General features: G+C 38.8%; 2 protein-coding genes across 2 annotated transcripts; one reads left to right on the top strand and one right to left on the bottom strand.

The window, feature by feature from the left end:
- Positions 1–14,948: 14,948 nt before the first annotated feature.
- On the bottom strand, positions 14,949–103,398 carry NUBPL (NUBP iron-sulfur cluster assembly factor, mitochondrial). Its single transcript, XM_086462430.1, has 11 exons — positions 103,264–103,398; positions 102,186–102,333; positions 96,808–96,842; positions 85,382–85,472; positions 68,664–68,703; positions 68,483–68,573; positions 46,732–46,825; positions 34,444–34,529; positions 29,071–29,191; positions 25,757–25,839; positions 14,949–15,867 (listed from the first exon to the last, which is right to left on the bottom strand). The coding sequence occupies exons 1-11, from the start codon at positions 103,396–103,398 to the stop codon at positions 15,805–15,807; spliced, it is 987 nt and encodes a 328-aa protein (XP_086318556.1). The 3' UTR covers positions 14,949–15,804.
- Positions 103,399–117,570: 14,172 nt separating this feature from the next.
- On the top strand, positions 117,571–126,099 carry DTD2 (D-aminoacyl-tRNA deacylase 2). Its single transcript, XM_086463304.1, has 3 exons — positions 117,571–117,678; positions 123,665–123,734; positions 125,774–126,099. Exons 1-3 carry the CDS (start codon positions 117,571–117,573, stop codon positions 126,097–126,099), a joined length of 504 nt encoding a protein of 167 aa, XP_086319430.1.
- The last annotated feature ends 18,080 nt before the right edge of the window (positions 126,100–144,179 follow it).

Genomic DNA, 144,179 nt, shown 5'->3' on the forward strand with positions numbered 1-144,179 from the left:
CGTCCATCACTCAGACCTCTATTTTGATAATGCTCCTTCTGCAATGCTGTTTAAAGCAGTAGGACAGAGAAGAGACTTCAAGATTTGATATTTTCCATTAATTCACATTGTGCAGAAAAATCAATACTCAGCAAATGTCCAGATGCCTTGACAGGCCGTATACAAACTGTGCCAGCTTGAAATTATAATATCTTTAGTAGGTATGCCATGCAATTATAAGGAGGTATATCATGCATAAAAACACATTGGAAACAGAGAGATTAGAACTAGCTCATCAAAGCTCCAAGCCACAAGTAACCTTGAAACACAAATCCAAGTGGTAAAAATGCAAGCTCTAACCACCTCTCAGTACGGAAAAAGAAAAAAAAAAATCACTAACTGCCATCAGAAAAAATCTGGATGACTGGACTGTTGCAGGCTAAGGCCATCATTCTAATGCAAAATCATAAAACAAAACTGAGTACTGGTTTTGCTCCTTTAAATTATTCACAGTCAATGGTGACCTTCCAGGGTTGGGTTCCCTGTTCAGCATTTCACCGCCTCATTGTATTGAAAAGATGTTTTCCTTGACCTTTGCAGTTTCCGCTTTCGTGTGCTACCTGGTATCTTGATAGAAAATATAGTTATCTACAGCACATACAAAGAGAGAAAGAATCAAAGTCCAAACTATTTTCTCACTTCTCTAAAAAGCAAAAAAAAAAAAAATCTCAAACATAAATTCTTAATGATTTTTACAAAAAATAATCATTTATTAAACAGCATGTGCTTATTAATAAATTACAAGGCAACCAGATGTAGAAGTCACTTTCAATGTGTTTGAAGGTGTTTATGCTAATAAGCAGAAGCATTTTTAGATGTTTGTTTACATGAGGAAAATACTAGAATAAGGCCGTGCCAAGCAATTTTGAAATAGAAGTGATGCATAGTTACCTACTGTTCTTAAAGAATATCTGGCAGTATTTGTTGAGACACACTCCAGATGACCTTTCCTCTTTAGAAGTGATTTCCACTCACCATTTTCTAAACCAACTGCTTGGCAGACCCCTATTCTACAAAAATGTATTTCCATCCTTACACGAGTCATATCTAGACAGCTGAATCGATATAAATAATACCATTTTAATAAAGTATTTTAATTGTTCTGTGAAAGCAATATTAAATCACAAACTTTTTTCTTCTTTTACTATCTCTGGCGTAACAGAGTTATGGTAGTGAGGAGAATGAAAAGCGCTCTCATCAAAAGGAATAGGAAAATCGACTTTTTCAAAAAATGTTGAGGTAGGGCCCTCATTTGGTTATTTTAGCACACGAGCTGAAGAGGTTGTCTCCTACGTTACAGCTGTTTCGGAAGTACATTTTGTTCCCCAAAACAAACTCAGGGTTACCAAAGAGCAGCGCAAGGGACAGTAGGAACTTCCACTGCACGCATGCAGCAACACCAGCAACGCCTAAGTGCAGGCACCTAGCATGGTCTATATGCAAAGTAAGTATGAAAGCATACAGGTATTACGTGAAGTACCATTAGGCACAATACACAAACAAATGTAGCAAGTATCATGTCCTTATACAAAATTAGCTACACGAATGCCTTACTGTTGTATGTATGCTGAAATTACAGGCACAGAGGAATCTGGACTGAAAAAGCTTTGAAATCGTTTCAGTAGCGAGGTTTGCATCCCATCCTAGAGACAGGTTTACATCTCTTCACAGGCATTCAGTTTGTTCAGACCTGTTTCTTCCCTGGAGCAGGTATTCTTTTGTATGCCAAATTTGAGTACGTGGGTATTTTCTGTAGAAATATTATACCTTCTAGGTATGCAGGCATCAAGTATTCAGGGTGCAAATCAAAAAGATACCTTTGTACAAACTGTATTTAAGGTAGTTCTATCAGAGACTGAGGTAATTCCATTCCTTCTGCGCATTTTTTTTTAACATTACAAAATTGGGCTAAAGCCCAGTTTTCCTCCTCCTGGTGACAGCTACCTAATCCAAGCTGTGATCTATGCCATTTCCTTGTATTTTATTTTAGTAATATAACAGAGCGGATTTCTCAGATGACACATCTACCAAGTTTCCTTGCCTCTGCTGTTAACATTTGTGACAAATCTATTTGTTTTGTGGATCTCAGGGGAAGACTCCAGGCACACCTGATCAAGCCATCTCAAGACTAGACAAAGAAACCCAGAGGTCGCAAGGCAAATCTCTTCTTCAGTACATACCACAGTACTTTACCTAGCCACACCAACTGTGCTTTAAAAAGGGGATGGAGAATTGCTCCCTTTTCTTTTTTGAAATCTCAATATTAGCATATGATGGGTCAAAATAACGTCGTTATGAATATAAATAACCTGAAATATGAATTGTACGCTTTTAGAAGAGAACGTTACAAAAACATAGTCACAATCAATTAGTTGGATTTAGAAGCAATTATATGTGGTCTACATCCTGTCATTATATATTCAGCAAAAGATCTGAAGCAATTGCACACGTATTTATTTTTGTCAAAGCCTTTCAGATTCATGCACATAATAGGAACAGCAGAAATAATTTTAACAATGACCCAGTATACAACATACTAAAATTTGGAATAAAAATGCTTACAAAATAAGCTACAATTCATTCCAACCTGAAAATCAAAGTCTTAATATTACCAATCCTGTTTTGAAAAGGTAAAGAAAAATGTATATATATTTTAGAAGAATAAATAAATGTCTTGAAAAGAGTTTATTTTAACGTATTGTATGGGTAGGCATTGAATATGAAATTATCAAGGAACATAAGTTTCTTGGTATCTATCATGAAGATAAAGCCAAGAAAAAAAGAGTATTTTCTGGTAAAGAACTCAATGGAATCTACCTCAAATGTCTATACTGCTTGGATTGGAGTATTCTGAAAGTCTTCACCCAAATGTTGCTGCCAGCTTCAAAACCTCCTGTTATTTAGAACTTATATGCAAGACGTAACTCAATGTTCTGCGTTGAATAACTGAGACATTTAAAGAAAGGAGAAAAAGGTAAGAACTGGGGAGGTTTGGGGTTTTTTTAAATAATGAAAGACAAAAGAAAAGCCAATGAAAAGAAAGTCACTGACTTTTGGAGGGAAATTTTTTTTTATTTTAAAAAAGTTTTCATTTTTCTTGTATCTGTCTCTCTGTGGATGCAGTTTACATGTTTTATGTGGTTAGTTGCAAAGAAACAGTTTAGCAAATTTCTCACAAATATAGTCTGATTTTTTTTAATCCTATTCCTATCAAAGATAATTAGATAATCACGAGATAAAGAGCTATGTATTGTTTCATTCTTTTACAGCCACTTAAAGAAACAACCTTGTTGATGGAGCAGAAGGACTAGGCAATGGTAGTCATCCTACCGCAAAATTGTTTGTGCAGAGCTGCTGAAGAGTTTAGCACCATGACTTTACTCTGACATTAAAAAGGTGACTCTGCATGACAACAGCTCAACACATCTGTGATTTGTAAGCTGCTTGCAATGCAGAATGAACCTTAGGGGTACAACACCTGCCTCCAAGCCACTTACTTTCTTTTAGATTAGTAAGGGCCATTATTTCATCCCCAAACAAAACAGTGAGATTGAAGTTATGAGAAGAAACATCCCCTTGTTTTGGGAAGTTGCAGCAGGAAGGACGATTCTCATAGTCATGAGAAAAAAAATGTGATGTTTCTCTTTGGAAGAGAGGACCTAGGTCAAATTTCTAAATTTATAAATTATTGCCTTAGTTACACGTGTGAGAGCTTCCCTATTCAACCACAACTCTTTACTCCTTCTGTTCTCCCTCTTCCTTCCCTCCTAGTGAAAACCACACTTCTACAGAATGTTTTTCTTTAAACAAAACCCGCAGTTAGTTTGCAAACACACACAGACTCACTTGCATCTCTATTGCCTGTATTTCCATGCAGTCCCAGTACTTGCCTTTGTACGCAGAGCTTTGTCCCTTGCTGAAAACTGTCACCACCTTCCCCTTCCATTGGTGTGGCACCCAAGCAGACCACACCCGACACACACATCTCTCACCAATCCCAAGGAACAGGCAGTACTGGGCAGGGTGTTAAAAGGGATGTTACACCTGGATTCGATTCACAACCTACAGAGAATTAAAGGGTGAAACCTATTAGGAAGCACCAGGGATGGGCTGTGCCCTCATTGTGGGCACAGGGCTGGTAGCCCATTCCCACAGCCTACTCTGTCTCCCAAGGGGTCACTTGGTTGGGATAATTTCCCATATCGAGAAATGTTAGGAAAAGCACCTCCGTTTTATCGCCTTCACAGTGAATTAAGGGGGCTGATTTTCCCCTTTCCAGAAAGGGTTAATATTTGGAGTCCCTGTAACACAGGGAAGGGGGTTGGTCCACGGTGTATGTTACAAACACCAACATTTGCACGGTGTTTGCAGTTCACTCGAGCTTCCCTTTAGGAGGACTATCAGCCTGCGATGAGCCAGCACGCTGCTGGGGCCCAAAGCAGAGCAGCACTACGCCACGCTTGCTTTGCGCAAAGCTGGGCAAGTCAACAGCACTGCACTATGGAATGGCAGCACTGGTACCGTGGCAAAGAGAGCCGTGAGGCAGCGCTGGAGCAGCTGTGTGGTGCTTAGTTGCTGGCTGGGGTTAAACCAAAACACACCAAAACAACAGCTGAAGAAAATATAATCACAAACACTGGCAATGAGCAGTTAATACAAGCATCCAGGGTGAATTAGCTTTGACAGTATTTTTGCTCTTGTGGAATCGCTGCTTCACAAGAGTATCTTCCACTGTAGCTTGTTAAAAAGAGCACAAATACTCAAAACTCCCTTAGGGGAAGCAAGGCTTGAAGTGAGCCAGGCAGAGGTTTCCTGGGGGAGACTATGAATCAGTGCAACTTCTGCAATGCATGCCTCCCCCCGTGCATACACAGAGCTGTGCACCTCAGGTTGGAGTCAGTCAATGACTTTCGGACCACCTGCCAAATTAAAGTCTCAGTTGTCTTGTGGGACAAAATCCCTGGAGGTCAACATTCAGCAATTTCAAGGGTTGCATCAAATTGTTTGTGTAGAGTAATGCCAATAAACTGATCTTAATCAAAACGCAATAATCCTCTTGAAGAGTAAAGCACTCATTCATTGCTAGGAAAATTCACCGCTGCCAGTCTTGTCAAGCTGTCACCTGGCCTCCTACAGAGAGACAGTGATCTGGTTCTCCACAACACATTACAGGAGTAAAATTAATTCTTTTTTACAACTAGGGATTAGAAGTCATAATGTTTCTAATTTGCAGAGAGATCGCTATTCTTAGAGCTTGGCTTTGCAACTTCTTACCTTCTCTATGCTACAACGCAAACAACAAATCATGCTTCATGACCACTTCTCCTCCATGGATGCCAGGCTCTATTATTTTATATCTTAGTGGCACTAGGCTAGAGAGCAGAGGTTACAGAAAATACACATTCCACATGCCCCACCAGAAACTATAAAGCCATACCATAAACAGTTTTCTGAGTTTTGTTTCTTAGTTGAACATATTAAACACTACCACTTTTTAAAAGAAAGCAGTTCTTTTTTAAGATTACAAACAACACATGTTCAAAAGAACCTGGAGAACAATAAAAGCATTAGTTAGAAATGCGTTCACATTGCTTGACAAGCACACAGGTTAGAATAATAAAGGTTTTTTCAAAACATGCAGTTACTTAAACAGAAACTAATCACATCCTTCTCCTATTTTTGCAGTTGAGCCCCAGTGGAAATCAGGAGAAGTACTGCATGCAATGCATGAAAGCACAATTGGGCATTTTCATAATATAGATAGGGGGAAAATAATTATCTATTTTACAAAGCAATGCAGTAAGTAATATTACTAAAATCATCAGTGATCGGCGTGTTAACAGGCAACTAGAGTACAACGACGCAGAAAATATCAGGACATATTCAACCTAACTGAAGAGTAAGATGCCACGCAGATACCGATGAGATGTGCATAAAAAGCCTGCTTAACTTTTAAGATTACAATAATACAAATAGCAAAAATACAGTTTATCAAAGCCCTGTGACTTAAACTGCTAACTTACAACGCTGCAAAAAAAAAAAAGGGTCTTCCTTGTGAAAAGGCTAGAAAAACAGTAGAGAGGTTCCAGCTTTCCTCCGAGTTTCCTTCCTTACTAGTTTCATGTTCAAATATAACATAGAAGGCTATTGCCTCGTACCATTTTATCGACCCTCAATCATCTCTGTGTTCCAACAGGGCCAAATAAGTCCTTCATGGCAAAGAGGCAAGTGGATGGCTCTGCAACACTCTCTCAGGGCCCACGCAGAGCTCTTCCCAAAGCACTGGTGTTATAAAGGTAAGGTGTCATTGCTAGAGGGTCATTCTCAGTGCAGGATTTTATCTTGTGCGTGGTAACACTTTAGAATTACAGGGCCACACGTTGCCTACAAATAACGCAGCATTACTCAAAGTAAATCAAAGCAAACAATCATAGCCCATAACAACTGCCAGGTGTAATTTAAGAACATGTTCCCAAGCATTACACACAGCAACTGTCCTTCTACAAACAGAATACCAGCTACTAACAAATATTGACCAGTGCTAGACCCAGCAGGGATATTGTACAGACTGATAAGAAACACTGATACATTACAAAGTAAATAGATCCCTGTTTTTCTGGGGAGAGTAGATCGCAATGTGAAGAATAAACATTTCAGTGAGTCACTTCCCGTGTTCAGGACACATGAACACACAGTTTAAAGGTTCAACGCTGACACATCTTAGGGTGTGACTTTTTCCAACAGCAAATCACAGAATGAGCTTGGAGTTCACCTAGGTGAAAACTTCCGTGGCACTGTGCTGCCGGCTCCCCCAATGTCAGGGCATGCACACGCTGCATCAGAAATCTGGGTTCAACAGGTATTTTTTTGATGATCCTTAACAGCGACAATTAAGTCACTGCTTCTCAAATGTCCTTTGCATTTCATCTGCCATGGTTCGTTATTGTTCCCATGCCAATAAAGGTTAAATAAAGACATTCATATACAAAAAAACCCCAGAGCTTCATGTTTCTTGTGTGTTTGTATTCTCAAGATATGACTAGCACCTGGTTAGAACAGTTCCAATCTGATTATCCAAAATTATGTCCAACTGGTATCTTATCTTATGGAGACTGTATTTCCTGAAAACTAACCAGAAATTAAAGAACCACCCCATTGTTCATCATTTTGTTTTGAAGAAAATTACATAATCTTACTTCAAAGCATGAAATTCCCCCTAGGAGCCCCTGTACATAAAACTTTTTATCTGACCAACTGACAGTAGTAAAGTAAAACACTTTGTATAGAAAAAAGTGACTAGCATAGGGTGAAACTTCAGGTCACTGTACGATAAGCTCTGGTACAGTAATTCAGTAAGGTATTAAAAATTACTCCTTGGTAGTTGGTATCACCCACATGTCAGGAAAAGTACTTTGCAGTGATTATATATCTTGCTATTGTATTCAACTTCAGCTCCTGTGGTAAAGATAGCTAAAACACTAACTTCAATAAACAACCACCCTGGGACGGCACGTTACCTGACGTAAACCAGACTGACCAAGAACTGAAACTTCTCGTTTCTCAAGTAACATTCTGTGGCAACTGTTTTCAACTATTCACTCATAAATACATTTTTCAATAGCTTCCCTAACATGCAGAAAATGTGTCATAAATGAGGACTCCTGATGCTGTGCAGAGATCTGATGATTCTGTCCTGCCACCTTTCTGAAGCATCAGGACCATCAACATGTCCCCGGCGTGCCAGGCATCCATGGTCACATATTCCCCAACTGCACATTTCTGGCAGAAGTAGGACAGATACATTCCCAGTTTTATTTCTGACAGTATAAATGTTTTATTTCCTTTCATATGCCAGTTACATTTACAACCTAGTAAGACATCCCCTGCTTTGCCCTGACCCATCTGCCCTCACTAAAAATGTAATTCTGCTTGTATTTTTGCTGTGCCAAACAAATTCCTATTGCTTCTTGGCATGAGGTCATTCCAGGCAAACACTGGTACATCATCCCTCTTTCCTCCTGTCACCTGCTACTGCAGATTCATATATAGGATGCTGTACACAGGCACTGATGGTGAATAACACTTGTCTGAGTCATGCTCCTTGTGAAAATGGCAGACCTTTTCAGCCAGTGGAAAGCAATCCATTTCAACAGCTAAGAGTTTGTCCGAATGTCTTTATAACTACTGCTTTCTTTAAAACTGTACTTAAAAACTGTGAAAATGGGAATATTTTAAATAAATTACTCTAACATGAACAGTTTTCAATGTTCAGGAGCTACAAGCTCTTAATAATTAAAAGGTATTTTATCAGCAGTTTCATTTTGTATTAGTGAAGAGGTATTTCCCATCAGGGTAACAAAACGAACAACATTCACCGAGACAGCGACTACAATTTCCTATATTAACCCAACACGGAAGAAGGCATTCAGTATCAAACAGCTCTGTCATTGCTTTCTCTGGAAGAATAACTTTCTAGATGCGTTACCAGCAGTCAAGCAAAACTGCTTTACAAAAAGAGGTTTATTTACACTGTAGAGAAATTAAGCCAGAAGTGAAGTAACAGTGTCTATGTAGTAAGAAATGCATTTGTAACACAGGCATTTATAAAAAAGTGCAAACAACCAACAAATTCACAGGCTTTCTAAAAGCTTAAGATATTAAGGCATTACAAAAGAGATGCCGGTAGTGCTGGCTCTCACACATAAATGTGGGTTTATTAGACAAAGTTTTCAAAGCCTAGATGCTTATGAGGCACATTTTCCCACCCTTTTAACATTTGTTTTAAAAGTAACTCTTCAAAATAACCATTGGGTCCTATTATCCTGCAGGAGGAAGTGGGGAGTGTGAACCCAAACCCTCCCGACTCCATCTGAAACGTAATTAATTAGAGGCCTCAAGGTATCACAGACAAAAAGCCTGTTTATATGGAAATTCCTCCTCTAAAGAGACACATGTACAAACTTCCTGATTCAGCTGATAAAACAACATGTAAACTCATCCAGGCCTGTCTGACCAGCCTACAGACAGATCTCACGCCACCCTCAAAATGCTTACTATGGAGCAGGAAAGTGTTCAGGCTCCTGAACTTTTGTGCATTTTAACAGTTTCCCTTAATGAGATGCAAAAATATTTGCAACATTCACACACTGGATGAACACTCCAAAATTAAATCCACAGAACATGGGTTTGGCTTAATAAGAGAGTTTCTCACCCTGTTTATTTCTCCCAAATACACAGCCAAACTGGGCTTTAAAAAAAACACATTACAGTATTTCTTCAATATTAATTTCGAAAAAAAAAGAAACCCTGAAAGTAAAAAGGAAAAAGTACTCATAAGTACCATTAGAAAGTTATCATAAACAAGCTAACACCTTTCAGAAAAAGTAACCAGAACTTTGTATTCTTAAAATAGACCTTGTTTAGTAACAGGAAGCATACATGGGGGAGGCAAGTGCGGGGAGTCTCCTGCCTTTCTCTCATGGAAAAGAGAAAACCTCTGGACCACAGGAAATAACACAAGTTTTAGAAAATCCCAATGGTATGAGCGAAAACACTTCAAATAAATCTGTAAGCCCTCAAAACAATGTTAAAAGACAACAGATGTTCTTGCCCCCCCCGCCACCCCCAGCTTGTTCGAAGACTCACGTACTCCCTAGAAGTCATTTATTTGTGTTGATTAAAGTGGGTTTTCAGATCCAGACTCATACAAACGGAGAAACTGAAAGGAATAGGTGCATAAAATGACAAGCTGTGCCTGTTGTCTTCTTGCTGAGGAAAAAAAAAAAGAAACCCTCCCTGAGTACGTGAAGATAATGGAAAAATACAGACCTTTGAATATACCTTTTCTTCAGACTTAATATCTTTATAATGTAAAACAGAGCCCTCAAAAGAAGATAAGTCTTAAGTTTAGGCTGAAAACTACCTTTGGAGTAAGTTTTTCTTTTGCTGCGTTTCTGTGATATGTGGCTGACATACCGGTGCCTTGGCTGTTAATGCTGCCAAAATAAAATATAATCATCATTATAACTCCTACCATTATAAGAAAATTCTGAAATTAGATCAGCAATTCAGATTCATCTTATTGTCAAGTATCCTTAAGCAGTAGCCTTTCCCCCTAACCATCTCTGCTAGGAAGCATTCCTGTTACAGAAAAATGATGACAACAATATAGGCCCAGATGTGGCCATGAGAAACTAAAATGACATATGGGTATCAAAATCCAAAAGTAGAACCCCAGAGCCTTTTCTCAAGTCTGTAAGCAGTTATCACGCCAGACATTACCTAAGAATTAAGCACTTTATTCACAGACTCATTAAGTAAAAGTCATCAATAAGGCTGCAAGCAAGGATCAAAGTCCAGCCCAAGTCATTAAGTTAAAAAATAATTAGCTGTGATTAGGACCACATTCCTTATTTCTTCCACACATGACACAGCTTTACCAGTAGAAGTGATGAATGCTCCTTGATGGTCCTTAGCAAAGACTACACCAGGTGGCTGAGGACCCCTCCTCAGTCTAGGAGCTATGGGTTTGAATCTTCTTGGACAGCGCCAGGCGTAGAACGAATTTCTTGCACCTTGGGCAAATACTGCAAACCTTGTGGAGAAGCGAGCAAGGAGATCCCACCCCCACCACTTCGCGAGAGGAAGCGGGGGAACAGTGGCTGCGACAGAGCTCATGTGCCAGTCTCGGGGTCAGGGATGTTCTGACATCTTTGCACAGCTGCAGCAAGTACCAAAACCCTCTCTATATTGTCACACAGCATCTTCAGTGCCTTAGCCTTTGCAAATCAGTTCTGTAGCCTGCAGAGCCTCTCACACATCTTTAATCTTTCACCTAAACAACAGAAGGTATTTCCTTTCTTGTTGCTCTCCTGCTGTTATTCTGTATTCTGCATATATCGTTGCACCTGCAAGCCAAATATTATTACAGCAGGGTCTCTGGGAACCTGGAGATATTCCTACTCACATAAGATTCACACCTTCTTTACTCCCTTTTCCCTCTCCTTGGTTTACAATTCGGGGGCTGTAGTGGGTTGACCCTGGCTGGATGCCAGGTGCCCACCAAATCTGCTCTATCACTCCTCCTCAGCTGAACAGGGGAGAGAAAAAATAACAACAGGCTCATGGGTCAAGATAAGGACAGGGAGAGATCGCTCACCAATTACTGTCACGGGCAAAACAGACTCAACTTGGGGAATAACTTACTTTGTTACCAATCAAATGGTAATGAGAAATAAAACCAAATCTTAAAAAACCCCTACCCCCACCCCTCCCTTCTTCCCAGGCTTAATTTTACTCCCGATTTCCCTATCTCCTCCCCCTGAGAGGCACAGGGGGATAGGGAGCAGGAGTTGTGGTCAGTTCATCACACGCTGTCTCTGCCACTCCTTCCTCCTCAGGGGGAGGACTCCTCACACTCTTCCCCTGCTCCAGCATGGGGTCCCTCCCACAGGAGACAGTCCTCCACGAAGTTCTCCAGCATTAGTCCTCCCCATCAGCCGCAGTTCTTCACAAACTGCTTCAGCGTGGGTCCCTTCCCCAGGTCCCTTTCTTCAGGAACAGACTGCTCCAGCGTGGGTCCCCCACAGGGTCACAAGTCCTGCCAGCAAACCTGCTCCAGCGTGGGCTCCTCTCCCCATGGGTCCACAGGTCCTATTAGGAGCCTGCTCCAGCGCAGGCTTCCCACAGGGTCACAGCCTCCTTTAGGCACCCACCTGCTCTGGTGTGGGGTCCTCCACAGGGTGTAGGCAGGTATCTGCTCCACTGTGGACCTCCATGGGCTGCAGGGGGACAGCCTGCCTCACCATGGTCTTCACCACAGGCTGCAGGGGAATCTCTGCTCTGGTGCCTGGAGCACCTCCTCCTCCTCCTTCACTGACCCTGGTGTCTGCGGAGTCATTTCTCTCACATATCCCCACTCTTCTCTCCAGCTGCAATTGCTCCTGCACAGTAGCTTTTTCCCTTCTTAAATACGTTATCCCAGAGGCGCTACCACTGTCGCCCAATGCCCAGCAGCGGGTCAGTCTTGGAGCCATCTGGCATTGGCCGTATCGGACATAGGGGAAGCTTCTAGCATCTTCTCACAGAAGCCACCCCTGTAGCCCCCTGGCTACCAAAACCTTGCCACACAAGCCCAGTACAGGGGCCCAACAACAGCCTGAACAAAGTTTAGCAACAAACCACTACGCAGCACCTGCCCCGGATCAAAGCCTGCTCTAATCAGCACTAACAGCACCACAAGCTGAGGGAAAACCCAACAGTGAGATTCAGTAGGTCCAGGTAAAAACCATATTCCTACTAGGGGAAAGATATTATGGGGGGATTCAACTGCTGCATTAGATCCAAGTGAGTCTAATTTGAAGTAAGTTCAGAATTACAGTGTTTTTCTGTTAATATACTGAAGATTACTTGCTTCTGCCATTTTTCCCTGCATTAATGTTATTTCATCACTATGATCACCAACCAGAGCAACTAAAATGGGTTTAGTTTAAACTCAAATTGAATTAGTAGAGAAAAACTGATTTGCAAACTACTTTCCTCTCGTAACTTTAAATAACCATTAAAAATTTTGTTGTTGTGATAAATTTTAGCATCTGAAGGATTGCAGAAACCACAGTCTCAAAGGCTAAACAGTTCACAATGACCTGAACATAGTGGTAAAAGTCTTACAGCAAAATACTTCACTGACAGAAACCATTTATACCCTCTTTCAGCTTCAATTTCATCAAAACCAAAACTTGTGAAAACCAGGAAAGGCACTGTGTAATGGCACAGCCCATATGCTCCTCACCCAAGAAACCACAGGAATTGTCTGCAAACACAAGAACTGTGGTCACTCTACAAACGGCCATGCCGTGAAAGCAAAAATAACTCTAACTGTGACGCAAGGCACTCTTGGGAATCTTGCTCTTAACCTACACAGGAGGTAACACCTGGGACTGACATTCACCTCTGTCCCCACTCCTGCCTGCTTGGCCCTGTGCCTCCCCAGCCTTCCTCTTTCTTTCTCTTCCTCTGTGGGATTTTGCAGCTTACAGTGCTACAGACTTTAATAATTCTGTGCTGGTAACCCACGATTACAGTAATTTTGCAGTAAGTCTCCACTGCTCCTGAGCAAAGAGCATCTACCCATACAGCTCAAGAAAGCCAGAGTCCTATTGCTAGGATTAGCATTTTCAGAAAAAAAACTTACTAGTACACTAGGAAATATCACAGAGACGAAAGTAAAATATTGGAGTTGAAAAGAGCAAACACCACTGTGTGTCAAGTCTATAATCTATATTTATAAACTATGGTTAAATGCCACTGTCTCCTGCTCAACCTCTGACTGATCCAACCACCACCAGCCCCAATCCAATAACTTCTATCAGGGATTTTATGAAGTATGATTTCAAATCTAGTATGTTGACTAGAATCATTAATATGTATTTAACGCTGCACTGTATAATGAAAAAAAATATATGTGTTTCTATAACATTAAGTGTTAATGCCCTTCATTTTCTTTGCAGGAGAAGGCCTGGGGGACAGATGCTTCTTCACTCATGAGAATACAGAAAATAAAGCAAATACTTTCTCATTTTAAATTTGATTTGACCATTGCTGACCTTAAAGGCAGAAACGTCTTACCTACTGTGTACAACTGTATTGTTTTTTAAAATGACTGATAAATTTTAATTAAAAAATCACGTTTCATCTACTACGTTGTACAATCCTTCCACGAAAATGTTAATTAAATATGAATTTTCAGATTTGCTTAGAGACTCTATTTAATCATTGTAACCAGTTTCTTGATAAAGGCATTCAAAATAGTTCTGCAGGTGAAAGATTCAACAGAGCAAAACCAAAATACTTAATTAAAAGGAAAAAAAATGTGAAAAGGAGTAAAAATAAAAGCAAATTTCATCCCTCAACTAACCCCAGAAATAATAAGAAAAAAGAAACGGAAAACAACCAACTATATATCTATATACTGACTGTTCACTCAGTCTCAACACAAACTGGGTGTCAGAGACATTCTTTTTAACAGAACAAAAATAATAAATACCAAAGTTCAGAAAGTATCAGTCTTTTACTTAAAAAAAAAGTCAGAAATCCCAGTTTTTCCACTGAAATCTATAATTATACTATGCCAAAACATCCACAGGATTACTTATAGACATACATATCAACAATTACAATATGTAAAGCAGAAGTGAATAAATAGTATGTGTAGAGATGAAACTCAATTAAAAACCCAGTAAGTTATCAATAAAATATGAAAGGGCAGAACACCAAGACAGCTCTCATTTTTGTAAAATATATTAGACAACTGAAAGAAAGTGAATGTCTGTGTCAATTCTACAGGCCTGGGACAACACACTAGTGAAAAAGCTGAACACAGATATGAGGTCTAATGTGGGAGGGTGCAAGCAAGGAGGTTCAGAGATTGACTTGAACCAAAAATCAACAGTTTTGGACTATATAAGTAAAATCACCTAAGCTTGAAATTCAATCCATAATTTGTGTCTAGCTTTCCCATGTAAATTCTGGGTACATATTACTTAAATATTCTTAATGTAAATGTATACCAAGTTTTATGTTGTATCACTTCAATTTAAAAAAAAAAACAACCAACTACATCCAAAATTATAAATAATTATTTGGACTACAGGCAAAATCTTGGTCTCACACAGGTCAACAGCAGAACTCCCTAGTATGGATAAATTCCCAGTATGGTACAGTTAAGATGTATGTTTAAGATCCCATACTTGATTGTATTAAATGTAAAAGCCTAAATGTCAACTCAAACATCTAATTATAAATGGAAATTCATTCCCTGACAGCATAGTCTTCCAGTTCCACACACCAACACAAAAATAAAGATCACAGAAATATAAGGCAATGAAAAAACAAACCAGAAGGCCACACAGTTTGAAGACCAAATTTTTCTTTACTTCAGAAATGTATCTTTACATTCAAATTCCAAGTGGCTGCACTATAATAGGAATAGACAATCATAAATTTAATTTAACTTGATCATTTGCATGCCCCTGGTAAACTGAGCTCAGGCACAACATCTGGTTTTGATGAAGACCTCTGTTACCTAGTTTTCCGTCTGGGTCCATTATAATGCAAAGCAGTCAAGAAAGAACCCTCAGGGTCCTGTAATCCATTCTCCACTAAACTGCGAATTGTCTCATGATCGAACATTATCCAATAATGAATGAATTTGCTTGTGATCCATCACAAGAACTCTTCAGAGCACCCGTGGAATGTTTTAATTTTTCTTTTAAGATTAACACACAAAAGTAATGCAGTTACATAACTGAATTTGCTTCTTATAATTTTGCAGAACTTAAGGTCAGCTTGGTAGTTAACCAAGTAAAAAGCTGAACCAAAATTGACAGAAATTAAGAGTATTGCAAATATCTTTTTTTAAGTAGGACTTATGCCTTGGCATCCCTCATCATTCTGCTTGGCTGAAGCGGCTGTTACTCATTCTTGACCTTAAAACAGGACACGTGAAAAATACACTTCACCCTTCTTTTTGATGATGTTACAATCCAGCAATTAAGTCTATCATCTTTTGCATTCTATTTGGACACGGCCAAACAATGATGTGAAAAAACAGTAAATATCACAGCCGTAATTTAACCTCTGGTAAATTAACTCCTAAAAAAGTTCCTAGAACTAAAATGTGGCATCCACATAATTAGGTAGCAGGACTCTTCTGCACTGGTTGCACCAAAAGATTGCCTTTTTTTGGTAAGCTTCAGCGATAAAACTTCAAGCAGGAGGTACTGGCAGTCGTCTTACTATTTCCATAGCTATCTTTAGGTAGGCTTTAGCCTGTAAAAACAGAAACATATATTTAGCACCTTTCATTTTCTATAAAAAGGAATATTTTACATCTCATTAGACATCTGTTCTTTCACACAACTTCAAAGAAAAACAAAAGTGTTACAATAAATGGGTTCAGTTTAGCCAGTTTTGTGTTCAGGAAAAAGGATGCGTTAATACATAAATTAAGTACGAGCATTATTTAAAACATTAGGGGGTGGTGTAAAATTTAACTTTGGTATTATTCTGAGAATAGAATTTGACTGAACAATTTGTCTTAAACAGCAAACAGAATCAATATTCTTCTGGAGGAGAAGTATTGAGAAAGAAGGAGACTCTTTAGTCCCACAGGTACTATTAATTATAAGCTTCCCTCACCCCGAAGATCGAGATGCATCATGCACAGGATTGAGATTTTTAAAAAATAAATAAATCAGAGAAAAAGACACTAAAAAAAATATTTTTTTTTAGGTAATTCATTACAGACTAGACTACACTACAGGATTTCCAATACACACATTAAAAATTAAAGTATTCTCAAAAAAAAAAAAGAGAAATCTTTCCAAACAACTGAAGTGGGTATAGGCAAGAACTAGTTCCGCAACACTAGAATCCACACAGCAAAATCTCCCTCTCACAGGAGCCTGTGGCATGGGGTCAGATATCGTCAGCTGGAGGGCAGAAGAGCACAAAACCATAAGGCTACCAGGAGCAACCCAAATAAGCATACTTCTTTTAACATCTCTTAAAACATGACACAGCTAGGACTACGATCAGTCTAACATCAAGTATTCATAAATTTAATGTCAAGAGATGTACATAAAAACACTGCCTGAAGTCCAACACAGAACAAACCCACAAAATGAAACCAAATAATTCCTATATCAAGCTCCACAACTTGCAGTCGAAATGGAACATGCCTTCTAGAAAGGTGTCCAGTCTCGATACAAAGACTTTCAATTAAAAGAGTATCTTTGTGTGTGTGATATATATATCTTGTACATTGTTCCAGAAGTTGATTACTTCCATTGTTAAAAATGTACACCTTACCTATAATTTGAATTTGTCATTAATTTCCAGCTGGTGCATCATGTTCTGTATTTGTCTAGCACAACAGCAACTCCCCTGCTATTCAGCTTGCTTCTACTTTGTTAGATTGCAACCAAGCTGCTGCTTCATCTCAAATAAGCCTACATAGGGAGCCCACACTGATAACCTTCCCTGTCTTACTAGAAGAAATTGCCACAATATTCCGCAACGCACTGATCTCTCTGCCCCCTGCAGCATGCTTCGGTGGCTCTAACCTCAAGTTAGACCTTGTATCCCTGAGATCCTTTAAAACAGCAAACAAGCTGACAAATACTTGAGGCCAGAGCCAGAGGGGCAGGAAGAGAAGGCCTATGTCTCAGGGCCATCAGCACCAACAGCCACCAGTCTGAACCAGGTGGTAGCCTTTTGCAGGGCTTTTGCCTGAGCACCCCTAACCTCTCTTCTAGGTTTGCTCCTGGCTTGTAGGGTGTTTTTTTTTGGCACTCCCAGCCTCAGCGCCTCAGTCTCGGTGCTCACATCACCATAACACTACAGTCGTGTCATTTTCTGAGATTGTAAGGAATGCAGACACCATGCTAGAATTGTTTTCTCCCATACGCGTGCTTTTTGGCAAGAACTATAGAACTTAAGTCACAAGCACGAAATTCAAACTTCTCCTACGGGTGTAATTGCAGTGCAGTTGGGTAGCACAGCTAAGCTCATGTGCAACACCCACCACACTTGGCTATTAATTCCCTGGGTGGTCTAGCTGCTCCCCAGTTAGCCACCTGCCTAGGTAAGATAATGAACCAACCTGAAATGAGGTGATTGAGTGAAGTCAAGCTTCCTTTGCAGTTAAGTATTTGACTAATCAGTGTAGGAGTGCTCCAGATGGGAATTCTGGACTATCTTGAAGAGTCCTGCAGGCAGCTCCCACATTGCACAGACAAATTCATCTGTTTTAATGACTGAATTAACAACCTGCATGGAAAATCTGGCCCTTCTAAAGACTGCCCAGGCTGTTCCCGCTCCAGAGTTGACCAAATAGTTCACAGAATTATAAATACACCATAGAAATTTTCCTGCAGGTGCAGAAATAGTAACATATGACAGTGGTTTTGTACATAGTCAAGATAGATGTTCTGTACATAAATCAAGATAACCAGCAGCAACAGATCATGCATATGCTGTAGTAGTCATACAGGACCACAGACTAGCTGCACTAGAGCTAAACAGCAGTTCAGGGAGCCTCATTTGATCCAGCCAAAGACACCACTGGCAAAGGTCCTTGGAACACATACTTCCATAACCAGACAGCAACCAGATATCCTGCTTGGGAGACCTGATTGCTTGTGTAAATGCCACCCTATGTCCACATTCCAATACACTACATTTCCCCCCCCCAACACTGTTAATGAGTATCTGGGCAGCAATTTCACAATGTACGCAGACTCTCATTTGCCAGTTAGCTTGTCCTGGTTTCAGTTGGTCTTACCTGCTAAGCATCCTTTTTTTGATTTCCTAGATCAGTACTTTGTATGTTGAACAGACTAGTATCTCATACATGTCCTTACAGAACTCCACCAGTGACCAATCAACTATTTCAAGGCCTTAGTTTCCTATCTTTGAACAAATCATTCAGCTATGAGTGAGGACCTGTCTGTCAGTAGTAACCCACATCAACGTATGTGAAAGGTCTAAACGGAATCTCAGTGACTGTCAATACACCTTTCATTACATAAAACAACCCTTCTTTGGTTTCTCCTACTCATGATCTTTTCAACATGGCATTTGTAGACAGAAGGCACAGCTCAGTTCAGCTGTTTACGCCATCATTGCTAAGCAAAAGAAGACGGGTTGCAACTGAAAATTGAGAGTTTTTTATCTCCTTTTGGGTGGACAACCAGAAGGAAAAAAAAAAAAAAAAAAAGGATGAGTTCTTACTCACTCTCAATCATTTTCATTTTAATAGGATAAAAGTGAACTTTACAGATCAGTTTTTCCCCCTTAGAGTTTGGAAGCTCTAAAGGAATGGTTTACAGACTGTCTTTCTGAAAGCATTTTTTTTGCAGCTGGACAACTTTATATTTAACAGTAACATATCAGTTAGAAGTGGAAGTCAAACATTCTCCCTGCTTCAAGAAGATGAAGAAGTAGCACACAGGAAGACAGAATGCCCTAAAAACAGACCAAGCTTGTTCATTACAAATGCTGCCTAGATGGGGTCTGAGAGCAGCGCTGGCAAGGGCAGAAGTAGAGGTGGAAGGTGAAGTTCAGAGAGTCAAAAGAGCTGGATAATGGCCATGTGAGAGACTGCCCACCTCTGAAACACTGCTACAAACACTGTCAGAAAAGAGTGCAGCATTGTTGGAATCCACAAACCTCCTTAGGACTGAGAAGGCACAGTAGATGAAGTGACTAATGACAGCATAGATACTGGAGCAGGAAACCAAGAACTTGCAATGATGTTCATCAGGAAAAGGACTGAAAAGTCCTACTTAACGTAAATAATCAGAACATTGTGATTCATTACTCTTACAGGACAATAGACATGGGGTAGATTTAAACCGCAAGTCTTTTATTAGCTCATCTAATTAAGCCCTACAGTAATCCTAGAGAAATTTGAGCCTTTCAGTTATGGTATTTCATTCTCCCTAAAAATCTGACCCATGAGGAAAGTACACATCACTGCTAAGATTACTGCAAACTGATGTACAAGTCATTGCTGACTCTGCCCTGTTCTCATGGATTGGATTGACTTGGCTTGACTTACTAGTTTGCCTTTCACTGAAGTGCAGATCTTAGCCAGCTCACTACAGTGGCTTCCAGTGTCTAGTGCAATGGCCACACAAATACAGAATACAATTTACCCATCAAAGTCAAAATGGGTAGGAGCCAGTATCACATTTGCTTTCCTGCAAACCACTGCATACAAACAACTTCAGACTAGCAACTCAGAAAAACCACACTGATCCCATCACTTGGCTGAGAGCCAAGTACACCATAGAGTGTAAATCCTGGTATTGACACGGTTTCTGACTTCCATTTGTGATTATAAGACTCCAAGACTATTAAGATGCTTTATCCAGCAATCCAAGGGAGAATCCATGTAAGTCCAACTGCCTAGAATATCAAAGCTGTGGATGCTACTATACTTGTAAAGAAGTATAAAGTATTTCAATCTGCTCAACTGAGCTGTTTAGAGGTTTATACTTTATTCATTGCTAAAGGAAAATAGCAACCACGAGCAATGAGCAACTAATCAAATAGTGACTATCACAAGGACAAATGAGACTTAGCTACTGTCTGCATGAAAATAACGATAGGTGATAGCTTTTGTTATTAACATTCTCTTTGCTCAACCACAGTCCATTTTCCAATTCAATCACATTTTTAAATAGCTTTGATTTTCGTGGAAATTCCTTTTACTTTGACACAACTCCAGCCTTCAGTGCATGCCTGGAGCTGCCCTCCAATGACTGCATTTTACTGTGGTCAACTCAAAAGGCACTAAAAGCATGATGATAAACACAGCTTTAAATGAGCTTCCACTTCAGATAAAAGCTTCATGTCACTCAGAGAAATTCTTGACTGCTGCAAGAGACCCAGAGCCTTCCCCATTCTGTCTTCCTCGGGGCAGTTCTACCATAAGATTCTTCTTTGCATGTATTGGCAACTCCTGCCAAGCTGCAATAAAGTCTCAGCCCAGAGAGGCGATAGTCAATCCATAAAACGATGAAATGGAGGAGATGGGTAAGTAAACTGTATGTTTCCTGCATCTAACACCTCAAAAAAAAACCCTTAGTGCTCATGGGAAATTTCCTGTCAATTCTATGTATCAGCAATTGCAAAAGCCAAGCCATCCTCTGAGGGAGCCTCAGCTGGGAAACACTGCTAGCCCCAAGGTGCCATTATGCATGTACATCACCCAGGTGCCATCACATACATCAAAAAAGACATCCTGCCCAGAAAACATGGTTAAGTAGAACAGCGCAATTCAAGTGAAATACAGTAACATCCCTCAAATAGACTATCCTACCACTCGGCATTTTCTTCAGCAGAGTGAAGCATAAATGAGGGTCTGATGATGCACCATACTATCTTCACCCTGAATGAAGGATTCAAACCTACACATACCAAATGTTACTTTGATCACTCAAAGGAAGCCATGATGATAAGGAATATTATAAATCATATCATGCATCCTTCTTCAGGGTTTGCTTTTCTTATAAAGACATCACAACTCTGGAGAGACCACTGGAATTATTGATGACAGCTAAACAATAGCAAACATTATTAGCTACCACTACTTCAATTTTTCTTCAACTACTTCTTGCAAGCTTTCAAAGGTTGTACATTTTTACCCTACTCACACATCACTCTCTCATAGAGTTCTACAAAAAATGTCTTTCTGAATACAAATTCCACCTGTCCCTTTGGATAATACAACAGTAAGATCTGCAATCTTTTTAATTTAATTGAAAAGATATTTTTTTAACTAGACTTACTTTCCTCTGTTACGTCAGACTGCTGATGCCTTGTGCCCCTGCTTTCCACCTGACTGGGCTTTTCCTCTCCCCTTATAGATCTGTGTGCAATTTACTGGCCTCAAAATCCTTCACAAATATATGTGAATATATGAAATCTGCAAGAGGGCTGAATACATTTCACACTGTTAAATGTGAACTAGACAGTAACAGAACCTTCCCCAAGAAGTATGTGATGTTTGTATCATACACTGGTCTTTACTGCAAGCTCGATAGGATGACATTAATCATGTTTTCCAGCTGCAGGTCCTGGTTCCCTTGCTCCAGGACAAGTCTGGCTCTCCTCCTACCCAAGTCATAAATTCCCCACCACACTGCATAGAAGTTTGTGTATATCTGCAAAAGGCTGTGTGATCTGAGGATCCAACACTCTAAGCCATATATGATTCACCAGGCTTGCTCTCTTTCACCTTCCCCTGCTTTCCCAATATACTGCACTTGATTTTTATGGAACAAGAGGGTGAACTGAAAGTATTTTTCCTTAATAGATTCCAAATGTTTTCCATAACACTATGTGGCAAGAAAACACTAAGGAACTAACTGACCGTTATGTGTTTCTTGGAATTTGGGGTTTTTTCCAAAAGCAGTAATCTTCTTCATACTTTCTGCCATAAGGGCTCACTATCTCTTTAATAATGGAGAAGAGGAAGAAGGCAAAATCTAAACTTCATTCTTTTATGACTTCTCTGCTGTACTGAATACATTATCTCTGTTAAACATTAGAAGTTTATCATCTCTCCTCCAAAATTTTTTTTCTGTCACCACCTCGTTCCCAAGACGAGAGATAACATCTACTGCTTGCTTCAGTCTCCAGCATGTCCCCTCCCTGAAATGTCTATCCCAACAAGACTCCTGAGCTTTTAGAATGTAAATGGACACATTGGTACAGCAGATGTATTTTGTACTTGCTTGAGCTGCTCCTTTGATCTTGAGACAGATGGGAGTTTGGTGTTCAATGGTCACAGCTAGCCTGTCTATTCTAGCAAGGTGTTAACAAATCCACTGTGCCATCAAGGCTGTGAAATACCCAAAAGTTTCTAGTAGAAGACCTCACAAGATAACCACCAACTGTCCCATACCTCTCTTGGTTTTGTGCAGACGAAAGAGCACTTCGGAATCTCTACTTACATTTTCCCTCAGTGTTGATGGAAAGTTCACTGAGCATCTAAATAACTCATTTGGTGGAAGAACAGCCCCACTGCAATTAATCATGATCTGTATCTCTTGCTGTGTTTTTAGCCCTCTTATCTGCAAGTTTCAGGACGCCTCTTTCGAACACCCATTTTGCTGCTAGCTCCTTCTCATGATCCCTAGGAGGTTCCCCTACATCTGAGCATAATCGATTCCAGCTGCTTTCAGTGATTCCTCATTTGTTTTCCCTATTCTACCTTTCTCCCTACTGTTTTACCTATTCTACCATTTTAGCAGTGTTCCTGATATTCCTTTCCTAGCTTTTGCTCTCTACAGACTCTCTCATATGTTCACGTGAGCAAAAAAATGAAGCCCTAGTCAGCCAATCCACCTCCACAGCTTGATGGCAGAAGAAAATGCTCCCAAGACTCTCAATTATCTCCAGAAGGGCATGGTAGGTCTTCACTGTTGATTAAACTAAGAAATTATTAGCTTCTAGTAGAGGATCTTAGATCATTACCAATTGCTGCAGTGTGTCTGCTCTCTTTTGGCTAGACTAGCCCCTGCTATTTAGGCTAACATGCGAGTACAGCAACATCCCATTTCTACAGCACATAACAAAGTTTTGTCAATGAAGAGTGTTAAAAAAAAGGACAATCTAAATAACTAAAGCTGACAAACACCAATGTAGTCAATGTTATACCAAGAGCAAAATCATTTTACCAGCACTATTTCTCCAGGGGGACAGTCTTAAGCTTCACCAGAAGTGAACTCCAGCCATTAAAACTTCACATGCTTTAGCTATACAGTCAGCCTCTTCCATAAGCAGATGAGTCTTACGTATTCTGTGCCTTCCCTGAGGAAGAACTTTTTAAGTTCACACATGCACAATTCTACAAGCCATTTTCTTTTTTCTGGAAGGGTAGTTTTAGTTGTTAGTAGTTTCCTTGAAAGTTGTGGAAAGGAAACTTCTCTTTTCCATCAACTACATCTAAGCTTTAAAATAACAAATTTAGACAAGTTTGCTTACACATTTCAAAATTCTAGTGTAGAATGAAAGCTATACTCTTTTATATATCAACAAGGCAAGTTGAACCCCATGGCAGGTGTGTAAGCAAAAAAAAGCATTAGCTAACATTTTAGAAACACCCTTTATTCTAGTCTTGACAGAGCTTAGAAGGTGTGACAGCATGCTGGGTTTCCGAGAAGTCAATCACCATCATAATTTCCCACTTTGAATCTGCTGGGTATTATTTTATTTTATGATTCTGTATTTGATTTGTAAGTGTGTTCTAACAAAAACATCACAGAATTCTGTATAAAAACCCAACAACTGTAAATTTAAGGGACAAGAGCAGAGATAATTTCAGCAGCTCTGAGCATATTGTTCTCTATCTGAAAAATTGTGATTGTTGATGCATGAATGGCCACAATTTTAGTTTATTTGAGAAACACAGTGATGGGTGTCATGTATTAAAGACAGAATCTGACCTTAAATGACTTCTACCACCATCAGTTACGTGCTAAGATTTTTTTTTTTTCCTTTTAAAATATAAGAGAACACCAATAATGTTCTGTCTTTAAAATGAGAAGCAAGCCAAGGATAAAGGGAAATTCTTCTTCATTCTGGAAAAATTAGTGACATCAAACCTCATTCTCCAAGGAGAACGATTATCTCAGACACAATGGCAGAAAAGAATATTAAAAGTTTTCCCCAGAGTCACACATATTTGTCAGTCTTTATTCCTCTTCAACTTAATTGCCACAAATGGTGGTTATAAACCCTCTTTCATTACCAAGAACATAGTCCAAGGAGGAACAGATGGCAACACAACAGACTGACTTCTCTTTTTTTAATTTTCAGAATGCTATCTATCCTATATGTCTGAATTTTTAGACTGATAGTCCTGCAGGCTACAGACTCTTGGTTATTATAGATTTCAGATACTGTGAGCTGTGAGCCTTCCATCTTCATTTGCTCAGCTGTTTTGCTTCAACTCTGACCTAATCCATGCATCCATTCAAACCTTTGCACTGCTGATCAAACTTCCCAGATAGAAACCACCATACGGATTACAATGATTTCTTTTCACAACAATCCAGACTCAAGTTCACTACATTATTCCACAGAGGATCAGCATGGACCTTGCCCAAGCCTAGCAAAAACATTGCATTCAATTAGAAATCAACATGCCATAGTGTTGCTGCTTCTCTTTCAAAACAAAATGATGTGTTACAATTTTAAGACTGTCACTGTTCCTTGGGAATCCCAATTGGTATCTTACTAACACCAGATTAACAGTGTTAATCCCCCCTCTTTTTTTTTTTCCTGAGTGGAAAAAGACATTTCAGCATGTGCCTAGCAATCACAGGATTAGACACGTTACCAATATTATCTCTAATTGATTCTACCATCTATTATCAGCATTAATCACTTTTTTTTGACGTAACATCTAAGCAGCAGTCAAGAGCGAGGCTGCATCATGCCATATACTGTGCAAACACAACATGGCAGATAACACCCTGCCCTACAGAGCCCAGCAGACAAAATACAGCAGAGGAGAAAGAAAATACTAGCCAGGAAAATCTCACTTTATCAGTGTTAATGAAGTTTTGTATGTGCAACTGCTTTTCTTTACAGACTTGCATATTTGACTCCCACCAGCTCAATGACTTGTATTTTCCTTTGGCAATAAAATGTTATGGTAAATGCACCAAAAAATCCATTTCCTCGTGTCTAAATTGCTCCACTTCCTGCTGAAAACAACCCAGGTACTGACAATACACAGGGTTTGTTCCAAACATGTTTGGATAGGACCCTTTGACAGTTTCCAGACTCAACTACCAAAGGCTCAGCTGACAGTTTTAGAGGACCCTACATTAGCTGCAATGTCTCATGAGGCTTGACACTGACCTTCCTCTTCTTGGCATGCCAGAACCTGGACCTAATCTTTGCTATTCTGAATGATTCAGACTAATTAAACAAAACCAAACCCACAGAAGCAGAATGGGTGACCAACATTCCAGAACGAAGGGCCTGTGTTACTCGATGGTACTACTCTCTTGTACTTTATTTCCCTAACTTACATTCAGATACACATTTCTTTTCAAACAGCAATAACGAGAAGCACTCTCCATTCACTTTTGGAGGAGGGCTTTTTGTTGTTTTAAGGGCAGTGCACCAAACTTACGGCATCACTTTGAGGCTGCGAGATCACAACAGGCTGTCCTGAATCACACGACTCCCGTATATTAACATGCAGTGGAATGTCTCCTGTATCAAAAATACCAAGATGCGCATATGTGAAGACCTAATATTTCTTAAATGTTTCATTAAAATAGCCCTAAAGCAACTTGAAATCAAATCCCAGTTCACTATATTCTCTGAATTACTTAATCTCAAAAAATTAGCATTTAAAATGAAAATTGGCTGCAGTACAGTTTCTCTACATCCATAATGATTAATGCCAAACATATTCTGGATTTTTCATTCTCTGAATGAGAAGGACTATACTTTGTAGTCATTAATTAGAAAATGCAGTTTGCTTTTTTGCCTTCAATACACAGAACAACACAGGCTGAGATACAAATTATTTTGCATACATAAAAAAATTGCCTGAGTGTTAGGCAAATGCTCATCATGCAACTTACTGTTCTGCCTATCTCCTCATTGTATATTCTTTTCAGTGTGTTTTAAGATTTTAATCACTGTTCGAAGACTTCTTTGAATACTTATTTTTCCAATAATAGCAATTGTTATTGTCCTTATTAGGCCTCGGGTCCAATTAAATGGTAGACAACTATTCAGTTCATTCTTCTTTCTAATAGAAATCTTTTTTACATTTTGCTTTTATAACAAGCAGGGAACTGTCAGAGAGGAAAGGAACGTTCTAAAGGAGAATCAATTAGCAGCTCTATTCCATTCTGAAAACACTTCCTGAAATACAGTTTTTCAGCACTAACAAAAACCTGAAGTTCCCATGTTTACTTCATTGCTACATAGATAATTATGAAGTGAACTGAAGACCAACTTTCTTTTCATAGAAGATAAAGCTACATTTTACATCATGGATGGATGTAGTCAGAACAGCCTACCTCAGTTCAATCCTGACTGGTCTCAGAAACTGTATGTGTTTAATTCATATGCTTTAGCAACATTCATTTAACCCAAACCAAGGCCAGTATAAATTGCTGAAGTTCAATGTAGTAAAAAAAAGAAACATTAGAAAAACTGCATAAAAATTGACACAGCTTAAGAGTGAAAAAACAGAACCAAAAGCAAGCAGGAATAGAAACAAAACCCCAAACAAATAGCAAACAAAAGCAGAAGCTCCATGATTAGTGAGCTAAATCTTTGAAGAACTTCAGTTTGTTATTTATGATGATTACAATTCCTTTCCTTCACATTTGTTTCAGTCATGAATGAATTTATTTACGCATAGAAGTCTGTTTATTTATTCATTAAAAAAAAAAATTATTTAGGGGGTCCTTTGAAAGTTTTTTTTAACCTTAAACATTCTTAATAGGATAACAGTAACTTTGCAAATCTCCCAGAAGTTAGTTCCTATCATTATTTTATGCAGAGACTAATCCTTCACTTTTTTTCCCAAGGATGTTTTGTTAATGAAAAAAAAAAATACTTCTTCCTTATCAGCTTAATAACAATCTCAGAGAATTACAAAAAGAACTGCTCTTCTACTACTTCCTCATACTTACAAAGATATGCTCGTATTACAGGAGCATAACAAGGCTTGTATGAGCAAAAATGCAGGTCAGAAGACAAAGCAAAATGTGATCTTAATTTAAAAAAAAAAATCAAAACCTTATAAATTAAGCAGAAGCATTAAGACAGCAAAAGCACACACACAGCTGTTTCAGTGATAAGGATTTGAGGAAGATGGAATTTTTGTACTATTTCTTCACTACAGAATGTGACAGGAACTTGCCATTGCACCTTTTTCGGATACTAATAATTATTGCTGACTGCAAAGAAAGGGTAAGTGCTAAGAATAATTTGAATTTATTCTAGGAAGTAAAAACAAAAAAACACTGGGATAAAACTTCCATTTGGGATAGATTAGTGTAAAATCCGTAAGCAATAATTCTTATAATACCATATGGTATTATTATATAATGGTCATCCCTGGAAGGAGGAGCATACTGATCAGATCAAGTACTGTAATTCTAAATTTAACCCTTGGGGCACTATTCTTAATCTTTCACTGACAGATTGAAGGTAAACTTCACTCTGTTTTCCTTCATACATCTCAACCATCCCCTGCTAAACCTGTAAATCTCTCACATCACTCCTAATTAAATACAATCACAATCAGTTCCACCCTCTTAGGGAATAACAAAAAACATCTATGGGACCAATGGCATGGCACATCATTTGTGCCTGTGTATCTAAATGCATGTTTGATTTAACTGCTTGCAGAGGATTTGCATCCATCCACATAACTCAGGGCTGCAGAAGTCCCCTTGGGCCCTGATCACAACTCATTATATATTCAGAAAACTAAAAGATAGCCCCAAAGCATGTCTTTAATTATGTGTTGCCTTGCTATCTTAAATTTATGTCAGACCTTGATGTTTCTGTGTTGATCTTTTTAAGTGAGCTTCCTGGTTCTTTTTAATGAATTAGCTATGGAAAATCATTGAGATAATTATAGTAATACATGGAAACACATCATTAGCACATGCAATTATCCCATTTACCAACCTAATTATGCTGTGTTATATTGTGCACTTTTTTTATAACGACAACACAGGTTGAAATACGCTTTTTTAAAATAGCAATGTATATTTTAAAGATTAATGTGTATTTTAGTTTATATAGGAACGCCAGATTGTTTAATCATCACTAATTTTTGTTTTCAATAAAGATAAATCTTCTTTTGAAACCACATTTTTCAATTCAGCCTATTCTTTTAATCTCAACATTTAAATACAATCACTACAGTTTGCTTGCTTCTATACAAGAGCCATGATATATTCGTATCAGCATAAAAACAACTGCTTTAAGGGACTGCATTTCAAGTTACCGTATTTATTTCAATATGTAACAACTCATTTCATTTAAAAGAAATAAATGAGAAAACTTCTACTGACATTAATGGACAGAGTTTAAGTCTATCTTACAAGACCAAATAGAATTCTTGGTTATTTGTAAAAATTGTTGTATCATAAATAACATAATAAATTTCAGGTAATATAGTGCATCGATATCAAAACAATCCAACCTCTCGACTCTTTATAAATCAAAAGATATTTAAGATGCAATTCATATCCAGTTCACATCTCATTTATAGGAATGATACCAATAAGGAACAGAGCATACAAGAATTGTGACACTCAACTACTTAAGTTATTAGTTCTATTATATCTGAACACTGTCTGAATATAGAGTAATCTAGGATTATGCAGTTCCATACTTCAGTTAATGCTTCCTTCAGACATGCCATTAAATTTTCCTTCAAAAATAAAACCATTTCTATACTCTTACCTAAAACATCTAATCCAAGGGTTTTTGCTAGATCTCTTACACCATCAGCTCCAAAAATGTGTGTCTCATGCCTACATTTGGGACACTGGAAAACACTCATGTTTTGAATGAGTCCTAAAACCTGTTAAAGTAAAAGAAAGGAATGTTCAAACCTGGGTTTCAAGCATTGGCATTTCTACTATTCAACTCTGACAATAAAGAAGAGATTACCAGCAAAGGATCAACAAAGAGTATTCATTTATAACAGGAAGTAGCAGTAATATTAGACTCTAACATAATTATCAACTCTTATTAGTCGTTTCAGTTGCACTATCATCCGTGCATTATTTCAAGTTTTTCACATTTATCCCTCTCAAAGATCAACAAACTTACTTGTAACAAAAAGTACCTCTTGTACAGGCTTATCTTTCCAAGACTTCTCCCTGCCAGTATTTCATTTTCAAACACTGAATACTGGAAGAAATTTCATGTTGTGTTTTACAGCTTTATTATTTGCAGTTTCAGGAAACAGAAAAAAAAACCCATATCATTACAAGAAATGACACAATCAGACAGGATTTTAAGATATTTTTGTAAGTTATCCTGCAGGGAAATGTTTTCAAAAAGAACCAGATTTGCTATTCTTCTGAAGAGCAGAAACACATTTTAGAGATCAAACAAAACAAACAATTATGTGAAACCGAGTGGCAGAAACTACAGCATAAAAATCTAATACACACATACTAGGTACATTTCTGTTGATGTCAGGTGTTCAACATCATCCTTGCAAAATATGTCAAATGAAAATTTGCCAAATCATGCACACAAAAATCTTCTTTCACAATGCAGAATAACACTAATGATAGCATTGATCTCACTTTATTCATCTACTAAACAAAATTGTTCATGGAGGCAAAGCAGAATTTCTCAAAAGTGACAAAAACAGCATTCAAATACTACAGGGTGAATGCTTCTACCCATCTGCTGATCAACAGAAGACCTGCTTTAAGAGGTTCCATGTTACAGTATTTCACTAAGGTTTGTCTGTTATCCACATATCACACACACTATAGCCAAGTTTTAAAAATACTATTTTCTACAAAGTCTTCCTTTACTTATTTAAAACTTTCAGAGGGTTTAAAGCAAAGAACATTTTAAGAAACAGTAACAACAACAAACAAAACAAAACAAAATATTACCTACTCTCAATTTAACACTACAAACTTTCCCCATTTTCTGCTCTCTCCCAAGGACTGCCAGAGAAGGAAGAGGAACAAGTTTCTATTTACCGGCACATTATTACAGATAATTTTCTCATCCAGTTCTTGAACTTAAGACATGAAATACTACGTGTCCAAGGGTACAAGGTGCAGCTATGGTAAGAATGGGTCTCTACAGCCACAGTCTTCTACTGACGACCTCTGAGCAGGTATTCATCCCGCTCTCCTTAAATTAAAGTAATGGAATTTTCATTGTGTTGGTAAACTGGAGAACTCTGGCAAGGGTATTACTTGACAAAAGAATAGTAGTTTATCTAGGATACAGGGAAGTCATTTTCTGCAGCACAAGAAAAAAAAAAAAAAAAGAACTTGACATTTATACTTTAAAATTTTAATTAATTCATCTTCAGGTATCTCAGGGTTTGGACTTCCTGTTCTCCTCAAAGTAGTCATACAACATTTACGATTCAGTGAATTCAGTTAAAGTTACATAGTCTACTATTGTTTTGTGAATAGTTAAGGACTATTACAGCTGTTTTGTTAATTCTTTGATGGCCTAGTAACTAAGAAGTCCTTCTACCACAGTTACTGCAAATGCTGAGATACGGCTGTATTCCCAATCAATTTTAGGTCTTATTCACTGTCCTTTTCTGGTTTCATTTCTACAAATCTTATTAAAAACAAATGACATTTCAGTATTACATAATAATTTTTATTTTTTCAGTGTTGTTCCTATCTGTCAGCCAACGAGTAGCGCACATTTATTAATATATAAATCACTCTTCTGGAATACAAAGAGATTTTTTTGAAAATTAAGTTGCCAATTATAAACACCTGGTTTAATATAGAATCTGTGCAAACATACACAACTTTAGTACTGAAGTGTATTTTTAACATGCATATTTCTGCAGATATATTCACAGAAGGGAGTTCACTATGATCTCAGAGCTTTTAAATCTAGAAAATAAGGTCTTGCTAATGAAGTCAGTAATAACTCTTGTTTCCCTGTTCAAATAATAGATCTGGAATAGCTTCAAAGCAGCTGTTACTGTCTACACAAACTATCCCATAAGTATATGTGAATCCTGTTCTAGTCCTTAGTGAGCTCCTTTCCTTGTACATTTCTTAGCAAACTTGGCTCAGCAATGACATGAATACTAGTATGATGAGATGCACTGCAATACAGGAGCTAACTGATGGTAGTGGAGGAGAGGATAGCTATAATGCATGAAAATTTCATTTAGTCAAATCGTTATTTTAAATGATTAAGAGACATCTATCAAGAAATAACAGAAAACAAAGAAACCTTTCATTATGCATTATCTGTGCACACACTGTTTCTGAATGTTGACATATTTCTTATGCTCAATTAACCTTTCGGTTACACAACAAGTCATGCTGAAATCCAAATATACTACATTCTAAGTTAAAGAAAATAGTGAGAAAGTGAAAGCCCTCTACCTTTACAGAAGGTGACAATTCCTGAGAAACACACTTAGGTTGTTCACTGTACCTAAGGATGGATGGTGCTGAGGTCCGACTCCAACCTGACAGGAACTGACATGATCAGGGCTACCATTCGGCAGTCTGCCATCGGCCTCCTACGTAACCATCAGTCAGTCATTTGATGTTTTAGTGCTTCAAGTAAATGTGCACAATAGTAGTTCTGTCTTCCTACCTTTCGTCTTATAACAACCAATTTTTGGCTCTAATGTGTGCTCCCAACATGAAGGCATAATCTTGGCCGGGTACTCCAGGCACTACAGAAATACCAGTAAGTACACAGCCAAATAAACAATTTTGGTACAACCCATCCACAACACAACCTTCCAATTGAAGGAAATTACCAGAAAAGTTGCAGATTTAACTAAAATCCTGTCTTTTTCTTTCAGGGATATGATTGATAAGATAAACCATACTGAACTGAACTGAATTTCAGCAGGTGGAAATAGGCAATTTTTTCCTAAATACTCAAAAGTTATTCAATTTTGTTTTGTCACCTGCCCAGAGCAAGCCTCTGGGATGCATGAAAACAATGGCCAAATTCACATAATGGGCAAGAACCTTGAAACTTCTTGTGACAGGAGTCAGCATCACTTTGCAAACTCCTTCCTTACCAGGTGTGCTCCACTGCACAAGAGATGGCACTCCTCTTCCAATGACTATGTCCTAAGACCGAAAAATAAGACTTTTGCATGGTAATCCTGATCCTAATGCTGACTCCCATTGACAGCTTTTCATCAGTACCGTCAGTCATTCTACTCTAATTTCAACACCGCAAAGGATAAATAAATAATGTTAACAATTGTGACTTTACTACGGTAATGCTACATATGTCATTTGAGTCTTTGGTAACTAATGACTGCAGGGGTGAGAGGAAGGTGCTGTATGTATGCCTACAAGCACAACGGAGAGATTACATTAAATATAAGTGAGCATACTCATACTCAGAGCTCAGCAACTTATAGATTCTCTGCTTCTTTGAAAAGTAGACACTTTGCAAACACTTTTTTAAAGATTCAATTAAAGGTTTTAAAATCTAGGGGTTTTAAGATCAGTCAATTATATAATTAAGATACACAATTTTAGCACAGCCCTGTGGATTCCACCTCTTCAATGTAAACTTCAGGTTTGAGGTTGTCCATCAAAAATTATGTAACTAAACTTCCTGTAGATCCTCAGAGTAAGCTGATGCTTAAAAACATAATACATAGGCAGGAGCTGCTTCAACACTGAAGTAAATAACACATCTGTACTGATGTACATACAAGGTTAGAATAAAAAGAAGCAGCACCATGAAAAAGGTAAGACCTGATGATTAGTTCAAGTGCATTCAAACTCAGCATCTGGCACAAGAGCTTCACTGCGACTTTTCATTTGATTTAGAAGGATCTGAAAACCACTAGTCAAACTGATAGCAGCCAAGATTATCCTAGAATGCATGATTGTCTCAGAGGCCATTCTCTTCAAAGAGCATTGAATAAAACAGGTTAGAAAGAAATATTGGTAATGTCTCATTAAATCAAAAGAAACCTTCAGCAAAGTACTAACTTGAACACAATTTTATTTGAAGAAGACTATTTTGCGTAGTTTTAGCAAACCCAAGCATAAAATCAAAACAAAACACTTTTTTTTTTAGTAGCAAATGATAAATGCTACTATACTTTCATTTTGGTGGAAATATGTTTAACAATAAGGAATTTATCAATGTATTTCTTTTAAGCTGTTCTGTAAATTAAAACAAAAAGGGAAAGCAGTCACTTCAAGGTTTCTGTTGCATTTTTTAAATTAACAAAGCACTAGCTATGAAAGTACTTTCCTTTCTTAATAAAGAGTAGAAATAACCTTCACACAGGTAAGCAAGAAAACACCTTTTTTAAAGTATAGTAAATGGCTTTTTTCTCTTTACTGTTTAAGATAAGTACTTCAGTTTACATTTTCTCAACTGCATATTTCAAATGAAAAACAAATCCTTCATGAACATACTCTAGAGTATAACATTCAGTTACTTAGCAACTTGTAGCACACACAGAAAATAGAGTCAAAGATGTCACCCTGTTAAGTATTTTCTCCCAATCACCGTGAATATTGTGGATATTTTTAAATTTTGCATTTCCCAGACAAGCAAGCTACCATATAAGCTATATACCTCATGAAAAACGAATAGTGATATAGACAGCCTTCTACTTGCTGTGACAGTCACAGAGCCCTTCAAGTGGCAAAGTGACAATTAGGTATGTGCCTATCACCCCAAAAAACTTAAATTTCCTTCTTAAAATGTACCAATATATGATTTTTCCACATTTCAAGAAATCTTAAGATTTTAAGCTCCAACACAGACAGTGCTGAAGAGGACACATAATGAGGACATAGTAAGACAGTATAATTGGAAAGTGTACACTACTTCATAAGATACTCTGTTTAGCAGTTTCATCCATTCCAGGTGATTAAACAAACTGATTTAAAAGAAATCAAGTACTATTAAGACCTCAGCTTGAGAATATTCTTTCCTTTCTGTTAAAGCAAACTCCTGATAATTATTTTTTTTTTTAACAAGAATTTATGAAATTCAAGTGATTCCTGAATGATTTGTTCACCTATAGCAGTTCAATGGAATTTTTTTTCCTACATTTTGGAAAAACAATCTACTGGTATTTTTAATGTAGAGGCTTACTGGTACATGGACTTTTCTAAACATTTCAGCTCCTTTGCGTGCATCCAACAAAGCCATGTCTTGCGGAGTGGAGATGATCACAGCTCCTGGGAAAAGAAAACATGAAATACCATTAAAATGTGTATTATTAATTATACTGTTAAACATTTGGACTATGTAGTACGTGCTACTAAATCCAAAGCAGTCACACATTTGTATGTTTGTTTGTTTGTTTTAATTTAAGGAAGAAAATTAGGTTAAGTTTTTATTATGCAATGATCAAAACCAAAATACAGCAGAGCGACAGAAATAATTTAGATATGTTCATCCTAAGTTTTCCTACGTAGAAACCATTTATATTTTCTAAATGAGAAAATTGATCCAGCTATCATATGACCATGGACAGAAGACAACATGATCCACATGCTAACAGGTTGCAGAGGTGGTACTCTGGGAATATCTACATAGTAACTGATCCATGCCATAATTACATCTGAAAGCTTTTGATTTAACAATAAGCCATGTTCTAGACACAAGAGGCAGCTGCCTGTAATCAGACTGTTGTGTTCTGAACCTGCTACACTTTCTGATAAAGTGTTGACAGGCACAGTCTTTAAACATCTTACACTAGACCCAACACCACCGCGTTTGTCTGAATGATACCACAAAATAAGAGACTAACTTGTGCACACTTGCACTAGGTTCAAAAAAAGTACAGTATTGCTCACTGTTCAGATATGGCTCCAGGTTACCTAATAATTAGTACTCCCAAGAGTTATTAAGCATATAAAACAGGTAGAGTTCTTTTTCAAAGGTTAGATTCTAAAGTAAGCCTACAGGTTACTATCCTATTATATAATAATATCCTTTATTGTTGATCAATACAGCCTGCAAAACCAATATAGACATTATAATATTACACATAACTTCACAAAGAGAATCTTTTTGCATACGCACAGGGGTTTCAAAAATTATTTCTTCAAAACTTGCATGAAGAATCTGCTCATTCACCCCTCTTTTAGAAAAATGCAACGTAAAAGAGGACATTAGTGGTCAGTTGATTAGCTCTGGTTTCACAGTGACCATCCAGTCCCCAAATAGTCTGTTACAAAAACATCTCTGCAGAGCCACGTCACAGCAACCTTGCACAAGAAATTTACGCCAAACTTCACATTAACAGCAATTACAACAATTTTAGATACATGTGACAGAGTTTCCTACTGGGCCTGCAGTTCCCAACCCTCGGTGTACGCAGCAAAGGAAGAGGTGGGTAGATTTCCAGAGACAGACCACGCTGGCATCACTGGCACTGGCTGGAGCACCGGGAGCCTTGGCATCCCAAGAGTCCTGGCTCTGGCAGCACTGGGACAGGGAGCCCTGCCCCTCACACCAGCCCTGTGCCAGCTGCTGGGTGGCATCTTGCCTGTCTGACAGCTAGCCATTTCCAAACACTGCCTGACAGCACACTCGAACGTCTTCAACCAGCATTCTTAACCTTTCAGTTGTGAAAGAAAAATACAATCCAGCCCCTCACTCCTGAAAAGCTGCTCATCTCTGCCTTATGTGGTATTAGACACGAGTCTAAAAACTGAACAGCATATGTAATGCACTAAACAAACACAACTTCCCTATTGTTCGCTAAAACTCTGGCATCCAAATAATTTGCTTTTTTTCCCAAGCCAACCTGTTTCAAATGGCATCACAAAGAACAACATCATCAGTTGCTACATCCAAGTCACCTTAGCTCCTCCTTTCATGAAGTGTAGAGTTACACTCTACAGCTGACATTGAAATGTAGGGGTAATTCAACAAAATGAATGCACCCTTCCCTAAAAAGGGCAGTCCACAAATGAGTAATTTAGACTCACTGTTTTCAAGTTTTCTGCATATTTGTAAAACAAACATCTTTCAATACTTGGACAAAATGCTTATTTCTACTTTCTTTTCAAACAAAATTGGAAATTTGTGTCTTACGTGTATACACTCAGATGTTTCACACCTTTGTTCATACTCTTCTCTGAAGATGCTGGCCCAGCATTCCCTGGATCTTCAGGTAGATGCTAATATGGCGTCAACAAAATTGAAGCCTACATTTTTCTAGTACATTATTAATTTTTTTAAGAACCCAATAATTGGCATGGCATGAAGGACAGGGACTATGCACAATGAAAACACCCGCTAGAACCACAAGCAGCTTATCTGAGAGATTTTTGACATTCAAAGGGAAAAAGCTAAAATGCCAAAAAGACCCAATGGCACATTGCAGGGTTTAGGCTGCTGAAAACACCAACTCCCTGTACAAAAGACTCTGGCTTCTGAAATACATAATAAAATTATGCTCATGGACAACTTGCATGGCTTCTTCTGCAGAATGAAAGCCAACAAGCTCAATAAGATGCTGCTGAGGGTGTAACAGACATGTCTCCTATTTTCATTTTCACTCTGAGCTGGATTACAGACAACAATTATTCACAGGCAGCTAGTATTGACTTATACCAACGCCCTTTAAAATAAGTATCTTTTCCTTTTTCTTTGATATAACTGCTAGTACAGCAAACCCAACCTGAAGTTCAAGAATTCAAATTATTAGCAGCATTATTTCCTTCACTAGCAACCAAATATGGCAAATGAGACTTTTCACTGTGCTCCCCTCCCTGAGTAAGTTTGCATATGTTTAATTCAGAAAGTGATTCAAACGATGAGCAAGAAAGAACACAGCCCACACTTTCTTTGCTATCTTGGCTCTACATGGTTAACAGGAATATCAAACAGTAAAGAATTATTTTGATCAATAAAGTAATGAAATGTGACTGAATTCATGCACACAGCACATCTCTTGAAGCAATACGTGCAATGTTTACACAAGCCTCTGTATGAATAAGGCAAACTAAGGCTGACAAATTGAACAGAGAAGTTGCAGAAACTATAATGCCATCACATTGCACATTAAAACATACTACAAATTCTGTTTGCAGTCGTGTGCAGAGGAATAATTTCTGTGCCTTGAGCATACTAAGGATATCTAAGTTGAGCACATTTAGGTTTAACTGACATATCTACTTATTCATGCATTCCATTTATTTATGTAACTTCACCGTACTTCAGTTGACAAAAAGCTGATGCATGTTGCATTAGTAAAAACTACGCTAACTATATTTTTAATCCTTAGTACGCATAATACACAGAGCCTGTAACACTGATGTTTGCCTTTCTTTTTTAGCCCCAGGTCCTTAATCCTCAGTAAAATAAAGGCGTGCCTACCCAGCACAGTGGTGCTCACCCTTCTGATGGACTCGTGTTCAGGAAATAACAAGCATTGAAACAGCCTGTAATTTCTGTGTACAGAAAATATCACCTATATTCACTGCTTCATTAAGGTTTGCATTAGATGCTCTGGGTTACAAGGCATAATGTGGAATCTCTCCAAGCCTTAGCTATAATAGAGTGAAAACCAGGCAGCTCTAAAAAGCAGCTGATAAGCAGCATCTTAGAAGGTCTACCTTGAGATGGAAAGGATCCCTCTAACATATTCTTTTTTCCCTCCAAAGCCAGACTTCAGAACCAGGCTACCTCACCTCATCCAGACAGACGATTAAGGACCCCTCCACACACAAATAGACCATGTCTTGTATCACGCTGATTCTTATTAACTCAGCAAATAATGCCACCCCAAGACCTGTGAAGTGTTACTGACCAGAACTACTGACAAATACAGTTCTGGAGAATAAAGACACAGAAAGATACACTGCCTTTTTCTAATAATTGCACCTGCTGACCAATAGGCACTGAACAGTCTTGCAAGGAACCACATTCAGGCCTCAATGCAGCTGCGGATGGCCTGATCTGAGCACACCACTCATGCACTTTTTGTAGCTTTTGCTACCTTTTCCAATGCATCAGTTTCAAACTTCTAGGAGAGACTTTCAAGTTATAAATAGCTTTGTGAATCTGAATCTTCTCTGCTGTGGATCTCTACAGAGTCCCTCTCACCTTCTGTCAAATTTCTTGTTACTTCATAGGCAAAATGTGCCTGCAATTATAGATAAAGTTTGCACTTGAAGATGCAGAACAGGATCTCGCAAGAACAAAGACTTCTGTTTCAGCTGGTGATGATCACAGATACATTAATGTTCAAAAAAAATCATCCATCTCCTTGGATAAACCTTGTAATGAAGTCCCTTTAGCTTTTGCGTGTGACATCTCATTACAACTAGCAACTTAAAAGAATCACTAGTGTGATCTTCCCTTAAGGGATCCTTACTCAAGACTCATAATATAGCTCAGAACTGTCCTAAAGGCTGGATCCTGGCTGTGTCACACCTCCAGCCTACTCACTACCTCCTTCCTGGAGAAGCCTTTGAACAACTGCTCAGACAGTGTATGCTTTTACAGGCACACATCCTCTTCTGCCCACAAACTAGCGGGTAATTAAGAGATGGGGACACTACTGCCTTGCCCACATGAAAAGACGACGTAAATCTTAGAGGTAACTTCCTCCTCCTGGGAAGAGGAACTGTCAGTGAAACCACTAAGCAGAGGAATATCAAAAGCTGTATAAAGCCATCATCCTGACATTAAACTGCCCTCACCTAACTGATCAGTAAGCATTAGAACATCCATTTCACACTAGATCACATGGACAAAGACGTGGAAAGACAACTTTAACTGTGCTAAAATGTTCACTTTTGGTGTGACAAACTGAATACATATGTCACACTAATGCAATTTACAATGCAATATTTATTTAGCAAAGTGAAAACACTGAAAACATTTGTAAAAACATCTGTGAATAAGAACGATTCGCAAAGTATAGGCATAAAATAAAAAACACTCCCTCACAGACACTCTGCTACTTTCCACCTTTCCTTAGCTATCTGAAATAGCATTTTTCTGCTCTACCATTCCATGTCCTGCTTTCAAGGGCATTTGCCAATCATGTCCAGATTATAATGAGCATTGTAGCAGGCAAGAGCAAAGTCCAAATAGTCTCTTTTGACAAACGAATATTTTTTTTTAAAACGAGAGGTCCTAATCCAAAGAGGAGAACTGGTAAAAGAGTGATTCTGCTACAAAGAAAGAGACAACGCTGAGACTACTTCAATCACCACCAAAAACCATTCTGCTTTTTATTTTTTTTTCCTCCAGAGGCGGGGGTGGTAAGGGGCAGATTTAAACATTTATTTTTTCATAAGAAAAAGCTAGAGGAGAGAATGCAGTACCGTTATTCATATGGATTTCTCTCATCTTTGCAATTGTCAGCTGAATACTATGCTCGTTTATTCTTCCTATTCAGAATAATTGGTCTTAAAAAACGAGGCAATTGCAGCTAATCTAGTACTTAACATACACTTAGCCACTGTTTCCAGGCCTCACAGAACCTCTCTTCAAAGCCTCTGTACTTCACAACTTTTTTCCCCCAATACCTGGAAACTATTTTTCAGGAATGATAAAATTTAAAGAACTTGCGCTGAATATACCATCACTTCAGATGGGACAGGCAATGTGTGTTAAATCAATCTCCATAAGCCAAGAGTTAAATTTAAATTTATATTGAAAGCGTGTGAGGCATTAATGTGTAAGCTCATACTGTATATTGGTCTTTAAATTAAGTTTACATAGTCTACTGAGTATGACACTTCATAATGAAGTACCAGCAGCGTCCCAAGCTAAGATAACCCTGATGATAATTTGCATTTGTCAACTACATTTTTTTCTGACAAAAGCAGCAAACTATTTCAGCATACAAATTACACTTGGATCAGTACAAAAGCATGGTTTTATAACGCCACCGGTGTCACTAAGGTTTTTTTGGTTTTCAATCTATCCTAAATCTATGTGTCTTTCCTTTCCTGCAGTTATTTGAAATACCAAAATACAGCATGAAAGAAAGAGTAAATTTACATAGAAATCTGATACTAAAAATATTTGCCATTCAAAAACAGATCAAGTAAAATTTACTATTACCCATACGGCTCCCACAAAATATCTTCAAAAATTCACTACAGAAACTAATGATGTACCTCTTCCACAAAAGAAGAAAGCAAGATCTCCAAAGAAATTGAGAAAAACATTGTATATTATTGTTAAACTAAAAGGAAAGAAGATCAGATGCCTTGCAACTGTGATTTGCATCAAAGTAAGAGATATTCAACAAGGGGCAAATAGACACTTACACAAAGAGCAATGACAGAATACAGATACACCTCTAATCTTAAACCGTATGCTACATGCAACTTGTATTGCAGCAGCATTGCGGGTTTTTTGATCATTTCTCTTCAGAAAAGACAAAAGAACAGCACCATACCTCTTCAGCTTGCAATTTCAGTTAATTTAAAAAGACACCTTTACCTCACAAATCACAATTCTTTTTCATGCTAATTCAAGCATAGTTTTATAAAACATAAACAGTTGGGTTTTTTTTTAATCTGCTTTTAAATTCTTTTTGCTGTTTTGAACACTCATTTCTGAACAGACAGTCTACTCATCACCTAGAACTTCCTGTTCTTAAATATTATTATTCATTGAGGCAGGATCCAGTTCTCCTAAGTCCCACACACTGCTATAAAACAGCTGTGTACAAGGCTACACCCTGGTCTGTGTGACACTGACATAAACATGAGTAAATAGTTTGGTTCACCAGTTTGGTACATCAGATTTCACAGAATTTAAAAATGCCAGGTGTCTTCAAGTTGGTGGCATCCCTCTACTCCTTCTTCTATGCACATATTTGAATAGGAATAGGACTTTTAATGTTTAATCAGTAAAGACAGAAACATGCTTTTCTGTTCTTATTTAAACCTATCGACCAAAACGCCGCCGTCAGAAGAAACCACATTAATTACAATTCCTTGAAAATTCGTAATCAAAGTAGCAAAAACTCCTTTTGTAAATATTTCAGCCTTATCTGCAAAAGGCATTGGGGAGATAATTAAGATCTACGTATTGCTAAAAGATGCAATTATTAGGAAAAATTACACCATTTTTAGGGCAAGGCAATAAAAAGATGGTAGGAACTCTGTGGATTTTAAATCTAAAAGGTGACAAAAGTCATTCTCTGTATGACTAGCAATGGCAATGCTTCCGCTTTTGTAGAACTTGGGAAAAACATAAAAATAGCATTCATATTGTTTTCACTTTCCTTATCTTGACTAATTGTCTTTTCAGATTCTCATTAACGGACTTTTTAGAGCTTATTATTATAAGATTATAATAATACATGCTTTGTGTGGGGAAAAAAAAAGTTACTACCAAAAGGTGGGAAAATTAACAGCACTGAAATAAAACATGAAGCCTTTTACCTTTAGGCCTCCTGTGTAAGCACAGTTCAGTCCAATGCTGACTACTGTAATTGTTAAAAGATTGTTCAGTAAGAAGTGAAATGATTTGGTTGTCTCAGTCCACTTCCCACTGGACAGGTGTATATTTCTAATGGTTTTCACCACCATGGCATCTCGTTATCAAAAGAAAAGAGTGATATGACAAAGTTTAGCAAATGAGACAACTCCGCTATAACCTGGAGTTGGTTCTGTCAACTGAGACAGTGTCAGACTCTAGAGCTGTCACACTTCACTAACGCAGACTTCACTTTAACATTAACAAAGAAATGGCAGTAGACAGCCTAATTTATTTAACCGTCAGCCCCCACAACGCAGCTTCTCCACGAGGAAGAAACACTTGTGCAGGGCTCTGGGACTGGCTCTCAAACACAGATGCCCTTGCTGCTGCCCACGCAGCCTTCACACTCTAAAGACAGAGAATGATAAACTTCTCTCCCAGTCTTTAGGGAAACTAATCCTCCATCTCCGGTATTTATTAATTTGATTTATGGCTCCTTTATCTAAATAATCAAACAAATACACACACTTAAATTTCTCATTTTAGCAACGAAGTAACACAAAGGAATCACAAGCCTTATTCTTCATAATGTCATTAGTTTACACTCCATCTTGATATCAAACATTATAATGTCATCTGAAGCCCCCTACGTTTTAAAAGCTGGAAAACATGTAAGGACGCTTCAAACTTTTCCAAGCATGCATGTTCAACACATGATAAAGAACCCGCTTCTGGACATCGCATGCAAAAGATGAAACATAAGAACAAAGTAGACATAAAGAAGCATAACTAAATACAAATTAAGTAACAACAGACCATAAACAAAGCCTTCTTCTCCAGACTGACTCTGGATTTCTATTTGGAAAGCCAACTTGCATCTGAAGAAAGAAGTGGTGCTTGAGCAGAAATATATATCACATTTTCGAGCTATCATATAATTCCTTATCTACTAGTTTGTTGAAGAATGACTGCAACATGAGAAAAGTTATGGATGAGTAAAGAATAATATGCTAAGTAAGATGCAACTCCTTGTAAGGTGACTAAGGATAATAAAATAAAAAATGAAAGTCACAGTAGTTTCCTTTCTCCATCTTCTAAAGAAGGAAAGGTACCCACACAAAACTGTCACTCCAGCTGAAGCTGTGTGAGGCTGATATTCTCTTTAATAACAACCAGAATCATAAGGCATATTTTGTTGTGTTGCTTTTACCCATTAGGTATTGCTCTAATCTCTCTTTGACTCAAGAAAATTATGGTACCTGTGATGCAGGATTAAAAAAAGTCTTCTAAAATTAATACCCAATACCAATTCACACATCCTATCAGTGCCTTCTTATTGTCAGATGTTGCAATGCTACAGTTTTTCATGCCCCATTTGGGCAAACCCATCTCAAACCTTTACTAGTGCTCCTTCTCACACTCACAGAAAAATCTGTAAGTGGATGGCAAAAATGTGTGTGCAGGTCTTGTAAACTTATTTAGAGACAGAATAAAAATTTTCTACACTATCCATCCCTAGGAAACCACAGATAAATAATGAAGAAACTGTAATGCAAATACTGTATCTCACATAAGCATACATGCAAATCAAAGTACAACATTCATGTAAACTAGATAATGCACTTCTAAATGTACTTAATTAGGATACCTGTGCTGTCTCTGAGGAAAAAGAGAAATTATGCCACTAATACCATGACTGTCCAAGACATCCTCAAAGGATAATGAAAGAACAAGAAAACTGGAGAGGGAACAGAATGGCACACTACCAAATACTTTCTGTAAAAAAAAAAAAAACCACAAAACCCAACAACAACAACAACAAAAACCAACCACAAAAACAAACAAAAAAACCCCAACACATAGCTTCAAAACATGAATTGCAAATGAAGATGGGAGCCCACAAAACAAGCAGAATTCTGTACGCTGCTCTGAAAACATCATCATCGAGGCTTATAACACTGTTTTGCGTACCCTTAAAAGGAACAAGATTAAAGAAAATAAAAGCATGCTAAACAAGGCTACGGACTGTCAAAGAGACTGAAACCAAGTAACCAAAGTAAAAGAAGAATGCACAGTTCAACCTGTAATACACAAAATGAAGCCCTTCCAGTGACATGGAAAGATACCCACAATACATAACAGAGAAAATTCCTTACAGATCACTGAAATTCATTGAGCCAGTAAGAGCACAAGGAATTAAAAATCTAATCACTTCTTGTCTGCTCTGCTTGTCTTCATCAAAAGCACAATAGAACTATTAAAAAAGTGCGAGTCAACCTCAACATGCTCAACAAAACCAACTAATGGGAAAGACAAATGTAATGTGATGCTATCACTCCTAATTTTATGAAGTTAGAATTGATGAAATAATAAATTCAACTGAGCAACTGTGGTAGCAATGTGGAGCCATTTCAGAATTCAAATCAAAATGCTGCCTTCAGTTAGGAAGTTGTAAAAGCCCATACTTGTACAAATAAAATTTTAAAAAATGCCAGAAAGCCACAGCGAAGAGTTTAAAGAGTAGCCAAAGTAAAGAGTTTAACTTGTTTTATTTTTGTTAACGTCTATTACATTCTAAGAAGATGTAGGTTTTATGAAAAACACTATTTAAATTAAAGTTTTCATTTAGTGATGTAGTGTATCAGTCAGAAAGATCTTGTGACCTTCCGCAAACAGATCTCGCCAAAACTCAGAAGAAATACAGGATTAAATTACTTTCCTCCATCACCTCTGTCCCAGAGGACCTAGTGCACCAACACCACAATCCCTTATACTTCTGAACACAGTGTGGAATTCTGTGGGAAAAGGGCACAATAATCCCTTGACGATCAAGAGTCTATTGACATTTTCCATGTTAAATCAGGACATTTAGGTGCCCTGTAGCGAAAAGCAATTATCAATACCCACCATATTAAAAAAAAAACAAAACAAAACCAACACATAAACCATGAAGATAAAGCCACACTTCTTTCATTTCATGATTTAACTGCCCTTACATACAAGATTTAATGAAATTAATGAAATTCTACCTTACCAAAAACTTCCATACCATTGTCATGCTCCACCTCATTACTTAAAACCCTGGAAGTAAAAGGCCTTCCTGCTTTGCTACTCACACATGCAACCTACTAAGCACAGTATTTAAGAAAATGGGTCCAAATCATGGTTTGCTTTTCATCATATGCTCCAGGTCACAGATAAGCTAAGGCACTAGAAGCCTCCTTTTCTACTTCTTACAGGAAAAATTCATTAAATGCTTCATCACAACTCTGTTGATTTGCTCCCTGCCACTACTCAACATAAACGTAGACAGCAGAGAGAACCTCCCGTGGTTATTAACGATTTGGGGACAAGAGTGTTCTGGCTGAGGCAGCATCTGCCTTAACATTTGAGGTTTTTATGTCAAAACATTTAAGTTTTTCTGAACTTGACATCATGTAAGATTGTTAAGATACCACCACACAGCCCTAACAATAAATTTAACTATTTGTCAAAAATTTTGGCTTGCAGGTATATGAGTCACTGTACTTATGTACAATTGCAGCTGAGACTTGACTGTGTTAAGGAAAAGACATAAAATGCTGCCTGATTGTTAAAGTGCTCTTTTCATTCCTGTAGACTTCACTGTGCTGTAACAGTGGTGATGGTTTTGCTGTGAAACCAGGATGTATGTCACAAAATCTGTTAGCTCTAGTGCCTTTATATACGGGCATGTCTATAACGCCCACCAGTCTTTCTACCTATACCTGTAGCTAACACTTTTATCCTATCCCATGAACTTTGAGATACACAATTGTTTATTCATTAAATTTATCAGGCAGCCTGGTAAAAATTCTACCTGCAAGTAAAATAGTTCTACAAATGTAATCCTTAGTGGCTTCACTTGAGCACGTTCTTGCCACCAAAGTGCAGAGAGAAAGGAGTGTTGGAGGAAACCAGGGCCTGCCTGTGCACATGAGCCAGTCTGAACTAAGAATGAGAGCAGTAAAAGTTGCTTCCATTTTGGGTTTGTATCAACATATTTACCCGATATCCAAACTGATTCCTTAGTATCTCAGAACCACAGAATTTCTTGTTGGAAAAGATCTCTGGAGGTCATCTATTAGCAACACTAGATAGGGCCAGCTAGGGCTTTGTCTAGGACAATCTGGACAACTGCCAAGGATGGAGATCCCATGGACTCTGAGTAACATGTTCCAGCACTGCACTACCTTCCTGGTGAAGAGCCACAGCAATTATTAAATTATTCCTGGAACTGTAAGGATCACTTTGCCTCTTTTACCACTGAGTTCCTAAGATTAATTATGTTGGCTATTGACAACCACCTTGGTAGAAGTCTGTCAGACACCTAATAAACTATTACACTCCATCAGATCTCGCAAGATGCTCAGCGTTCTTTCAGAAGCAGTATTTCCAACTCCTGCTGAAACCCTTGAGATTAGAGGGCAGCCTGCATATCTCAAGACTGACCTGTCAAAGTTTAAATCCCCTACAAAAAGTTGAATTCGTAACACGAGAGGAGAAAGAATGCACTAGTGTATTACAGTGCTGCATAGTTCATCTGAATAAATGTTGTGCATTGACAGCATTGTCAGCTTCTAATTAAAAAGCAATCATGAAGACAAACTAATTTTTTGTATTAGCTTTACTACACAGTAGGTACAGACAAAGAAAATATTTTCTACTACTAATCTTACCAGTTTTTGGCACAATTGCCTTTCCTTCAAGGGTACTGCTATGTTTGATTTCTCAATCTTTTCAAAACTTAGCTTAAAAGAAAGTAACACAATCATAATGCTAACATGTTAAAAATCACTGATAGCATTTTTCATCACCACGCAACTGAGAACAGTTTCTTAGCATGTTAGAAAGACAAGTAAAAGAAAATTTGGCCCGCATATTAAATAAGATTTTTCTAAAGATACCAGATTTAACTAACTTCAAATCTCTGGAACAGTCAAGCAATGCACATACCTGCAATTGGAATATTCTGTGAGACTGACAGCTGTACATCTCCAGTACCAGGTGGCATGTCAATTACTAAATAGTCCAGTCGACCCCAGTCCACCTAGAAGACAGCAATAGAAATGTATGCTGAAGGTTGGAAGTGTTTTTATTTAGGGCATTTTGTGTTTTATTGCAGTCCTTGTTTCCTATAATATAAAACAAGTGAACCAAGGACACCTCAAAAGAATGACACTCAGATGCCCTTTTAGTCACACTTTCAGTACAGAATCAAGCCATTATTTTTCTAAGATATGCACTCTCCACTAATCACTCAAAACTATGAGCACAACTTTATTATTAACTTTATGAGCATAATCCTTATTGAATTCCTTCCCCCCAAAAAAGTAGCAACAACTTAATTTAAGACTTTTACTTTGCAGCTGCTCAATCACAGGTTAAAAGCAAATCAGGCTAAAATTCCAGGGTTTGTGCAACAAATATGGTTTAGAAATTGTTTCCATTAATTTAAAACCAGTTTTGCTTGCTTCTTATAATTTCTTTAAAACTACATGTAAATCTTTAGTAATTCTTTTCTGGTTTGTTGTTGCAAAGTCAAGAGTTACGGGTACTGAATTTTTTCTAGGAAAGAGAGCTGTTGGGAAAAAAAAAAAAAACACCAAAAGAAATTTGTTAAATGAAAATCACCATGTATAATTATACAAACTTAAAGTGTACATAAGACATAACACAATAAAAAAGGTTTACTAGTTGCTAGGCATCAAATGAGAGTGACCATTAAAGATATCAGGCTCAAGTATGAGAATGCTGTGATTACTTGTGTTCTTTACTACAACAAATTTCCAGAAGAGCCAAATAACTCTCTCTAGAGCATTGTGTACTGCAATAAATGCCCTCTTCATGAGAACAGAAATGGTCCTAGGCCTACTCTATACAATGTAAAGCCAAGCTATACTTCACCTAAACATTTCCTAACAGTGTAACTACACTTCAGGAGATCCTTGATTCAATTCCGACGTGATGCAGGTTACTACCAGTGCACTCCTACCAGCTAGCAGTAATGTATAAGGTATTCTGTCTCTGCAGTACAGAAGCTTTAGAAATCATAACCACGTTAAAAATAAAGACCCGCAAATGTCTCCCCCTCACTTTTCTATCCACAGAGACATAACACAATTATATGGCATGTTTCTGATTCATACAACATATATAAGATACAACAGTATAAGCTGCTTTAATACAGGAAAATGCCAAACAAAAGCAGGATTTTACTTTCTCTTTTATTTTACGCATTCCCTCAGAGCCGTTTTAGCAGCAAAAACAACTGACATTTTGCCAGTCTCCCACTTACTGTCCTGGAGTGTTAGACCCTGTCAGGGGAACACTCATTCATTTTCATTCAGTTCTGATGATGATCTTCTGGGGAAACACAAGCGATCTGAAATCCAGACCACCAACCCAACGTAACACTCCAGTACAAAATGGAATTTTTCAAGGCAGACTGCTGGAAGACGGAAGATTTCAGAGCACTTATGGGAGAAGGGGTACAGGGAAGGTTAGTTGCAAATTCTAACTTTAGATGTCTAAATTAGGGACTCTCAGGCACACTTCCCTTTCCTCATTTTCTATACAAAGGTTGCAGGAGCACTAAGTGGTGCCAGTCTAGCTTAACAGGAAACGCTACTTATGTTAACCACATCAAACACTGCACTTTTTCACATTTAATACTGATCTATATTATCTGTAATATCCATATTATTTTAAATATCTATATTTTGTCAACAAAAATGACATATACCTAGCAGATTTCTAAAAGCGATTAGCATTCATAATCACATTGAGACTATATAACCCAAAAGAAAAATTACATATATGTGCAAAAATGTATGTTCTGAAACATAAGCACGGGGTAGGGAAGTCAGTTTATCAAAAAAAAAAGTTACTTTGTTTTTCTTATCTAATCTCGCTTAGTTATAAGCAAGATAAACGTCAGTGCTGATGAATGCCTCTCTTTCCAATGAAAATTACTTTGCTCACTTGAAGGCATGAACGTCACATTTCTGTTTCTTAATTAAAAATTAACCATTACAAAGGTGACAAATTGAAATTACATACACATTGAAAAGTAGCAGTATTTTACAACATGAATAAAGTTCCTTAAAGATTCACAACTAAATATACAAATCCTCTACAAACAGTTAAGTGCATAAATCTCAATATGCAAAATCAAATCTTACACAATAATCACCATTTTGAAACATTAAGGTATAGAGAGGTTTACTTTCTAAAACTGATTAACTCAAAATACCTTTTTCCCCTCCCCATGTCCTCCTATAAAAAGATGCCAGAATCCGCCTTTAAGTCCAAATTTGGAAATCCGGTAATCATATTCTTCTTCCTCAAATTCAAGCCCTTTTAGCTACAGCACTGCCTCATGGAGCAGTACAAGACAATCCAAAACCCACCCACATCACAGGTAACTGGAATAAAAAAAAACACATAAATTTTTTTATCCCATTGCTAAAAGCTGACTGGTTTTGCATATACTTGCTGGCCCTAACTTTAAGCTAGCTCCTCTTGTGGAACGATGTGACTTTCTGGGCCTGTCCTATAGCTTTTTTTTTTTTTCCCCCACTTCTACTAAAGTTTATACTCTTCCAACCTCTCCAATAGTCTCCTCCATCAAGCTCCATGTGATCCTCCTACCCAGCAAGCATTACAGTTCCCCAAAGAAGTCATCCAGACCTATTCCACTACACGTTATGTGGAACGCTAATGGAGGACACCTCAAAACCTTTCCTAGGTGTTCAGTTTTCTGGAGAAGCACAAAGCAGTTGCTGCTCTCCTAAGCAGAGGTAGCTGCCTTGTTGAAAAAGTTTCCATGTAGAACCTTTAAAGTAAAAGAACACTTTTATAAATGGCTTACTGCTTCAAACACACACAAAACAATTATCGCTTGAGAACTTACTTTCAAAATTTACCATGTACAGTAGAATGGGTACAGAAATCAGAGGGCACAAGAGCTTTCTGCCTCAAGCTTCCTTAGTAAGTAACCCCGTAACAAAAAGAACATCCAAAATGCACTTTTTGGATTGTCCTATGAGGAATGATTTTTATCAAAGTTATAAACCTCTGAAAACATAAGTTATTAATGGAATTTTAAGCACATGGTGAATTGCATGGTAAATCCCATTGCTAGGCAACAGGAAAAACACTGTGTTTAACACATAGTGCAATTAAATTATAATGCTTTACTTACTTTATAGCACTGAAATCATCTTATTTTGTATTTTCTTCAAATTCATGGATTGAAAAAAAGAAATCAGCTCTCTTCACCAAATCAATTATGTTCCTGAATCTGACCACTGAAAAATGGAGAAGCTACACCATTCCAGCAGCAGCTGAGAGGATGTCTTGCCACTGTGCAGAGCAGGAGGAAGACAGGCTTTTGTCACATCAGTTCAGAAAAGGCAACAGTGAAGATGTCTAGGTGCACAAGTGTTGGATATATTGAGAACTACTCACCACACACCTCTAAGTTATTCCACTGCTGTGGCACTGAGCTAGTGGAAGTCAGGTGGCAAACTAGACTGGAAAACCGCTCCTCATGAAAACTAACCTTGTTTTTTTTATTTTGGATGCAGTCAAATAGTTATCCAATTTTATTCTCTTGTTTTTCATTTGTAATTCAGGGTGAGAATGGAGATCTGCACCACAATGACATAGCCATAATTTCTGACAAGAACTGAGCAGTGTCCTCTAGACACATGGATTTGCTCAGACTTTGGTTAGGGAACTCTGCACCTCATCCCATTTCTCTCTGTAGACTTCTTATTCTCTTCTGTTCTGCAAGAGGTAGATGAACACAGTGGAGTTCAGTTGCTCCTCCATTACCCTCCCCCAGCAATATAGAAGCAGTATGACAGTCTTTTATTAAACAAATTATTGAGTGTAATTTGGAAGGCACAACAATTTGTTATAGACACATTACTTAATGAGAGAAGAAATTCCAAGTCTGTTACTAAATTTCAAAGGAGAAAGAAAGGAGGGAAAGATTTTTAATTAAATTTAGAATTGGAACATATAATCAGAGGAGTGGCTTTCTGAAATCTACTACTGCCATTCATTTAACATTATTAAAATGGGACGTATAATCAGGCTGTGATATAAACCACTAATTTGAATGCAAATCCTGTTTATATGCAACAATTTACCAAATCAGGACCACTAGTCCTCATGTTCTCAATCAGTTCTGAGAAGTGTGTCTGTATGCAAATGCGCTTGCATACAAGTAAATGAGCTCAGATTAACAGCACATTACAGTAAATGAGTTCCCTTTGCAAGCAATAAGCGGACAGCGGTTAAAGCCTTGTAGCATCTGAAACCTGTCAGCACCTTTGCATGTACAGAAGTGTTAATATCTTTGCCCCTCTAATATATACAGTGTGTAAAACATTTCAAACCATAGAAATGTAATAGCACTTTCCTTAAGTATAGCATTCATCTTTTTTTAAAAAGGTTTAACTTGACATTTATTGTTAAGCAACGTAATTAAATGCCATGAGCTTCTGTATATTTTCCCTTCCTCAGAATCACCACGAATGCTTCTATGTAAATTACTTTAATCAATCACTCTGTTTATGTGACAATTCATAATCAAAATACCAGATATGCATTTTGAGTAAGGGTTCCAAATAGCAAACTAAACCAGAGGTAGAGTGTAGAGTCATAGATGGCATTTCTACTGAGGAATGAAGCCTGAGCATCCTCTGTTCATGAGGCCGAAAAGACAGAATATTAGCACAGAAGAATTGCTACTTGTGGTTTTGAAGTAATCCTGGTGTTTGGTAAATAACAAAAGATATTATTTATTTGTTCGTATTAAGAGGAATACACGCAGAGTTTAAATCAAGCAGCACTGCAGGTGTAGACTTGGCAGCAGACAGCCAAACTCTGAACACCAGTATCAGAAAAGTTCCAAGACATACATTACAGGCAGATTAAGGTCTACTCCTGCCAGATTCCCACTCCTCCTAAATACTCTGTTGTGTATATAAATGATCTAATACAGCTGAACAAAATACAGGTAAGAAATGCTGCTGGTAAATGAGTATGTGTATGTATATAACTGTTCATATGTATTTACATCTGTTAGTGCAAGATAAAACAACTATTTAAAAATATTTCCTTGAAAAATTACTTTAAGATTCTGCTTAAACATACAAAGACATTGGGAACAAATAAGTAGTTTCATGATACAAGAAAACAGATAATTTAGGAATAATATAATGTAACATGGAATTTTAATTTAAAAATATTTTTATTTATTTTCACAAATATTTCATAAGAAAAGAGAAATTCCCCAGACAAACCAGAAGATTTTTAGTCCCTGCAGAAACTTGCTCTCTACTAGTGAAATAACTACTTATACCATAGCAGGATATTCCATGGTGCTTAATGCAACTCGACGCTTTCTGAACAAAGATGATTGCCCCTTTGACTTGTCCTCTGATGCTTAACCAATCTCAAAGCCTTGCAATCTAACACCATGAAAAACAGATGCATTGCAACAGTTCAAATTCCCTCTAAGGTATTTCTGAGCAGCCTGTTCTGCCAAATTCAGAAAGAAATTGAAGTGAAGCATACAAACAGTTTGCTCGAAAGATTTCCATAAAGAGAAGGAAATTCTCATATTCTTTCTCAATCTAGACTAAGAGTAACTTTCATAAATAAGTGCCTCAGAAGAAAGCCAGAGTCCTAGTCAATTCAACAACCAAAACAGAAACTGGCTTCCTCCTCTCTGATGACTTTTAATAATGCTAAGAACTGTAGGCAAATGGAGCAGCCTGAAACTTCTGTCATCTTCATTTATATAACCTACAAAACTAAACAACTGCCTAAAGACAATGAAGAGGATATTCTCTAAGGGGCATTCCATGAGACGGAGGGAAGGTACTTGACATGGGGCTCCTACTCACCTTCAGAAAGCCCAGTCAACATCAGGCCAGCCTGAAGGGAAGATGGCACACAGCTGTGGGACAGCCTGGCATGTCCACAAGAGTCTGGGGACAGTTTCTGGGGATAACTGAGAAGGAATAGTTCTGTGCATTCCCAGCAAGACTGATAGAGACTGTATCAGCACTACCGTATATAAAAGACTCTTCCACTAGGTTCAAGTTGTTACTACAAAGAGCTTTCATGAGCTGAGATTCCCATTTTTCAGGGACTCAAAGCACTTATTCTCCAAAAGATGAGAGTCTGAGAAGCAAACTTTTATTATGCAGTCTGTCTTGAGGCTGGTCTGCTGCTCTCTACCCTTGACCCACAAACAGTCTGCACTACATAATTTGCAGAAACGCTTCTTCAGAAATACACCATCTTTTTTTGCTTGTTCTATGATATAGGACTGGTTTTAGTTCAACTGCTGAATAATGACATCTGGAAAAATAAACACAGAATGAGGCAAGTTTCTATTCCTGTCTTTTAGCAATATAATTAAGCACAAAAGTAATACAAAGGTAAACAAATCAGAAGAAAGTGGGCTAGCATCACATCATCTAATTAAACTAATCACCGGGTTGATGCAGCCACATTAAGCACATAATCTAAACTATAAATCCTCTCTGAGCTCTCCCTACTAATACACAAAGGAAAAAGCATTGTTTAGCTATCAAACCTGAAGCCAACAACACATTTTTAAGGTAGTATTATCAGGACCAAATTTAAGCTCATAAATTTATATTTCTGTCCGATTCAGATTTTCCCTACAATAATAACAGAAGAAAATATTACAAGTGTTGGCAACATACACCAAAACGGAAGAGCTTACTAAGCTCACTCCCCATATATATTTTAGCTTATATTTCTAGAATGATGTTAAAAGCTGACATATAGTTTAAGACTGAATGCAACAGAAAGCAACGTTCCTTCCTTCAGAAGTTATTTCACTTCCTTAGGCTTCAGTTCATATTTTGGTACAACAAGAAAATTAATAAATTTAATGATAAAGGCACAATTTCATGTCCATCATCGAGACATTGATTTTAAATTAGCACTTAAACTAAAAATCATTACATTAAAAAGGTCAGAAAATTCTGTTTAAGTGCAACGTATAACGCTTTTTTTGTACAGAAAAGGGAACTTCTACAGAGACCAGCCTAAAGCCTTCAGAAAAAGGACTGCAGAAGAAAACAACATGATAGATGTTATTTAAGTCACTTAAAATGCTGCTGAAGAAAATCCTCCAATATTACCATAAATTGTGTGATATAAAAACTGGAATAGAATCAATTAGATGCAGACTGCTGAACTGAGGCCAAAAGACAGTAAATCTCAATATAGGACTTGGTTTTTTGCTCAGAGATATTATCAGATCTTGGAGTAAGTAGCCTTGAGGTGAAACATCAATTTTCAATAATAAAATGTTGGGTTTTTAAAAAAATAAGCTGGTTTACACATATATACGGACAAAAATATATCCTCCAAACTTTCCATACTTAGAATTCACAAGCATATCCTCCCCAGTCACTGAATTCAAAATAGTCTACCCTTGCTAATGAACCAGCACTGGAAAGTCTGCTTGAATCACCTGAGCACAACAATCAATAGTCCCAACAAGAAGTTCCAACAAGGCTGCACAAAATACAAACCCTTTCAATTCCACAGGAAGATTCAAGAGGATGAGACAGTGTGAAAAAAGAATGTAAGTAAGAGCACGTGCTAGAATGAGCAGAGCAGATCACTGACCTGCTGGGATTCTTGGCCATGGTACCATGACTGTGGAGCTGATACAGGTTCTCTGTTAAAACAACTGCCTTTAGGTCAGAAAGGAGCAAGAACAACTGCATATAGGTTGTCCTTATGAAGAGTGAAACACAGAAAGTGCATTAAAGACACAGACGATGTAAAAATGAAAATAAATACAATTTTAAAATTGTACACATTTTGCAGTTGCACACGTAACATTCCCACAATTTAAAGATATGATGAGTGTCCTATTCCTAGAGTACTAAGAGCATTTACTATCAATTGGACAACAGACAATCTGTGAAAACATCGCAAAGATATTGCCCAAATAACTGCTGTGCCCACAGAACCATGATTTTGCATTCACCAGTGCCCTCAGTTATGAATCAACAATAAATTCAAAGTGTTACTTTTATTCTAAACCAAAAAATAATTTGCTGAAGGTGCTGATACTATGAGTTTCAGGGACATTCAGTGATTATTGCCAAGCAAAGGACAGTCTTCATAATTTCATTTGCTTCCTAGATTTTTATTTAGCTCCAATTCTTACTTACTCGTTCTCTTATATGTGAAAAACTGTTTGCATCTAGCAGAAAAAATACTTCAAATGGGCACCCATTTTAGTTGCATAATAAAAGAGCTGTATTCCAAAGGCACCATTCTGCTGGGAGAACATATCCCTTCTTTTAAAAGATACTGTTGATAGAGGAAAACACTGTAAGAGTAGAAACATCTACTGCAGCTTCATAAATAGTACAGAAAAGTGGGGGTTGCACAATTACTTTACGTTTGTGTCAATCACTTGGTATGTGAGAAATCACTTTCTACAAAGAATACTGGTACAAAAACTGCTGCTATTCTTGGATATCTGCAGTTATTTTCTGGGAGCAAGAGAGATATGGGAGGATGGTGCAAATGAAGGATCAGTCAGTCAGCTTCTAACAGAATGCAAGCTGAGTTAAAAAAACCACAACTCTGCAATCAGTTCAACATACATTAGTTTTAAAAAGCTGCTTATTTAGTTATATTCATAGTTTATTTACTAAGTAAAATTAATGTGTAATGCTAAACAATGTACCAATGCTCGGGGGGGAGGTTCCACATTTGTTTTGATCAAAACGATGAAAAAGAAATGCTGAAAAATGAAGAAAATCCACGCCTAAAAAAAAGCAGCTTCGGTAAGCTCCACCTACGCATCCAGAAGCAATCCTAAAAATTCTCCCTAAGATCTTGACTACTCAGGAAAGGAAATACTGAAATCTCCATTGAGCACCAAGTTTCAACCAGAAGCCCATCTGGGATCCATTAATTGCACACACATTTTTGAGAAACGAGCAAATCTTAAGAGATATGTTCTAAATACACCTGCCAGTAATGACACTGTGTCCACCACAAAGCTGAGCACTTCTGGCCATTAAAAAAAAAAAAACCAAACCAAACCAAACCACCAAAAAAACCAAACAAACCAAAACAAAAGCTTGGGGTTCTGCTGTTATAATTGTGACTGTTTAATATCATAATCAGACATATGACAGAATTGATCTATGAATTTGAAGATGTGAGTTTCAATTTCTCAGGTAGGTGGCATTTTCTCAAGCAGGTGGCATTTACCCAGGCCCCTGTACAACCAAAAATGCAAAAGCCATGGAAGCAACCAGCACCCTATAAGGCCAGTAGCTAAGGTATTCACCTGGAAAGCTGAAACATCAGATTAACCGAATTTCCTCCATAGCACTGGTCACACTGCCCCTTCATGTCTCTAGTCCTGGCCCCAGGAATCTTGCATCCCTAGCTGTAAAGCTGGTGGTTTTGACTGCTGTATGTGATTTCAGGGCACTCTCCTGGGTAGCGGGAAACACAGGTTTAAATGCTAAACTCTGGAAGTAACTGAACTTGCAGCTCCCATGCCCAGGCTGAATAGTTATGGAAACTTCCCAGGGTATTATTATGAATAAAGAATAAGCCTGTCACATTAAACCAAAGGAAAGGTCTTGGCATCTAACAGAAGATACTTGATTTCTGCTCTAAATCTCTGCTCCACAGAGCTGGCTGACACAGGCTACAATTCAGTGCTGAAATCCAGGACAGTGACAAAAAGCAAGATAAATCCCATAGGCTTTTCCTAATAGACCTCTTGCTCAACATCTTCAGTATTGTTCACTTCCAGCCAGTGATCCCATCAACTTTGACTTACACCATTAATTTCCAGTTATTCCACACCAAGCTCTAAACTTCAGCACTCTGAGATACAGCACCTATTCTGCTAAGGCACTGCCAAAAGTCCTGGCCCTCCAGGAGGGCAAAGTAACCCCTCAGTACCACTGGGAATGACAAGTGATGTACTCCCACCATCCCAGGTACGCAGCGGCTCCAGCCTAGGCTTCAGGTTGACTTTCCATTCCTGCAGGCAGGGCACCTATCTCTTCAGCACTGCTATGTTCAGCACAGCAATACCCAGCTCCCTTTTTGCATCTAACCTACAGCGGCTAGAAAGAAAGAACAGACTCCTTTATCAGTGGGGAAGAATAGAGAAAGTAGAAGAGTGGCATTAGGTGTCTACTATTTTTGAAAAATCTCATGAAAATAATGGAGGTTTCATTTACAAAAGAAAACAAATAGTGCCTTATCTTTTCCTAGTTCCTCTACCACCAGTATTCCCGTTTAGCAGACACTTAAAAACATGCTTAAATCGACACCTCTTTCCAAGAATAAAGCTGGATGGCATTTAGGCACAAATTTCTGAACTTCGTTGCAGAGAAACCTTAAAGTCAAAACAGTTTTAAAGTTTCCTTTAAAAGCTCAAGGGGAAATAAGGAAAAAGAAACAAAAAGAAAAAAAATCAGTTCTAGGCCCAGCACAGCCATTTTGAGACATCATGAGCTCTCTGACGTTTCCTCCTGTCTAGTCAACAAACCTAGCAAAACAGTTGCATGTTTTGCATTTGTTTTGTTTTATGCTAAGGAGGGCAGCCACATGCATACCTGTGTAATCTGTGCAAGAGATGAGACTACTGCAAGCAGAGCAAAGAAAACACTCTCATAGCCTGTTCCCACAGCAGTATAACCATGACAGCTGAGGAACCAGGCCAAGAAATGTTTGCTGTAAATGTATTCTCACTATGTTGTTAGGATTTTTTTTTGCCTCTTTTTTTTTTTTTAAATCCTCAAAGACAGTTAAAATACATTTACAGCAAATGCTTCCAGTTCAGCAGTAAGTTGTTGGCTAATGTTTTTGTTTTCTTCTGGCTTTCCTAACACGTCTTTCTATGATTGTCAATTCCTTTCAGAGACTATAATCCCTTTTCATATCAGCTGCTAATGCAAGCCAATAAAGCAACAGGGATCTGTACAGATCCTGCTTCCTTCATTAAGTGAAGAAAGGCAACAGAACAGGTTTTGTAGCTTCAGCCAGAAACAAAAAGAATCAAGCCCATATTTGTTCAATCATACCCATCCTAAAACATACAGGAGCACCCAAGTCAAAGGGTGACAGCAAGAATACTCTAACTCTGTAGAGAGTTAACCTCGGGGGCAGAGGGATGGAAAGATGGAGCTTTCTGCATCTCCCACACTTCTGGCCGCAGTACATCTCTGAATATATGTTTAGCTTCTAATCTCCAGGAAGTACAATAATTTCCTTTAAATATGTACATACTGATTGGGACTAGTTAAGGCAGCTCTGTCTGGACAGGCAGGCCCTTTCAAGGTGATTATTAGCATTTGAGCAAATTAGTGATGATTATACAAATTCCTGTAACAGGCTTTTCTAAACACCAACATCACAACAAAAGCATGGTGTAGAAATTAAGTGTCAAGACTTCCATTGATTTCAGTGAGCTCTGGAAGAGAAGAAATTAGTTTATTCATCCTTTAGTCTTAGCAAAAATAATTAATAAAAAAATCAGTATAAGCATTTTTTAAAACACTTTATTTTATAAGGTATGAGTGGGTCATCTGCTTATCTTGCCCTTGAAACAGTTTCCTTAATTTCAGCGATAAAATGAGGGATGCCAATTGACCTTTCTTGCTTTAAACGAAAGTTTATTAAAGATTTAAGAAAAAAAAAATCTTATAAGCATTCAGAGTTATTGTTTACTGTGTGTCAGCTGTAGATGCAGTCTTACTAAGCATATCAAAGTGCAGTCTTGGCACTGCAGAGTTCGGTCACTATTCATTATTGAGCATTGCTGCTCTTTTCAAAATACCTCAATAGCAGATCTTGACCTTTCTAAATAGAACAAATACATAATATCAATGTTCTTATGTGTAGGGGTGAAGTACCTGGATATTTTCATACTTTGAATAACAAAAATAAAAATAGAAAAGCATCCCAGCTCCCTAAAGATGCAACTGCTCTTGCTGTTCTGAAGAACCATGATGTCTCAACTTTTTTTTTTTTTTTTTCCAAACTGTAAAGTAGCAGACTTTAGCCTGAACTAACAATCTCTATGCATACCTCAGGCTAAGGTAACTCAAAACAGAAAAACGAGACAGAAATATTTTTTTAATTGCTGAAATGCTGGCAAATTTTTCACTGTAGTGACACCTGGTGAGACTGCTGTATTTTAGAATTATGCACTGCAAAGTATAAACACATCTTTGTAGCTTGTAAGCACAGCTTTGTTTAGCTCTATGAAACGTAAATTGTAAATATCCTGCTACAGACTATTTGCCTCAATTCCTCAACTACTTGCAGACTGGATAAATACATTAATATTGTGAAACACAAGTCAATTTTTAAATTAGCAAAAATTTTCAAATGGAAGATGTTGCCAAAACAAAAAATATGGAAAGAAGAAAACAACATTGATCTACATTTAGCATATACACTATAGGTACATCTACTCTGTTGATAAACAGACAAGCTGCACATACTCTTAAATGTCTATTAAGAGGCAAAAATATTATAAAAGTTTGAAAAAATACTAACAGCTATCCATGTTTCTGAGCACCTTTGCTGCAGTTTCCAATCACAGCATCTCACTCTTTTCCCATCTTGAAAATTTACTGCCATAAGGCAAGTTAAATGCTTTCAATGGTAGTCTCTTGATAGAGTGCCCTTCCTCAACCAAAAAGCATTAAAAATAAAATCCACACACACACACAAAAAAAATCTTCTGGCTTCACTGGAGTGCTTTTTCTTCACTTGCTTTTTACATTTACAAAAAGAATAATTTTCATCATTGACTCACTATTGCTATTCTGAGGATCCTTTCACTTCAGTCAAAATATAGCTACAAAAATCAGAGCCATCAACTTGTTATTGTTGTCTTCCTCTCGACCCAATACAAGTCATTATCCACTAAAACCCATTTCACTGCTCCCTCTCATCCACCAATACACTCTCTCACTAATTTTATACTGATGAGACTCAGGTTTTTTGCCCACACTAATACTGGTTTTATCTTTAAGCAATTCCCCAATGACGTTTACCATGTAAGTGATGAAACACAGCAAAATTGGAACTTTGTGCCAATTTGCTCAACCCATGTAGTTTTTGCTACCCTTAAAATCCAAGGCCTGCACCTATTCTCCTAAGACAGTGCCAAAGAGTATGAAGGTAAATCCAGGAGAGGAAAGCAACCCCTCAGACAGTACCACCGAGAATGACAAGTGATGTACTCCCACCATCCCAGGTACGCAGCGGCTCCAGCCTAGGCTTCAGGTTGACTTTCCATTCCTGCAGGCAGGGCACCTATCTCTTCAGCACTGCTATGTTCAGCACAGCAATACCCAGCTCCCTTTTTGCATCTAACCTACAGCGGCTAGAAAGAAAGAACAGACTCCTTTATCAGTGGAGAAGAACAGAAGAATGGCATTAGATGTCTTATCTAGTCCGTATTTTGAAGTTTTTCATGTAAACAATTACAACCTGTATTTGCTGTTTAGCAAACACTTAAAAACATGCTAACCTTCAAATCCATGTCTCCAGAGTCCGTTCCTGAACTTACTTGCCTTTCTTCAACCTTCCTTCTAAAAAACTTGGACATAAAAGATTTATTCTACCCATGTAACTTATTTTAAAATGTCTTTTGCTGCCATCTTTGAATTTTTCTTTGTCCAATTTAGACTGTAAAACACTCAAGGCCAACACTGATAGCAGGATTTTTTTAAATAAAAAAATAAATCAACTAACCAACCTAGGGTTCTCCATGCACTACAGAGGGCCAGGTGCCTTAGATTTAGTTTCATAAAGGTCTGAATCCAAGGCAGTAAACTACAAAAGGTAAAGCAAAAAATTGCCTTGAGTCTCCAGCACAACCTTCTTCACAGCATTGCTACTCAATTCTAAAACACCTGAGAGCACATCAATGCACACAAGCCTAGAATCCTCATTTTTAAGCCTCTCCTAGATCAAGATACTTCTGTCAAAACAAGAGGTATGACAGGAAAAAAAAAATTTATTTTTTTTTTATTTCATAGTTCACATTAAGGATGCTCATTCAAGAGATAAAGCTTATTCGGGTTCAACTTTTATGTCTCTGCCTACAGGGATCCGATCAGCACCTCTAAGGTCTAAAGAGACTTACCAAATGATTGGAAATGCAACTGAAGAAAGAATGCTCTCAGTCATTATGCTGAAACTTGCTCATTTGATTGCAAGACTTAATTGTATATTCATTTGAGCAAGAGAAGTGAGCTAGCATGACTGTCTATCTTAGTGATTAGCGCACTCCTATTAGACACCTGCATTTCAGTTTAGGTTTTGCCCAAGTGCTCCAACCAGTGATCTCTGTGAAAGGCAGAACCATTTTCTCCTCTTTGAGCTGTAGGCTTTAATGGTGTTATATACCAATAGCCAAATAGGCAGTGGATTGACAATTTTAGAACCAATCCCAGATTCTCAGAACAACTTCGGTTTAAAGGGAGTCAGGAGGTTATCTGTCTGGTACATCTTGCTGCTCAAAGGAGGACCAACTCAGAGCAGATTACCCAGACTTGCCCAGCTGAATTCTGAATATAGTCCAAAAGAGAGATTCTAGAATCTCTCCAGGCAATCTGTTCTGATGTGTGTTTGCTTCCACTGTAAAAAACCACACAAACCAACCCCCCACCTCCTCATGTTTCTTATTATATATCGCAACTTGCGTTCACTACCTCTTGTGCTATCTCTGTGCACATCCAGGAAGCACCTACCTTCATCTTCTTTGTACATATCCATTAGCTAATTGAAGACAGCAGTTCATATCTCCCTTTAACCTTCTCAAAACCAAAAAACACCCAACGAAAAATGTGTCTCTTCACATATTACATGCTTCACCCCCCTTATCACCTTGATGGCTCTTTGCTGGAGAATATATATGAAAAGTAGCACGTACCATCAGAGGTTAAGCAATGTGCATGTATCTGCAATAAACAGACATTTATGTTCTAATGAATATCAGTTGCGGTGAATGCCAGTGATACATTTACATTGATCTTCTGCATTCTTAATAGATTTTATATCACTGACACACATATTTTGGGAACCTGAAACACAAACTGTATTGTGCTCAATAGCAGAAAAACAAATAATAAATTTATTTCATAAACAGGAAAAAGTATCAAAGGAAGAAGTTCAGATTTACTTGGAAGTTGTAAACACTAGTCTTTGTATTTCTGTCCATCTCTCAAGAAGTGATAACTCGCTACAGTGCTGAACTGTGTATAAACATAAAATTAAATTTCCATGGTCCCAAAATGTAAGTCAAAAGACAGTATGTGGACACAAACAGAAGCCAAAAAACAACTCTTCATAAATCATACTAATCGATCAGACAGCTTAGCATGTAGTACATACCTACCTTACTGACAATGTTCTTGCCATGTATTGCTTTCAAATCAAATACACGTCACTCCTTGTAATTTGGAATGTTTTCCCATAGTTTCTCCATTGTTCTGTTTGCAAGAAATCCATTTATACACACAGGCAAATAAGACAGTACAAAACTTTGAAAATGTATATGTTGAAGTACTTACAACATTTAATACAGCATGTTATAAGCATACATGCTAAATGAGATCAGACTGATGTCTACAGACACCATATACAGAACATTCTGCTGTGTAGAATATGCACAGTAAAAATGGCAGCATAGTAGCTATTTTAACAGGTGTTAAATAGATTTGCTCTAAATACTTTATCTATTTTTCTTGTCTTCCCAAGTGCAGCATTAATGTATACCTAAAGTAAGCCACATTTAAAGAAAAATTGTCCCTGAATCCACATACACAACCTCTCCAATTTAAATGGGGGAAAGCGGAATACCAATAACTACATATACACTTCTCAAACAGACTGCACATAATTTACTAATTAATATACATTAAACAAAAATAGTATTGAACATCTATAATATCTTCTACAGAGATGGGCCACTTCAAATGATCAAAACCCCGCAACAATATAGCCTCTGGAGACTTTGCTCTCCAAGAATTAACTACTACTACTGTTTCCAAGCTAATTTAATCCCAAATCTTTAAACATAAATTTTCACTGTTCCACTCACTCCACTGTTGCTTTTATGGCAGCTTTTTCATGGAGGCTCTTGAAATATCCCAGACCTCACAACCCACAGTCTGCTCGATATTTCAAAGACAATTTAACCATCTGTCTGCATCTCCCCTATTCCCAGTAATGTATGATACTCTACAACTGCTTCTTAGGCATGATAACTAAGCATCAGAGAATTATGCTTAAAAAAAAAGGTTTGAGTATATACGCGTATATTCACACATACACACTCTACTATATAAACACTACCACCATTACCTCTGGTGAGCACTGGTTTCAAAGCAGTTCTCTTAGCAGAGGACAGCTTCAGAAGGAAAGTAGCACACAAAATCTCCATCTCTAGCCAAACTTTCAAAATTATGTACAATTGTAATAATGACATAAACCAAATCAAAGTTTTTTTAAAGGACAAGACTGGATCTTCAAACTATAGACCTATTCAGCTTTGGGTTGAGCTAATAAAATAATTTTGACCATTCTTCTGCTGAATTTATGGTTTTCAACATAAATCTACAGGGGATAATGCCTGTCCATGCTTCAAAGTGGAAGGCACCATTTCTTTTTGCTCACGCGCAACTGCTCTGCATTGGAAGTTTTATATAATTTGCTCTCTGCTAACATCCCTGTATTCTTTCCTTTCCAATTATAGCCCTCCCAGTGAAACTTTGCTTTATTTTAATTTTCTTCCAATACATACCTTTTATAAAACAGAGGCACTAAAGCACTGCTAAAAGAAGCAGCAAGAAAGAGATGGTGGAATTACAATTAGATAAGAAGAGTATTTTAGGGACTCATTAGAACTGAACCACTCCAGGAAAAGCTTCACCTCTTTCTGGTGAAATGTGTTCATCCTGATCAGGTACATCTAAGGAACGTTTAGAGCTCAAAATACACTTAACAGCTGAGGCTGGACTTTACAGCCATATTGTAAAGGATGTTGCCAATGCACAAAATGTTCTTGATACTCTAGAGAAGCATGATAAGGAAGAAGTAGAAGAGTTTTGCCATGTAAGATCTGACTAAGCAGCAAAAACATAGGTTAAAATGTCATGTCCAGGTAAGAAATCCTGCTAAGGATGTTAATCAACCAGAGAGCTTTGCCTTGAAAAGAGCAGGTTTTTTGGGCTAGTTCCAAGAGGACTATTTGCATTTAATGGAATTTCTGACATCTATAATCCATGTCGTGTAGGTAATGCTTGCTTCTAAGAGTGATACAACTTTATCTATTGATATGACAAAGATACAAGGAGAACACTACATGCTTAAATATGCACTTGCATTTTACCTGTAGTCCCATTTTTATTTTTTTAATAGAAAAAGCTGACTTGTCTACCACATATTCAACTTTTTTCCTTCTCTGCTGATATTTCAACTTGGTAACACACATAAAGTAAAATACAGTTCAAGATCAGAGAAACCAACACTTATTATCCTTTGTATTAAAAGTTTTACTGCCTAAAGAAACCCCCTCCATCTGTATTGCTGCTATGACTATATGGCAGCCAACATGGTGACACTTCCTCTCCCCCAACCTTTTGGCAGAACAATTGCCACAATATACTCCAGAATGTACAGCAGTCAGTCATACTGCTCCTGGTCAGTTCAAGATTGTGCCTGCACCCTTTTAATTGCTTCTTTGCCACTGAACCGTCAAGATGTCCTCAAGTCAGAAATAACAATGGTGCTGGAAAACATACCATACAGCGGTGATGATCACCATCCTCGCTGCAAAGGCAGTTTAAACCAGTGAACAAGTTTTGCTTTTGTTTGTTTGGTTTTTTTTAATAGTCTTTATATTTCTAAGGTTCTCAGCTGTCTACTCTTCAAGACAGCTTTCCAGACACATTACTGTTCAAGTGCAGGCTTTAGGTAACCCCCCAAAAAAAAATCATATCTTTACTGTACTTAGCCTAAAAGCTAATCAGAAGTCGCTCCCACAACAGATACACCAAGATGATACATTTTGAGGTAGTTTGTTTAATCTGAACCAAGTACCATAGCACTGAGTCAAGACACAAACAGAGTAAAGGAATAAATGCTGAATGGACTATACAAAAGAGTAAGCAGCTTCTGAAGTGCATGTTAAGTAAAAATCTGAATAGAAAAAAGGTTAGTGCTACAGATGGCACTGAAGAACTATCAAAACTTCCTTACCTGGGCTTTAATGATGCCTTCAGAGAAAAGAACTACCTTTCAAAAAACTCAAGTAAACATAAAAATAGCCTTCTCTCTCACCTACAGGCAAGCAAGATTTAAAGGTAGTGTTAACAGAGGTGAAAGAATTTTTACATGAAGATAACTGTGGCAGGGAAATGGGAAAAGTTAAAACCCAAATAAGAGAAAAAAAAAAAATCATCACACTGCAGTGTAAATGGGCCTACAATACATCTAATTATGTGAATGAAGAAGTCACTTCTCAGCCATAACAAAACATCAGATAATTTCAAGGCATGTAAACTAGAGATATATTTAACTGAAAGAATTATGAATATGTTTACATAGAATCAATTATTCCATTATTGCTTGTAACTCACTTTCACTACAGGTAAAAAATTATTTCTGTAGGTTTTTCTTGTTCTTTCAATAACTTATCATCCCTTTCCTTCTTTTCTGTTAAGCAATACTTCTATTAAAAGTAGGACATGCTATAGAATCAATATGCTATATATTTTCATTTACGTACTCATTTGATACACATACATCAACATATGCAATGTATGTAATATAGTATACTAAACTTAACGATTTTGTATTATAAGGCACATTTCCTTCAAACTCTGTTTAAGGAAAATGATATGATGTGTTGCAAAAAAAACTGTCCTTGTTTGTGAGATATGGATTATCAAAGAAACACTGAGCACTAATTTTGGTCTTCAACATTACACCTGTTACCTACCAGTATGACACCATACAACACACAACAACAAAGCTTCTAAGACTAGACATGTGGCAAAAGCAAAGCCTGGATTTAAAAGGTGGTGTTTTATCTGAAAAGCGATGTACATCCTGGCTATATGCAAGTAGAAGTGCAAAGAGACAAAGATGAGATTGGACTCTGGACTGTGCTGAAAAGCCATTCATCCACCAAAAAAAGGAAAACCAGAGAAGGACAAACATACACGAATTACAAAAAGTGAGGTTACACACAGTAAGTATATAAGAAAACACATAAGGTATAAATTTAACAAATGTACTTTCCAAAGTAAGAATTCCAGAAATTCAAATAAGTTGCAAGCGTAAGAGAAGCATTTAAATACTTGTTACAGGCACAGACCAATAAGGAGTTAACAAGTTAATGAGTTAACAAGTCCCCATTAATGAATTTGGAAACTAGGCCCTTCAATGCTTTATTGGAGTACCTGAAGCGTGATTAACTCTGGAAAACAGATTTGTTCATACGGGAAAAAACAAAAAAGCGTCCGAAGTTATTTACAGAGTGAACACGTAGTCTGGATGCTCTTAAAACAAACCAAAAAAACCCTCCACCATCTAACATTAAACATCATTACAAAACACCACCAGCATTTTTAATGCAAAAGTCTGGGAATCTGTATCTTTTCCATCTAGCTGACTTCAATATTTTCAGAACTTCATATTTTTATCAGCTTGTCTGAATGCACACAAACTCCTTAAACTTATATTCTACTATAGATCTAGATTAAGGAGCTAATTTAAATGGTTTATATGTGGCTATAGAGGTAAAGCAGCTGTTCTCGAGAACGTGGTTTTAGAAAGTTAAATACAAGCAAAAGTATTTTACTCTTACAAGCAACTTTATCCTGTCAAACAAAAGATAATAGCTAAGACCAACCAGAACAGATAAAGAGGAAACAAAGAAAAATTTCAAAGGCCCCAACATACCACAAAACTATTTCTAATACAAAATGGAATGATTAAAACATCATCACATGCTGTGGTCCTCTCTTGTTTAGGTGTCCAAGGCTATAACACTATTGGTTCTACAGTTAACTCCTTCTTGAGACTTCCTAGTAACTATATCAGAAGGGACATAACAGGTTTTAAAAGCAAAATAGCATGTATTAGTCTGGATAATTTGTTAGTTACTTTCTGAAAACCACCAGTATAGATAGAACCTGCTGGTTCTCCCTGTGATGTGTGAGCTTCTTTCTTCAAAGGAGGAGATGCAAACAGCTTTTTCCAGCACAGATGTAATACTACCCTGGTTATCACGCAGAAGCAAAATGCTTGGGGGAGAAGAAACTTAGCTATAAAGGCTTCCTTTTTCAGAATTCAGGTTCCACTGTCAGGGAAATCACTGATGCCCTGAGCATTAATGGACTCTGTCTCATTCCTACAGCATGATCCAGCCAGCATGAAACTGCGTTGTCGGTTGCTAGGGAGTAACGAGCTCGTTATATGGCATCATTCGCACCCTCCACAAGGATGCTGGCACACGCTTCCTATCTGGGGGTACCACTGATGGGAGTAACGGCACTGGAGTGCCTACCAGTCTTCAGTCTCCCAGGGTAGAATACACCAATGCAGCAGTTGCTAACTGTACCTCTACCTTTGAGGTTTTAGGCTCTAGTCTTTGTGAGGCTGGCCACTGCAATGCAACGCACAAAGAGGTCAGAACAGCCTTCCACAGCTATTGGCATGGACACCTCTTATTTTTAAAGGCCAAATCTTGACAAAGGTGTTCTTCCTGGCAGACACATGGCTTTTCTGACCAGGACAATGATTGCCACTACTCTAAAGTCTGTGTTATACGAGAATTCAGTAAAAATGGAAAAAAGGCGAGGGAAAAAAAAAATAATAATCTTCTTTTCAGTCATTAAGGGAGCACAAGATTTGTAGGCATTTACAAAAGATATACGAAACCTAGTGATCTCAAAGCTGTATGCATTAAATCCCTGGAATGGATGTCAGCCGTGAACAATCTGGGTCACTTCAAAGTCTAAGCATGCACCCTTATTGCATTTTTTTTTCAGCTGTTTGTCTCATTAGCACTTCACAGATCTATTCACAATAAAAGGGAAAAAAAAAATCTGTCAAGAAATAAAAAAGCCACCCCACTTCCATATGCCAGGAAATTTATTAACTAACAATCTATCTGCATTACACAGAGATTGTATCTAATGATTTTCGTGTACCTGTCATATGTCAAATGCCATCCAAGAATTCTTAGTGCTGGTGAATTAACAAGCACATAAGGGAGTACAGCTGCAGAGATACCTATACATTCAAATCCCCAGGCAACTCCAAAATACCCTTTTTTTTAAAAAAAAAAAAAAAAATTGCATAAACAAACAAAAAGGAATGAGGAGGAAGGGAAATTGGAGTGATTCACTCATCAAATGCATGGAAGGTAAACACAAAAAGTGTCAACTTTCCCTCTCACCTGAAGTTAAGATGAAATTCTTAAGAATTTAAGAAGACCAAGATACAAAAACACTCACCACTAATATATGAAATAATGTCATAGACACTCATGTATCAGTCAAATGCATTTTAAAATAAACAATTAGTTTGAAACACAAACATGTACCAAAGTCCTTACCTGTCTCAACAATTTCTCAACAGCTGACATTACCATGAGCCCTCTCCACACAACCGGGGTAGTCTCTTCTATCAAGAAACCCATAGACATGCTGAAACATTAAAGCAAAAACTTAAGCTTTCCAGCACAGTACTAAGTACATCTGTAAAGAAGCTTGATTTAAATGAAAACATATGCTTACCACGTGATTCCATAGTTCTTAAGGGGCCTCATTAGATTATCTAAAACAGAAGCAAAGAAGCGGGTTTTTTGGGAGGGGGACTTGATTTTGTTAAAGAAATAAGCTTACACATTTTTTTTTTCTTTTAAGAGCAGTTTTCCCTCTCTGTTAAAAGCATTTGTCTATTTTCCCCCCTCATACCTTCAATATATATATACATTTATCTATTCTACCGAAGAACCTGGCCCCATGTTTTCTCAGGTTGTTACATTTTACTGATACTGTTCATCCTTTGCAAGAAAAACAATGCATTTGCCCATAATATAATGTCACTTTGCACTGCTGAAACCAACTTCATCTATTTGTATGAAATCCCCATGCTGTGAGGCATAAATCCCTGTAACGGGTCTGTGTGGCAAGGTCCTGGTAGCGGGGGGGTTACAGGGGTGGCTTCTGTACGAAGTTGCTAGAAGTTTCCCCTATGTCAGATGCAGCCAATGCCAGACGGCTTTAAGACGGACCCGCCGCTGGCCAAGGCCGAGCCAAGCAGCGACAGCGTTTTTCGCCTCTGTGATAACGTGTTTAAGAGAGTGAAAAAAGTTGTTGCACGGCAGTAACGGCAGCGAGTGAGAGGAGTGAGAATGTGTGAGAGAAACATTTCAGCAGACACCATGGTCAGTGCAGAAGGAGGGGGAGGAGACGCTCCAGGAGCCAGAGCAGCGATTCCCCTGCGGCCTGTGGTGAAGACCATGGTGAGGCAGGCTGTCCCCCTGCAGCCCATGGGCGGTGGAGCAGATGACTGCCTACACCCCGTGGAGGGCCCCCACGCCGGAGTAGGTGGATGCCTGAAGGAAGTTGTGACCCCGTGGGAAGCCTGCACCGGAGCAGGCTCCTGGCAGGACCTGTGGCCCGTGAAGAGAGAGAAGCCCACGCTGGAGCAGTCGGTTCCTGAAGGACTGCACACCACGGAGGAGACCCACGCTGGAGCAGTTCATGAAGAACTGAACCCGTGGGAAGACTCATGCTGGAGAAGTCATGGAGGACTTTCTCCTGTGAGGGGGACTCCACATTGGAGCAGGGGAAATGTGAGGAGTCCTCCCCCTGAGGAGGAAGGAGCAGCAGGAACAACAGTGATGGACTGACCACAACCCCCTTTCCCTGTTTCCCCCCTTGTGCTGCTGGGGGGGAGGAGGGAGAGAAATCAGGATCAAAGTTAAGCCCAGGAAAGAAGGGAGGGGTGGGGGGAAGGTGTTTTAAGATTTGGTTTTATTTTTCATTACTCCTCTCCAAGTTAATTGGTAATAAATTACATTTCCCTGTAGTCAAGTCTGTTTTGCCCGTGACAGTAAATGCTGAGTGATCTCCCTGTCCTTATCTCAACCCCACAAGCCTGTTACTTTTTTTTTTTCCCTCTGCCCTGTCCAATTGAGGAGGGGGAGTGATAGAGTGGCTTTGGTGGGCACCTGGCTTCTGGCCAGGGTCAACCCTCCACAATCCCCTATTAGGCAGCCTTCTACTTCTGCAATACTTCACTAAATGCCAAGTCATTTTTATCAGAACAAAATCAAAGTCCTACAACATGATGGAATTTTTAATTTTTTTTTTTTTAAACTATGTTATTCACTAATCTCACAAATCAGAGGATTGTTCCCATTAACACACCAGCGTTTTGGGGAATTATTCTCCTGGTATTAAGTCTAGTTTGGAACCCCAGAAGAGAAACACCAAATAAAGCCACCCCTAAACTACATGCTGTCAACAGCTCTGGGCAAGAAGTCCCATATTTCTTCAGACTGGCAGAAGTCTGCACGACTTCTAAAATTTCTGTAGGAACAAAAGATCTTATTTTAACATTGAAGAGGTAGTATCCTTGTCATGCTTTATATTCCTATGCTTCCCAGTGCCAAAAAAAAAGGGGAGGGGGCGGGGAAATACTGTAATTGTTCTGCTGGCAAAGGGGAAAGCAAGCAGAGTAAACAAGAATGCATTCAAAACAAAACCTTGCAAAAGCTAAAAACTCCTTTTTATAGTCTGCCATCTAAATCCACACCTTTCTCAAAATGGTGCACACACACCCAAAAGAACAAAAGGAATTTTATTTGGTCTAGCTGGTTTATTTTAAGAGATCAGACAGGCAGGAACCAGCAGAAAATAGAAAGCATACTTTAACCAATAAAAAAAATAATACATATTCTGACAGAAACCTTTGATGCACCCAAAGTGTATTATACATAGTACAATAAACGCGATGTGAATATAATGCAGTGCATTCAAAGCTGAACTCCAAATTCAGACAAAGTAACACCCAAGAGCACTCAAATTAAACATCTAAACTCTACAGATGAAAGCTTTCAAACAATCAAGTAAGGGGGCATTCAACCCATGCAATTTTGTAGTAATATGGCTGAAAATAAATTGGATGTTTTGGTTTACAAATCAAAAACAATCGAATAGTAAGCCAAACAAATCACATGATGACTACCGCATTCAGGAATGAGTACGGAACTGCTACTGGAAAAGAGATGGGCTTCGACTGATGCACTGTACCAGTGTAATACAAGTCTTCTCTACTCGTGCAGCTCTTTTCAGTGTTTAGTCAGGGCTTATTTTGGTGGTATTACACTGTCTAACTGCAATTCCATGAATCACAGCCTTACTTCTGCCCCTGCAGTGAGACAGTTTTGTTATGAAGAGGTTGATGACATTTGAACTTCAGCCTAGAGCCATCTCGGTGGTAATACTATTAGAAGTCTTGAGAAAAATAACTACATATTTACCAATGAGAAGGTAAAAAAGAAACAGGGGGAAAAAAAGTATGTGCAACAGCAGGTATCACTGCAGATTCAGGGTGGGCTTCATTTTTAACCATGAAATAGGAATGATTTTAAGAAAAAACAAAAGGAACACAAAAAAAAAAGAGGCCAGTCCTTCACTGCTCAGCACATCAGGAATTGGAGGGTAAGAAGAATGGAGAAGATGTGTTTATTCTGAGAAAGTTCACCAAAATACTATGCCATGTCTCAGTTCAATCCAAGTGCTCTACAGCATGTCAGCCAAATATCCAGAGGCTAACATGACAACATCCACTACTTGCATGGACCATTTCTTCTTTACAGAGCCCAGGTGTACACACTAATCTCATGGAACAGACACACCTTCAAAGATCTCAGTCTCCTTCACCTCAGGGCATAAAATAGGAGAGTTTGCAGTACGCAAACGCTGACCTACAGAGTAGCCAACTGCGCTGTTAAAACACATGCACTCTTTATTTCTCAATGGTAGAGTTTCATTTTATGAAAACTGGATCTTACTTTCTTTGGTTAACAACAAGGACTATAAAGTGCTCCGAGCAGCAAGATTTAATCAAATTTACAGAATGCACAAGAACAATTCACAACCTGCTGTATATTCTGGCTATAATGTTCTGAATATTCTCAAAGTAATACAAAATACTGCAGAGCACCCCACTGTTTGCCTACTGCTAAAAAGCATTCTTAAGACTATCTCTAATCTATAAAGTGCTTCAGTGGGTTCTGGTAATCACCCCTGTCTCATCAAAAGCAACAGGCATTCCTCCTCCTTCGCCCTGGGTCTCATGAAAATTTTCTAAAACATAACATGTAAAGAAGATTTAGCTTAATGACATCTCAGTAATGTCTCTAATTCCCATTGCTTTCAAAGTAGAGTTAATGCTTCCTTCTCTTGTTATCACGTCTAGTATACAGCTCCAAAAATTCAACACACAAAACAGATTTCTTAGATCACAACACACAGCGATACTATGTCACCTACGCTAAAAGATCAATAAAATATCCTTGTTTACAACCTTTCAGTAAGCTTGATGGCCCTAAATAAAAGGGTGCTGTGTTTTCTCTGAACATACAAAATCAGATCAATAAGATCAACAAAGCACCAATGAAATGTCAATAAAATGTCTTTTAAAGTAGGATACAAGTAGGGCACTGGAAAATTCAGACCCATCCAAATTCATGACAGCATTACAGCAGATTGCCAACTAAAAGAGTTCTAGGACTGGTCTGAAGGACGGACTGTCACCCACATGGGGAAGAATGATGCTGGAAGTCATGAGGATGGATCTTCCGTATTTTGTAATTTTTTTTTTAACGTTTTTTTCCCCCCAGAAAAATGAAGCCTTGCAGACTATCCTTTTTCTCTAGACAGCCCAACAGAGTCATTCAATGGTGGCCACAGGTTAGAGCAGCACAGAAAGTATGCACAGAGCTATATATGGTTTTGGCTGTGATACTTAAATTTCTTCGTAGCAGCTTGCATGGTACTACATTTTGCATTTGTGATGAAAACGGGGACGATACCAGAGATACTGTAGTTATTGCTGATCAGTGCTTACACCGCATCGAGACCTTTTTGGCTTCTCATGCTGCCCCGCCCGTGAGTAGGCTAGGAGTGCACAAGAGGCTGGGAGGTGACACAGCCAGGACAGGTGACCCCAGGGGTATCCCATACAACATGGCCTCATGCTCAGCATATAAAGTTGGGGAAGAAAGAAGGGGGGGGTGGTGTTCGGAGTTACGGCGTTTGTCTTCCCAAGTAATGGTTACACGTGATGAAGTCCTGCTTTCCTGGAGGTGGCTGAACACCTGCCGGCCCATGGGAAGTGGTGAATGGAATTCCTTGTTTTGCTTTGCTTGCATGCACAGCTTTTGCCTTCCCTACTAAACCATCTTCATCCCAACCCACGAGTTTTTGCACTTTTACCCTTACGATTCTCTCCCCATCCCGCTGTGGGGGAGTTAGAGAGCAGCTGCATGGTGCTCAGTTGCCCGCCAGGGTTAAGTCATAAGGAGACATTTCAATTGTTGGGTTAGTCTCCAGAAGAGGTTTGCAGACTAATACATTAGAGCAAGCAAAGGCTTACATTCAGTCTTATCTCATCAGGTAAGTAACAATCATTAATTCCATAAGATATCAATGTTATACTACGCCTCCTTAGGAGGCATCATCTGTTTTAAAAAAATCAAAAAGTAGCTTACAATTATTTAATATGAGTGTAGTGGATCATGCAATACCCTAGCAAATCTATTTTGAGCTCACTGACTGAATGAGTACTAATGCAGAGGAGTTGCTCAGAGTTCTCAAGTGTCTGAAATAAGCAGTAAGTTGGGTTTTTTTTTTTACCATTTCAAAGGCAAAAAAAAAATCCAAACATGAGATGAGAACACTAGAAGCTCAGATCTTCCCCCTGTTAAAGATACCCTATAGTGCTCAGCTAATTTTGGAACTTGCCACTATAATGGAAGATCAGAGATTTCCTAGAATCATAACTAATCATTTTAATTTGTTTGTCTTTAAAAAAAAAACTTAATGGTGGAAGTCACCTGTCTGTCCTAACTGGATTTTGGTCATAAAGCAGGAAAGTGGTGCTTTTAAGGTGTTCTAAGACAGGACATCAATAGCTAAGTCTATCAAAAAGTGGAACAATTGTACAATTTTCCAATTAAAAACGTCTTACTGACCTTTGCATACAGATTTCCAAATGCTTCCAAAGACACTATCAATGCAGAAGTGTTTGCCAGCACAGACACCACTGCAAGCTCCAGGCTATGCTCTGAATGTATCCGATTCTCAATTCTTAATCTTTATAAAAGCCCTGTTTCCAGAACACCCACACACCCAAAATGGAACATTTTTACCTAATAACATGCTCCTAAAGTGGGGAATTATTATCTCATGTTACAGATGAGGGAACTAAGATCTGGACTGTGAAATTTGCTCTAGGTTATTCAAGAATCCTGTGTATTTGGAGACCTGTGCCATGTTCCCCCAAGATGTGACACTAACAGAGCCATGGCTCCACTTACAGCATCTCCAATGTTGGAAAGCCTGTAATGCACAACTGACAAACATCTTGGAGATCTCTAAAACAGTTTAGGTGCACTGCTGAAGCTACGTATCTTCCCTTGAAACTCCCAAATATATCTGAAAAAAAAAGAAATTTAAAAAAGCAAACTGAGGCACAGTGTACAACAGAAAAAAATGTAGCAAATTACACTACATATTGTCTATAATACCTAAGTCTCCAAATAACATTTTGGCATCCCACATTTAAGCATTAAAGCAGCAGCTTTAAAAATGTATTTCTGAAGAGCTCATAAGCTTAAGTATTCCTTCATCTTTCATATTATGTTATTTAAATAAACTCCTCTGCATACATTTGTCAAAATTTGAGCAAGTTGATAATTCTTCGTAGTTTATACAAAAGCCAAAGGTTCTGCTGCTGTTTACACAACTCATCATTAGCTGAGGTTTTCATGACAAATAGCTATTTTCCACCTCCTCACATCTCAGTGACATCCCACTGCCTGAAACACAGAAAGACATATGGCATCACAAAACACACAGCCTCTATGCTAGTTGAGACACACACTACAGAATAGTCTGTGGATTCAAGTATATTAAGCCAAGCCCATAAGGAACAACATTCTCTGGATTTAATTCACATAGAGGTAGGATCCTATTGTTTTATTTCAGTCCAAAAAAAAGATGAAATCTTTAGCAACACCACTCAAATTTCTGCTACTGCTAGCCAAAGACCATAAAGAAAAATCTTGTACAGGTTAGACATTATCTAATTGTCACCAGAGTCCAAAATTTAAGTTCAAATGGATGCATAATCTTTTATATGAATCCAGAAAGACATGCTTGATCATCTCTGTTGCAGAGAATAAGGCATCCCACTGGGAAGCACTGATGCGCAGTGGAAAGGAAATAGAGAGTTGTTAGATTATTCTGAGGACTAGAGGTGCATTTAGAATGACAAAATATGCCTATAGAATCTCAGAAAAAATAAGGGTTCAAAGGGACTCCTGCGGGTTGTCTAGACCAAATCCCAACTCAAAGCAGGTCTGTCTTCAAAATTAAATCAAGTTGTTCAGAATCTTCTCCAGTATAAAGGTTTTGAAATACTCCTCCTCTTACATTGTGATCCAAATTATATTGGCACGCCAACCCCTTCTGAAACACAGGATTCCAAATAATTACATTATTCTGTATAGCTGGAGCCTGTTTCTCCACCTAATGTTAGTAAAAAATGGAGGTGAAATGATGGTAAATCAGAACAGTAATAGCATTCATCATCTGTAATTTGGTTTGAGTGAATAAGGAACATACAGCTCACTGAAAGGGAAAGCATATTTGTACAAGGTACCTAGAACAGGGGATTGACTGTGAGGGTGGTGAGGCACTGAACAGGTTGCCCAGAGAAGCTGTGGCTGCCCCCTCCCTGGCAGTATTCAAGGCCAGGCTGGATGGGGCTCTGAGCAACTTGGTCTAGTGGAGGGTGTCCCGGCCCATGGCAGCGGGTTGGAACTAGGTGATCTTTAAGGTCCCTTCCAACCCAAATCATTGTGATTCTACTATCATCTGAAATAAACTCAATGTGCCATACATACAGACAAGCTGAAACAGATTTTCAACACAATCATTTGAAAAATCTCAAAAATTTTTACATCAGCTGGTTTTTAATTGTGTACAATTTCATGCTGCAGTGACCACAGAATACTCTATCACAATCTAAGTTAGGACTCCAGCTTAACCACAGTAAACAGTAATTCTCATACGGCTGTTGCTATGCAGTAGTATTAGGAACTTATTTGCTGTTTATTCTGAAAGTCACCTCCCAAGATCAACATTCTTGAACAGGAGGATCCACATTCCAGTCAGGGACACAAAGGCTTCAGACTACATGGGGTTTCCAACAACAGCAGGGGAAAAGAAGGAAGGACAGGCGGAAAGAAGGAATGGGACACAGGACAGGAAGAGTAACAAAAAGGTTGTACTTGTGTATAGATAGATGTCTCCTGCCACTCCAGATGCCTTCGGGAGCTGAGATTCATACAGGGCTAGTAGATTTGACAGAGGGCAGAGGAGACAGTCATACTTTCTGAAGGGGCAGCTAAATGCCAGACACCATACTCCAGCATGTTTAAAGCAGTACTAGTTTCCTAAGCAAAAGCAAGTAAATTCCACCTATAGTGCAGTATAGGGAAAAGAAACACGGTGGAGGGGAGGGGGACAAATATCAACAGGGCCCCAGGATATCCTGCAATCAAACAGAGTCACTAACCTATGTCAGAGTTGAAAGGATGCTGTCACCAAAAGTCTCACAAATTTTAAATCAGTGTTTTAACTGCTTATGCCAGAAGCCCAGAATATTCTACAGCAAGTGACAGACTAATTGAGACTTCAAGCTTGATTGCACAATGTGTTTTAAGTTTATTTGCAGGATTGCCCCAGAAATACTGCAATTTGTATTTTCAGCTTGAAGAGCTCCACACAAGGGAGGCTGTGATTTCCCATTATACCTTGCACTAACAGTTTTATCTATTTAATCTTTATTCATTTTATCTAATGAAGACACCACAAATACTTAAACCAAACTAGTAATGAGACTCAAAGAGCACTATTCAATGCTCACTCTTCAACCTGAAGAAACAAATGCATAAAGAAATAGGACTTTTTCCAAAAGATTTGCTTCCCCTATTTAATCAGTCTACAAATCCCATTACCTGAGTAGGTTTTCCACTTTTTTCCTCCTGATAGACTACAGAGGAAACAAAGCTCTGTAAAAGCTTTTTCATTAACAGAACTGTTTCGCAGGTATGACTTCATCAGTTCTACCTAAAAGCAAAAGAACTAGTTGCTCACCGGCAGACTATACTTCAAAAGCAAGTCTGGCACAAGTAAACAGCACAGTGATTTAGTCTTCGTTACATTTTAAATCATTACTGACTTGTTAGGTTTAGAATAGTACCACATGACTAGTTTTAAATATCTTGCCATTACCTTCAAAAGCATCTTCCTTAGAATCACTAAAACAACCCACATTTTGAAAAGCCCTCAGATCCCCATGGAGCCAAAAGTTTATTTATAGTGGATCAAAAGCTTTATTAGACTAATTTGTGTGGGTTCTTTTAGTTCGCTATACCCACGAGGAACGAAATAGGCTAATACAATGTTCAGTTCAAGGCTTCTGTCCTGACACACAAAACCTCTGGGAAGGCTCATGTTATCTGAGGCACTGACTGGCTTCTGTGGGAGGACAACTGACCAGGTCAGTCACATAACAGTGTGACAGACAACAGTAAAGCAGAACAAGGAGAAGCAGGAACCCGAGGGGCAGACATTCCCTACGCATTACCTTCAATTCACGATCTAACTTCAAAAAAACATTCCAGTTAACTAGGGACTTTCATTACTTTCAAAGCAAAACCACAGAACTCAATACATCTGAGTTGATCCAGCCTTTTTAGGTTCAACATTGTAATCAAGACCCAAAATCAAATGCAGGTGAAAAGACATGGAAGAAGAAGTTGTTCAAAGGATTACATGTAATTTAAAAAGAAAAAAAAATACACTTGGACACTGATGACAGATGAAAACTACCGTTAACTTGTTGATTCTCCACTTTAAAAAATGTATTTGTGTATATTAAATATTCCCTTTTGCATTTCACATGAATACCCTTATACATCCTTCCGTGATTTTATTCTAATTTCACCACTTGTAAAGTGAAGTTCTATGTACTTTATAAGATTATAACCATCAACTACAGCAAAGGAAAGAGATGCTAGCTTTTAAACTCTTACTGTCACTTTTAGCCTCTGGTCACTATAGCGAAAGGATTAAAGTCTATTTTTTCTATTTTTGGTGAATCCTGCTTCATTTCTTTCTTCTTAAAAGCCACTCCCTTGTGCTGTAAGTACTGTAACAGAAGGAAAAGGAAAGATGGGAAAAAACAGCAGGAAACCCACAGAGAAAAACACTTGAAAGTGAAATTGCAAGGTAGAAATATTGAGAAAATTCAGTTCTTCAGTTACAGTTCTTTAATTTTACTTCTAGCAGAAGAGAGGGATGGAAACATTTATTCCACTGAAACAGGCAAAAAAGGTAAATGTGTTCAGTGTACAAACAAAAAGTGAATCGTTTCTTTTGTTTATGTGTGTACAAATGAGATGTGTATCTATCAAGTTACTATAACAAAACCATTTTGCAATTTAACTCCAATTTGTATAAAAGTTGAACCAGACAAACCATTTGTATCTCTAGGAGTAAACTTTATAATATAATGAATATTTGCTAGCCATAATCCATATCAAAACACTTAAAATTACTGCACTGCAGGATTAACAACATGACGAGTAATATACTTCCACTTTGAAGTACTCTAAATGTATTTTTTCAGGTTATAGTTTTCCAGTAATTTATCTTGCAATAACATTTAGTAAAATTTGATTTGTCATTTATCCAAGACCACTCTCAGTAAGAGGCTTTAATTACTAAACTAAATTTCTCATTTTACACTTTTTTGCCTTACTTTTTTTGCAATTGGAGGTATGAATTTATGTATAAGGAAGAATAAAATTTTAATAAATTAACTATCTAGAGGTTTTTTTTAAACAGCAGCTAATAACTGCATGTCTATAAATAATTCCTTGCAAAGTTGTGTATCCTCCTGTCACGGTTCAAACCCAGCCAGCAACGGAGCACCACATGGCCGCTTGCTCACTCCTCCCCGCTCCCAGTGGGATGGGGAGGTGAATCGTAAAAAAGTAAAAATCATGGGTTGAGATAAGAACAGTTTAATAACTCAAATAAAGTATTATTATTATTATAGCAAAAAGAGACAAAAATAAAACCCAAGAAAAGACAAGCGATGCACAATGCAATTGCTCACCACCTCCTGAGCAGCAATTCACCCCCTCCGGCCAACTGCCCCCAGTTTATGTAATGGGCATGACGTCCTATGGTATGGAATATCCTGTGGCTAGTTCAGGTCAGCTGTCCTGGCCATGCTCCCTCCCAGCTTCTTGTGCACCTCCTTGCCGGCAGAGCAGGGGAAACACTACTTTGCGACAACTAAAACATCAGTGTGCTATCAGCAGTGTTCTCACGCTAAATCTCAAACACAGCACTGTACCAGCTACTAGGAAGAAAATTAACTCTGGCCCAGCTGAAACCAGGACACCTCCACCTCCTTTCCCTTCCAAGGTAAAGGTCATCAATTTTTTCCACAAGTGAACTCAACAACAGCTGAATTAATCCAGGCTGAAGTTAATTGTTACAGGCTTGAGGGCAATAGTCAAGGCCCAGAATAAAATATTTAACAACACTTCATTATTCTTCTCATTTTCAACTACCTCGTCACATATGAAAGACATCTCCAAAATATAAACCACAACTAATTACACCTTTCTAAATTACTGTCACATGTAAGACACATGGGACTACTCTATTTCAGCCATCCAGATAAACTGGGATAAGACATCAGCAAAAAGAAAACACAGGATTTCAATTTAGACTTCTTCCAAAATCTAAAAATCACTTGTTCACAAATCAAGAGGTCATAGCAGTAGCAAATATGACTTTCTCAAAAGAACCAAATTTAGCTTTTATTTAAGTTAAACATGATGCAGTTCCACTGGTAAGGCATGACAAAGACATCTTTCTTTGAAAACACAAGCTAGATCTTTAAAACTAAACCCCTACGTAAGATCAAGGAACTTCTTCAGGGTTACCTCAATAATTACTCTACCTATGTAACATTTTCTTTATTTAACTAGTCCACTCCAAATTTTCTATTTATAACCCTCAAATGGATGTGGATGCACCACAATCCCTTGATAAGCTACTTCCAGAAGACATCTTTCAACAGTCACAACAGATTCTATTTTAAATTATCACTTCGTTATGAGACTCTGCTATCACAGTTTAAAGAGTAGCCGACATGTAAATGTGTCCCAGTGAAAAAATGCAAGTGTCCATTTCTGACTTTAAAATTTTATGAGTAATTTAATTTCTACAGCTCCTGCAATGTTATTAGATTCAATGGGGCCAGACACAACTACTGCTGGCTTTCTCTCAGAAATTACTTCTTATTCCAAATTTTGCAAACAGATGCCCACTACTGATCTTTTGAATATACTATTTTATTAAGAAATATAAAAAAAGAGAGAACATCATGAAATGGCAACAAAGCTTTGAAATATTGAGAGCACTCAAGTCTCATAAAGAAAATAAGCTCAACAAATCCTCCATAATCATTTAAATTAAGTGAAGAAGTCGTATTTATCTGGCAAAATGGCAGTATCTTTTTGCCAATATAATAGCTTTTACTCTCTGCCAACTAGTTTAAATAGCAGCTTTAAAAAAAGGAAAAAATATGAAATTGTGCAGTTCGCTAAGCCAGAAAAGGGCTTTTAAGGAAATTATTTGGGGAAATGTCCTAGATTACAGTGTAAAATGTGCCAAAAGAGAAAAAAAAGTATTCTATTACCATCTTCAGGAGCTGTTGAGCCCAGGTGGGGCGGTGCTCCCTGCCTCCCCCCTCTGGACTATCTCCTGTTACTGGGCACAACAATGCCTTATCGCCTGACCCATCGGTAACTCGCTCCTGGGCCATCTCCTGTTAATGGCCCATCAAGGAACTGCCTCACGACTCCCCATCCCATTGTGAGACGCTCCGCCCGGGGGGAAGGAGCCAAGCAGTCCGTGCTAAATAAAAACTAAGATTTCGAACACCCTAGCAGCCTTCTTCCACTGGATTCCCAGAGGAGTTTCCCCCCCCCACTGGAGTTCCAGAGGACAAGAGCTACCTACCTACCACTGGACCTTCGGAGGAAGACCAGACTCTTTTACCTGATCGCTGCTTCAACAGAACTACATCCATCGCTTCAGGAGGACTGCAGCCAGCATCTTATCGGACTGCTACTGCCACCCTAACAGGGTGTCAGGTTGTATTCCTGACTCTGTCAGTGTAAACCAGGGGGTTGTTTGTTTTCCCTGCCTTGTGTTATATATATATATATATTAGTAAAGAACTGTTATTCCTATTCCCCATATCTTTGCCTGAAGGCCCGTTAATTTCAAAATTATAATAATTTGGAGGGAAGGGGGTTGCACTTTCCATTTCAAGGGAGGCTCCTGCCTTCCTCCACAGACACCTGTCTTTCAAACCAAGACAGGAAAGAATAGAAGTAATGCTTTTCTTACTTATATTACCAGCATTGTCCCATGTATATATTGTAGCTGATATTAATATTTATTCCATAGTTAGATAATCCTCCATTAGCTAATTAAATTCAGCTGTGAACTTATTAACCATAGTTCCCTGACCATTTATCTAAAGTATTTTGAATGACACTCTATTAAACGTTAGCAGACTTTCCAATGTACTACAGTTTGCAAAATTAAATTAATGGAGTATCTTCCATTCATACAGACTCTCTCCTCACTAAGATCTCCTAATTAATTTTGAAAACTTAAATTATAGCATAACTATAATAATTTCTATTCTGTAATTGCTGCACAGATTTATTCTGTATGGTACCAGGCATCTCTAATCCCTTTTCAACTTCTACATGCGAGAAAATAAATAGAAATCAAAGAGTGCAAGAGTGCTCAGAACCTCCCAGGATTACTCTACAGATTCGTTTCCAAATCCAGGCCTCACGCTGAAGACAGCAATACACTTTAAACATAATTTTGATTGCTATGCTATTTTAAAATGGTTTTAATTGACTTATTGTTATGTATAGATTATTACTGCACATCTCTAACACACATCTGTCTGGGTTTGCTCAACTACGGTACAAAACAGTATTTGTTCAGAGTTTGTTTCATTCCTGAAAATGTAGTAAGAAATTGAAAAATAACAGTAAATCTCAGCACACCAAAATACAAGGGTCATACGTATTTTTGTATCTATACACATATATATACACCTATACATACACACTATACATACACCTATGATGGATCACTTCCTTGCAAGCTTATCCTATCCATCACTCACTGAAGGAATCCTTGAAGTTCGCAATTAAGGCTTCCTACACCCTTCAAATTCCAATTTTCACAATGAAATCATCTTAATGTCAGCTATTTTGCCGGCACTTGCATTGTTACTCTACAGCTTCATGAATTCAAGAGTTAAAAGTACACAGGGAAATGAACAGAATTCCTGGAATACAAATTCTATCCTGTTATCATTCATACTGAATTATTACATGAGTTTCTCAGTAGACCTGTGTAATGTGCCAAGCTTTTGAAATACACAAATTCACTTTCTGTCATTTAAAAAATACAGTATGTTCTTAAATCCTGATAATATTTGCTTGTACATTTCAAACAGAAGCAGACAGAAAACATTTTAGCAATCAAAATGTTAGTGCTTACAAGTCAACAGCAGCAATTTCAATTCAAGGAAATTCTCCATTTTTTTTTCTATTACATTGAATTTCTGTATTTTTAACAACACTCGAAACATGTTAAGACAAAAGCTTATAGTGAATTCTCAGCTGTATACCCAAAATATGTACAGTCACTGAAACTTATGTACAAACAAAATTACCCTAATACTTGACTGAATATACTCTTAAGTTCTTGCATTCCTAGCAAGCTAATTTGTACGACCATGCAAAACAGACTGGGCAACTCATTTCTTATTTGTGGGTCATGACATGGATTTAAATTTGGTATGGATTGATAAAATATAACTTACAAGAAGTTCAAAGCTATCTAATCAATATTTTCAGACAGTGAGAAAAAAAACTGTTAGGGCAAAACACAACCTGTGTGACACATACACTCTCAACAGGGTTCAGTGTACAACAGAATGCAAGAATACTTCCATTTGTATCAGGAAGTCAAACTCTACTGGTGATACATGAGAAGGTTCAGTTACCTATTTTATTACACAACAGAATTAGCCTTTGTCTTCAAAAAATAAAACAGAAACACAACAAATAAAACCAAGTACTTTCCTTCTCTCTTAGAAATCAATCTAAACAAAGTCTGTACTTTCAAGCCAGGTACTTAAATGTAGAAAATACTCAATTTGACAGCTGCTTGTATAAGCACATGCAGTGCATCTGTACGTGGAAATGCATTACTTTGTCCAGAGTACAGGGTAGAAGCATAAGGAGACAGAATTTTAATTATATAAGAAATACTAAGTTTGCCACTTATTAATTTTTCAGAGGCTACTGTTGCAGTCTCAACAATGACCCTTTAAAGATATTTGTACTGTTTCATTCTGCACACTTTATACTAAGTGAGAATGTATAGAACCACCACCACAACACCCATACACATGGCACAAACTAAGGCCAGTTACAAATTCGCATTGTACAACAACAGCAGAGGAGATCTTCTATGAGGACGGGCTGAGAGTTGGGCTGGTTCAGCCTGGAGAAGGCTCCAAGGAGACCTCATTGCCACCTTTCAGTACTTAAAGGGGGCTTATAAGAAAGATGGGGACAAACTTTCTAGCAGAGCCTGTTACAATAGTACAGGGGGTAACGGTTTTAAACTAAAAGAGGGTAGATTTAGACTAGATAGAAGGAAGGAATTTTTTTTACAATGAGGGTGGTGAAACACTGGAACAGGCTGCCCAGAGATGTGGTAGAAGCCCCATCCCTGGAAACATTTGTAGTCAGGTCGGATGGGGCTCTGAGCAACCTGATCTAGCTAAAGATGTCCCTGCTCACTGCAGGAGAGTTGGACTAGATGGCCTTTAAAGGTCCCTTCCAACCCAAACTATTCTGTGATAAACAAAGATCATGGCATTAAAAGGAAGTGGAAGGAATATTTAAATTCCCTTTTATCTAGCAACTACTGCCCACAAACATCAATGGGTATTTATAGCCAATTATTTCCCTGAAGCCCTTTTCTGTCCTATTTGAACTAGTACGCATCCTCGATCACTCTCTGTCAACAAGTACTGCCAGTTTGTACTTTCTTCAGTAGGATCCTAGTACTTTTTAGTGTGTAGGCCAGGTGTTATAGTGTGGGAATGTTTTTGTCTGTAGTTAATATGTTTTTAATTTTTATAGTTAGATGCACTTTATCACAAGATGGGCAAAACAAAGCATTAAACAAATCCTACTGCCTCCATGTCCCTATGGACCCCAAAAAAAGCACGCTCCCTTATGCTCAAGCATCACATGAACAAGGTATCAGGATAAAGTCATTCTTCAGTTTCACCCTTGGTTGGCCTGGGTGGAAGTTAAATTTCTGAAAGGTAAGCAGATGGGATGCAACCTTTCTACTTTAGGTCCTCCTCATTTCTCTCCAGACTCTCACCTGAATTTACTTTTCCCCAGATCAGAATCCTTCTCAGCATGAGGCAAATTAGGAGGTTTGTCTACTGTCTTTACTTTCTGGTAGTAAAGTCATCACCACTGCACTCCTGAACACACAACTTCAAATAAAAATTAACCAAGTGACCTGGTGTGCTTGGCTGAAGAAAGAGATCAAAACCAATCATTTCAATGACATTTTATACAAGCTACTGTAATGGTCCTTCTCTTGTTTCCTAGATTAGTCTTCCCCCCCTCCCCCACCCCGACCAGTGTTTTCTGGTTTTCAGTTCAGAGGATTTCTATAGTGGGAACCTGCATACCCAGTTTAAAACAACTGACAATAACCTTCTAGCTACCCTTTCAAGTGCCTCTAGTAATAATCTATAAAACTCCCAAAGTCTGTAGACCAATACACACACAGAAAAAAAAAAAAAAAGAGATGACCCTGAATATGCTCCCAGTTGTAACTTTGAAAGCCACCTCATTACTAAAAATAAAAAAATACACTAAATTTTCATCTTCTGTTTGCGCCCTCTCTGTGCCACACCAAGGAAGCACCAATGAGGGGTCCATGCTCATCCCTATACAAAGATGACAGCAAGAAAAGTCACTTCCACTTACTTGGTGTTAATTCTGGGTTTCCTTTTAAGTTCATCATCTTTGGAATTGAAGGTCCATATATGTCTGCATCAAGTAAACCAACTTCTTTTGTCTGTGTAGGAATAACAAAAAAACCGCATTTGTCAAAAATCTGTCTTCCTTTACGAATTATGAGTTAAGCAATATTTCAAAACTGCCCATAGAAATAAAAATGTGATCTTGAATTTAGATGCAAGTTATCACTATTTCCTTTCTCTCTAAACTGCAATTTAAGCATGAAACATAACATCTCTACAAGTTGAGCCAGACATCTTCAAAAAATCTAGATTCTCAATAAACAAAATCCTCACTTGCACACTTTCTTACTCAATGTATACCACCGACTTTATACGAAAAAACATTATAAGCAATGTTCTCTCTACTCCATGTACATTTATGCAGAAATAGTATTTTAACTTACTTAAAGTATAAAATTTTACTGTAAAAAAATAAGCGATGTTTGTACATGTTTTCAAATTACTGCAATTTGAATTATACTAGTGACTACCAGGAACATGAAAAGCATGGCCAGAGCAAACTTCTGCAGACATCTTGAAAATACTGAAATGCAAGTATCTGAAGCCAGTTGAGCAGGCATAACATTTTAATCAAATGCATTCACACAAAGGAAGCTAAAAAATGGGTTTAGTCAACTACATATGGCATATTAAGCAATAAACTTTAAATAAAAATTATTTCAACCATGTAGTCTAGACTTACAAGATTCATTTCTATATGCTTTTTTATAGACATACATACATATTTTGTGGAAATTAAACTATTTTTCCTACAGATGGCAAGACACACTACCAATTACCAAGTCATGCAAATTAAGTAGTAAAGAACAAGCCCTTTAAAGTGCTGAACAGCAAGATTCTCTAATAGAAAAAGATAACTGTATTCAACATCTTGCAAAAACTTGCAAGCCAGTATGTTTAAGGGCTTGTTTGAAAGGTTAAGGCAGCAATGGGAGCTTTTCCAATAATGCCAAATCACTTTCGCTGTTCGTGATTCAAAATGTGTGCTTCAGTTTTTGGATGACGGTTTTGTCATTTGGTATCGTATATTAAGCCATTTTGTTATCACAGTTTTGATGGGAAAGATGGAGAGAAAGATAAAGACTCAGTGACAACTCTCAAGTTTCTGGTTAGTAGAAGAGGATAACAAGGCTTTTAATGCAAGTATACAGCATCTCTAACCTTGAACAGGATTTCTAAACATTAAGGATATTCTGTCACACCACAATCGGTTTGTTTGTTGTTTAAAAACAGAAATGCACCTGGATTAAAAACCTAAGTATTCAGGCCACTACTTACAAATAAATCAAATTTCAGTTAAGATAAAGAAACTAACTGATAGAAGCCTAGACAGCTGAGAAGCAAAATTCACCCTTTTTACTACAACACCTGCAAAAACTAAAGTTTGGGGGTTTTCCTGTGGGCATAGCTTTTCTTTTTTTGTCTTCTCTATTTTTAAGCTGTTGATATGGAACCCTGAAGACACCCTTAACAGATGCACAGTTTCAAGTGTGAAATTTACATAACACAAGCCAAATGCATCTTAAATTTTACAACTGAGAAGTAAAAAACGCATTACCAAACAGGACCTACTATGTACTTTGAAAAATAAGTTTTTACTATAAAAATCAACCCAATTTGGCATCAGTTATTCAACATACTTTTTTATTAAACAGAGTAAAGCATATGTAATTACATGGATTATTTAATAGATTTTTAACATTTCTTTCATTATGACATCTTGTGAAAACTATTACAAAAAAGTTCAGGAGTTACTCTGACAATTTATTCTACTTTTTGCCTACTGTATGAAAGCTGCAATTTCAAAAAGGTTGAAAAGACCCATTTTATGTTAAATTTCAAAGACATCAACAACAGTATTAGAGCTTCTTTGTTCTTGTACAAAACGCATATTTTAACAGATTAGAAAGATTCATGACTCAGTCCCTTTATCTGTGTCAGCAGCTAATTGAACCCATCAAAACATCATCTAAAGTCTGTGCTACCTAATTCCTTCTCAAATGAAAGTAAATATTTGCAGAAAAACTTAGTGTTCTAAATCTGACTGGCATCCGTTCCCTCAACTTTTTGAGGCTTCCCCCCCACCCCAACAAGGATCTTGACTATTCACTGACTGACTAACTACAATAATCTTACAACTCACTACAGTTTAGTTTTCAGCCTAAAGGGACTGAAGATTTACCATGATCTAAATTAATTAGATTGACTTCATGACCTCCTGGGCATAGTCAGATCTTCACTACCACAGGGCTCTTATTCCTAGGAGTCAGCAGGAATGTATCTACAAGTGTACCTTATTTCCTGAAATGAAGAATAAATACATGCACACTAGAGAAAAATATCCCTCAATGACCTAGGAGTACTCTGCAAATTCAGCTACTATTCAAAAAAAAGCTGATCTGTGTTTCAAGCTAAAACAATAAACTTAACAGCGTCTCCAAAAAAATTTACACACTTCATCAAAAGTGAAAAAGATGCCTGCTTCCAAGATGCACTGCTTTTGTTCATGAATATGGCTCAATAAAGTGATTGTCTTCAAACAGAAAAATAATTAACAGATTCTTCAGTTTCTACAACTCATATCAATGAAACCACAAGTGTTCCTGTAAGCATGGTGCTTTCTACAGGATTATAGGAGAAAGCTCTTTTGGAAAATCTTTACATCATTGGCAGAACCTTACTAAAGATAGCCTAAGGTAGGGGTTTTTTTCCCTTCACCAAGCTGTTCAACATGCTAGATAAAAAGAGTTCATACTGCCTTTAAAGTAGCAGCCTATACTGAAAGCACTGGCCCACTAAGCTAAGGTTTTGGGTTTTGTTTCTCCCAACCACCCCTGCACTTGCAATACGTAAGCAACCCTAGAATACTAACCCTTTACTCAAGGTTTAATTATCTTGGAAAAGCATTATGGCAGCTACCAAGGGATCTTTTCAGACAGGCACAGCACAGTCCAGATCATCTCTTCAAACATTTACAATGTTTTAAATCCCCAAGAGACATAGTAATTTGCACACACCTGCATGCTACCACATGAAACTGTTAATCCAGATGCATGAGTTGCAATACTAAAAAAATTCAATTAAATTTTAATAAATCGTGTTTTCACTCGTATAACCCACACCTCAAAAAATCAGCACCTCTTTCAAAGTACTGCTGTATTAAAACAAATCCTAAAAAACATGCATTATATCAGACAAGGTGAGAAAGAACATCTGGGCAGAAGGAACAGATTACAGGTGAAAACAAGCAGAATCAAGAAGGCAACTTAAAAAAAAGCTCCAAGATTCCTCTAATGTCCTCTGACATTATTTTCATATGTCTATATATACCTCATAGCGATGCTGAATCATTTTTTTTTCTTAAGTAATACTAGGGTTACAGACAGAAATGCAGCACTCAAAGCACACCCAAGCATGTCAAAGAAATCCCCCTGCTTCTAAGTGTTTCTCAGAGCACAGCACACACACCACCGTGACAGCCACCCTCGGCACTGCTGGAAAAGGATTCAGGTAACACAACTGCACCATCTTCTTATGGCTGCATTTTGTCCTTATAAAATTATTTCTATGCAGGGCTATTAAACAAAGAGCATCCCATCGCTCCAGCTGGCATAGCAATAACCAAGCTCAAACCAGCTGTTCACAAGTTAACATTTGCCCTTTTCCTTCCACCTGGCCAGCTGTGGAAGAAAGCTTGAATCAATCTTCAAGTTTACTACACATGGAAACTTTCTAGAGACCTGTATGTTTTCTTTTTTGCCTTACTGCAAGTTCTGAATAGCTCAAACTCTCAAGATATTGCAGTGTAACCATTTCCATACGATTTAATGATGTACTTCCATGTCACTGAAAGCTACTTCGAAAAAATTTACTAAACCAACACATGCAGAATTATCAACCTCTTCATGCTGAGTAAGATCCTTGCCAAAATTCCATCAGGCAGAGAACACAAAATCAGAAATAAATATATTGTCAACACATGAAAACACATAAGTACTCTCTCGGTCTAGTCAGCAAAAAGTATACTTAACGCTTACAGATGTTCACATTTACCTTCTTACGAATGCTTTTACGGTGTCCCATGCCCCCCCTCCTCCAGTTAAATGCTCTCTAGCATAGCTAACTCCTGCTAGGATTTGCTTTTTCTGCAGTGCTGGTGCTAGCTCTCATGGTCTCATCCAACCATTAGTGATCTCAAGATGATAAAAAAAATTACAGGATAAAGGACTGTAGTAAAGAACTGTAACTCCTCTTCATCTTCTGCTTTTCCATCACTGACTACATCATCCTTTTTACTTCACTACCATTAATCTTCTCAACAAGATATCAATTTGCCCAATTATACCTCTCCAAATATTTCTGACAAATATTCAGCATAGGGTACATCTATATAATCACTGAATCTCTTGCCCCATTACAAATACTGTAAAGTTTTCATTCCGATTTAAAAGCTTCTCTCACCTACATTAAGAAATTAAAACATTTTTTCACAGTCACCAGGTATAGATTCTGTACAAGAAAACCAAATGCTAAATCAATAGATAAAGAAGATATTCTTGCACATATCCCTGAAAAATAAGAATCCTATGGCTTCATTTTGTGCAGCATACAAATTACAGGCATAGATAACCTCACTAAAAAGATCCTTTCCTTTAACCTCTCTGGCAAGATCCTCAATGTAATTGAAGATCAGTTTAGCCTTTGAACTTGGGCACTGCCTTGTAAGTGACAGAGATTTGCAAGATAGCTGTATTCTGAATTAATGATTTTCAAGCTCTGAACCTAGCTGTAATAAATCCTTTTGGGGGAAAACATTAAAATTGTTAAAGGCCATGTTAGACACAGTCTCTCTACATACTGGCAGAGAGAGGTCTTGTAAAAAACCAGTAAATTTTGCCTCCTTTGCTTTTCCCTATGCAGATTCAAAATTATTCAACTGTTATCATGTTTGTTCTTAGGCAGGGGAGTTTCACTATACATGGTCCTTGCAGAGCTGATAGAAGTCCATGCTAATGACAGTTATCTGTATCTTTCCTCCTGTTAACTATTTTAGCAGACACTTAAGAGTTGTTTAGTCTCTGATACACTTTCTTTATGTAGGTTCCCTTTTTTGTGTTTCAGTTAACTACGGTATGTATTGTAATGTTAACTATGAAATCAATTACATTTTCCAGTAACAAATTGTTCAACCAAATACAACCAGTTCCATTGATCTATCAGAGGATCCTTACACACATAATTCTGTGTCAGTGGAGAATTTGATGATATTCATTGATGTCTTCCGAGTTGCCAAATGCTTTATTGAGGAGCAAGCATGATAAGACTTGATGACAACATAGAGAAATAAAAAAAAAAAAGAATCAGTTTACCAAAAGCTGCTATAAATAGCTGTTGATCAACATAGTCTACATTACTGCTAAATATCTAGAGACTCTTTGACAGCATTAATTTCATTCTTGCTCATCTTTTCTGAGACTTTTCCCATACCTGGTAGGGCATATATATCCCCACTGGACGTTAGCAGATGACATGTTACTTTGAAGTAAACTCTGCAGACCACCAGCATTCCCTGGTGTTCAGCCTGGGAGGGACAGAGGCACAGGTTAATGAGCTGTCGTTGCTCTATATGGTGAAGGATTCCCTGCAGTAGAAGCACTCCTGACATTCAGCAGCTGCAGCCCATTCCAAAGGCAGAAATTCTAGCTTTGCTAAGTGAAGGTGCCATTTATTTTTAAAGCTGGTGCTCTTAATCCACCACCAGGACTCTCAATTTACCCTTTTAATATCATTATAGGGTTAGAGCTAATCCCAAACCACAAGCAGCAACACGTGGGACAAAAGGGAACTTAAAATCAGGATAGGCTCTGGATTCCCTGTTTAACACACTGACACATGGAATAGCCATCTTTCAATCCCTAGTTCTTTAACTCTTTCAGCTGCACACTATTTAAGTGCCTAGCTGCACACTAGATTAAAGCCAAAAAAGTACCACTGCAGTTTTCTCACTCTTTATCCTAGAAATGCAGACTTGTTTTAAACACTCACTCTTCTACTGGTTTAAAAACCCTTTTCCTTCATTTTTTCCACAACAGTCTGCAGCAGTTTCTAGTTAGATTTCTAAATAATCACATACCAGTAATTCAACCTTGTTTGGCCTCCTTGCACATTATGTACCCTATTGAAAAAAAAAAATCAATACAGTTATTTTAAAAATAAATCACCAAAATCCAAGACAGAATCCCAAACATTACTATATCTCTACAAGCCGCCTCACTCTCACAGCATGCCAAATAATTATAAACATGCTCTACCTTTCACATCAGTCTCTCCGACATCTACACTAGGCTTTCAATGACTTGAAGACTCAGGATGCAGGTAATTACTCTACATGCAATACTTTCATAAAATAAAAACTTCCGCTTTTTTCTTAAAGTAACTATATAATCATTTGATTAAAATAAAATAAGTGACCTATGTTTAAAAATATTTTTAGTTTCACTCATTTTCACTTGAAGAACAGTAAGATTTTTAATGCTTTATTCTCTCATTTTCTCAGCTGATCTAGAAGCTGAGCTGACATTGCAAGATAACCCCAACCAATTTTAACTAGCATCTCCAGCTTTATTGACGCTTTTTAGCACTAAGAAACAAGCACAAACATCTTGTCTATACTAATTAAAGTCTTCTGATTCTCTAAGCAACAAAGGTAAAGATGCCTAGAAATCAAACCCTAATAATTACAAAAGCTGCAGAGAAGGAGTATAAAACAGGTCAAAACTTGCCTTCATGCTATAACGATGCAGTGAAGGAGCCCATTATTGTCTAAATTCTTCTAGATTTGTTTGTTTCCCCTACACGGAATTTTCTCCTTACCAGAAAGAAATGTATATACATTGTAAAGTCCTCTATTAATGCAGAAGTCAAATAATATCCTGTAGACAAATAGTTTAATTACAGCGGCCAAATATTTGAAAAAAGTTGGAAAGTAAAGAAAATAGGCCAGGTGTATTTTGAGTACAATTAATGTGTGTTGTTTGATTAAACACATATTTTTAAAATAATTAAAACTACTTTTATTATCACACCAGTGAGTTCACATGAAGACTCTGCTCATAACTACATAACTTCTATGCTATAACTTGCTGCGTATTTGTGAGAAATCCGACTCACGTACACGTGTAACAGGCAAGATGCCCACATGGGTTTTCTGTTTTTAAAAAAACATATCTCTCTCAGCACGGTGCCCTCTGGCCTGCCACGCTGCCCTCACTGGCCTTGTCACCGCGCCAGCCGCCCTCACCCACAGGCATGACGTGGCACATGGCCCCTCACCCACCTCCTGCCCGCCTGAAACACGGGCAGGCTTCTTGCTGAAACGCTACATTGTGCAGCAACCCATGGCATTGCTTGGGAAAGCAAAGGCCACTCCCTAAGATAAAACCACCAGTGATGTATTTCCAGTTTCGGTCCTGGTCTGCTTGACGCAGTAATCCCCTGACACCAAGTGTGGCTGGAACAGTGAAAACTGACGCCTTTAATCATGTGCCTCCACGACTGCAGGCAGAAGCCACTTGCTTATGCTTACATGCTAATGTGCTCCATATGGTTTTACTTCTTGCTCCTCTGCCATCCACATCAGAAAATCCATTTCATCCTATAGTGAAAAACGTAAGTCTTCCTGGAAAGAAAAGGAGAGTCAAAGGAAATGCAACTTGGGAGCTTGACTCAGTGAGAGCACAAGCCCACAGCCTCCCAACTGGATGTGTGCCATCCTTAGTCATGCACAGCTGGTGTTTGCTCACTGAAATACTCTGTTCATAAACAAGCAATCTCTATCCTATTATTGCTGCCATCTATTAATTCAACTTGTTTCTACTATAATAAATCGTCTCTGGCCAGGCAGCTTTCATAAATAGTCATTCTAGTCTGAATATGAATCGTCCTGGCACAAAACCCAAAAATTCTTCCCAAGTGCTCCTAGGGGAGCACAACTGACTGCTGGTACATGAAAAGAACGAAAAGAATCAGCTGTCAAACTAAGCAAGCAATTAAAAATAGGACACAAGGGTAAAGCTCAAAGTTGTTTCTTAACACAAAAGAACACGGTATAGATTTATAGGTCTTGGTACAGGCACAAGACCTTACACAATTCTTAACGAACCCAGCTACAACAGGTAACCCAGGGCACCAAAAGCCTCATACTCCAGGAAAGGGTAAGAGGCTGCCTGGCTTGTTTCCCTGGCTTTGCATCAAAAAAAAAAACCAAACCCACACAACACACACTCCCAAAAAAACTGCTTTGCCTTGGACATGGTATCTAGGCATCTAAATGAAATCCTGTCTAGAATTATTTACTCTGTAACCATGAGGTAAAAATATGCCAAACAGACTGAGCACCAGCATGCAAGACTTGAACGCCTGAATTCTAATCCCAGCTCTGCCAACAACACTGTGCATCAATGACAATGTCCAAGCCTCTGTCAGCGCCTTAATACTTCAGACCATCACTATAACTGAAAAAGCTTCCATTTAAAGAAAAAAAAATCTACAGAAACAGTGGGGTTTTGGTTTTTAACTATAGAAAGTAGACTTTTAGGAGAAGATAGAAGGAAGCTTTCTTTTATCAAGAGGACAAAAAAGTCCTTTATGCTTTGACTGTTAATCTTCTTCCAGCTTACGGCACTATCAAACAACAAGATGTCACAGCTGTTACTGAAAGTAGCAAGAATCTACTCTAATCCAATCTCCTCTGAAAGCATCCTCCACAGATCTCCCTCACCAGAAAACAGTTGTTCTCAATAGTCTATGACCTCTATAATCTCAGAAAAAGAACACTTGAAAGATCAGAAGACAACGTTATTTTTAAAGTCATTTAGCTCCAGTATACTACTTGCTTTGAAAATCTAGTTACAAACATTGAACTTCTAATAGAAACAGACTGTAACTAATGAAAGAAGCACAGGCCTTTATTGTCATGGTGACCTGTCTGTCTTCACAAGTCCTTTCTTTCCTCCTTTAAACAGTATATCAAGTTCAAGCACCAGTTTCTACAAATCTGTATTTTGCTTGTAAGAGACATAAGGACTGTAATGACGTTGCAGGAGGCTGCTGAAGCTCTCATCTACTAACAGAATTGTTACTGCTTCCTCAGAAAGTGATGAGCTTACAATAGCAACAAAGGGAAAGGAAACCATGGAAGTGATGCTCAATCAGTAATTATTAAAAGTAAAGTGAAGAGGTCCATTGCTGCACATCTGAGGTCAAAGAAATTCAGGATAAACTTACAGAGGAACCAATAGACTCTGGAAAACAACACAACTTCCTTATTTATCTCAGCATAACAAAACTGAACACTGTAATGATCCCTACAATTCAGAGCACCGGACAATCCCAGCCTGGATCAAGGTCCCAGAGATACTCATTTCATAACCTTGACTCGCAAAACTAGCGAACTGAAATCAATGGAAGTACACAAATAAAACACACCAGCAAATTCAAGCCCAAAGGTTACACATAAACATGATGTATGCCATCATTATCTTAAAAAAGAAATATATATATATATTAATGCATGAACAAAGAAGATAGAGTTGAGTTTATTCAATCCATCTTAATTTCATATTTTCTAACCTGTAACTATATCAATGCACAATTTCATCATGGCAGCAGCTTGCTAAATGGTGACCATCAGTTCATGCAAGTCACAGCTATTTCATCAATTTCAGCTGCTCTCACTGATTAACATCCACCAGACACTGGCCTCAAATTTTGCACCACCACATAATCATAAGATCAGAAATTACTAGCGCATTCTATGTTTACTTAACTTTCTTAGCTCAATTTCATTTAAAATTACTTCTCAGTCCCTGACTTTTCAAATAACTCCATCAACAACCTCTTCATTCTAGACTATGCTCTCTCTTATTTGTGCACTTTACAAGTGTTTTAACGGGCTGCTAAAGTGGTGTATCACATTATTATGTTTAAAGCCAGATGTTTAACTCCTAACAAAGGGCATAATCTCAAAACTTGTGTATGGCAGAATTACTAAGAGATGCTTCACCTAAATATGAATTTAAACAACGCATAAAACTACACATTTGAAAAGTATCAGGCACAACCCTAAAAACACTTAGGCTGGTAGAGAAAGTTACATGCAATTAGTTGACATGGTTTCCATGGAGCTACTCAACGACCATGCCACCACACAGATCACACTGCAGGATCATATTCGTTTCGTAAGAGTATTATGGCAAACACCATGTTTTAAAGTTAATTAGAAGGAACCATTCAAGCAGTTTTGCCTTTCCAGATGACAGATTTTTCTCTAAAATCAAATTACTCCAGCAGCCTATTTAAAACACAGAATTAAAGCCTGTGAAATATCAAGATCAGATGCCATTACAAACAGTACATATTTCATATAACAGCTTCAAACACTCTCTTCTTAGCATGTACGACTGAGTTTATGGAAATTTTTTTAATCTTTTACAAAATTCCTACAAGAAGCGTGCAGATTGCATGTAAACCTCACTCCTCCTACCCATTGTTTTCTTTTACTTATATTTTAGAAGATGCTACATTTACCCCATTAAAGTACTTGAGGATACTTCGTATTTAATTAATGATTTAGGAGTACAAAGCCGGCATTATACAGCCTTCCATCGGAAGTGAAGCTTGCTTCTGAGTTTACGTCTGTGGCAATAAATGCTCACAGTGGAACTACTCCCAGTTTATAGCAGCAGGTGGACATAACGAAGACCTGTTGTTTTTACACTTGAATGGTTCCCACTGTCTATTTTTAGTCCAAGTAACAGTTTGAGCAATACCAAAATGGGCAATGATATTTTGTCACTCAGAAAAATGTATTGCCAAGCTTCAGGGAAGATACATAGCTCCTTTTTCTTCCTCAGCTGTTTATATATAGAGAGTATTTTTACACACTAATTTCTCCAGAAAAAGTAAATCTTTAGAGCTATAAAAAAATGTTTTGGACATCATCCAGCACTTAAATTTTTTCCAAGTCAGTGTTCTGAAGTGATAGAATTTAATTATTTATTATGCGTCCCCAACCTGCACAAACATCCTCTACTATGACTATATATCCTTGCAGAAGTGCAGTTGAACTCAGACACACAAGGAAAAGGACCCAGCCAAACCCAGATGAAGTACGAGAGCCACTAAGTCATTTATGGTACAGATAAAATACAAACAAATTAATATAAACTCGAAAGTCCATGAAAAACAAATAAAGAAATTAACGGCCAAGTACTTAGATTTAATGTATGTGACTGCCCCCAGCAGTAACCTTTTTTTTTATGACACACACTCTTGTTTCACATTAAGTATAATAATTAGATATTCACCTACCGAATCATTAGCTGCTAGGGCGAGGGCTATATTTACTGCAAGAAAGAAGAAGAAACAAAAAATATTAAGTGCAAGAAAACTTAACTCCTAAATATTGAGAATGTTATCATTACTAACAACAGTAAATACAATATAAATACATCACACTTACTTAATAATTGCATCCATCATCTTGGTTCCTAGACTCTTGGACCTCTGCAATATTACTAGTTTATGTGGCAGCAGCACTCATATTTTAGTCCATGTTTGCTAACAGGCTTACAAACTCAACCTAATCTGCAAGAAGTTGCAAATGCTAAATTTAGTCTAGAGGACACTGCAAAATAAAAGTAAATCTAAGTATTTTGCCAAAGGATAACATTAAGAAAAAAATGTTGATGTACCTACTTGACTTCTGAAATGTGGACACTATACTATAAAACTAAAATAACCTTACCATCAGTAACCTTCACCACAGTCTCTAGTGAACTTTCTTAAAACTAGAGATTAGGTTAAGTATCAACCTAAACTATTAAAGCACAGAGACCAGAAAGATGATCATGCCCCTTTCTTTGATTTCTTGTGATATATTAAACGTGGATGTTTTCTGGAAAAAGGTGCAATGTATGCTTTTCACTTGATTTTTATGTCAGAAAATAAAGTCTCATCTACCCTGCATCTGTAACAACTAAAGAAACAGAAAGACAGGATAAAGCAACTAAAAAGACTGCAAGTTTGTTTATAGCTTTTACATTTCCATCAATACTTAACTCCAATAACTAAAAAGCACATGTAGAAAATGGTACCTTTATGGCTCACCAGCTTAAATTATGTTGGAAGACCTCCTACAAACTCCAGTATAACCAAACGGAAATTCTTATAATCCAAGCAGTAACATTTTTAAAAGGGGAAAACAACAAAAAAAAACCCCACACCACACATGCACAACTTTCTTGGGTAACATCTTTTGCTTTCTTCACACATTGCCATATGTCTGTCCACAGAGCCTTTTAAGAAAGATAAGCTGCAGTCAGCCTTGTTCTAATTGAAGAGTATGAAGGCAGCGAGAACAAGCTGGGAAGGCAGATCCCCAGCTTAAATAACTAAGTATTGAGAAAGATAAGTTCCTTTAAACAAAATGGTGAGGAGGTTAACAAGGAAAACTGTACAGCTATCCCCAAGTAGCATACAGCCTCTGTTTACTCCTAAGCTGATAAAGCATATAGATTTTATTCTTCAGTTTGCTATTTAAACAGATGCTTGATTAATCATTCCCTGAATCAATCAGAGGAAAATTCATCCTCTGAAACCTGGAGACCAACCTACAAATCACAGATAAGGAGAAAAAAAAACCCAAAGCAAACCAATGATAAATAGAAATAAAAAAAGATAAAATCAACTGCAGCTCATGTCTGAAGAGGCAAAAAGAAAGCAAGTTACTCCACACACTGTCTTAAAACCACTTTATACATCTATTGTCTGCCTACACAATTATCATGTGTGAAAATTCAAGTATGATCCACAGCCCTTTTTCAATAAAGGACATTTGACTACTGAAGCAAAAAAAGTGAGACAGTGGGAATAATATGGTGGGAAAACCTGAGTTAGCTGAATGTCTAGCTGGACACCTCGTGCTCTCTGTTGAATCCCAGCTGACCATTATGCTCCACTGTGTCTTTCTACTATTGTCAGTTCCAAGTGGGCACAGAGATGCAGCATGGGACAGAACCTGACCCTCAACATTCATGCTGGCCCTAACTAAGTTTCCATAACCAGGAGTGTAGCACAGCAGGGCAGCTACACGCCAGAAGTTCAATACAACTTGTCTTTTTTTTTTTTTAATTATTTTCTAAAACTTCACAGCAGGCTACAAGAAAAGTCACCATGGTATCTCTGCCCATGCTTAACCAGCTAGCCAGTATGAAAAATGATGCACAGGGAGATCTGAGTTAGTCTTCTTGAAACCAGTACAAGCCTGGGAAGGTTTATTAGTTTGGATTTTGTAACTTCCAAATACAAACTGGCCCTAGGAATAGAACAGCTGAATACTCAAAACACTGAGCTAAGAACACAAATAAAACTTCTTGGTCCAAAATTGACATGTACAGAGCCAGCTGAGTGTGTCTGCATCTGTGACACAGTTAATCTACATCATCAATAAAATACCTAGAGATATCTTTCAGAGAGAGTGCATCTTAGTTAACTTCCAGTACTTACATCTCAATGTAAGTGGCATGTAGAAATAGAATAACCAGTTTATGACTATTTATCAGAATACTTTAACATTTAGAGAAGGCCCAGATTCAAAAAACACGACATCAATCTTGGAAAAGAACCATAAACAAATACTATTATCACCTTTGCCAAAGCCCAGACCTCTGTACGGGTTGGTCAGGCAAATACCTGGATTTTGGCTCTACCTTGCAAGCGTGAGTTACAATAACAGTACATCCTACATGCAGAATAAAAGCATACATGAGGAAAAAAACCCCAAACATTGTTAATAGGACTGAGATACATTTCACCATGTGTTGTCTTTATTAGCTGTCCTGAAGAATAACCAAAAATCTCAGCCCATTAAGTCTTTGCTAAAAATGTCTGAAGGCCAAGGCAGTCGGTAGTATCAGCAGTTTTATTTTCCTCAAACTGTAAGATTAACAAAATGCGAGCAAGAACACCAGCCATTAATTTTATTCCACTTCCACAGCTGAAAACAATAAGTTTCAATAAATTAGAAACTTTTCTTTCAAGAGCACACTTTGAACTCTTCTCATGCCAGGGTCAATTTTCTACAGTACTCTCATCTTCAGGGTAAGGCAAAACAAGGCACAGAAAAAGAAAAATTTTAAAAAACCTTTGGCCAGATGGTGTGAATACAGCAGAAAACTGGTAAGAGACAGAAACTTGACAGGAAAGAGCTATGAAACATAGGAAACAAACCAACCAATCAACACTTATACTCAGCAAACAACAACAAAAAAAACCCAGCAAAGTATTTAAACACACATTGAAAAGTATTTTTCTTATAACACAATTTTTTCTTTCCATCATTCACTACATGAACTTCAGAAGACCAAAAAGTGCTAGAAGCAACAGAGAATACAATATGAAAGCTACATACAATGAACAGAAAGTTGAATTCAACAGGTTAAGGAAAGTCCCTGACAAACTTTACCAGAATACATATCTACTTGCCCCAAAACAGAGATCCGGAGCAACTGAAACACAAACACACTGAGAGAATGTCTACATTTAGCCTGAACCTAAACTATAACAGTCACTCTATCACCCAACAACCCCTCACCAGCCAGGGAGGAGAATCAGGAAAAAGAGGAGCAGACCCACGGGTGGAAGCGAGAACAGATTTTAATGAGATAACACCAATACCAACAGGGATATAGAGTTATACTCAGCCAAATGAATACCCAGTCCTCAGGACCAGGGAGAAGCCAGAGGAGGAACAGGAAGAACCTCAGCAGGAACCCCACAAGAGCTCTCCCTCCTTAGTAAACCACTCCCCTTTATAATGACCATGACGTTATGGGACGGGCTACATCTGTAGCCAACTCAGGTCAGCTGCTCTGGCTGACTTGGGCCTGCCTAGCATGGCTGGGCTGTGATAGAATCCCAGCCAAACCAGGACAGGGAAAGAATACAAACAGTCTTTCAGAGAGATGCCAACAATAAGACCAATGGTATTTTTCTGTGGTGCTTTAGGAATTAGAAGTGCATACTATCGTCCTTCCTTTTCAACTCCTGCTCTCAAAATTAGACAGCGGAGTTGTCACCAAACATGTTCTCCACACACCTCCATTACGAAGAACATCATTTCAAGTACATAATTCAGCAACGATGCCATGCAATATTTTTGTTCATATGAATTATCTGATCTTCAATTGTTCAGCTGAACCATGAAATCTATTCTCATTTTAATAAACTCAAATCTAGATTCCTTTTTCTTCTCAATACTACAAATGAATACATTCCTTAACAAAAGGCTGTCCGATACAGCAATATTTGAATGGTTCATTTACATTTCAACTCTCTTATTCAATGCTTGTTGAACCCCAATTTTTTATTTTTAAATGCATGGGTATGAACTCCCAACTCTAATTATTATTTATACATGTGTCATACTTCATGTACAAATTACATACAGAGATGTACAAAGAACATACAGACACCAGTTAGCAGAACTTAAATTAGCACATTTGTTTGCAGACGTGAGGAAGATAATCTGAATTTACTGTTCAAATTATGTTCATTTTATAAACTGTTGATTTACAAACAGATATTTGGTATTTTCAGTAACCTGAAACAACCAGCCTATGAATTATAATCATCAACCAAAAGGTACATTAAGAAATGCAAGTGCTGATTGTTTTGCATGTCTTTGTACAAGAATGTGTACCTTTTGTATAGGATAGTATATATATATGTATACTATGTACTGAAAAAAATACTTTTAATTTTTTTTCTTTTAAGTACAGTTACTTTTACTATGGACATCATGTTTGTCTGTTCTAGACAGTCATTTTCAAGCACGCTGAAATATAAACCACAAAATGAGAAATTAAGAGCTACATCAAAGTGTTATCCACAGCAAATGGACATGAGCAGTAGACACATTCAACTAAAGCATGACTTTTCCACTCTAGATGCTAAGGAAGAGATCTTTAAACAAATTTCTAACACTTCACAGAGATCTTTTCAAAGAGGTTTACCTTCAGTGTCATCTTTGTTTAAGTTCAAGACTATTTCTGCAGTACTGGTAACCCATGCAGTATCTTATTCTACCACCTAGGAACTGCACAGTTAGAGAAAAATTATTTCAAAACCTAATGGTGGGGCTGAGAGAAGAGTTCAAGGGACTTCACAAGGCTCTGATCAATTTGTATGGTTTGTAACTACTGTTTGACCTTTTGTTTATGAGATGCCTATACAAGTAGTTGAGAAAATTTGACTGAGGCCTGATTTTGAAACCTTCTAAATATTACTGTCCTCTGCAGAGCACATGACTGTGCCGACAAGGCACAGAGGAGCACTGTACAGGCACACCTACACTGCTAGAGAAGGACGAACAGTATCACTGCACTGGCAGATGACCCCCTCCACCTCAGCTTACATCACCTCTTAAGAAAGCAGACTGTCCCAGGACAGCACCGCACTATTATGAAGATAGTATTTCAAAGCTGTCTGCTCGATCTGCACCTCATTTAAAGCCAACACCTCCGTACCCACATAGATACTCAACGGCTGCAACGGGACTCGACAGAGGTGAAGGGCTATGTTAGTGCGACTCAAGTACAAGGTAATGACAACACAAGTGCCCAAATACTCCCTACGAAGTATTACAAAATGTGCAAAGTAAACAATTTAAAAAAAAAAAAAAATCTTACCTGCTGTAGTTGATTTTCCAACTCCCCCTTTTCCAGAAGCCAAGACCACCACCTGCTTAACTCCTTCTATGGGCTTCTGTTTTGGCAGCCCACGTGACAGGATCTGGGCGCGTTTGTCCCTTAGAGCCTCATCCCTGAAGCTTGAGGACTAACAAAAACAGAAAAAAAAAAGTGAACGTGTATGCACCAACCTGCAGTTTTAGCCGAGAACGCTGACAGGGAAGAACACACCTGCAGGCTGAGAAATTTTCATTACTGGTCCAAAAAACCATTTTGCGCACAGGCTCTCCCAAGGGGAGCCTGCAGAACAAGCAAGCTGGCAAGAACGGGGCCCAGCTAAAAATAACCCCAATGAGCATTTTGGTTAGACAAACAGTTAAATATTACCAATCTTAACACTTAAAAAAAGAATGAGGGCTTGTGCTAAAATAAACCAAAATGCCACTTTAAAAGCTGGAAGCTTTAAAAGTAGGCTAGCCTTGGTGGTCTCACGTTACAGTTGCTTCAAGCTCAACCGATACCAGTTGTGAAAGAAACCCTGGGTGCCGAGGCGCCAGTGAAGCACCGGCAGCTGGCCAGAGGGTGCCCCTGCCCTCAGCCGTGCCACAGGTACCTGGGCAGCGCCGGGTCCTGGAGCACGTCCCCACGTCGCTGCTACTGCAGAAGAAGAGGTACTCGAGAGCTTCTCTGCACCCCGCGGGCCCGCAGCGGCCGGCCGGCCGGGCTACCAGGCACCTCCATTGGCAGCGTCCCACCTACTCCCTGGTGGCCCCGTTTTACCACCACGGGCGGAGGGCGACCGCTCGCTCCTTCCCCAGAATAGCCTCAGCTCCAGGCAAAAACCGGGCAGAGCCTCACGTTCCTCTGCGCCCTGCGCCGCCCGTGTCCCCCCCGCCGCTGAGCAACTCCCGAACCGCCTGCGCCAGGACACAGCCCGCCAGGGCACCCGAGCAGGTCCAGGCCGCGGCGGCCGCCCTGCCACCCACCGCCCCGCAGCTCCCCCCCCAGGCACATAGCCCGATCCTCGGCGGCCGGCAGGCACGGCCGTCCCGCTCCTTCGCCGGCGGAGAGCTCACGCTTCACTCACCGCGGAGTCGGCAAACGCAGCGGCGGACCTGCAGCCCGGGTGGCGCCGCGGCGCCGCTGGAGCCCTCCCGCCGCCGAGGGGGAGGCGGACGACGCGCAGCGCCCCGCGCCAGGCGGGAGCCCCCATGCCCGCCACCTCCCCCGCCTCGGGCGCGCTGAGATGGCGCCGTCTCTCCGCGCCTCGGCCCGCCCCCTGCGCCGCGCCGCGCTGGGCCTGCCCCGGCTCGGCTGGTGTCCCGGCCCTTGCACAGGGCGGGAGGCACGGAGCGACGGCCGTGGGGCGGAGGCTGAGAAGGGGCGGACGGACCAGGCCCCGGGGAGAGCAAGGAGCGAGCTTGCTGGAGACGGAGGAGTTTGCGCCGAGGGAACTGCTGCGGCTCCGGATGTTGGTGGAGCAGACCAGGGCCTTTCCGGATGAAGTGCCGAGCGGTGGCACTGTGAAGCAGCAGCACTGAAGAGCAGGTCCTTGCCGCTATCTGTAAGAAATCTGGGCCCAAGGGGCAAATACCGGGTGATCAAACGCATTACAAAGGGGTTTGGGGTTGTTCTCGTAGTGCTGTGCCTGTCACCGCTGAACTTCGTTGTGGTTTTCTCCGCAGCGCTCCTCCAGCCTGTCGGTGCCTTTTGAATTCTCATCTCGGCCCACAAAGTGGTTGGCCAAGACCTTCGTGCCTCCTTGGCTTATGCCCTCTGCAAATACAATTAATATATTCCCTTTCATTGTTTGGGTCATTAATTAAAAGAACAGAGACCTCTAGCCAGGACAGATGCCACCTGTTTGGTTGGAATTTTTTTATAACATTAATATTGAACCACTGATAATTGTTCTGGTTATAGTTTTGGTTTTCCAGCCAGTTTGCACCCACTCTGTGGAAGTTTCGTCAAAACCATGTTTATGTTCCTCATGTCGTGTGAGACTTGTTCAAAGCTCTAAGATACACACCATCTGCTGCTTCTCTCCCACCTACAAGGCTTGTAACCACATTGTGGAAGGAAATTACATCGGTTTGACATGATTTGCTCTTGACAATTCCATGAATAGTCCTTATTCATGTAAGTGGTATTATAGAAGTAATTCAGATCTTGGCAGTTTCAGGCCATTAGTTTTCAAAGATAAAATACAGTGTAGGTAGTGTCCTTTGTTGGTATCTTGTAATACGTAATGGATCAGAGGATTTTACATTGGTTTGAAGCATTATTATGATAAACATTTCCTCTCTTTCACAGAGATTTTTTTGACTTGTATTATTAAAAGCTCTAACCAAGCATTTTGCTAAAACCCACCATTTTCAAAGGCTTATTCTAGTGCTCAGCTACCACACAAAAATTACAATGGTAACTTTTTTTACTATCCTTTAAGTGATTCTTATTCAACCTCTCATTTGTGTTGTACCCACATGAGCATATTTTGCATAGCTAGCACAGGCACCTGAAGAGGTCAAATAGTTTCCCAATAGTTTACCCTACTGCCAAACCAAAATGCAAAAGAATACTGAAAATCAATGAGCCACTTCATTTTGAACATAAAATTAATATAGACCTGCCTCAAGGGCCCTTTTCACTGCCTCGGGAAACCGTGTTACCTTTTTCCTTGAAAGAAATTTGCAAGGCAATTGGTTTTCCTACCTTGAGCAGTTGAAGGCAGTGTTAAAGTGCAAAACACTAAGCATCTCACAGAAATTAAATCAGTGCTGCAGGATCACTGGTGGGCATACAGTTTAGATGTCCATCACTTCAAAGTCTATACAAAGAAAAGAAAATGGCAAAAAAATTTCATCATATACTCTTGGTTCTGAGAATAGCTCTAACACTGACTGGAGCGACCCTCACAATTATTTTTGTGAGTTTGGTTTTTTGGTAAAGTTCATCTAGCACAAAATAAAATTGATTTTTAGAGAAGTAAGCTGAAGGAATTTTCCATGTCACCTAAGAAAGAACAATTCTCAATATTTTTAGTTTTAATAATTTCTTTTAGCACTGGTTTCTTAATAGTTGTATTGAATGTGGATACAAAAAGTAGAATTTGGCCATTAGAAAGGGATTAAATTTCCTTAGCAATAAAGTAGACATTTTCAAAATACCTTGATTTTTAATAGTGGAATACATTGATTACAGATTGATTGAGGAGTATTCCACCATCTCTACTAATTGTGAAGAGAGTTTTGTGAATTATACACATCTCATAATTGCTTTTGGCTTCCTATTTAAATTTTAGCATTTGAAAGTATTGGTCTAGTTTTGCCCGACATATCATTGGAGTCCACATATGGTGCTAAAATCTGAGTCTAGGAAAATGCAACCAAAAATTAACGAAGATTTTACTGCCAGGCTTGAGTCTTTATGGAAGCTACGGGCAATCTCTGCATCTTTCAGAAAATTCCACTCCAGACTTTTCAATAGTTCAACAAAATGAAAACCACAATATTTAATTTTAATGCAAATTGATAACGTTTTCTTTAAGTAAGAAAATGTTTCAAAGACTTAAAGTTGCTATTCAGCCTGAACACTAACATGATAAAAATACAATTTATTTTTGTCTGAGATTAGATTGTCTTGTGTTTAAATGTATTGTTTCTCCAGCCAAAATCGATTAAGAGTTTCCAGGTATAGCTAGGGGAGATTTGTTGCCAAATTACTCCAAATTTTAAAAATGAATTAACAGTTGAAAAATGCCTTGGTAGATAATTAGGTTGATTTGTGTGTAATAGGAAGTAAGCAGCTAAAAAAAGAGTGTATTATCAAGACTGTAACCTTTCAAGGCTGATGGAATCCTGTGTTTACATTCTCATTTCTGGGTGTCTGCATGGTACCGTATTAATAATATAGTAAGTTAAGGACACACTTACTCATACAATCCACCCATTTTGTTTGCAATTTAAACTAGAAATTACATTAAAGAAAGGCTAAAGAAGTGTTCTTCAAATCCAAGGGGTCATTGTGGCTTCATGACCAGGCCTGTAGTCTCTGGCCGCAGAGGTATACCATAGCATACCAGGGCAAGCGTGTGTGGCGTGGGGCCACTGATCTTGGGGTTTTTTTCCCTGGCTGGTCAGCCAGCCCTGGCACATTTAAGGTTAAAATGGTTTTTACCTTTTTTTGTCCACCTAGTGATAATTACTTGGTTCACAAAGAAAGGAAGTCTAAGATAGTTAAGTTTTAGGCCAGTTATCAAAGCTCATGTGAAAGACAATGAGGCTGATGTTGTATGATTCAGAAATATGGATGAATACATCAAATGAGAGAATCTCCCATATATTGTTATATAATAAAATAAGATACAATGCCCTAAAAAAGAATTATGGAAGTTGTGGCACTTCTGGAGAAGCCAGGAAAACTTTCACTATGATTGCCTTTTAGAAGTTAGAGCCTCCACTTCTATCTGAGCCTCAGGCTGCTGGAGAGCGAGGAGGACACCTGGGGTCATCACCTTCCCTTTTTCCCCATGCTATCATAAACTGGAGCAGTTGTTTCCAAGGTTTTTGAAAGCTAAGCCCAGTTTGAAAAAAAAATGGTAATCCCCTGTGCCTTCTCGTGCTCTTACCCAGGAACTGCTGGTGCAGGGAGCCTTGCTGCTCTGCTCTTGTTTCTGAGCCTCCAGCTAGTTAGTGCTACCTCTTGGCTCAGCCCGTGCGCTGTGTCTCAGGATGGCTGCCACCTCTTCCCTTTGGCAGCTCTGAGAGCAAGCTAGAGCTGCTCTCATGGCTCTTGCCAGACTACCATTCTCCTGCGGGGCTGACAAACTAGCTCAGGCTGCAAAATAAACCAAGCCAAAATGCCTACTGGTGTGAGTTCTTTGCTTTATCTTTGCTATGCTCACCATGTAAGGTAGAGCAGCTTCCAGGTTGCTTTCCTTAATGCAGAGAAATGCAATCTGGTCCTGCACAAACCAGCATCGCCCTGGCAGAGCTCGTGCACGGGGACTGATTGTCATACCTGGGGGTAACACGCTCCGGCCATATCCATGAGGCACACCTCAGAAACATGTAAGTAGAGAATTTCAGGCATGAGAGGAGAAAACAACTGCAGGCGTGTACGAGGGGAGTCCTTATGTCTCACACTATTGCCTCCCTGTCATTCGTTAGAATTTCTCTTCTTATGTCTTTTTCCTGCTAGGCTTAGATGCCAAGGCCAATATCACTGATATCGAGGCATTTATGCCCACTTGTTGCAAAGTAAATTTGGCCCAAGGGACTTTGACAGATTCTGATTTCAAATATCCATACAAAACAAGTGAGGTTTATCTGTATTTTCATATGCGATATTACATTGTTTAAGAAGCAAACTTTGTTCATTATATGTGGGAATACTTGAAACTGCAACATGTTAACGAGCACAATGAAAACACATAAGAAACAGTAATAATGTATTCATTCTTTTATCATGTGTATTCATATTTTCTGTAAATATAAGACCACAAAAGTAGCTTCAATCTACCTGAACGCTTTGCCAAAATAAACTGAGAAAGAAATTATTTCCTTTAGTTCTGTTTTGCTAAATGAAGAAGCAAGTCTGTCAGAATTGAGCCCAATTTAGTTTGTATATTGCTTTCATGTGGACATTTTAATCAGTGCCGTCCTTCACAGTCAAGAAGGATGAAAACCTTATTTAAATTATTGCTAGATTCTTCTGAAGTCAGTCATCAAGTTCTTCAGGTTAATATTGCTTACTACAGTAACAGTCACATCACAGCGAAGATGCAGTTGATATTACAGCAGTTTTTCCAGGCTTAAGCAAGTGGTGCAGAAAATAAAGAGGTTTATTTTGTTGAATATGCCCTTCAGTAACAGAGCCACATAATTTTTCTTAGGTACCTGACACATAGATACTTCTTGCATTAATGGAATTAACTCCAATTAACAGTATTTCCATACTTAAGAAAAGATAAAAACAAAGATTTTGATTTTTTTAAAAGTATTCCTAATCTTTGTCATATATTTTACAAACATTGAAGGAAGATTGGCATTTTCTTTCTTTCTTCTTTCCTTTCTTTTTCTTTTTTTTTTTCAATAGTGGAGATAAAATGCAGTAAGTCCCAAAGGGCAGAAAAAGCCCTATTGTATTAGACATTGTACAAATACAGAATAAAAAAGGTGGTCACTGTCCTAAAAGCTTCAGTAAATCATTTGACACCACTGGTCTGAGTCATAATGGCATTTAGTCACAGTTTCAGTTTCTGAAATCATTTTAATTCTGCTCTTCATTCCTTTTTCTCAGGAATGAGCTTATGCTTTACTGGAAGCATTTTTGTTGACATCAGAACCTTGAGTCTAAATGAGTTCTGTATAGCAGATTAATCTTATTTGACCAATGAGGCCGATTGAGACATTACATCAACTTTTTTTGGTGTTTAGTAATTATTTTTAAGACGTGGTTCATGTTCCAAACCAGTTCAGTTTTGCTCTGTGGCCATTCAATATTTACCTCGTAATTCCCAGTACACTAGCGGTGCAAGATAGTTCAGAAGGGCACCAATGCACTTTGCGTGGATGTAGACCACTTACATGATTATGCCAGCAGCAACCTGCTCCAGGGTTTTGGTGTGCAAGGACCAATCTCAGCTGAAAATAAATGTGATCCAAGAACACTTCTTGTGTCTGTGCACCCTGTTCGAAGCACTAGCATGTAAAACTTTGAGGCACTCCACCACTGTGGAGCCAGAGCAGCTGATTCTTGGAATGCAATCCTCTGGTTAATCCCCAACGGTGAAGGAAAGTAACTTTTCTTCAGGGTTTTATATTGAGACAGAGGCAGATCCAGGAATATAATCTGGAGTTCCTGATTTCTAATCTCCTATGCTGAAGTGTTACTATTACTGATTTACCCCCAAAACCACAGAGAGACACAGTGCTTCAGATTTTTAATTATGCCAACGTCCTCTAATGTCAAACAGCAGGCGGCTTTAGGCAGAATAAATCCAACTGATGTTCCTAGCACAGAGAGCAGATAGGCATGTTTGTAAGTTGCCTATTTTCTCCTTTATAGGAAGCTTAAACCAAGGAAAGAACAGCCTAAAGCAGAGCACCTTTGAAGTTTAACTTTCATGAGAAGTTGAGCAAGTTCCTCTCAATTCAGAGAATTTATCTTTGCTTTCTTTTCCATCCCAGCTCCCTGGGCATGAAAAGAAGAGGGACTGGGTTCATGGCTCCCTACAACGAAGTACCTAGGTTTCTCATTGTAATTGGTTCAGAGGAAGGTAGTTTTCTAGTGAATGCTTTGTGAGAGCTCTTGGCCTGTGGATCTTGAAACTAAGGTCTAAAAACCAACTCTATCACAAAAGTAAATGTAACTTGTATACTGCTAATTATTGCCACTAAAGGACTGCGCTGTAACTTTCAAAATACCAAATGAATCAAACTTTGACATGAGGTATTACAGGAAACAGAGGGACTATTGATAGAAAATACAAAATTATTTTGACACTAAGTGATTGTTGAATTCAGCACTTGGCTTATTAGCTCGCACTTAGGACTTACGAAAGTCGTTAGAGAAAGGAGTATTGCAAAGCAGGGTGGTGCTGTGCAACTCACCTCTTGAGAATGGTCTCTGGCCCATCTTAAATGCTGAACCAGGACCAGAATTTTTTTGTTAGTGAGTGAGCCCTGGCCAAAAGTACGTCAGAAACATTAAAAGTAAAGATAGGTTGCAATGCCCAAAAATAAATCCTGCAATTGATTAACTTCCTAGTACAGATGTAGCCTTGAGGTTCACCTGAAGGTGAGCTGAGTCATTCTCTAAGCTCCACAGTGCATTAGTTAGATCAGTGTTTTCTATAAAAGGATCTAAAACGCCTCATATTTGTGCTGGAATTTATTTGTGGGTGCCAAAATGAAGGATTTTTTAATCTGGATGTGGCCCTCACTCAGGCTGTCACTGTGAAGACACAATTTTTTTTTTTTTGTCCTACAGGCAACAGAGTATCCAGGGAAAGATTAAATATCTGTAACTGATATTAAAATATCCCAAGTTACAGAGTAATCGTTTTACCCATTTATTCATAAAAACATAAGCCTCCAGCAGTTCCAAGAATTATCTGTGAAATAAAAAGCTCCTTAAGAAAAAGTTAAACCAAATACCATTTTTCTATTCTGTTGAAACATCAAATATTGTAGATAAAGTGTTTTACTTCCACTCTGTAGCAGCTATTTAGCATCTATTATAAAAGAAAGAAACTATGACCCTTTGGCAGCTTAAAAAAACCCACAACAAACAATCAAAGATTATGTGAAAAACCTCCTTTTCATCATTGCAGTGCTTCCAAGGTATCAAGTAATAAAATAATAATATCACCTCAAATGAGTCCAGAAACATGCATTTAAAAATACCTGTGTTTTTAAAAAGTGTGAAAATTAAATATTAAAAAACAATTATTGACACTGGAACCTCTTTGGAACATGTTAAGCCACGCTGGAATTCATAGAAGGAAGCCACATTATTTCTTGACATGTAGTCTATTATCTTATTTGACTCCGTGAATATTCATTGGAATTTGCAATCTTCTATTATTTAGCTCACTGCATTAAGCATCTGCTTTTTTTTTTTCCCACAAGACCTGAGAGGAAACAAGATCACCTTCTATTTATGTTGGTTAAAATCATGAAAGGATTATATATACACTATTGTATTAACTGAAACAAACCATCAAAAGCTAAAGGCTGGGGGTAAAAGAAAGTCCTACAATTGCCATTGGTTTGAAGGAGAATGAGTTCCCAAAATATTTTAAGAAAAGCCCATAGATCAGCATTACTGTATCTGTATATGATGCTGTGTTATGGGAAATGAGATACCCATTTGTGTTGTAATGCAATGATCTTACATCGAAGGAATAAAATGCTAAAATCTGTCAACCCTGCTTGGCTCATTGAGCTCTGGCAATCTTGTTGAACTATACTGTGAAAGAGGTTGCTGTGTTCTGGGAACCACAGCTCCAACAACTGATAAATGACAGACCAAGCATATAATTAGTGCCTCCTCAAACTTACCCAGTTTTATCATGATGCATGCCAAATAGCACTTGGGATGACTTCAGAGGTTTGCTATTTAGAGAATTTCCTAATGACCTATCATTTGTGTGCATGCTTTCCTGACTAGCTACGGATCAGTATGTCTGAGGGGAAAAAAATGATAGGAGCTGTGGCTCAAGGAGAAAGCTTTTGGCCTGAAGCTGTGCTAAGAGTTTTATTTTGAAAGTCATCCATATAAATGCAGAAAAATGACATGCAGCCTGATTATGCGTGCATACTCAACAGTAACTGGAGGCAAGGAGTCCTCCAGGTACACAGAGAACAGTAAATGACCTTTCATACTGTTTGTGAAAGGAGTAGAAAGAGCCACGTCTCAATCCATGTACATTTTTAATAATAACATAAGGCTTTATGCCAATACTCTTGTAATTTTACATATGGCATCTATTGAAAACATGGAAACTCAAGATCCAGCCCCTAGAAGATACTGATGCATTTTTGTCTATAGCAGTGTCCTCACATTACCGTCAAAATTTCTCACTGAAAATTAAAAAAAATTGAATTAACTAACAAAACCACACCTCTGTAGTACTAATTGCTATTGCAGAAGTGTTTATGAGGTGAAGTTAGCAGTGACACAGCAATACCTGGGGAAGAGAAGAGATTTTAATTCTTTTACGTGGCAGGGGTAGAGGACAGCATCCAGCCTAACAGAGACCAATAATACAGGGGCTGCAGAGCACAGCACAAACACCTGGTGAGTCACCTTGGGTCTGCACCAAACCAACCCTGAATGTAGGGCATAAAGGATGTAGGACCTGTGCTGCACAGCGCCTGCAACAGGGCCTACTCTAACTACCTCCTCCATTAGGAGCAGCCCAGTTTGCAACACCCACCCAGATCAGTCAGGCACGGGTTAGCTCAGTGGCTTGAAGCAAAGCAGAACCACCACCTACCGCGCTACCAGGCCAGCACCAGGCTCTGGGCAGATGTGTGGTCAGCAGCTCCCTATGGAGCACAAGAAGCTGAAGCCGAGTTTCTCTCCTCAAAGCTGGCCTGAGTGGGTGCACTGAGCTTGCTCAGGGATGGCAAATGGCCTGCACGGCTGCAGACTCTCATTCAGCACCCCTGTGCCTCCCTGTTCGCTCCAGGCCCTGTGACCATAAGGTTAGCCTTTTATAGCTAGGTGGGTGCTTTTTCCCCCTCACCACTGCTTCCATTACTGTCCTACTTCCAAGTTGCTTCCCATGCACTCCTGCTGTTTAGAACCCAGATCCCAAACACAGGAGAACAGGGAAGCAAGTACAAAGACATTTGAATATGCCCACAGGGTTCAGCCTGGATCTGGCATTTACCATTCCTAAATGAGAGCAGAAAACTGCTGACCTTTGAAGGACTCCTCCCAGAGGCAGTTTGGTGGCTCTGTACAACCTCCCTCTGAATTCCAGAATTGTGAATGTTGTGTTGAAACTCAAGGTCGGCCCCGCACAAGAAAGGTTCAGGACTGTAGCTTATTAGATTAGCTCTGTTCTGTGAAAAGAATTGTATCGCTTCTAACCAGTATGAGATGCTACAGTTAGACCCTATGGTACATCCTGTAGGTAGGCTGCTCCCACTGCTCTGTTGATTTCATGGGAGCAGGATACAGAAGTCCTTTTAACATTCACATCTGTCAATCATGCAGACAAAGGTTTGGTGTGGGAGACACCCAAGCAGGGAAAAAAATACCATAGTTAAATGTCACAGGTAAATGAACATGTCTGAGACCTGTAGAGAAAGAAACTGTGATTAATAGTGTTCTCATTTCCTTTAGACAATCGTGGTAAGCAAGCAGACTGTGTGTCTTTATCTGGCTACCTTTCTTTCCAATAAAGCCAGATTTCTGCTTCTCATGTAGAAAAGCTGTAATTGTACCTGACACAGCGTTCACTCTGAATCTGTTCTTTTGTTGAGAAATTTAATTCACTTTTGATTACTCTAACACATTTCAGTATTTGTTTTGTAATTGTATGAAGGACTAAACACTGATCTATTTTTAATAGTATATTTAATTTTTGCTGCAAACTTTAAACACACATAAAATCAACTGCTCAAATCACAGGACTGCTCTTCCACAACAAGAATACCAGCCTTCACTGGAAACAATTCTGGCATTTGTGGGGACAGTAAGTTGGCTCTGCTGGAAGAGCTAAAAGAGAACCAACTCTAAAGCTACAAAACTGGGGCTGAAGAAGTCAAAACCTTCCTCAGACCTATGGTACAGACCATAAAAATAAAAATCACAGTGCCATCTCTTCCTCTCAACCATCTTCCCCAAAAGTCTGCAATGCTTCTTTTGAAGGCTAAGTGGATCTGGGAGTCTGTTTGGAAGGCAAAGCTGATGATAGTCTTCACTCCATGTCTTCTCTGGAAGAGCTTCTGCTAGCTTTACACAGGCACTGTGCAATACTTGTGGTCTTTGAGTGACGGGACTGCTATTCCATCCCATTTCTGCTGCTTGACTTACACTAGGGAAGTTCTTCATGCCCTCTCTCCACCTCCCTTACTTAAATAGCCCTGGAGGAAGGAGGATGATGGTTGGGAGGCAGACATACTCCTGACCTTAATTTCTGGACAACGCTTTGAATAAGAGAGAAGTCAGTACTAAATACAGTCATCATAACATGTCTGCTTAGACAATGAAATGATTCTAACATCACCACCTAATCCTCTCTATATCCATATCGCTGTTCAGACGCATCTTCTCTTTTCCAGCTAATCAGCATTTCAGCTAGCAATTCTGAGGCTGTAGAAAGAAGAAAGCTTAACCAGGTCTTGAACTAGACTGAGAAACAGGCTACCAAAAAAAAAAAAAAAAAAATCACCAAAGAGCCAGCTAGCTCATCGCAGATAGCACGAGTAGGCTAAGTAGCTCAAAAACAGAAGTAAACTGGGAGCAAAGGAGAATAAAAAGGGATCATCATTCAACAGATAGCAAAGGACTTGACTCAGTTCAGGATTTAAGATTGTAAACATCACTTCAAAAATAAAATGCACTATGATTCTGAGCTGTCTTGTGGCTGTTTTAACATCTTAGACTAAAGATAGGCAATAGCTTTTTTTCTTTCTTTCTTTTGAGGGATTGATCTGTTGTTTCAGCATGACCAAATTAAAAAACTTACTTTATTTAAACATTAATCCCAGTTTACAAAGTATTTTGTGGAGTTTTCTTTATCTTGTGGTGGAAATTTGCAATTCATTGCTGCAAATTCTGCTTTCCAGGACATCTCTGATGAAAGAGTCTTCTAACAGCAGTCTCTAAGAGCTAGCACAGCAGTGTCCATCAGTTCTGCCTTCACTTCATAGCAGTAGTGGCATCCACCTGTGATTCTTTACTAAATGTTTCTAAGTGATTTAACTAAGTACTCTTTCTTTCTTTCTATGTGCCCTCTACTTGTCTTCTTTCCTTTTTTTTTTTTTTTTTTTTTTTTTTTAAAATATCTCTGTATGTGTGGGGAGAGTTCCACACTGGACAATGGAGAAAATAAAACCTTTAAATCTAATTCTTCCCTTGACACTCTGCAGCCTTTCAACTACATCTGACCCACAAGAGGTAGTTCTACCAAGATACAACCCTTACCAGCAACCTATTTTGTGTTGTTGCTACCTAAGTGCCACTGCAGCTTTGTATAGTTTCTCTTCAAAAGAGATGACACTACCTAGGGGCACTCTGTTGATGTGATAGCTGCTTGAAAGACCTTTGATCATATTTTCAGACACCGTAGACAAAGGAATAGAATCCAAGATGGATCTTGTCCCTTCAAAGTTCCAGTCAACAACTGCCCCTGCCAAAAGGTATGCAACACCAAAATTAATACTAACAACAAAAAAAAAAAAAAAAAAAAAGAGAAGAATTCAAGACCACTTGAGATCATTTTGGTACTGAAAGACCTCTAGCATTTCATCCTCTGATAAAACAGGAAAAAGCCAAGCACCCGCAGAGGCAGAGCTCCCAGCACCCACCCCCCTCTTCACAAAAGGATTCATTCCATTAAATGTACATGAAATATGCATGACCATTCACACAAAGGGTAAGGAAAAACACATGTCCACTGAAATTTGTGAGAAATGGTTCATACCGCCATCTGCCCCTCTGAAAGAGAACTGATGTGAAAATAACCAAAATGTCTCCTTATACCATTCTCAAAATACCTACTCCCTGCTCCAATGACAACAAGCAGAGAAGATACAAGAAATATACTGGGACAGCTGTCAAATCAAAAACATGCAGAAAAATGTCTTTATATAATAACTGATAAAAATATCAATATATTTCACACACAGATATATTCTTTAGATGTCAGGAGGTTCTTTTCTATATAAAACCCACAACCAAATCCAAACTCTCATATAAAACTTAACCAAAAAATTTATTATCATTCTTCGGCATACAAAGAGAAGCCCTTAACCTAACTACGGGCCAATAAGAGTCAAGAAGTTCAAGATGCATTACAATAAAAAGAAAAGATGATGTAATTCCACCAAGAATCCATAAATAAACAATGATGTCATACTAATTTTTCTATATAGCTTCATAGGCATTTGTGTTGAAACTTGCACATGAATAAATGTTCTTCATGAAATCCTGGTGTAAATAATAGTACTGCAACAAAGAACAATCAATATCCTTATATATTAATATACCTTTGTTATCTGCTTACATAATTTGCTCAGACTATATAATCAATTTTCCTTAACAATCATTTATATCACAAATACATATGGAAAAAAACCTCACTTTAAATGGATTTCTACCTCATTAAACTCTTCTTAATGAGTTTGGGGATACAGCTTTAGAGTAAATGAGCAGAAGGTATTTTAAATAAAATTAGCTGAGTTTAAATAAAACCAGCTCATACTTAACAATACCCTATAACTAGCAAAAATTAGCTAGTTTGTGCACTAACCACCTACTGTGATTTCCTCTTCTTCCATAAAGGTTTGCTTTGGGAAGAGCAACCTCACTGAACACTCATGCAAGAGAGAATATAATTTTGACATAACAGACAGAATCCAAATACATCCCTATGTGTAACACTGGCTATTCATGACTGCATGTTGCCCCTTGCTGTGCAATAGTAATCTTGAGCAATCTTACTCTAGGACTGAGGCCAGGTAACAACATTTGGCTTCTTACCCACACTGCTATGTATTACTTGGGGTTTTTTTAAACGTGGTTGAAAAATAAAAATCTATAGGCTTAAAATTAATTCAGAGAGAGATACTGAATTCTGCATCACTCTATCCTGATTTTGCTGAAGCCAATGTTATTCAAAACTTGTATCTGTCAGAATTCACAGATGGGAAGAAGGCACAACTCCTCTAATTTCACAGCTGTTTGATGAATATCAGGGTATGTAGCCAAAAACTGGAAAGATAACAAAAGAAGCAGTTGCAATACTTTAACTCTTCCCATTAGCAATGGGATCTCATTTCAGAACTACGCACTTTTTTCCAGATCATGATTTTGATCCCTAGCTATCCAGATCCCTTTTAACTGCACTATTTTCTGTTCCCTCTGCTCCAAAGCAGTATCATTGAAAAGGAATACTCCAGCTTGATAGGTTCATCTCAGTCACCTGAAACATAAACATTACTGGTTTTGAAAGAAGCAAGTGACAAACAATATTGAGATTAGTAATTTTCTTTTTCATGCAGAAACTACACAGCATACTATTCTCACCCCAAGCATGCAACATTTCCCCACCAGAAGACACGCAGATTTTCCATTTCCCATAAAAAAACCCAAACAAACAAACCCCACTTCCAGCTAGCCGTAGGGGATCGCTAAGCTCAGCTGCAGAAGCCCTTTTGTTTATTCTGTTTCAAAGCGTGTATCCTTGCTGCCTGCCCCTCCTTAGAGGTCATCAACAGATGACAAGCCTTGTTTTACCTTCTGCAAAAGCTATATAGTATTTGCTGATTTTCTCTTACATTTTTAGCACGGGCTTTCTTTATCGCCTGCGTGCCACCTAAGCTGCTTTTAAATATTAGCAGAGCCAAGCCGCTGCCGCCCTGCAGGCCCCACCGTGAGACCCTCCCGTGGCGCAGGTGATCGGCCTGCCCTGCTCTGCCCTGCCTTGCCCGTCAGTCCCCCGCAGGCCGGCGGCGCCGGCGTCCCTGCCCCGCCGCCTTCCAGCCCCCTGCGATGGCAGCCCGTGCCCCGCGGGCTCCCGGGGACGGGGTACCCAGCCCCACCGGGTACCGACGCGAGCAGCCTGCAGCGCCGGAAAGGCGTTACCCGGCGGCAGCGGCCGGCCCAGGCACCGCCCCCGCCCTCCGGCCGTGCGGGGCCCGCCATGGCGGCGGGGCGGTCGGCGCTGGCTCGGGCCCTGCTGCAACAGTGCGTGTCCGCCCGACTGCAGGTGAAGCCGCCCGAGCGCGGCTCCGAGGCGGAGTGGGTGGAGGTAACGACCGCCGCAGTATCGCCCCTTCTTCCCTCGGCGGGGCGGGAGGCGGCGGCCCGCGGCCGCTCCGGGGCGGGCGGCAGGGAGACGCGCCGTCTCTCGGGCGCAAGCGCCGGTGGGAGGCGGTGGTGGTCCCCCCGCCTCGGCAGAGGGTGCTCTGGGTGGGAGCCGGACCGCCGGCCGTTCCCTGCGGCGGGGTCAGATGAGGGATCCCTGCGGTGATGCCCGCGGGGCCCCAGGTGGGCTTGCTGCCGGTGCTCGCCTGCAGAACCTGCCGTGGCTGCTCGGGCTGGCTCCTCGGGCAGCCGGCTGCGGTGGGAGCAACCTCGGCGGGGGGCCTGGGCCCGGCCCCGGCCCCTGCTAGCAGCCGAGCGCACGCCCAGCCGCTTCTCTGCCCCGGCCGGGGCGGGGGAAGGACGAAGAAAACGAGTGGGTTAGAGTCAAGTCTAGAAAATCGCTTACCGGTTACCGTCACAGGCGAAACAGACTTGACTTGGGGAAGTGAAGTTAATTGCTAGCTAACATAAGTGTTTGATTAGTGATTTGAGTATTGAAAAAACACACAACCAAAAGTTTAGACATTTGAGGACAACACCCCTCCTCCTTTTCCAGGCTAAGCTTCACTTCAGAGACCTCTCCTACGCCATTCCTGGTTTCCACTCCAGAGCCCTTTCCTTACGCCCTTGTTATCACCGAAGGTTGCACTCGGTCCCTTCAGAAAGGCGACAAGAAACAGGGGGTTGGGACCAGTGCTAGTGGTTTCTCTCCGCTTCTCCTTCTCTCCCTGTGCTCCAGGATGGGTCCTCCTTAGCCTGCACAGTCTCTTCAGGAGCATGGCTGCTCCACCACAAGACACCTCCTTCCCCTCTGAGCTTGTCCCCTTTTTGGCGCTATCTGCCCTTTCTTAACTACACTCACAGAGGTGCTACAGACTTCTCTGATGGGCTCGGCTGCGGACTTTCTTAATTGTGTGATAGCGTATGCTTGGAGCAGAAAGGCCAGGTAGAGCAATGGGACTATGGCAGGTCTGTTTGTTTTGGTGTTTTTTTTTTTTTCCCCAGACCACTAACCAAAAATGAAATTTAGGATGTAGACCACCACACAGCCTGAGGGAAACATTGTAATTTCCCTCTATTTCTCCCATAGTTTTCTGTCAGGAGAGGTAGGTAGGTCTGCAGACTCTGGGCTGAGTGCTGTGCAGGGTTAATTACTGAAGCATGAAGGCTGCCCTTGGGATGCACTGTCCTCCTGTAGTTGTCACTGTTTACAGGTTACCTACACTAGAGTAACTCATCTATGCAGGTGTCAACTATTTAGCCCTTGGGTTTTTTGGTTTTGCCTTTTGTCCTTCTTAAAGACTACTACAATGGAAGGGGCTAAATATAGTCACTTGCGTAACTTTAAAAGTAAGAATTCTAGCGTGTTTAGAGGGCTTATGAGTTCATTCAACAAATATGAAGAGAGGGATTTTTTAAAAAAAAGAAGTCTGTCCCTAGCTGTTTCCACTGTTTGACTTTCAGATTGTTCTTAAAACATTTCTTTCCTTGTTCAGAAGAGGCAGGTGGATCTGTAAGACCTACTTTCTGACAGCATGATCTGGGAAACCAGAATGTTTTACTCAGAGGAAATACGTGTCATCTCACAGATACTGTTTGGCTGAAGTGCATCTGTAGGTATTGCATTATTAGCCTCTCAGTGTAAGGTTAGTTATAGTGAAAGTTGCTCAGCACAGCATAAATTAACTGTAGGGGAAATATCCTATTTCTGGCTTACTAATCTCGGAAGTAATTGTAGATATAGTAAATAAAAGCAGAAATGTCATTTTGCTGGCTGTCTTTTAAACTATCTGAAAAGAGGCATATGTTATGGTTTAGAGATATCATGACTAACTGTATTAGAAGGAGGTTATGTTGTTTGTATCTCTCATTTGAAGTTTTAAATGGCTTAACCAAAATCACTGGGAAAGTAACAGCACTAAAGGAATCTGCAAGAGATTTGGGTGGTCTCAGCAGCAGGTATCTTTCAGACATGAACATTACTCATATTTGTCGTGGGTACTTGGGAATCTTTCCTGGCTACCTGGGGCTTTTTAAGATAAATCTATTTTAATGAGAACTAGTCGCTGTGCAGCAAATAACTATGGGAAGTTTGTAGTTTCATTAATATGACTACTTTAGAGGTCATTGGAAGCAATCTTTGCTGCTGATGTATTCTAGTAGTGTAATCTTACTCCCTATATATGCATGTCAGTGCAAAAATAAAAAATATAGATCTCATAAACTATTATTTGTATAAACCAGTGTGTTTCTGATGATCTGTAACAACTTAAAAGTAGGTCCTCACCTTGAGAAATTTCTAGTGTGCTATAAGTGGCACATTATGTAGGTGGCTTTGAATAGCTTCTGAGCTTTGAGACACCCCTGTAGGTATTTTAGGAACTTCAGAGTGGATGTTCTTTATCTGGAAAAAGGTTCGGAGTGTACTTTATACCTACACATGAATCACTGCCTTCATTGTGTTTTCATGATTGAGTTTTTCAGGCCTGCTGAGGCTTACTGGTAATGGCGTGTCTTGTTTATGGGGAAACGTTGGTTAGATAGCATCCATAAAAGGTTTATGGGTACAGCAAAGTATCCATACTTAGGAGGAAAAAACTAAATTCTCCTTTTAAAGGCAGGGGAGAAATAAAGTGAGATTTGGTGTATTTCACAACTATGGGAGAAAAGAAACATAAATTTAATATTCAGCTAAAAAGTATTAAGTGCCTACACATTATGCAATGAAAACGGTCTTTCCCTTACTTCTCTTCCTTGATTTGTTTTCTGGTTAAGATAGCAAAAAAAGGTGCAAAGTACCAGGCACAGACTTGTTCTGTGACCTGTAGTAGATGATGTAATCTCTCTTTGCTGCAGCTGAATGTAAGAAATATGAAGAAATCTTCTCGCAGGGTAGCAAATCTGAACTTGGAATGGAGATGTCAAAGAATAACTTGTATAAGTTAGTTTCACAAACTGGCTCCCAAAGGATTACAAAGTGTCTCCATTTTCATTATCAGTTGAATCACATTTTCCTGAAAAGAAAAAAAAAAAAAAGGTAGAGTTGAGATAACGTTTTGCAGAATGTATTTGGGTTTTGCTAATGAAATCCTGAAAAATTCAGATGAATGTGTTTAGTAAGGACAGTGAGGAAGAAGTTAAGTTATTTGGTTTTCCTGCAAAAGAGCTAAAAAGCAGTGTTGGGAGGCAGCATTGCTAAGGCTGGCTCTATGGCCTTAGGGGCTGGGTCCTTCAGCCCTTCATGGTGCAGGTTGCCTGGTGTGATGATTACTTAGGACAGTTGTATAATAAGTGCCAGTGTTGCAAAGTAACTCGCTTTGCTGGTTTACTTATGTTGGCGTTTTACTGATAACAGTAAATCCACGTAGAGCACAGTTTTGCTGCCCAACCATCTGCCTGTCACTACGCAAGTTCCTTGCAATGGCTGTTTGTTTGCACATCAGCATGTTGAATTTATGACCTTCTTACTTGTGTTATTTTGCTTGATTTTTCCTGCGTTAAATATAGCTCTGAAGAGCAGTCAACTAGACTTTGATGGGTTACAGAGGACCTTCAGCAGTGGCAAGGTTTTCGCTTTGGTTCAAGACGTTTACACATTCCTGTTCCTTACACTGGTAACAAGCACAAGTCTTGGGATGCCTGAAACACTGATGTTAAGTTCAGAGGACTGACGTGCATTATTATTAGGTTAGCTCTTGAAATGGTGTTCAATTCTACATCTTCTATTCAATTAAGAAAACTAAAGAACAAAAAAGTAAGGCATAACGAGAGGTTGAAATATGGTTGCACATGTGTTGAAATAGCGTTCAACTGCAGTTTTCTGTCATAGTTGAAACCATAAGTTCCAACTTGCAAATAGTTGAATAGTTTTCAACTATAACATGATTGAAAAGTGTTGTAGAAGATCCTAAACATGCAATATAAATCATTTAACCTCCTGTCGTCCCTCTAATTTCCCTCAATAGATATCTCTCATCTTGTGTTTAGATGTATATTCAAAAACAGGCATCAAATCATGAGAGAGGCTGGAGAAATGAATGTTTTTACTTAAATCTTTAGCTGTCTGGCCTTAGGACTTGCAGATGTGACTTTACTTACCTTTTTGTCTTTTTAAATGAGCTGCCTGCAGAATATTGTTACTTCCGTATGTGAGACTGTACAAAAAATGCTGTCACAAGTCTCAGGATTAGAATGATTTTCTGTGATGTGTGCTGTATCACAGAGTCACTTGTTTCTAATGCAGTGGTCAGATATGGACAATGTAAATGCGTTTGGCCTATTTTATCACAAACATTTTTATTACTGGGTATGTGTGCATTTTTATTCTCTATTATTATCCTGATGCTGGTCTGTTTCTGGAACGAATATTTAGCTAAACATGTAAGGATATCTAACTTTTGGCAGCCTGCATTTCTCTCCCTTATTCAAACAGATGGTTTGAAATGTGATTTGAGGTTCAGGCCATCAAATTTCTTTCAGGGTTTATGAAATATGGCAGTCATTTGGGAACCTGTATAATATTCTGCAGTGGTCAAAATGAGTTTTGAAAGGAGCCATTTAAAGCTTTTGAAAGGTCTCAGCATGCAATGTTTTGGCTACGAAGAGCATTTTCTTTTTCCAGAAGTTAGTCACTAGAAAAACAGTTGAGAAGGCATCGCTCTTCTCAGTCATTGCCTTGAGCATTTTGTTTAATCTCTGCAGTAACAAAGGGATAAAATCTCGTGTGTATAGCTTTCTTTATGAAAAACCTTTCTCTTTTAAAGAAAAGGGGAAAGGAAAAAAAAAAAGAGGAAAAATTTAAAAAAGGTATTTTAAAGAAGCTATTCACATTTCTTATCCTTTTGCTTTGATAACGTCGATATTAATGTCTCCTTCCTGCCCAAGTCTAGTTAGCATCTCTTGGGTGGTATTTCATAAGCCGACATTGATTTTTCTTCTAACAAAATATAAAGATACTTATTCTTGACAAAGCAGTGGGGAGGTTTTTTTAGATACTGTATGCCTGTGGATATTGTATGTCTTTTTTTTTCCTGATGAAGTTAAACCCTTCAGGTATACTTCTGCATGAGACATAATTGCTGTTGGCTGAAGAGCCTATCACTTTGTCTTAATGTTGAACACACATTCCTTGTGAACTAACCAAGAGAGCAGAAAAGCTACACAAGAATTTCCTTGTGCTTCCTCCACAGTACAGACCTAATTCTTCCCTCAAATAGATAGTTCTTACAAGTATTCTCTCTGGATGCTAAAGAAATAGCATATCCTTTACTCTGTGCAAATCGGAGGAAAGGTCCCATTTCAACAAAAAGATTTCACCCAAACTGATAAATAATATTCCGAACAACTATATAATATTCTGAACAACCATAGTTATTGGTCATCATATTTAAATTGATCATCATATTGAAATCTTTAATTAACAGACTGTGTTTTTTCAGAATTATCATATGCTAGATTACTTTTAACATCAAAATATAATCCAATTCACTGACAAATCCAGTGATGTTTGTCATGTTTCATAATTAGAAATAAACTCATAATTCACACTGAAAATTATTTTATCTGTATGTTTGATAGCAAAAAAGCTTAAATTATTTCCTATGCTGGACTTAAGTACACTAATTCATCTTGTTACCTTGTCTATGTTAATACTGTATATTGTACCTCCCAACGAAATTCATCCTCACATGGAGCTAATAAATTGGCTTAATTGTATGTAGAAGTATTGTGCAGATAATCTGTGTGTATCTCATAAGCTTCCACAGTATGGTGTGTAAACTTGATGTCTGAAGCTATACTAAATAACTAAAACTACTCTCGGAAGCTTTTTTGTTGTGTAGTTTTGTAATTTTTTTTATACCAGTGTTAATGATAAGTCTGCATGGCGAACAATGAGAAATATTGACATAGATTTCTGTAATCTTTCGTAGATCCAGAGAGGGCTTGTTATCTACATATGCTTCTTCAAAGGTGCTGATGAAGATCTTGTTCCAAAAATTGGTATGATATAATCCTTATAAATTCTTGTGTTATTGGAAAAAGAGGAAAAGCAGTAGAGGCAGAGAAGGCAGCAGCCATTTGGAAAAGAAGTCAAAAAGCTATCAGATATCATCATTCCAAATCAATCACCTGGCTGAAAGAGCAGCTTGGTCAGCCTTGTTTCTTTTGACAGTTGCCCCTACCTCTCACTCTACCGTCTGCTCATGATCAACCTGTTAGAAAATCAATTCCCATGATGATAAAATTCTAGCAAACAGAAAAAGCTCTGCACCTGCTGTTCGACATACTACATGTATCAGGCAACAGGTTCAGTCCAGGACAGAACTGAATTTAGAGGAAACTGTTTTCAAATAATTCATGGCTTGATTTAAGGCATATTTTAACACTGATCTCACTGTATATATAGGATATTTAAAATTATAGCCAGTAGAGGGAGTTGGGTGGACAGCTAAACAGTGTCCTTCCCATCTCGTTTCAGTGATACTATATACACTGTTAGCATTTCAAGTGCAGTTTTCTGGTTCAGAAGTGATAACAGCAATATCTGCAGTTCTTTCCCTCTTCTCCACATACACTTTAACATTTACATCAAAGCAGAGAAGATGCTGTGGATAAGGTCAAATGGTAGTGATTTTATCTTCACCCACTGTTGTTTTGGCTTGAGGTTTTTTGTTTTGTTTCTGTTTGCTTTTTTATTTTTTTTTCATTTCTTCTCCCTCCTTTCCTCCATCAGTAGCAGTGGATCACCTGGGGGATTCCGTGATGTCATGTATTCCAGAAAAAAGTGCCCCTTTTCTTTTCTGTGCCTGGCAGATATTAGCCATTTCACAAAAGGTCGTGTAACAATAGTCTATTTCAGGCTACTTGCTGGGACCAGCAGAAAGTCCTGGCAGTGCACAAGCACAGGTGCTATCGAAAATGCTGAGAGCAGCTCCTGAGGGGTTCCCTCTTGGTCTTGGAGGGCACAGTCTTTCTGTGGTGCTAAATGAAGTTGAAATCTTCAGGTGTATTTAAAGCTATGGTAGGAAAATTGATTTTGTGCTTGTGAGAGTTTCATGAGAGTGTTACTTGAGAATAACAACCTTTTCAGCTGTGTGGCAGCTGAAACAGGCCAGGAAAAGAAAGTTCTGTTTCCTATTAGGAGATTCATGTACGACCATCCTCCTTAAGTGTCTGTCTCACAGAATACTTTTTCCAAAATTTATTTTGAAACTGTTTAAATTAGTGGTTTTGGTTCCTGAATCACAACTCAGCTCTTTTTGCTTCAAACAACATTAAACTTTTATGGGTTTGGACGCGTGACTAGTATCCTAACAGCTTTTACAGAGTTGGAGGAAGTTTGGGGGGAATGTTATAGAAACACTGGAAAATATAATGTTAGTAAATGCATTGATTTTATTTGCACGTTTATATATTCTGGCTTATTGGCCAAATTGCATCTCTGACCTTCCTGCCTATTTCCTCTCTCAAAAGACAAGCTGGCACCTGCGTGTCTCGAAGTGAAGCACTGAAGGGCACTCACTCCACTTGAGACCAAACTGCTGAGCTGTGGCTTCAGCCCAGATCAGTGCTGGGTCCTGCTGCAACCAGAACGAAAAGACGGTCAGGGCAGAAACTTCTCCAAAGTGCACTGGAGATGGTGTCATCTCCTACAATGTGTAGTGTTGTGCAAATGTTGCCTATTTGAGTATCGGGCAATTAAGTCAGGGTCACTAATTGGATCCTGGGTTCCTTTGCGGGTGTCAAACTAGAATAAACTTTAGGATTTCAGACAGCCAACCACTTCCTCCCAAAAAAAACCTCTTTAGACATATTATATTAATATAAATATCCTTCACATTCTTCACGATACTCAGACATCTTTGTTGGTTAATGGTATTTATTGACTGTCCGTGTTTCATTTTATTAATAAGCAGTTTCTTTTACTTGAATAGTTTGTCACGCATCACGGTATTTGTTGAATCTTGTTTATGATGTTATATTAGGTCCTGTTTAATTTACTTTAGTTACACGAACTCTTATTTTATTTTTATTTGCAGTCAGTATGCTGTTGAGTGTCAAATTAAGTGAAAATGAAAGTGGTGAGTACGTTTCCATTCTTGATTTACCAGGTGATGTGCTAATCATACCACAAGCTACGCTAGGTGGTAAACCAAAGGGAAGAAAGATGCAGTATCATGCAAACATTGAAAAAGAAAAAGGGCTGGAACTTTATTCTCAGTTTGTGACTTTGTGTGAAAAAGAACTGGCTGCCAATGCCAAATGTGTGGAAGCAGGTGTTCTCGTGAAGCACGGCACATATGGAAACAGGCAGGTGTTAAACCTGGATACAAATGGACCTTACACTCATCTGATTGAATTTTGAAAAAAAAGAAATGATGGATACAGTACTGGCTTGCTACTGTTGGTGGGGTTTGGTTTTTTGGGGTTTTGTTTTGTTTTGCTTTGTCATTTCTAGGCATTAGTATACTTAAATGGTTTGGGAGAAACACTGTAAGAAAGACTGTCACTCATCTGTACTGGTGTTGCCAATCCCATTAAATAGAAGGATACCTGAGACTGCTTTTTGATAATGATTATGTGTGTTTTGTATCCATATTCAGCTGAAGTGTGCTCAAAATAGTTGTTAATATTGATCCAATGAAGATGTGTAATTTGGAAGGCTTTATTAACGAAAGTGGGGTAATGCATTTGTTTCTTACTACAAAATAATGACAAAAGTACTACATGTGTTAGCTATTGTAAAGTACGCTTGAGGAAGCAAAGTTTATAGATTTAAAAAAAAGAATGCTGTAGATGTACTTATTTGTTCCCAGATTTCCCGAGTCAGACAATTTTTGTCTTTCTGTTTTCTATCCATAAAATAGCAATGCTTTCTAGCTTACAAATACATTGAAAACACAAATTCATTGGATTTTTAGCCTTTTAGAGAGTGGGTTATAAATAAGAAACTCCATCCCCTCATCCACAGTGTGTAGGGTTAGGACACATAAGGTAGTACTAGGTCTGAACATGGGCTTATCACTGCTAGAAGCAGTCACTGTCTGGAAAAACACGCTGCTGTTTCAGAAAGTGCCATTAGTTAAAAGACACTTAACTGAAAAATTAAAGCACTAAACCAGAATTAGTTCTGGTTTAGCCCAAACCAGGACAACAGGGAAGAAAAAATGAAGTGCATCTAGAAACTGAAGTCAAGGCAGTAGCACTGCATTGCTTTTTTGAAGTTTGCACTCCGAAATCTCCTCTGATGTGTTTCGATAGGCTGCTTGCTATAGCTTGGTCTGTGTCCTTGTTACCTTGGTTGTCTTGTCTACTCCATTCTTTCATAACCAAGCCTCAGGAAAAGGACTGAAATACGCAAATAAAAACAAAAATAAAAATGGTATGATGTATGCTGCCATCTCATTGTTCCCTCTGCCCCTATTGCTTCCTTCCAGCTTTTTGTCTATTGAATCCACCAGGCAGAGACTGGCTTCTATTTCTTTTATATACAATGTTGGCACATTTGGGGCCCCATTCCCAGCTGACCGCCTGTGAAGTACTGTCATAAACATTATTAACAGATGGTGTTAAAAAGATACAATGGGGAATTCTGTCTTATAAGGCAGTAAGAACAGAACAGCTAATTAAAATGTAGCAAATTCAGAACTGATTCAAGTGCATTCATCCTGTGAGTCAATTATCTCTTTTACTGCACCATCATGTTTTTGAAGTCCGTAATCTAGAAGGGTTCAAAGTGAAATTAGACAATTATATGGTTTTCAGTTATATTATCTAGATTTCCCATTTAAATAATAAATTATTCTGGAAAAGATGTAAAATCTCATGGTTAGTGAGCTTGCCAGCTTGTGCAGTCTTAAATTGTAGGTCAGTAGTTACAAATATTCTGTGCTTATCTTTATTTTTTAAAAAATATAACTGAATGTGTAATCTGTGGGCTGAAACTATGCCGTGAGAATCACATGTTTTTAACAGATACGAAGCTCATAGTTTTGATAAGAGAGTAGTGAGATTTTTCAGGTTAACATGAAGTATGGTTAATAATTATGAAATACCTAAGGATGTTGAATTTCTGGCAACTGGCACTCTCACAGTTGAAAACAACTGTTCACACAAATGGCTTGGCAATATTAGCTAGGTCCCAAATGACATATTCATTCATTAATAATTAACAGTTATGATAGACACAATATGAGTCATGTTCTAAGTTCTTACTAGTGACATGTAAATAAGATTGTCCTGATGTGAATAGCTAATACAAATTCGTTATGGTCTGAAACACTTTTATTCCTCTTTCTGTTAGAGGGCAAATCCTAAAAAATGCTGAGTAATACCACTTTTCACTGACCTTACAGGAGTTGTGGGTATTCGGTGTATCTCAAGAATTGATCCTTTGAGGTATAATACAGTCTGCAGCTTTTATTTTTTTTTTTTTCCTGGCTCCAGAAAGATCTTTGGCAGCCTGGCAATTCATTCTCTGTATTTCAAGAACTCTGAAAGTTCTGAGAGGGGCGAGCTTGAAAATGTATAGTGAAAAACAGACTTCAGACCAACCTCTGTCTTGTACTGATCTCTCATATGAAACACATACAAACATACGCATATTTCAGTGATTGTTGGGACAAGACAGAACTCTGGAGTTTCTGTGAAAAGGTGGCATCTTTGTGTATTATCTGCCTGTGTCTGGTTTATTTGTGTATCCCTCTTGGAATACTGATTTCTGCCATCTTCTGTTCCAACGATTGGCAGCTTGTTGAATGCTGTGCCCTTTGTACTGCTTTATTTATATCTACTATTGATTCACAATCCATTTACTGAAAGAAGCCATTTCTGACTAACATGATGGACCATACTGATGAAAAAATTGATTAAAATTGTTTTTTTCAAAGCCAAATGCTCATTCCTTTCTGCCATGAATATATGCTTTAAAAAGATGACCTGACACTGCTTTAAATAGTTTCTGTTCTATGACTAGAAAAGCTCAAATTATTATCTTCTTCTATACTTGGAGAATATCTGTTGGAAAATTCTTAATATTCCCCACTTCCTTGAAATAAACTATAAAATCGGGAGTCATCATTATGCTATTCTAGTGTGGCCTCCAATTCAGCTATCACACAGTAATTGTTACATCGGGTTTTTGCAACCTTGTTTGCAGGGTACACACCCAGTGTGTCTGAGCCGAGTGTGCATGGACTATGAACTGCTCATAAAACTAATGAGCTCAGGTGCAATAGCTTGTTTTCTAGTCAGCAGTGTTCCTGCTTCCTTCCCATGCCCTTTGTGAAAATATTTACCTCTGCTGCTACATGCAGTATGAAACATACAAATATTAATCCAGAAGATTATAAGAGAATAAGCAGCGTGTAGCCCAGTAACACTAGTAACAATGCTGCAGCTGTGTTGCTATTGCTAGTGCTATTTGCCCTGAGTTTACAAGACCTCAGGACAGAGGATTAGCACATGTGCTTTGCTGAACTTCCTCTGATATTCTTGGAGCTTTGATTTTACTTGATTTAGCTGTAAGAACGATTTTTCTAATGACAGGAGACTATGGCTAATTTGTTTTACTTTTGCTTTGTATGTGGCATACGTACATATATGTGGCATAACCACAGTTTTTATGTAGATATTAATAAGAAGTAGTTATTCTGTGTAGAACGATATATTTATGACTCTAACATAATGCTACAGTGTAGAGAAATGAAGGCCAGTTAGAACAGCAGCAACCTTGAGAAGTGAAGACACCAGCTGCAGTATAGAGGAGTAGAGGCATGGGACAGTAAGAGAAGGGGCACAGGGCTGGCACTGGAGACCCCAAGGCTATAAACAACTTGCCAGTGATCAAAGACATGCAGACCTGGAGACGGACAAAACTAGCCTTAGGGGTGAAAAAGAGAAGAAAGAACAGGTACCTAAGATAAATAAACCACAAAACATATAGCTGCAGTCCAGTGAAGAAAAAGCAAGGTGTAAAACTTTATTAGAACACATGTAAAAGTAGCCCCAGGTGAGAGCTATTTCCAAAAGAGGAAAAAGGAGAGAAAGAAGAAACCGTAAACGCCACCACCATACTCCTGCTGGCACAGGACTCTGGATGGTGGTGATCCACTGTGCTCCCCGCACCAGATGAAGGCCACAGGGAGGTGCAAGGGTAAGCACGACATCAGGAGAAGGGGTAGGTACCAGACATGCATGCATAACCTTTTTAAATGTAGTAGTATTATTATTGAGATTTTCTATACAATATTTACTTTTATTTCCTTTCTTTTTCTGCAATAATTAGACCTGGACTCGTAATATTTCTTTAATTGGACTGCTAAGGTTGCCATTATGCTACTAATAAATGTGTGACTTTAGGCATAGGGTGGGTTTCCTTTTGCCCATAACAAGATTTTGCCCGTACCCGCTCCTGCAGACAGTTGCTTCCCCAGGCTGAAATGGCACCCACTTGATGGGTTGCTGGATATGAGCCAGCCTTTGTGACGTTTTTCACAGGTCCTTTAATACAGCTGTGATGTCTCATCTCGTTTACCACAAAAGCTGCACAAAACTTACTTTCTTCCCTGTGACTCAATGCAACCACTGCTCCTCAGCCCCTCCTTGAGAACAAAGTTCTATCAGTCGGAGGCATCTACTTGGATTTAAAAGTATGATCTGGTGAACCTCGATCTCACCTCTAGGATAAAACCAGCTTCTTTGGAGAAGGAATTATGACTCTCTTGAGCTTCCATTATTCTCTGCTTTTAATCTCTAATAGTCTCTACTTTGGTCTCCTTCAAACACATTATGTTTCTGTTCTGAAGCTGGAATGGCAGTATCCCACAGAGGGCTAGAGTGGTCTCCAGAAATCCACAGGCATTACCTGAGGTCTGCCACCAAACTGCGACGTGACTGGCTTAGTTTCTTAACTTCTTTGAGTCTCAATTCTCATCTAATAAATGGGTATTCAGGTTTTTTCAATGTGGCACTACTTAAGACTATACATTGAGCAAAACAAGGACTATCACAATGTTTAGTGTATGGCAGAGCACAGTGAAGCTGGACTCTGAGAGATCCACCAGCTGCTTTATATTGGAAATCGGAGTCACAATTGCTGGATGAGAACAGAAACAAATAGAGCTGCCTCCTTGATCTCTTTCTTGGGAAAACAGCACCCAAAATTTGTGACACTCTCTTAAGAATTTAGTGAATTTGGTATCTCCTAATCCTTCTTATTTTCTTGAAGTTCCTTGAAAGCAACTCAAAATTTGGGAATCCCTACAAGATTCTGCTACCAGAAGTGCTGTGCAACTACAGTTGAAATGGTATATGTGGACAAGAGAAAGAACCAGCAGTTAGAACAGCCTGAATAGTATGAATGTATTGCACATTCCCTATTTAAACCAATGCTGTCCGCGAGTTCAGTTACTGCCAGTGTGTGGCTTTGGGCAAAGCAATTTTCTGCTCCACTTTTTCCATCTGTGAGACAAAGAAAGAGTGAAAACGGAGGGAAAGGAGGTTTAAAACCACTGCTTTTTTTTCTCTCTTACTAAAGGCAAAAAATCACCTCTGTTCCTCTTTCTGCGTTGGAAGGCAGTACGCTCTTGCCTCGCTTCACCTTTGCTGGAGCTACAGGAGTTTGCCTTGCAGTACCTCCTACTTTAGCCTCTGCCTCACAAATGTGACTTGAGGTAATGTCCACAGAGCACTTTGAGTACCTCAGTGAATGGTGTGGTATCGCTACAAATAACACCCCATTCTTATTTCTAAAATAAGAATGACCCAGACAGCATGGAAAAGGAAATAAATGGTATTTCTGTCATGCTGGTCCAGTTCATATAGAATATTTATGTTTATGTATCTTGTTACTCTGAATTTAAGATTGCTTTGTATTCACTTTAATTGTATTTGCTTGTGTAAGTGCAGCCATATATGGCCTATTATGTCAGTATGTATTAAAAATGTGCAAGTAAGGAGCTTAAGGCTATTTAGATGTGCTTTGTTAGAAAAGAGATTGCAATGAAGGTTTTTGGATTAACAATGAAAGCAAAAGGTTCTTGGGAGGCCTTAATATTCAGTTGACAATCCATCTCTAGATCTCATTAATGTGCAGCTAATTCTTGTCAGAATACTTTATCCAGGATTCTTCAGGTATTTAATTTAAAAAAAAAAAAAATATTCATTTTTACCACTGAAGATTAGTCATTGATCATTTATTCACACTTTGAACTGTTTGAGATGTATGTGTTGTGGTTTTGATAGGACTCATTTCCCTTTCTTATTTCCCACTTCCATTTTGGTAGCTGTATCTAACATTATCTAGGCCTGCATAATACTTTTCTTTACATTTTAGGATTAAAAATAACAGCAGGACTGTGTAATTGCTTGGCAGGAATTCAGGCCTTGTATTTTGTGATAGAACAAAAAGCAACTGTGTTGGGAATAAAAAGAAGTCTAGTAGTATTTAAGCATGAAATAAACCCATATATTATTTTCAATATTCAATGTGTGAAAAAAGAAAGATTCATACTGAAGGCTTTGCAAAAGCTAGAGCAGACCAAACTCCACTGGATTTTGTGTTCCTCCAGAAAGTAGATGCTCCAGGGAGGTGGGTGTTTCACCTTTGGGATTAGAAACGCTTACATAGTTACTGTCTCAACCGAGGGAGCACTGATGGACAGCCGTGGATCGGAAGGGCAGCAGTTCTAGAAATGAGCATGTTAGAATGTTTATAGGCAGATTAATAACCTCACTCAAATTAAAGCCAAATGGAAATTGCCTGTTGCTGATGGTGTAACTGTTCATAGAATCAGACCTTAATGGTCTGACTCTGTACTTAAATGGCTATATCAACTGTATAGCATAATTGCAAAAAGAAAGTAAAACTAAATGTTTAATCTTAAAATTAATCTAAAGACATTCCTTCTTACTGATTTTAAAATAGAATGGAATTTGGTTTTGTTTGCTATGTAATTATTTGGTGATGTTTCCTTCACTTTAAATCAGGCCCCTGTCCTGTGATTCTTACTCATGCGTAGACAGTCCCACTGAATTCAAAGGGCTACATTCTTTTCTCTTCCTCTACAGTCACTGAGGATTATAAAGCTGTAAGAAAGAAAATATTTAGCTCAGAGGCATATGTGACTGTATAGATATTCTACTATGACTGGAATTTGTATGGCAGAACTGATTCATGCTCTAAATCAGTCAACCCACTGTACCAAAATAGACTAAGTAATGAGAAGACTAATCAGTAGGTCTGTGCATTGCGATTATTTGCCAGTAGCTTATTTTATGAAGTAATTTTCTATTGAAGCTCAGTCAGAACTAATGGGAAAGGGGAAATTGAATTAATACATGGTGAATACATTTAATTGTCCTATTTTTGTCTGGTTTAGAACAGAATACTGTAAACTTGCATGACAGTATTTTTTATTTCAGATCGAAAAGAGGAACGATAAAAATGGCATGCGTAACTGCTGAAGTAGATGCTAATTTGAATCGGTGCATGGTTAATACTCTGTTGACCAATTTAGTGAAAAAATCATATTAAAAAATCAAAGCTAGCTATAAATCTGATAAACAGAGACTCTTACCCTCATGTAAGCACTGCTGGCACAGAGCAACCCTAAAGCTGATATACCTGGAGATGAAAGGAGTGTCCTGCATCAGCATCCCTCGTTATTCCAGCTGATTCATATCAGTTTAGCATTACACAGCATTAGAGCTGATATCACGTATATCGGGGCCTGGGCAAGATCATTCTTGGGGAAAACAAAGCAAGACCGTACTTCTTAATGAGAGATTTTGTCTTGCCCTGTGCTTACATAACATTTGCCACTATGAGACACTAATCTTGAGTGCGTCTCTGCCTGCTACCACAACAGAGTGACTAATGTGCATAGCAATGATAATAACAGCAATAATCTGCTAAAAGTTACTCTAGATTTGGTTTTGATAATTTGTTTCTGAGCTAAACATGATCAATCTTTCACAAATATTACCAGGTCTGTCTGTTACCTCAGGACTGTCAGATAGAGCAGCCTTTGTTTTTCTGGAGTTCATTATGGAAAACGTCACAGCACCCACAGTCTTTGAAAATAAATTGTTCAGTTGACCTTTCTCACAAGTTGCATGGCAGATCGCTTTATGCTGAGCAGCAGCAACTCATCTTCTGAGTAAAATGACATTAACTGAGCAAATAACTCTTTCCTGGGGGTGTATGTTATTTTCGATACCTGGGGTTAACACCTTTACACAAGTAGGAGCTTGTAGATTTCTGTGAAGTATACTATGGAAATAGTTTCCTGCTTCAGGTCAGAGGCATTTATGTATTCTTCATTACCACATCCATTGGCAGAATTTCTTTCTAAAAGGTCATTTCATCAATGCTCGTGTTTCTTTATCACAGGCGATTTAGTAAAAATGAAACCAGTGCCCATATATGGTAATGCAGCCTGGTGCTCTTGGCGACTATAGCAAAATGTGGTCAGGCAGTTCCGCATGCACTCTGCGAAATGTTCCTCAGTGGTATCGTCTACATGACTGAACACAGATGTTCACAGAGGATCACACTGTATGTAAACTTTACGTGTTGAACCTATTCGGAGATGAATTTACAAGCTTATGTAAGGGTTAGACACAATTTTGGCTGCTACATTTATGCATCCCAGGCATTATTTCCTCCCCACAATGGTTTGCACCACTTCAAAGATGGCCCTAGATAACCCAGTCTGTGGAGAAGAATCTTCATTTTCCACTTAGAGGTTTAACTGATGTCACCCTGTGGGAATAAGAAGACAAAAGATCATCTTTAATATTCGTTGTCTAGTCAAAACCAGTCTTTAATTCCAGACGGCATTATGTCTTGACCAACTCTGTAGCAGGCGGTAAGGTAGCAGAATTAGAACAGCATCTCAATCCCACCAAGCTAACTTGTCGCCAGAAGAAACCACACCTGATGTCTGTGTTCCAGTTTGCCCTGCTAGGTAGCTGGTAGGATGCAAAAACAATCCAGACATGGCTGGGCATCAGCTACAAAACAAGAAGAAGATTATTATTTGTTTAAGCTAAAAAATGGTTGAGATGTGTATTTTCCCCTTATTAAGACAGAACATAAACTCTGATGACAGAATTCGGAAAAGAAAATGCCCCTGACAGAAACTTTCTCATGACCAGTGAGTTTGCTTATGAAAATTTCCGAGGACAGAGGAAAACTCTTTCAGTTGGAGCCCCTACGCAGTAGAAAAAACACAGGTGAAAATCCCAGCAAAGCCCGTGTCTGACCTCATCAGTAAGGCACAGAGTGACTCGGTGACCTGGGATCGGTTTGGGTTCAAAACCGACACTGGGGAAACCCAAGTGTGACAACTTTTGTAAACGCTGCGTTTGACAAACGGTTCAGGGCAGAGATGGGAGGTCTCTGGCACTGTACCGGTGTGGTGCCAGGGGCCCTCTCCGAGGAGTGCCTGTGGGGCGGAGCGAAAACCAGAAGTCGTGACAGACTGATCAGAACCAGCTACAAATCTTCACAGTGCCAACTGAGCTACCTGAAAGAAAATAAATAAATCCCCAGGAGGGTTTTGTTGTTGCTGTTTTCGGTGGGACGGCGCTGGCTCCTGGCCATGCCCCCCTCACGCTGCCGCAGCGAGCGGGAGCAGCGCGGTGCTCGTTCCCCGCCACGGACCAACCCCCGGGGCAGTGGCTCCTTCCCTTCCGCACCTCGGCACCTTCCCGCGGCGTTGCGGCCGCCGCCCCGGGGCTCCCCGCTCCCCTGGGCCGCTCCCGCCCTCCGGAGCGCCGGGGCCCGCGCCGGGTACCGCGGGCGCTCGATGGCTCGGGGCCCGATTGCACAGCCCTGAGCAACGGCGGCGCCCGCCTCCCTCCCCGCCCTCTCCCGCCGGCGGGCGGGAGCGGCGGCGGCCCGGGCGCAGGCCCCCGCCGCCCCCCCGCGCCGGAGGAGGGCGGGCGGACGGAGCCGAACCCCGCAGCGCCGTCGCCGCCGCCCCGCAGAGCGGCGCGGGAGCGTTGCGGCGGACCGGGCCGAGCCGATCCGGGCCGAGCCGAGCCGGCCAGGTACCGCGGGCGGGAGGGGAGGGGCGGAGGGCGCCGGTCCTGCCTCCCGCAGCCGCCGGGGCAGGCGGGGAGCGGGCGCCTGAGGGGGTGAGGCAGGGGGCTCGGGGAGCCCCGGCGGCCGCCTGGGCGAGGGCGCGAAGGCCCGGAGGGGGCCACGGAGCAGCCGGGCGGGGATGACCCTAAACCAGAGGGGTGCCAGCCCCCCCGCCGGGCGGGAGAGGATGCCCGGGCTCGGCGCGGGGTGAGGAGTTGCGTGAAGGCGGACAGAAGGGCCGAGGGGAGCCGGGGAGGTGGCTGAGGGGCTGGGGCTGCCCGAGGCCTGCGCCTGGAAAGTGCTCGATCACCCCGGGGCTGTCTGGGTGGGTGGGTGAGTCAGGCGAGCCGGCTCTGGAGCCGGCGGCCGGGCGGCTCCAGCGCTCCCTCAGCCCGTCCTGTCTCGTCCCGTCCCCCGGCGTGGCGGGGCAGGTCTTCCCCCCGTGGGGGGAGCGGAGAAAGGTCTTCTTGGCGGGGGAGGCAAACCGGCCACACGCACCGTGCCGTCCGAGCGTCGCGCCGCCGGGGTGTCACGGGGAGGGGCGGGAGGGCGGCCGTGCCCTCGGGTTTGGGGTGAGTGGAAATGGGCTGCGGGGTAGGCGAGGGTGGGTGTTTGCCTGGCACGGGTCGACACAGATCCTGAGACTGCGGGGACGGGTTTGGCATTTGCTTACAGCGAGGCTGCATGGTTTTAGGGTCTGTTTCTATATTTTCTTGTAAATCTTGGTAATTAAGGATATTTTGGGGGAAGGGTAGCAGTATTGGACATTCTGGTATGCAGAAATGTTATTGCAGGCTTTTGCAGTCTGAATTCCTGCCTGTCCAGATAGGACAACGAGCAAGTCTACACTGTATAACTGGTGAAAACTTTGCACAGGGATGTAAAACCTGTAAAGTTGCATTAGTGTTGACATTTCGGAATGAGGGAAAGAGTAATAGAAGTCGTAAGTTCATTTAAAGTAAGAGTAAAATTTATTGAGATATGAGTGGAAGGATGATAAGAGAGGAGGAGGGCAGATAACGTGAGTTCAGCTTTGTGCTTCTTTAAATGAAATTTGATATATTTTTTTAAGTTAGAATTCATTATTTGCAATGTTTCTGTAAGTCTGGATTTTGATTTAGTAAGATTCAGTGTTTATAGTTGTGGCCATGAATTGTACTAGACTTTTATTTTTGTCTCACATGCCGGAAATATTTTCCCTGTCTTCAGAAACAGTCAAGCTATATTGTGTGTTTTGGTGTTTTGCTACACTATATGCAATATTCTCAACTCATGTGTGAAATAGCAATTGATATCCAGAAGACAGATTACTTCTACTTGTATGCTGAATGGAGTTCGGGTTTCTTTTCCTTTTCCTGATGGTTTGACACAATGAAAAGGAGGTGGGGGGAGGGAGGAAGCCGGTTTAATGTTACACTAAGTCTGGCAATGTATGAAAATTGTGCTTGATTCTTGAACAGGGGATTGTTTTATTGTCAGTAAAATATCTGAGTTACTGACTAGTTCATGACATTGTATCCCAACATGTCCAAAACTTTGTTAATCAATTGAGGATGATCTTCTGTTTTAAAATTCAGAACAATTTAGAATGACAATTTAGAAACACTTTCTCACAAAAACATTTTCAGATCGTGGAATATTTGTTCAGTTTTTACCATTTTTACTGTTTTTAAGGAAGCACAACCTTAAGAAAGACATGAAGTGTGTCTACATCTATACTTCAAACCAAAAAAGCGTAAAATCTCTATGCAGTTACATATTTTGAGCTGTTTTGGAGTTTTCTTTGGGGAACAGCCTTTTAAAATAGCTAGAGAATCAACCATGGGAGTGAGGTATGCCAGTGATTTATGCCCAGATAGTGATCTCTGATCTGCCAAACAAGTCTCCTGCAGAGTCTGCACCTGTGAGGGCTTCTGCTGCTGCTAAATTTACCATGTTAGTGTGTTTCAGTGCAGCTGAAGTCTAGTCATAGTACTAGTTAAGCTAATACTATGATAGCTATAATGATTTTCAGGAAAAATAAGTATACTTTTCCAGGATTTCAGGATATATTCAGCAAAAATTTCCTGTGGCTTAATTTAATGTTAAACTAGACTGGATTCAGCATGTACCTTAACAGAAAATTGGTAGCTAAAATCAACCTGCACTTTGAATTATCCGTATGCATATATATCACCTACTGTAAGTCAATTTAACATTTTAACAGAGAGTTTAATTCTTCAAAAACCCTATCATTGTGGCAATAAAGACCCTGTCGGTATACTCAGTTTGATGTATTTTGTCTATATTAGATAAACAATATTGTCTGCAACATTGTCAGGAATAAAGCTATGTTCAGACATATGTTGAAATTACTGTTAGGATTTAGGTGGATGCTATATTTCTGTGATTTTTATGCACTTGCCTTGCTATCGCACCAGCTTGCAAACCTGCAAAGAAATAAAACCAAAGTATTCTATGCATTTTTTTCAAGCTGAAGCTGGTTACTGCTTTTTGAAGTTTAGTTAGTCAAATTTTGGGTAAAAAAAAAAATATTTTTTTTAAACTCACTTTGTGAGAATCAGACTTCCAGATGAGATCCTGTTTTTCTGTTAGAAGCATTGGTTAATTGTTTGTATGCAGTTTGCCAGGTTACCTATAAATAAAATAATGTTCTGAGGTCCCTGTAATTGAGCCAAGTTTATCTTTTGATTGAAACTTTCAGAAATGAACCTAACTACTATTCAGAGTTATGGGTGCCAGTGGGGACACAGTGTGCCAGTAGCACTTGATGTGGAGCTCAGGAAATGGCTGGTTTATATTTCTCAATAACTAAATGTAGCTGTTTCTTGGTTTCCTGGAATAGTTCTTCTTGTTTGGAGATAAAGATTAAAGTGATAAGAAACATGAAAGCAAAATATATGTACTTTTTAATATGATGAATGAATCTCTTCCAAAATCGGAGTTTTTAAAAATGTCTTGAATATTTTACGTTGCTAAAAAGCTATTGCATTTCCAGGCACATTTTTTTTTTTTTTTCAGAGTATTTCTTCTCTAGTTATGTCAAGCCTTGTCCTCAAAACTTCACAGAAGTCATTCTGCATTCCTCAAAGACTTTGTCTCATCATTTCTTTCACACTTCAGCAAATGTATATTGTGTTGTAGTTCTTATCAATGTCACCATTATGTATGAGGGTTGTGGGTGGTCACATTCTTTGTGTGAATATTTTTAAAACCAGTAAGCCCAGAACAAGGAATTCTGATAGATTTCACTTAGATCTTTGTTGCCTTTAAGCTTTGTTGGTTTTTCAGATACAGGGTGATTCTTCTGAAACTTGGAAATCAGTAACGTTTGATAAGCATTTTTCTAGGAAAACCAGTCGTTTGGAACTGTTCCTGTGGGAGTAAACAAGTACTTTGTGTGAACATCATTGTTCACAAAACATCAAAATACAGCCCTTTTCTTTTGCAACACAGATGAAAGTAGCTGAGAAACTAATAAGAATGCTGTTTAGGCTGCGTGATATTTGTTCTTTAGCACAGCATGAAATACTATGTGAACACAGGGAGGCTTCCATGGAAAGTGCAATATATGAAGATGCACTTGGATTACATCTTTAACAAGTACCTGTGTAAATGCTACCAAATGTTCAATAATAGAATAGATAACATGTTTTTCCTGGGGCAAATTGCTTCATCCAGAACACTGTTAAGTGGAGAGCCTGGAAGAAAGGGGTCTTGTTTCAACATCTCTGATTTCAGAATCGTGTTTCTGAGCTGGATAATTGCATACAAAAATATAACGTAAGTGGAAGTTGTCCTAGTCTGAAACCTTCAGCAGTAATTAGGGGAAATGGATGGTTGTGTAATAATGTTATTTTTTGTTACTCTTAGTCAAACAGATTCTTCATTGCTTTTTGCTGTTTGGGATAAGCATATGATGCAAGTGTGTACATATTTTTGTTTAAAAAGGAAGATAGCTTGATTTGTGGGTGGAACTGAATCCCTTCATAACACAGAATATGCAATAAAACACATGAGTACTCAACTCTGAGATATACTATCTGGTGAGTTTTTCACATGCTAGTGCTCTTAAAACCTGATTACAGTTCTGCTTGATTTAAAAGTCTTAAAATTCTAGATGATCTCTTCTGTGGCCTGATATTCTTTTTCCACATGCTCTGGGTTGTGGTCTTGTGATGGCTTTCTCTTGTGGCTTGTTCTTGCAAACTGCTGTCAAACATCACTGTTAATCCCATCTTTTCCATGCTTGGCTTCAAGTTTCCCCACTGCTGACCAATATAACATAACACTGCAAAATACCTGGCATTCTTATGGCAGTATATTAATTTTGGATGAAAAGCAATGAAGTCTATTTGATGCCAAGGAGTAATTTGGTCCAAACTGATGAGACTGATCACTGATAAATTCAAGCATTGAAAAACTGGGCTCTGGTTTCATAACCTCTTCATAGTCCTCCTCAGCAAGGACTATGTTTAATCAATTCAACATACCAATGCTTCTGCTAAAGACACAGTCATCAGGGGAGTTAACTTACTCTTTCTTCCCCCCCCCACCTTAGTGTCCTGGTGCTGAAATGCCCTAAATTTGCTTGTATGTTTTCTTTGAAACTACATGCAAGAAAGCAGTGAAAGGGCACCTGAAATTCTCAGATTTTTTTTAGTTGAATGAGAGACCAAGAGTGATTAGCACTGTTGAACATAAAGTGTGTACAGAGGGGCCAGTGTTATGTTGGGACCAACAGTTAACCTGGCATTGCTTCATGGGGCTCTGCGGAGGGAAAAATTTAAGGCTTCTGTGTATAGAGAAAGGGCACAAATTGGCTGAATGCTGAGGATCCTGCCAAAGGATATTGGAGTACTGATGTACTTACGCTGACACTTTTATTTAGCTTTCCCTTCTCTTACTGAATATTTTGAGGCAGACTTTGCTTCTGTGTGTTAGTTGGTAATAGTTTGTAGAACTCAATCAGTAAACAGAGGCTGCCCTGTCTTTCGGGTAATAATAAATACCTTTCTCCAGCTGTTGAATATTCCCACTTCAATATGTTTCCAGTGTCTAAACTCCAAGCTCATCTGAGCTGGAATTTTAGTTCTTTTTTATTTCTTATCAAATTGTTAAGATTTGATCAGTGTAGTTTATTTAAATTAGATTATTTCTATGTGTGCTATAAATTCTAGCTACATTACAGCTGAAGGTAACACAATCCTTCGTTCCCTGGGCAATCAGGTGTCCTGTTTGAAGTTGCCAGGACTTTGATCCTGCGCTTTTTGCCTTCTCCAGACCTCCGTGCCTCCTTAAGTTTGCCTACTAGCATAAATGATACACCGTAACTACTGGGTTTTGGTCTGTGGTTCATTCATTAGTAGCCGAATTTGGCTGGTGCTTTAAGGTGGTTTCTCAGCCCAGCTGGCAAAAAGAGCATCATACTCAGTTTCTCTTGTCACAAGTAAGCCCGAGGGAGCTGGGCAGGAGTTTTGTCTGTGTTTGGGAGACACTCTAAACAGGTATGTGCAAGGGCTTAACATAGGCTTGAGCATTGATCGTCTTACTGTGCTGTCAGCTCAGATGCATGGGTAACGATCATCCCATTAAACTTTTAAAACAGTGCTGCAGGAGTAACATTGATCTGAACTGTTAATGACTAGAACTAAATGTGTCAGGCTGGAAGGCTTTCTCTTAAATGTGTTGGTTCACTTGTTAGATGATAATCATGCTTTCTGAGGAAAAAAACCATGAATTTTAAGTCAGTTAAAATACTGCTGTGATGTAGTGAAGCAGAACTCAAAAATGCTTCAGCTCTGTTTTTCAGCAGGGTGGTGGTTATGGCATTGATTGTGTGGTCAGCTCAATGGCAGCTGTTATGAAAACACTAGTAATTATCACTGGTCATTTTTCAATCTTACTCATTACTATTACTGTTACTAGTACTCATTTTTTACTATTACTCATTACTGGCGATAAGTGACAGTGATCACTTCTTAGAAGAATAATGTCTTTTTTACTTCTCTTCCAGACTAGTCTTTGGTACAAAATTGAATCCACAGGTTTATTATCTTTATGCTTTATATCTGATTTAATGCAGAATTATTTTAATACTTGTGATATTAGAAAACTATAAATAATCATTATTAAGATAAGTTAAACAGCACTTTATTTTTTTTTCACTACATAGGAGATGTAAAGGACCTATAGCCTCATCTAGGTTGTATACTAGATCCTCATCTGAGTGTCATGCTCAGAGAGCTGAGATTGATTTGGTTTCTGTTTGAGCAGCACTTGTTCCTGGCAGAGAGACAAACTGCTGAACAATGAGAGATCAAATGTGAGAAATCTTAAAAGAAAATAAATTTGTAAGTACATACTTGATCTGTGTGGTAGTTTCCATTACTTGTGCTGATCTTCCTTGAAATAATGAGTCATAATTTAAAGGCTCATTTTTTTTAGTTAGAGATCAGTTAGGAGTCTGCTTTATTGCAGATTGCTTAATGCTTTCTCTTTTTTTCTTTTTTCTTTTTTCTTTTTTTTTTAATGCAGAGACAAAATATGCCATGGGGTGGAAGAAGGGAGAAAAGTAAATTCATTAATTGCTCATCACTTTTCATTTGTTGTGTATTAATTTTTGTCTTAGACTTCCATGTGAAAGAAGTACAACAGCCTGCGGACTGCTTCCCTCAGCTTTTAAAGCCTGACATGACCTATCTCGGAACAAACTTGATACATGTAATAGATCTATTTGTTTTTTTGGCTCTGTTATAACTTTGTCATGGGTGATCTGTTGGTTCTTGTATTTTAAAGCCAGTTGCTAAAGGCAGCTATTCAGATCAGTCTTACCCTGGTTCAGTAACCTTTTTTTTTTTTGAAGAAGAGGAATACAAGTCTGTTTTTGCTCTTTGTGGTTTGTCAGGAACTTTAGAAACTCAATTGCTGTTGCCTTTTAGTGCTTGATTCACCCTATATTCCTTTCAATTTACAGGACAGCATTGCGTCTAGTGCTTGTTCTAAGAGCTTTTCTGAGCACTTTTCTGATCAGTCTTGAACAATCCTGCTTGCCAAATTGGCAGTCGGCAAATGAAAAATTTTTCATTAGTAATAAGTAGGAACAGCTTCTGCCTTCTCCAATAAATCTTTGTGACAGTTTTGTAGCGTAGTATGTATGTAAAATAGACTTACCTCATAGGAAAAAAGAGGTATTTATGATTGATCTGTTCTTGTAGCACTGATGGGAAAGTAAATCTTGTAATTACTTCAGTTATCTAAAGACAAAACCAAAAGGATAGTGCATCATGCTGGCTAGAAAATTAAGATTGATCAGCCACGTATGCCTTTTAATTTTTATCAGTGGTATAGTATGTGTTTCATTCAAAGGAGGACAGGGACCTGCCCAAGCAGGTCCAGAGAAGGGCCACAAAGATGATCAGGGGCTGGAGCACCTCCCCTGTGAGGACAGGCTGAGAGAGTTGGGGTTGTTCAGCCTGGAGAAGAGAAGGCTCCGGGGAGACCTTCTAGCGGCCTTCCAGTGCTTAAAGGGAGCCTGCAGGAAAGGTGGGGAGGGACTCTTGATCAGGAAGGGTAGTGATAGCATGAGGGGTAATGGTTTCAAACTGAAAGAGGGGAGATTTGGTTTAGATATTAGGAAGAAATTCTTGACTGTGAGGCTGGTGAGGCACTGGAACAGGTTGCCCAGCAAAGCTGTGGCTGCCCCCTCCCTGGCAGTGTTCAAGGCCAGGCTGGATGGGGCTCTGAGCAACCTGGTCTAGTGGAAGGTGTCCCTGCCTATGCCAGGGGGAGTGGAGCTAGATAATCTTTAAGGTCCCTTCCAACCCAAACCATTCTATGATTCTGTGATTTATTTTTCCAGATTTCTTCTTCAGGTTGGGAAGGATCAAAATAATAACACCAGGGCAAATGGACAATCAACTAACTTTTTAAACATGGGTTTCATGTAAATATAGATGCATCTTTACATGCTTAGGTTGCACTTGCATCGATTTACTAGTGTGTAATGATCAAGAAACTGTAATACCCACAACGTCTGGCATTACATTCAGTCTTTCATCGTGCTTGCCTAGCCCATCGCATGGCTATGCCATGCCTCTAATTAGAGCAGAGGTGCACCCATGTCTGGACAGTATGTGTTCAGGTTTGATGTTTCCTTCTGCACTTACAAATTGCCTAGTAACATCTTGTGTACATAACGAGGACATATTTAATATTAATCAAACGCAGCTTGTGTTCTGTTTTGCACAGCCTTGTAAGCACTGTGCCTTTTGTGTTGTTCTCCAGCCTGACCGCAAAACCAGTATGCTGCAATAAAAACTTGACTCCCTGCATTCTTGCATTTCTTCTCACAA

The sequence above is a fragment of the Leptosomus discolor genome, chromosome 3 (assembly GCF_034619465.1).
Source record: "Leptosomus discolor isolate bLepDis1 chromosome 3, bLepDis1.hap2, whole genome shotgun sequence".
Taxonomy (NCBI): Eukaryota; Metazoa; Chordata; class Aves; order Leptosomiformes; family Leptosomidae; genus Leptosomus; species Leptosomus discolor.

What these genes read in the sequence shown, in the direction of transcription:
- NUBPL (XM_086462430.1), bottom strand. Translation starts at nt 103,398, where the DNA reads ATGGGGGCTCCCGCCTGGCGCGGGGCGCTGCGCGTCGTCCGCCTCCCC. An exon ending in TGGAAAATCAACTACAGCAG is followed by an intron (nt 96,843 to 102,185) that starts GTAAGATTTTTT and finishes TCTTTCTTGCAG; the next exon opens with TAAATATAGCCCTCGCCCTA. An exon ending in CCCTAGCAGCTAATGATTCG is followed by an intron (nt 85,473 to 96,807) that starts GTAGGTGAATAT and finishes ATTCCTACACAG; the next exon opens with ACAAAAGAAGTTGGTTTACT.
- DTD2 (XM_086463304.1), top strand. Translation starts at nt 117,571, where the DNA reads ATGGCGGCGGGGCGGTCGGCGCTGGCTCGGGCCCTGCTGCAACAGTGC. An exon ending in CCGAGGCGGAGTGGGTGGAG is followed by an intron (nt 117,679 to 123,664) that starts GTAACGACCGCC and finishes AATCTTTCGTAG; the next exon opens with ATCCAGAGAGGGCTTGTTAT. An exon ending in AGATCTTGTTCCAAAAATTG is followed by an intron (nt 123,735 to 125,773) that starts GTATGATATAAT and finishes TTTTATTTGCAG; the next exon opens with TCAGTATGCTGTTGAGTGTC.